Source organism: Nicotiana tomentosiformis, chromosome 6 (assembly GCF_000390325.3).
Source record: "Nicotiana tomentosiformis chromosome 6, ASM39032v3, whole genome shotgun sequence".
Classification (NCBI taxonomy): domain Eukaryota; kingdom Viridiplantae; phylum Streptophyta; class Magnoliopsida; order Solanales; family Solanaceae; genus Nicotiana; species Nicotiana tomentosiformis.
Window position 1 is genome coordinate 98,935,344 of NC_090817.1, and position 144,179 is coordinate 99,079,522.

The 144,179-nt window shown below is 37.7% G+C and overlaps 6 protein-coding genes and 1 long non-coding RNA gene across 7 annotated transcripts; 5 read left to right on the forward strand and 2 right to left on the reverse strand.

The window, feature by feature from the left end:
• The first annotated feature begins 51,885 nt into the window (after positions 1 to 51,885).
• Positions 51,886 to 55,326, forward strand: LOC104118774 (uncharacterized). Its single transcript, XM_009630129.4, has 2 exons — positions 51,886 to 54,059; positions 54,129 to 55,326. Exon 1 carries the CDS (start codon positions 52,367 to 52,369, stop codon positions 53,618 to 53,620), a length of 1,254 nt encoding a protein of 417 aa, XP_009628424.2. The 5' UTR covers positions 51,886 to 52,366; the 3' UTR covers positions 53,621 to 54,059; positions 54,129 to 55,326.
• Positions 55,327 to 57,409: 2,083 nt separating this feature from the next.
• Positions 57,410 to 58,516, forward strand: LOC104118777 (uncharacterized). Its single transcript, XM_009630132.1, has one exon. The coding sequence runs from the start codon at positions 57,410 to 57,412 to the stop codon at positions 58,514 to 58,516; it is 1,107 nt and encodes a 368-aa protein (XP_009628427.1).
• Positions 58,517 to 88,040: 29,524 nt separating this feature from the next.
• LOC104096632 (phosphoenolpyruvate carboxylase kinase 1-like) lies at positions 88,041 to 90,191 on the reverse strand. Its single transcript, XM_009603040.4, has 3 exons — positions 89,705 to 90,191; positions 89,049 to 89,487; positions 88,041 to 88,445 (listed from the first exon to the last, which is right to left on the reverse strand). The coding sequence occupies exons 1-3, from the start codon at positions 90,047 to 90,049 to the stop codon at positions 88,393 to 88,395; spliced, it is 837 nt and encodes a 278-aa protein (XP_009601335.1). The 5' UTR covers positions 90,050 to 90,191; the 3' UTR covers positions 88,041 to 88,392.
• A 3,578-nt stretch (positions 90,192 to 93,769) lies between these two features.
• LOC104096647 (serine/threonine-protein phosphatase PP1-like) lies at positions 93,770 to 99,100 on the reverse strand. Its single transcript, XM_009603052.4, has 4 exons — positions 98,651 to 99,100; positions 95,227 to 95,786; positions 94,931 to 95,149; positions 93,770 to 94,142 (listed from the first exon to the last, which is right to left on the reverse strand). The coding sequence occupies exons 1-4, from the start codon at positions 98,823 to 98,825 to the stop codon at positions 94,119 to 94,121; spliced, it is 978 nt and encodes a 325-aa protein (XP_009601347.1). The 5' UTR covers positions 98,826 to 99,100; the 3' UTR covers positions 93,770 to 94,118.
• An 8,700-nt stretch (positions 99,101 to 107,800) lies between these two features.
• LOC104096655 (uncharacterized) lies at positions 107,801 to 110,870 on the forward strand. Its single transcript, XR_686403.4, has 2 exons — positions 107,801 to 108,412; positions 110,463 to 110,870. It is a non-coding gene; the product is annotated as an uncharacterized lncRNA (long non-coding RNA).
• Positions 110,871 to 113,409: 2,539 nt separating this feature from the next.
• Positions 113,410 to 114,113, forward strand: LOC138894476 (uncharacterized). Its single transcript, XM_070179175.1, has 2 exons — positions 113,410 to 113,446; positions 113,503 to 114,113. Exons 1-2 carry the CDS (start codon positions 113,410 to 113,412, stop codon positions 114,111 to 114,113), a joined length of 648 nt encoding a protein of 215 aa, XP_070035276.1.
• Positions 114,114 to 125,786: 11,673 nt separating this feature from the next.
• On the forward strand, positions 125,787 to 131,537 carry LOC104096660 (pectin acetylesterase 8-like). Its single transcript, XM_009603069.4, has 13 exons — positions 125,787 to 125,854; positions 126,053 to 126,183; positions 126,281 to 126,363; positions 126,557 to 126,683; positions 126,961 to 127,040; positions 127,139 to 127,225; positions 127,374 to 127,498; positions 127,602 to 127,662; positions 127,977 to 128,030; positions 128,150 to 128,227; positions 130,524 to 130,626; positions 130,760 to 130,902; positions 131,303 to 131,537. Exons 1-13 carry the CDS (start codon positions 125,850 to 125,852, stop codon positions 131,402 to 131,404), a joined length of 1,179 nt encoding a protein of 392 aa, XP_009601364.1. The 5' UTR covers positions 125,787 to 125,849; the 3' UTR covers positions 131,405 to 131,537.
• Positions 131,538 to 144,179: the final 12,642 nt, after the last annotated feature.

Here is a 144,179-nt window from a genome sequence, read left to right on the forward strand (position 1 = left end):
GTATGATGTTTTAGTTGAGGATTCGGGTGGATTCTGGATGGTTAACGGATCAAATTAGAACGTGTGAGAATGGCTGAATGCATAAGTTCTGGTGTAATCGCACCTGCGCAAGATTGACCACATGTGTGATCCCGCAGAAGTGAGCAATTGGCAAATGCGGGGCTGGGGGAATTGGCCAGTGGTCGCAAATGCGACGTGAAGTCCACAGAAGCGGAGTTGCTCCTGCAGAAGAGTGATAGCAGAAGCGGACGAGTGCTTGGGAGGCGTGTCCGCAGAAATGGATGAGTATGCACAGATGCGCACCCGCAGAAGCGGTCCTGAACCGTTGAAGCGAAAATGGGCGAGGAAGCTGAGATCGCAAAAGTGGCTGGGAGCCCGTAGAAGCGGATGAGGAGACCGCATGTGCGAGGGTAACCGCAGAAGTAGATAAGTTGTCGCTTCTGCGAGGCTGCAGATGCAGCTAAGTTTTCGTAGAAGCGAAAAGCCTGCGCTGACTATATTAAATCAAGGGGTCATGATTTTTATCATTTTGGACATTTTGAGCTCGGTTCTTGGCCATTTTTAGAGCATTTTCGAGAGATTTCTTGAGGTAAGTCTCTTGTACTCATTTTTGATCAATAATCTTGTTTCCCCATTGATTTTCCCACCTAGATTGTGTGTGTTTAAGGTGGCATTTGGGAGTTTGAGGCTAGGGATTTAGAGAGTTAAATTTGGGGATCTGAGTGACAACTTGGTGTCGGATTTTGATAATTTTGGTATGGGAAAACTCGATATCGAATGGGTGTTCGTATTTTGTGACTTTTACTCGATTCCGAGACGTGGGCCTGGGTCGACTTTTGGGGCGATTTTTCAATTCCTTACTAAAGTCATAGATTTATGATTTAAATTAGTTTCTTGTAGTTGTATTCATGATATGTAATTGCTTTTGGCTAGATTTGGGACATTCGAAGTGGGAAAATCGAGGGAAAGGCATCCTTATCGATTGATTGAGCGAGATTTGAGGTAAGTGACTTGTCTAACCTTGTGTGGGGAAAATCCCATTAGGATTTGGTACTGTTGTAACAATTTGTGATATGTGAGCGTCGTGTACGCAAGGTGACGAGTGCGTACACGGGCTAATTATGGAAATTTTGATTCTTGCTGAGTTGTCTTCTTTTAAATTCCTTAACTGAGTTGCCTTAGCATATGTAGTGATCATGATTAGCCTAGTATCGCATGTCTACGTGCCTTAACTCTTACCCGAAATTTGTGCAACATGCTTAGTTGAATTACTTGCTTCCCTTGATTTGAATTAAATCTTTAACTGTAAGATTTCTTATTGTAAATTCGTTGTTCCTTTGGTTCGGTTACTTTCTGCATATTTACTTTGGGACTACGAGGCGGTACCTCAGGAGATCCCCCTGTCTTGCATATTTACTTTGGGACTACGAGGCGTTTACTCGGGAGATCCCCTTGTCTTGCATATTTATTATGGGACTACGAGGCGTTTACTCGGGAGATACCCCTGTCTTTCATAGTTACTTTGGGAATACGAGGCGGTTCCTCAGGAGATCCCCCTGTCTTGCATACTTACTTTGGGACTACGAGGCGGTACCTCGTGATATCCCCCTGTCGTGCATATTTACATTTGGGACTACAAGACGGTACCTCGGGAGCGCCCCTATTGTTTACCTCTATTTGTTGTGTTGTTATTTTCTTAAACTTCTCGTTCTTTAAATTATTAGTCATTTTAAAATATTATTATATCTTCTGCCTTGATTATCTTTTAAACCAGTAGGGCTCTGACCCGACCTTGTCACTACTCTACCGAGGTTAGACTTGGCACTTACTGGGTACCGTTGTGTTTTACTCATACTACACTTCTGTGCATTTTTGTGTGCATATCCAGGTGCTTCCTACCATACCAGATACCAGTGAGCTGGATTGTACGTGGAGACTTCAAGGTATATCTGTCACCGTCTGCAGACCTCGGAGTCCCCCTCTACCCTTTTTATGTTGTTTCCCTTATTCTCTTTAGACTTTGATGTATAGAGACACTTAGTATTTTATATTAGAAGCTTCTGACTTATTTCTACAGGGATTTGGGAGCTGTAGTTATTGATTTGCAGTTGTATATTCATTTCATGTGTTGAGAACTGGGCTTCAGTTCTATATTATGTTATTCCGCAAATTTATTAGGCTTACCTAGTCTTAGAGACTAGGTGCCATTGCGACATCCTACGGAGGGTGAATTGGGGTCGTGACACATATGACCTATGTTAATTACATCGTTGTGATTCATAGTTATATTGACCGTTTATATAATAGCCAATATATAATTTTATTCATTAATGTCATATGTATCGGCCACTTGTTATTCATAGTAGCCATATAAGTCCATTGGCTAAGGTTATAGTCATATGGCCTATGTTAATTACATCGTTGTGATTCATCATTATATTACCGTTTATATAATAGCCAATATATAATTCCATTCATAAATGTCATACGTATCGGCCACTAGTTATTCATAACAATCATATAAGTCCATTGACTAAGAGTGTAGTCATATATCATATGTTAATTACATCATTTTGATTCATAGTTATATTGACCGTTTATATAATAGACAATATATAAGTCCATTCATTAAGGTCATACGTATCGGCCACTAGTTATTCATAGCAATCATATAAGTTCATTGACTAAGGTTGTAGTCATATGGCTTATGTTAATTACATCATTGTGATTCATAGTTACATTGACCGTTTATATAATAGCCAATATATAATTCCTTTCATTAAGGTCATACGTATCGGCAACTAGTTATTCATGGCAACCATATATGTCCATTGACTAAGGTTGTAGTCATATGGTCTATGTTAATTACATCATTGTGATTCATAGTTATATTGACCATTTATATAATAGCCAATATATTAGTCCATTCATTAACGTCATACGTATCGGCTACTAGTTATTCATAGCAACCATACAAGTCCATTGACTAAGGTTGTAGTCATATGGCCTATGTTAATTACATCATTGTGATTCATAGTTATATTTACCGTTTATATAACAACCAATATATAATTTCATTCATAAGGTCATACATATCGGCCACTAGTTATTCATAGCAACCATATAAGTTCATTGACTAAGGTTAGAGTCATATGGCCTATGTTAATTACATCGTTGTGATTCATAGTTATATTGACGATTTATATAATAGCCAATATATAATTCCATTCATTAAGGTCATACGTATCGGCCACTAGTTATATTCATAACAACCATATAAGTCCATTGACTAAGTCTGTAGTCAATTGGCCTATGTTAATTACATCGTTGTGATTCATAGTTATATTGACCGTTCATATAATAGCCAATATATAAGTCCATTCATTAAGGTTATACATATCGGCCACTAGTTATTCATAGCAATCATATAAGTCCATTGAATAAGGTTGTAGTCATATGGCCTATGTTTATTACATCGTTGTGATTCATAGTTATATTGACCATTTATATAATAGCCAATATATAATTCCATTCATTAAGGTCATACGTATCGGCCACTAGCTATTCATAGCAACCATATAAGTCCATTGACTAAGGTTGTAGTCATATGGCCTATGTTAATTATATCGTTGTGATTCATAGTTATATTGACCGTTTATATAATAGCCAATATATAAGTCCATTTATTCTAGTTTTTTTTACAATAAATCTTTTGAACTAAAATGTAAAATAAAATTCTTGGCCAATATTTTGCAATATTATTGTAGAATCTCAGTTTTATTGGTTAATATTAATTATAATAAAAGGGAAACGTGATTAAATTTTAGGACTAAAATGTACTCTAGTTTCTTTTATTAAGAGGGAAAACAAGATTAAATTTTGGACTAAAATGTCAAATAAAAATTCTGGAGGGAAACAAAGGGAAAATTAAAAATACGATTAGAGGGAAATTAAAAATTTTTGACTCTTTATATATTTCCTAAACTTAAGTTAAACAACATTTCCAACACTCCATATAAAAAAGATACTCTAAACATGAATGCTAACGAATGGATTGAAGATGATTTCTATCCATGGTTTAGGATGGACGTGCCCAGATCGCACATTAAGCGTGATGATCTGGTAACTTCACATATATTTTTTCATGATATAATTTCTTACCCTATATTTACATTATATTTGTGCAGTTTTTTCCAAAGAGAATCTATGACTATCTTCCTCCTATTTTGGTTAAAACAATTCTTCTATGTAATGGGAAGGAGTTGACTGTGACTCTAACAGGTGATGTTCGGAGAAGACTCTTTAAGGGGTGGAAAAAATTTATTGTCGATAATAATCTGAAGAAAGGGAGAGTTCTTCTCTTTTAACTTGTTGTGGCTACATCAGGGGTTGTGATCTTCTTTGTTAAAGTACAAGGAACATCTAATGCTTAGCTCGTCAGATGTGCTTTTAATGACATGTAGTGACTGTGTTCTACCCTTTTCATTCAAATACATCAAAGTAGTACTGTAAGAACATGTTTCTGGATTAATATAATTTTTTATTATAATATTGTCTTTGGTTTTTTTCCTTGGATTATTATTATATTTATTTATTTTAAAAAGACTACTCGATTGAAAAAAGGCCTATTTAAACTAGAAATCATTTAGTACAAGAAACGACTAAACTAGAACTACACAATATTTTAATAGTTTTAGGCCAAGTTCCCTTCTTCTTTTCTATCCTCTTGGATAAAATACAACCCAAAACAAGACTAGAAAGCTTATCTTTAGAAAAATCCTGAAAAAATCAAAATTAATTTGCTCATAGAGAAGTGAAAAAATTAACACGAATAACCAAAAATTGTATTTACCAATACAAAATTTTGGAGACCGAATTATTAATTACAATTCAACCGCCAAAACCTAAACCTAAACCTAAACGAACCTAAACCTAAACCTAAACAAGGGTCAAATAAGTATCCTTTACATGGCCTATTCAAGTCTGATTAATGAAATCTAAGATTAAGACTATAAAATCTATGAAGGACACTGCCACTATATAGCAAAAGATAAAAAAAAATGTATCCAAAATCCGTATAGGCAGATGGATTCTCTTGATTTGTATGGCTGGATAAAAACATGATTAGATAATTAATTGTAGTCATGGAGAAGAGTAATGGTTGTATGGAGGAGTGAAAGTGGCTACTGAAAAGTGTAATGGTTGCATGGAGGAGTGAAAGTGGCTACTGGAAAGTGTAATGTCGGTATGGAGGAGTGCAAGTGGCTACTGGAAAGTGTAACTGCTGCATAGGATCTCTACAAAGAGAATTTAAGTCTTACTGGGAAGTGGAATAGCTATTATATCTCTCGCTATATATTTCTCATATGTTAACCCTACATAAAACAAACAAACTAAAACTACTGCTACATCTAAGCATAATGATGGATAGGACTCCGATCAAGAAAGTTGTTGAACTGCCACTCCATGGTTCATCCGTTAGTCATAATATTTTATACCAAGATCTTAAGCATGACTTTACTAAGCTGAAGCATGAGGTTAATGAATTGCTTGAGAGACTGGTTCGTGACTCAAGCATTGATTACCTAAAAAGTGTCATGTTGGAGGAGCATTCGCTAACTTCAATTTATACCATGCTTGATGATATGCCCACATCATCCGTCCAGAATGGAGCCAAGAGCAATTCTATTATTGTTATCATTAGTAACACTGAATCTGCCTCCAAGACCACCAAGTCTCTCTCTGTGACCCAGAATATTGAGTAGTCCATGCATTATAAAGTTTTCTCTCAAGTTGTCTTTTGCTTATGGTGATGTTTTTCTAATAGTGTATAAAGTTGTCTAACCCTTATGGTGATATTTTTATTGATCTTATTATGTTTTAGTGATGTTATGAAATCTCATATTAATGAAACTATATTATTATGTCTTTGAATATATATATATTTACCTTAAAGGATCGTTTGATGCATGTTAACAAAATAGTCCATTTGTCTTCAAAAGTGCAACTGTTCGTTTACTGCCTAATGCAATAAAAGAACTACGAATAGCATTTGTACAGATTAATTAAGTCCGCTAAAGGTGGTCAATATTTTGTCAAATTAAGAAAGCACATTGAATTTTTGACACCAACCTTGGATAATAGGAAAATGTATTGTCTTTCTGAGAAATATATAAAAAATTGAAGATAGTTGAGAAGAGAAGTACATATGAAGCAAACTTTCAAGTTCTTGTCAAAAGAATAAATTTTTGAGTGATGAATCAAACTTGTGGAAATGGAAGTTTGGTATAAGTACAAATGTGGAAAGTTCATCTAACATTCTAGACAATATTCAAAATCTGATGAATATCAGGTATCATTGTAGTAAAGTTTAAAACAGGTACAAAATGAATCTAACGTTTATAATTACTTAACTTCTAGTCAGTAGATGATAAAACTTTAACACTTAGAACTAAACTTTTTAATTAATATCCAACAATATAGACAAAACATTCAGTTCATAAGGGGATAAATAGTTTTATTAATAATCAAACTGAACAATTTTCTGATATCTTCATCCCTACAAGCATTCCAGCTAATAACACAGATGAAATAACACTTGCTCCATTGTCACCTTCAACCCTTACATCACTTTCATCTACAAATAAACTTGAAGATGGTTCTTCACTGTCAACATTTTCTTCTTGGAATTCATTGAATGTCGCTATGTCTTCATCATAAGATTTGAAAGCCTGAAAGATGCTTCCTTTGAAACCTATAACCATAGGAGCACACTCACACCAAGAGTTGTATAATCTGAACCTTAATAAGTAGTGATTTTTACTACTTATTAGCGGCTTTTAACTTTTATTTTAGTCTAAAAGCATTGAATTATGTTCCCGAAATTAATAAAATTGTGCAAAATTATAGGAATGTTGAAAATTGGGCTCCCGAGATGAAATCCGACTCAAAGAGGAGAAGTTCAATCACAAGGCAATAAAGGGCACAGAAGCACATAATGTGCGGTCCGCAGAAAAAATTGCGGACCACAGAATTCCATCTGCAACCGCAAACAAAGAAGAAAAAATTAGCAGACATTTGTGCAAATTGCGGACCGCACGTGAATTGTGTGACCGCAAAGCTGGGCTAAGAGTCGAAGATCAGAGAGTATACAAAAAGACCAAGTCTAGAGCCTCAGTGAATTGCAGACCGCACAAGATTTGTGCGGCCGTGATCCTAATATTGTGGACTGTAGAAGAGCTGCCTTGCGGCTGCAGTCCAAAAATATGCGGACGCAGTGCAGAAATGTGAGGCCGCAGAACTCCAGTTCATGCCATATGAAGAAATCTGCGGACCGCACATGGAATTGTGCGGCCGCAGAACCTCCCGAGGGGTATTTTTGTCCGAGATTTTCATCTTTGTATAAATAGATGAGTTTCATAAAATTAGGTCAAGTTTGAACCTCTAAAGTTGCTCTAGCCATTTTCTTTGCTATTTTAGGAAGTTTTACTTTGGTTTGGTGTATTTACAATAGATTTAATCATTTTTAGCTTCCATTATGAGTTTAATTATATGTTCTTCTCTATTTTCTTCAAACCCAATTATGAGTAGCTAGATTTTTACTAGGGTTGTGACCCAACCCTAGTGTGTAAACCTTATGGGTATCTAATTTAGTTTGTTTATGATTGAATATTTATTATTTAGCTTAGTTCATGCTTTAATTGTAGAATTAATGATTGTAAATATTAGTTCATGCCTATTTGACTTAGTCTCTACTTGAGAAAGAGAGACTTAGTCTAGGATAACTTAGCTAACAAGGAATTGGGTCAATTGAGAGATTGATTAGCCCAATTAAAGGGTTCAACCTAGAGATAGTAATAACCCGACTTGAGCTCTTATCAACTATTTTGGGTGATACCCATTTGGTCTTGAGAAAGCCAAATTGGGCAAAACCACTCTTTGACCGAAAGGTACTGAGTGGGTAAATTAGGGTTGATAGCTATAATACACCCCAATCAATGAAACAAGCATTAAAGTCTTTATCTCGTTAGGCAAACACCTAGGTAATGGTCACAGCCCATGGATTTTTATCCATTTGGAAAAACAAACCTTAAAAATAATTTTCTCTAGTCTTCTTCCTTTATTTTGCAATCAATAGAGTAAAATTAGAAATAGAAAATAATTCTTTGAGTGGAAGTGAAATCTAGATAATTCAATCACTCACAGTGAAATATATACCCCTAACTCCCATCTTAGCTCTACGTGGATTCGACCCCGACTCTTAGTAGGATTTTTATTATTGCAAACGACCGTTTCAATTTTCTTTTGAGGTGTGTTTTGGACGTGATCAATTTTTAGCGTCATTGCCGGGGAGTTAAAAACAGTGTTAGCTATATATTTGGGTGTGTTTTTGGAGTATCTTCTTTTCCTTCCGTGTTACTAACTTGTTTGAGAAATCGTAGGTACAACCATGGCAAACAATGAGCTCAGAAATATTGCTTTGGGGGATGTGGACGTCGAGGATGAGCAAGTTGATGAGGTTCCTCTTGAACCTCAAGCCAATAGAAGAGGCCGAGTGCGTCATGAAAACCACCCCCACCTCCACCATGAGCGGCTCCACACCGGGTGTTACCGAATGAAGGATATGCAAGTGCAATAGTCCCTCCCCGTATTAGGGCGGGCAACTTTCAAATCACCAATGTGATGCTCACTTTGCTAGAGCAACGAGGTTTCATCACCGATGCTCCAAGTCAAAATGCATACAAATATTTGAAGGGGTTTGTGGACACTTGTTGGGGGAACAAACAAACAAATATCTCCGAAGATGCATTGAGGCTAAGGAGTTTTCCCTTCTCTCTATGGAGGAAAGCTTTAGATTGGCTGGAACGTTTGTCGAACCATTCCATTCACACTTGGGATGAGTTGGCGGAAAAGTTTATTTCTAAGTTCTTCTCTCCGGGGCACATGGCTAGACTTCGGGATGAGATTTTGGAATTCAAGCAAAAGACAAATGAACCACTACACGAGATATGGGAACGCTATAGAACAATGGTTAAGGAATGTCCCAACAACGATATGACGAAGAATATTATTCAACAAACTTTCTATAGTGGGATCAACACAACCAACCAATATGTAGTGACTCAACTTGCCGGTGGAAACTTCATGACTACGCCTTATGCGGAGGCGTGTGAGATTTTAGATGAAATGGCGTAAACATCATTGGCATGGCAATCCCGGGTTATAGTTCCACAAGGTGATTCCAACGTGATCTACCTTCACAAAGAGTTGCATGACCATGGGCAAGCCATTTCCGAATTGACTACCACCATGAATCAATTAGCAAAGGCTCAACTTCAACAAGTGCAAAATCCTAAGAAAGTCAATTCCATGGAGGGGGTGAACATGATGGTGAACAAAAGGAGAACCGAGGGTCCACAAGTGCAACATCAAGTGGACAATTTTGTGCAAGAGGATAGTGGTTTTGATCAAGATGATTCTTACAATGACCAAGAAGAGGAGGTTCAATATGTGAACAACTTTCAAGGGCCACGAAATAACTTCCAAGGCCCAAACCAACAACAATGGAGACCTCAAAACAATCATGGAATTCTAACAACTAAGGAAATTGGGGTGGCGGAAATAATAAAGGGAATTGGAACGGCAATAATCAAGGAAATTGGGGGTTAACAATCAAGGTGGATGGAACCATAATCAAGGCAATTGGGGGTCAGGTTTTCAAAGGCTCCCAATGTATCAACAACCGAACAGCCCGCTTCCTTGTCCTTCCCATGGTCCTAATTCTTCAACCAATGAGATGGGGCTTATTGAGAACATGTTCAAGCAAATTATGGAAAAGAATGCCGATTCGGATGCCCAACTTTCCTCACACAACACATCGATTCGCAACTTAGAAGTTCAAATGGGGCAAATCTCTCAAGCTCTAAATTCTCATCCTAAGGGGGCACTACCAAGTGACACGGTGGTAAAACCAAAGGGTGGAAACAATACGGGGCATGCCATGGTCGTTACTCTAAGAAGTGGAAGAGGTGGGAATGCATCCACCTCAAGTCAAAAGCAACTTGTGGATGATGAGCAAGTGGAACAAGAAAAAGAGATCCCGAACAATATGGTGCAAGCAAATGATGAAGTTCGAATTGATATTGATGACAGTGTGGAAGAGACTAAAGAGGAGGTGAACCTGTCTAGGGATCACATTATTGACATACCGGAGCTGGTAGTGCAAAAGGCTAAGGCACCATTGCCTAAGCCTCCACCTCCCTACCCTAAAAGACTTGCCAAAAAAAATGGCGAGAATCAATGTGCCATTAGTTTAAGCTTTGGAATAAATGCCCGGTTATGCAAAGTTTATGAAGGATCTTGTGATAAAGAAGCGGTCAATGAATTTTGAAACTATCAAAGTCACTCATCAAGTGAGTTCAATTGTGCATTCAATGGCTCCTAAGTTGGAAGATCCTGGTGCTTTCATGATTCCTTGTACAATTGGAAGTGTCGAGTTTGCTAAAGATCTTTATGATCTTAGGGCAAGTATCAATTTGATGTCCTATTTGGTTTTCAATACCTTGGGAATTGGGAAACCAAGACCCACCTATATGAGATTGCAAATGGCCGATTGTACCATGAAGAGACCTTTGGGAGTGATTGAAGATGTCTTGGTTCGTGTTGATAAATTCATTCTTCCGGTGGATTTTGTCATTCTAGATTGTGAAGTTGATTATGAGGTGTCGATTATTCTTGGAAGACATTTCCTTGCTACGGGGAAGGCTCTTTGTGATGTTAAAGCCGGAGAATTCACTTTCCGGGTGGGTGATGAAAAAGTGTTATTCCATGTGTGTAAATCCATGCGGCAACCAAATAGCAACGAAGTGTGCTCTTTTGTGGACTTGGTGACCGATGTTATTGTTGATAATACAAGTGCCACAATCAATGTTAGTGATATGTTCGAGGCCGTCTTGCTCAACTTTGATGATGACGATATTGATGGCTTCATGGAATGTGTGAATTCTTTGCAAGGAATGGGGTCGTACAATTATGCACCCCGGAAAATATCTTTGGATCTTGAAAATAGGACAACTCCTCCTACAAATCCTTCCATTGAAGAGCCTCCTACCTTGGAGTTGAAGTCATTGCCTCCACATCTTCAATATAAATTTCTTGGCCCTTGTTCTACTTTACTGGTTATTCTTTTCTCTTGTTTGACTAACATGTAGGTAGATTCTACATTGGCGGTGCTACAAAAGAGAAAGAAGGCTATTGGGTGGACATTGGCGGATATTTGGGGGATAAGCCCCATATTTTGCATGCATAATATCAACTTGAAGGAAGGCGCTAAACCATCTATTGAACATTAAAGAAGACTCAATGAGGCTATGAAAGAAGTTTTCAAAAAGAAGATTATCAAGTGGTTGGATACCGGGGTTGTCTACCCCATTTCCGATAGTTCGTGGACTTCTCCGGTTCAATGTGTCCTGAAGAAGGGGCATGATGGTGGTCACAAGGAAGGATCATTTCCCACTTCCTTTCTTAGATAAAATTCTTGATAGATTGGCCGGTCGTGCTTTCTATTTCTTTCTTGATAGGTATTCGGGCTACAACCAAATCCTTATTGCTCCGGAGGACCAAGAGAAAACAACATTTACATGTCCCTATGGTACTTTCGCCTTCAAGCGGATTCCATTTGGTTTGTGCAATGTACCGGCGACATTTCAAAGGTGTATGATGGCTATATTCACGGACATGGTAGAGGACTACCTTGAAGTTTTCATGGATGACTTCTTGGTGGTTGGGGATTCTTTTGATGATTGTCTTGCAAATTTAGATAAAGTGTTGGCAAGATGTGAAGAAACGAATTTGGTGCTCAATTGGGAGAAGTGTCATTTTATGGTCGAGGAAGGCATTGTCCTTGGCCACAAAATCTCAAAGAATGGAATTGAAGTTGACAAGTCAAAGATTGAGATGATTTCTAAACTTCCACCTCCAACTTCGGTGAAGGGTGTGCGGAGTTTCTTAGGGCACGCGGGGTTTAACCGGTGTTTCATCAAAGATTTCTCTAAGGTAGTGAACCCGTTGTGCAAGCTCCTTGAGAAAGACATTAAGTTTAACTTCAATGATGACTGCATGAGATCTTTTGAATTGTTAAAGTTCAAGTTGACAACTAATCCCATCATCACTGCTCTAAATTGGAGTGTCCCTTTTGAACTTATGTGTGATGCAAGTGACGTAGCGGTTGGGGCTATTTTGGGGCAACGCATCAACAAATTTTTTCATCCGGTCTACTATGATAGTAAGACCATAAATGGTGCCTATGTCAATTATACCGTTACGGAGAAAGAGCTCCTTGCCATTGTGTTTACAATTGAGAAGTTTCGCCCGTACTTGATGGGTGCAAAATTTATTGTCCACACGGATCATGCGGTACTTCGTTATCTTATGAGCAAGAAAGATTCCAAAGCTCGGTTGATAAGATGGGTGCTTTTGTTGCAAGAGTTTGATATTGACATGCAAGATAGAAAAGGGAGTGAAAATCAAGTGGCAGACCACTTGTCTCATTTGGAGGAGGAGGGGAGGCCGATGGCTTTGAAATCAATGACTCCTTCCATGTTGAGAAACTCTTGGAAATTTCAATGAAGGAGGTGCCATGGTTCGTAGATCTAGCAAATTTCCTTGTGTGTGGTATCATCCCGGATGAGTTCTCTTCAAACCAAAGGAAGAAGCTCAAATGGTATTATCAAGATTATTATTGGGATGAACCATACCTTTTCTGGATTTGTACGAATGGGGTGATTAGAAGATGTGTACCGGAGGAAGAGCAATGTGAAATTCTTGGGTCTTGTCATTCTTCGCCATATGGTGGTCATCATGGTGGAGAAAGAACGATGGCAAAAGTGCTAAGTTGTTGTTTCTATTGGCCCACTCTTTGTAAGGATGCTAGTGAGCTAGTGAAAAGATGTGATGAATGTCAACGGGCAGGTGGAATCTCGAAGAAAAATAAAATGCCTCTCACTACCATTTTGGAGATTGATATTTTTGATGTGTGGAGTATTAACTTCATGGGTCCTTTTGTGAATTCTTGTGGAAATACCTACATCTTGGTTACGGTGGATTATGTGTCCAAATGGGTGGAGGTCGTTGCTTTACCCAACAATGAAGCGAGAAGTGTGGTGGCATTCTTGAAGAAGAATATTTTCACAAGGTTTGGTACTCCGCGGGCTATTATAAGCGATGGGGGGTCACATTTTTGCAGCAAGGCTTTCGACACTTTACTTAGCAAGTATGGTGTTACTCATAAAGTCACGACTCCCTATCATTCACAAGCTAGCAGTCAAGTGGAAGTCTCCAACCGGGAGATAAAGAGTATTTTGTCTAAAACAGTGAATGCTAACCGGACAGATTGGTCCAAGAAGCTTGATGATGCATTATGGGCTTATCGGATGGCTTACAAAACACCTATCGAAATCTTTCCATGCTGGTTGATGTTCAGTAAAACTTGTCATCTTTCGGTGGAACTAGAGCACAAGGCCATGTGAGCTCTAAAGAAGTTGAATCTTGATTGGGATGTAGCCGCAAACTTGAGGGTTGCACATTTGAATGAATTGGATGAGTTCCGGTACTATGCTTATGCAACTTCGTACTTGTACAAAGAAAAGATGAAATATCTTCATGACAAATATATTTGGAACAAAGAGTTCAAGGTGGGCGATCTTGTGTTGTTGTTTAACTCAATGTTGACAATGTTTCCCGGGAAGTTAAAGTCTAAATGGAGTGGTCCTTTTAAAATTGTGGGTGTGACGCCTTTTGGTGCATTGGACTTGAAGAAAAAAAAACAATGATGTATTCCGAGTCAATGGTCATCAGGTGAAGCACTATTTGGGAAAAGTTGGAGATGGACATGTCATGGCGGTCATTTCAATTGATGGTATTCTGCGTCGTGCCACGACGTTAAATCAGGCGCTTCTTGGAAGGTAACCCATGTTTCTTTTTATTTTGTTTTCTTCTTTTGAAGTTAGGTGTTATTTTTGTGCTAACTTGATTTGAAGTGTGCTACAGGGATGAGTGTGCCTTACATGAATGATGGACAGAAATCTGGCTAAGTGTTGCAAGATTTGCGGACCACAGTTGAATTTTGTGGACCGCACATTTACAGTTGCTGCATCAAAAGTGCTATGCGGCCGCACAATTATCTTGCGGACCGCACAAGTGGAAGGTGGCATATACCAACTCTCTGAAGTTGGTCTGTCAGAAAAAGGGTCAATATGCGGCTGCACCAGAAAATCTACGGCCGCAATAAGGAATCTGCGGTCGCACACACAATTCTGCGGACCACTAACAAAAATTTGACTTAGGCTACATTGATAATGGTTCGATCTAGAGGCATAAGTGATACTTCCAAAAGGGAGGGGTGAACCTTCTCAGGGACGAGGCAAGATAACCCTACCTAGTGCTCAACAACATGAAATAAGAAAAAAGAGAACAACCGGGAAAGGGATAGGTGCAGATCTCTCTGAGACGAGTTCATACGCCTTGTCTAGGGACGTATCAAAGGGCAACTTAGCCTATGATCAGGAACAACCAGCAGTACTGTCCAAGGTGCCATAGGGAGTTTTCTTCACTCTTTTCCATCTTTTACTCTTATTTTGTTAAGCTTTGGGGACAATGTTTATTTTTATTTGGAGGGTGGAGTTTATTGGATCTTATTTGGTACATTCTGAGACAATTAGCGTGTAATAACTTGATAGTATTTTCTTTCTCTTTCGTATTCTGTATATATTCTCTATTTTTCTCTCATTATATATATTCAATAGTTTTTGTTTGTTAGCTTCTTTATTTTTATTTCTTTATGAGTTCATAGTTTGAGTTAGTAACTTCTTTGTTTGATTTAGTAGCCTCTTTATATGTTCTAGTAGATAATAAGCCTTTGATTTTCTTAATACTACGGTTTTTTCCAAAGGTAGTTGTTGTGTGAACCGGGTGACTCGTCCCAACGATGGATGGTGTGAAAACCTTCTTAAATGAATGAGTCTGTTTTTGGTGTTTAGGTAATAATAGTAGTAGTAGTAGTAGTAGTAGTAGTAGTAGTAGTAGTAGTAGTAGTAGTAGTAGTAGTAGTAGTAGTAGTAGTAGTAGTAGTCGTAGTAGTAGAAATGAATAAAAAGACCTAATTAAGTTATGCTCGAAGAGTCAAACATGCTTCAATTGGTACCAACACACTTAACTACGTGTTTATAGTTAGAAATAAGGTTTTTGAAAGAAATAGCTCTAGTTAGTGACTTTGTGACTCTTGTGTTGACTTTGGCAACCATCGAGTGGTTTAATTTAACCATAGTGATTTTCAATCTTGAAAGTGGTCGTTGTGGGCCCTCGACTCTATCCCCTTTAACAATCTAGTTGCGTGAGGGGTGAGATGCTTTGTTGCTAGTCCAAGTACCCGTGCGAAAGGTCTAAAACGTGCCCCGAATGTATTTCAAGATGAAATCCTAAGTTTTGCTTGGCTTAAGAAGTGATTGTAGGCTTTCCTTGGCCTGTTTGAGTTTTCTATTACCTACCAATATTGTGATCTCTAGTCAACCCCTTTGAGCCTCGAGCCTTTCTCATTTGATAACCATGTTACAAGCCTTTACCCGTTTGGTCGTGACCCTCTCTTGGCACCCGAGCTTTTCTTAACACTCTTGTGAAACAATTGGCAAAAAGTGTAAGTTTGGGGGAGAGACGAGGAACTTGAAAAAGTTATCAACGCACAAAAAGAGAAAAGAAATGATGAGAAATAAAGGCAAAGAAAAGAAAAAAACAAAAAACAAAAAAAAAACAAGTTGAAGGGATTCAAAGAGAGTTAATGATCCCAAATATGGAGAAATCAAAGAGGGAGAAAATGAATGTAATGATCAAGAAAGAGTGATTTTAAGTCTCTCTAATCCCCCAATGAAAAGAAAGTGCCTCAAAGAATTGGCAAAGTGTGAGCCGAGAAATGAAAAATGGAATGCTTAATGAAAGGTGTAACCACTCACCTATCATGTATCCAACCCTAATCCAAAAGCATTCATTATATCTCGAAAGAAGCCCTACTTGATTTCAAGCCAAGTGGGCTTACATTAGGGGTGATCTACATGAGGGACAAGCCTATGGTACTTGAAGCCGTACTTGCAACATTATCTTGAGAGAGATGAGTGAACCTTTCATAAATCTTTGGATTAAGTGCTAAATTCCTTAAGTTAGCTAAGCAAATAGAAAGTAGAGGAGGAAGAGTTTGGAGTCCACCATGATTTACATGATAGAGCAAGAGTCCTTGATGAGTGAAGTCAATTCTTGAAGCACAAATATCGCATTAGAACTATATGTGCATAAATGTTTAATAACTTGTCGCCTTGTTGATAATACATGAGTAGTGTGGGTAATTGTTGGTCCCAACTGATGTGTGGATGGCTCACCTTCGACTCGCGGAAATGACCCTTAACTTTTGGAGGTAGGAACTAATTTATTTGCTTGAGGACAAGCAAAGGCTTAAGTTTGGGGGAGTTGATAAGTGGGGATTTTGACTACTTATTAGCGCCTTTTAACTTTTATTTTAGTCTAAAAGCATTGAATTGTGCTCCCAAAACTAATAAAATTGTGCAAAATAGCAGGAATTCTGGAAATTGGGCTCCCGAGATGAAATCCGACTCAAAAAGGAGCAGTCCAAGAACAAGGCAATAAAGGGCACAGAAGCACACAATGTGCGGTCCGTAGAAGGAATTATGCAGCCACAAAAGAAATTACGGACGGAAATATTTCCATCTGCGGCCGCAAACAAAGAAGGAAAAATTAGCAGATATTTGTGCAAATTGCAGACCACACATGAATTGTGCGGCCGCGAAGATGGGCTAAGAGTCAAAGATTAGAGAGTATGCAAAAAGTCTAAGTCCAGAGCCTCAGTGAATTGCAGACCGCACAAGATTTGTGCAGTCGCAGAAGATTGCCTTGCGGCCGCAATCCTAATATGTATCGCATAAGAGCTGCCTTGCGGCCGCAGTCCATAAATGTGCCTTCGTAGAAGAATTCCTTGCGGTCGCAGTGCAGAAATATGCGGCCGCAGAACTCCGGTTCATACCAGATGAAGAAATCTGTGGACCGCATATGGAATTGTGCGGCCGCAGAACCTCCCGAGGGGTATTTTTGTCCGAGATTTTCAGCCTTGTATAAATAGACGAGTTTCACAAAATTAGGTCAAGTTTGAAGCTCTGAAGTTATTGTAGCCATTTTTCTTTGCAATTTTAGGAAGTTTTACTTTACTATGGTATATTTATAATAGATTTAATCATTTTTAGATTCAATTATGAGGTTAATTAGCTATTCTTCTCTATTTTATTCAAACCCAATTATGCGTAGCTATATTTATACTAGGGTTGTGACCCAACCCTAGTGTGTAAACCTTATGGGTATTGTAACGACCCGACCGGTTGTTTTACTTTCTAGAACCCCGTTCCCCTAAAAAAGACTTTCCGTACATGCTTTTACATGCTTTTACTATTTTATGACTTGCAGGAATGGTTAGTTCAGGATTTGGAAGGGTTCGGGTTGAAATCGGAACACTTTGTTCCTTAAGGTTGGCTTAAAAGGTCAAGTTTGACTTCGGTCAACATTTTGAGTAAACGACCTCATAAACGGGATTTGACGGTTCCAATAGGTTCGTTTGATGATTTTGGACTTGGGCGTATGTTCGGATCAGGTTCTGGATGACCCGAGAGCGTTCTGGCGCCTAATAGTGAAAGTTGGTTCTTTGAATGATTTATAAGTTCTTTAAATTTGATTTGGAGTGGGTTTTGGTGTTATCAAGGTCTTAACGGAATTCTGAGATCGGGAATAGTTCCATAATGTCATTTAAGACTTGCACGTAAAATTTGGTGTCATTCCGAATAGTTTAAGTTTCCGGTGCATTGGAAGTAAATTGAAGAACTTGAAATTCTTAAGTTTGATTCAATTGGTTTTGGGGTGCGATTCTTAGTTTAAATGTTGTTTCGGGCATTCCGAGAGTTCGAGGGAGTCCGTTTTATGATTCCAAACTTGTTGGTATGTTCGGATGGGGTTCCGGGGGTCTCGAGTGTCAATCGGATGAGGCTCGGACCAAGATGAGAATTAGGAGCATCAGCTGATGCACCAGATCTGTCAAAACCACACCTGTGCTTGGTCAGCCGCAGGTGCGAGCTCGCAGGTGCGGGCCAAGCCTCGTAGAAGCGGCCGAAGGAGGACATCCCAGGTTCCGCAGATGCGGCCCATCCTTGGCAAAAGCGAGACCACAGAAGCGGCTACCCGTCCTCAGAAGCGATCCCAGCCGGCCCATTGAATTCCGCAGAAGCGGACCCTTGTCCACAGAAGCGAGGGCGCAGGTGTGGCCCTACGACTGTAGGTGCGGAAACCGCTGGAGGTAGTGAGCCTCATTTATTACGGTTTAGGACCATTTTTATCACATTTTCTTCCACTCTTGGGCGATTTGAGAGCTTCTAAGGAGGAGATTTCGACCTAGCTTTGTGAGGTGAGTAATTGCTTTTAAATATGAGTTTAGTACATATATTATGGGTAGATTTTCACATGAAAATTGGTAGAAATCATGGGTTGAGATGAAAAACCTAAGATTTAATAAAAATGAGATTTTTTCACGAAAATGATTATGAAACTTAATGAAAATCATATATTATGTTCCTAAGGTTATGGGTAACAACTTTCTTCAAATATTTTCGGAATCCGGGCGTGTGGGCTCGGGTGTGAATTTTAGGAATCTTGCAATTTTGGTGGGGTAATCACTTTAATAGTGGAGATATGAACTTTTGAGCAATACATTGATCGATTTATATAATGTTTGGCTAGTTCCGGGTCGTTTGGCATTAAAATTTGGATGTTTGAGCGCATTCTTGAATTGAGAAGTAAGCTTTGAGACGAGGTAAGTCTCTTTTCTAACCTTGTAAGGGAAATTTACCCCATAGGTGAGCTTAATTAATATGTGTTGTTATTTGTGGGGGCTACGTACGCACGAAGTGACGAGAGTCCGTACGTAGCTACTATTCATGTTTATGTCCGGGTAGTTTTAGGTTTACACCATGCTTGTGGACACCGTTATTTGATTATATTTGTTAACTGTATCAAATGGAACTGAGTTGAGATTTTTAAGGATTTAAAAGCTTCAAATCGAATTGTCTTTATTTTGAAAAGAATCAAGAAAGGGTTATGATTTATTGATAAATTTATATTTGACCGCGTCGCATGTATGATTCATGAGCGAGGTAATAGATGCATCTATCGTTCGCGCCGTTCGACCCTCGGCAATGCACAATTTACATTTGTGTTGGATCGGGCAGAACGTCCTCGGTGGTATTCATGTGTGATAATAGAACCGGAAGTTCCTTTCATAATCGGTAAAAAAATTCATTATTTGTGTGATCATATATTTTAAAGGAAAGAAGTGATTCAAGCTCTTAAATATTTCTGAAGACTTGTTCAGTTATTTCTTGTTCTGAGTCTTATTGTTGTATATCATGCTTAATTAAAATTTCATATTATCATGTTATTGGCCCTAGTAAGTGTCGGAGTTGACCCCTCGTCACTACTTCTTCGGGTTTTCAGGAGGGCATGGGTCGTATGCTGTAGTTCATGGACACTATGACTCAGGCTGGTTTATTTCCAGCAGACCCAGCCACATCTCAGGCAAGAAGGGGAGTATAGACCCCTACTGCCGAGGCTCCGGGGCATGCAGCTGCAGTATATCAGACTCCGGGTACACTGCTCGTGGGCAAAGCCCAACCAGTTACAGCGGTTGCACCTGAGCCTAGATTAGCTGTGGATGGCGATCCACAGAAGCTATTGGACAGGTGGACTAGGCTACACCCTCCTATCTTCGGGAGTGAGCGTCATGAAGATCCCCAGGACTTCATTGAACGGTGTAGGGACAAACTGCACAATATGAGGATATTGGTATCCCATGGGGTGGATATTGGTGTGAACCGGGTGACTCGTCCCAACGATGGATGGTGTGAAAACCTTCTTAAATGAATGAGTCTGTTTTTGGTGTTTAGGTAGTAGTAGTAGTAGTAGTAGTAGTAGTAGTAGTAGTAGTAGTAGTAGTAGTAGTAGTAGTAGTAGTAGTAGTAGTAGTAGTAGTAGTAGTAGTAGTAGTAGTAGTAGTAGTAGTAGTAGTAGTAGTAGTAGTAGTAGTAGTAGTAGTAGTAGTAGTAGTAGTAGTAGTAGTAGTAGTAGTAGTAGTAGTAGTAGTAGTAGTAGTAGTAGTAGTAGTAGTAGTAGTAGTAGTAGTAGTAGTAGTAGTAGTAGTAGTAGTAGTAGTAGTAGTAGTAGTAGTAGTAGTAGTAGTAGTAGTAGTAGTAGTAGTAGTAGTAGTAGTAGTAGTAGTAGTAGTAGTAGTAGTAGTAGTAGTAGTAGTAGTAGTAGTAGTAGTAGTAGTAGTAGTAGTAGTAGTAGTAGTAGTAGTAGTAGTAGTAGTAGTAGTAGTAGTAGTAGTAGTAGTAGTAGTAGTAGTAGTAGTAGTAGTAGTAGTAGTAGTAGTAGTAGTAGTAGTAGTAGTAGTAGTAGTAGTAGTAGTAGTAGTAGTAGTAGTAGTAGTAGTAGTAGTAGTAGTAGTAGTAGTAGTAGTAGTAGTAGTAGTAGTAGTAGTAGTAGTAGTAGTAGTAGTAGTAGTAGTAGTAGTAGTAGTAGTAGTAGTAGTAGTAGTAGTAGTAGTAGTAGTAGTAGTAGTAGTAGTAGTAGTAGTAGTAGTAGTAGTAGTAGTAGTAGTAGTAGTAGTAGTAGTAGTAGTAGTAGTAGTAGTAGTAGTAGTAGTAGTAGTAGTAGTAGTAGTAGTAGTAGTAGTAGTAGTAGTAGTAGTAGTAGTAGTAGTAGTAGTAGTAGTAGTAGTAGTAGTAGTAGTAGTAGTAGTAGTAGTAGAAAAAGACCTAATTAAGTCATGCTCAAAGAGCATGCTTCAATTGGTACCAACACACTTAACTACGTGTTTATAGTTAGAAATAAGGTTTTTGAAAGAAATAGCTCTACTGCCGAGGCTCCGGGGCATGCAGCTGCAGTATATCAGACTCCGGGTACACTGCTCGTGGGCGAAGCCCAACCAGTTATAGCGGATGCACCTGAGCCTAGATTAGCTGTGGATGGCGATCCATAGAAGCTATTGGACAGGTGGACTAGGCTACACCCTCCTATCTTCGGGAGTGAGCATCATGAAGATCCCCAGGACTTCATTGAACGGTGTAGGGACAAACTGCACAATATGAGGATATTGGTGTCCCATGGGTTGGATTTTACTACTTTATAGCTGGAGGGCGGGGCCCGTACATGGTGACAGTTTTATCTACTTAGCAGACCAGCGGGTTCTCCTCCTGGGACCAGTTTACACAGCTTTTCTTGGACAGGTATATTCTACCCTTTCAGAGGGAAGAGTTGCAAGGTCAGTTCGAGCAGCTCGAGCAGGGTCAGATGTCAGTGACTGATTATGAGGCGAGATTCTCTGAATTGTCTCGCCACGCACTTATGATACTTCCTACCGATGCAGAGAGAGTGCATAGATTTGTTGTGAGGTTGCACCCCGGTATTCGGGCTAGTATGGCCTGGGAGGTTGAGATGGGTACTGATTATCAGTTAGTAGTAGAGATTGCTCGGAGGATTGAGGGATACCACCAGAGGGGTAGAGGTTAGATGCAGCAGGACAAGAGGACCAGTTTCTCGGGAGAGTTTAGAGGTGCCCCGGCTAGGGGTAGAGGTCAGTTTGGGAGGGGTTAGCCTAGCAAGCCCACATATCCAACACCACTACCTCCTCGAGGTGCTCCAGCGCGACCTTATTTTAGTGTTATGCTAGAGAGTTCTTATCGCCCACCAGCTCATCAGGGTTCTTCCAGTGCCTATTTTAGTGCAATGCCGGAGAGTTCATACAGCCCACCAGCCATCCAGGGTCCTTCTAGTGGGTATTCAGGCCATCAGGGTCAGACTTTGGGGCAGCAATCTATGGAACCGAGAGGTTGTTACGAGTGTGGAGATACGGGTCACATAAAGAGAACCTGTCCCAGACTTCGGGGCAAGGCAGTACAGCAGGGTCATCATCCCATGATTGCAACACCAGACGTCCGACTGCCCAGAGCTGGGGGAGGTTAGCCAGTTATTGTTCTGCCAGGTGGAGGCCAGCCAGCCGGTGCTCCAGTGAAATAAGGAGAAAGGTGCACTGTTTTGAAAAGCTAAGAGCCACTTGAATTGAAAGAGAAAGAAAAAAATAATTGTATTGTTGTGAAAAATATTCATTGATAAGTGGTGACTCTTGCTGTAATTATGCTTAAAGAAGTGGGAGTTAATGTAATGATGTTAAGGTGGAGTATGGTTTGACATAAGTGTGTGGTTTTGAATATTAAATTGTATGTATTAAAGTGCTTAGGGAGGTGTAGTCACTCTTATATCTAAATGTATCCTACTCGTCCCGCAACCTACATTACAAGCAATTAAAGTCCTATTTGATCCTTGACTGAATGAGCTCGATAGTTGAGTAGTACACTACAGGCAAGCCTATGGCTCATTTTTTGTGGCATATGAATGTTATTTCTGAGAGTCCCACTTTGGAGTTAAGGCCATTGCCTCCGTATCTCAGGTATGAATTCCTTGTCCCTTCTTCTACTTTACCGGTTATCCTTTATGCCTGTTTGACTAACACGTAGGTAGAGTCCACATTGGAGGTGCGACAAATGAGGAAAAGAGCAATCAGATGGACCTTGGCAGATATCCGGGGCATAAGCCCCACCTTTTTCATGCACAAGATTATATCGGAGGAGTGTGCCAAACCCTGCATTGAACATCAAAGGAGGCTAAATAAAGCAATACAAGAGGTGGTCAAGAAGGAGATCATAAAGTGGTTGGATACTGGGGTTGTTTACCCCATTTACGATAGCTCATGGACTTCTCCGGTGCAATGTGTCCCAAAGAAAGGGGGCATGACTGTGATAACAAATGACAAGAATGAATTGATCCCCACAAAAGCTGTCACCGGGTGGAGAGTGTGCATAGGCTATAGTAAGCTCAACAAAGTCACTCGGAAAGATCATTTTTCGCTTCCATTTCTTGATCAAATGTTGGATAGGTTGGCCGCACACGTGCTTTTTATTGCTTCCTGGATGTATACTCCGGCTACAATCAAATTCTTATTACTCCAAAGGACCAAGAGAAGATAACTTTCACTTGTCCATATGGTACCTTTACATTCTCGATGATGCCAGTTGGGTTATTTAATGCACCAACGACTTTTCAACAGTGTATGATGGCTATTTTCACCGATATGGTGGAAGATATTCTTGAGGTCTTCATGGACGATTTTTCCATTGTTAGGAATTCTTTTGATGATTGCTTGAACAACTTGGACAAGGTATTGGTAAGATGTGAGGAAACTAACTTGGTTTTGAATTGGGAGAAATGTCACTTCATGGTCGAGGAAGGCATTGTCCTCGGCCATAAGATTTCAAAGTATGGTATTGAGGTTGATAAAGCCAAAATTGGAGTGAGGAGCTTCTTGGGTCATGCGGAGTTCTATCGTCGATTCATCAAAGATTTTTCCAAAGTGGTGAACCCTTTGTGTAAACTTTTGGAGAAGGATGCCAAGTTCCATTTCAATGAATATTGCATGAAGGCATTCGAGTTGATTAAGTTCAAGTTGACTACTACTCCTATTATTACCGCACCAGATTGGAGCTTGACTTTTGAGCTAATGTGTGACGCAAGTGATGTGGCGGTTGGAGCGGTGTTGGGGAAATGTATCAACAAAAAATTCCATCCGGTCTATTATGCAAACAAGAACATGAATGATGCCCAAGTCAACTACACAACGACTGAAAAAGAGCTCCTTGCTATTGTATTTTCTATGGAGAAGTTTTCCCCGTACTTGATGGGTACAAAGGTGATTGTTTACACTGACCACACGACGCTTCGGTATTTGATGAGCAAGAAAGATTCTAAGGCAAGGTTGATGCGGTGGGTGCTTCTATTTCAAGAGTTTGATCTAGAGATTCAAGACCGAAGGGTAGCGAGAATCATGTGGCGGACCACTTGTCCCAATTGAAGGGGGAGTGGAGGCCACATGATGGCCTTGAGATAAATGATTCATTTGCCGACGAGCAACTCCTAGACATTTCTATGACCGGGATGCCATGGTTCGCCGACTTTGCCAATTATATTGTGAGTGGCATTGTACCGAATGAGTTCTCTTCAAACCAAAGGAAGAAGCTCAAACGGGATTTCCTTGACTATTATTGGGATGAGCCTTATCTCTTCCGGATTTGTATTGATAGTGTGATTCGACGATGTGTACCGGAGAAGGAACAAATGGAAATTCTTGAGGCTTGCCACTCTTCACCATATGGTGGTCCCCATGGTGGAGTAAGAACGGCGGCAAAAGTTTTGATTTGTGGATTCTATTGGCCTCTTCTCTACAAGGATGCTAGTGAGCCAGTCAAGTGGTGCGATGAATGCCAAAGGGCCGGTGGGATCTCAAAGAAGAATGAAATGCCTCTCACCACCATTTTGGAGATAGATATTTTTGATGTGTGGGGTATTGATTTTATGGGTCCGTTTGTTAGCTCTTGTGGGAACACCTACATTCTAGTTATGGTGGATTATGTATATAAATGGGTTGTGGCCATTGTTTTGCCCAACAATGAAGCAAGGAGTGTGGTGGCATTCTTGAAAAAGAACATCTTCATGAGGTTTGGTACCCCAAGAACCATTATTAGTGATGGGGGTTTGCTTTTTTTGCATAAAGGCTTTTGATACCTTACTTACAAAGTATGGTATCACTCACAAAATATCAACCCCCTACCATCCTCAAGCAAGCGGATAAGTTGAAGTCTCCAACTAGGAGATAAAGAGTATTTTGTCAAAGACAGTCAATGCCAAACAGACGGATTGGTCAAGAAAACTTGATGATGCTCTTTGGGCTTATAGAACGGCCTACAAAACACCGATCGGGATGTCTTCATACCAGTTAGTGTTCGGGAAGGCATGCCATCTTCTGGTAGAACTTGAGCATAAGGCCATGTGGGCTTTGAAGAAGTTGAACCTTGAATGGGATGTCGCGGCAAATCTAAGGATGTCACAATTGAATGAGCTTGATGAATTCCGGTATCATGCCTACACAAGCTCATCTCTTTACAAGGAGAAGATGAAGTACCTCCATGACAAGTATATTCACAACAAGGAATTTAAAGAGGGTGATCTTGTGCTATTGTTCAATTCCCAGTTACGGATGTTTCCGGGCAAGTTGAAGTCAAAGTGGAGTGGCTCCTTTGAAGTGGTGAATGTAACCCCCTTTGGTGCTCTAGATTTGAAAATTAAGAATGATGAATTGTTTAGAGTCAATGGGCACCGGGTTAAACATTATCTTGTCAAGGTTGATGATGGCCACATTGTGGCGGTTCTTCATTTCAAATGATTTGTAATCTGCATCGTGCCGCGACATTAAATCAGGTGCTTCTTGGGAGGCAACACATGTATCTTTCTCTTTTTCTTGTTTTTCTTCTTTGTTAGATAGCTTTGTTTTGTGCTAACTAGTTTTGAAGTGTATACAGGAATAGGTGTGCATTGCAGGGACTGTGCAAGAAAAATTGGCTAAGTGTCATAAAAGTGCTGACCGCATCAAAACTATGCGGATCACACAATCACTCTGCGGCCGCACAATTCTGTGTGCGATCGCACAACTGGAAGATCAAAAATGTATGGTCTCTGAAGTTTGGCCTGTAAAATTTCCTTAACAATTTGCAGCCGTACACAAAATTGTGTGGTCCGCACAAATTTTGCGGTCGCACCCACTTTTGTGCGGATCGCAGAAATTCTTCCAAGATACAGGTAAAGAGTGTGGACCGCACTCAAAATTGTGCGGCCGCACTCGGGTAAGTTTTGGGCCCGACCGGTCAACCTATAAATAGGGCTTTTCATAATTTTTAGCACTTTACACTCTCTGAAATCTCAAGCCCTAAGCAAGCATAGTGCATACCCCATTAGCTCTAAATCTTCTCTCATTTCATCAAGTTAGATTCTCACCTGCATTATTCACTACTGGTATGTTCAATCCATGTTAGATTTTTGTTCTTTCTTATTTATTTGTGTTCTTGTTTTCTTTGATTAGTTTAGTTGTTTTTAGGCCTATAAATGTCAAATGTGCTTAATATGTGCTTCAAAATCATGTGGGTAGCTTTGTATGTGTTAATTATGGACTGGGTAGACCACTAAGCTTGTCAACTTGTGCAAACCATGTGTAAATTTTGTAAAATTGCATGAACCCTAATTTACTGCCCATGAAATTCAAATTATGCGGCCGCACACATTTTTGTGCGGATGCAGCCCTTTAACTTAGGGCTTCTGTGTGCTTGAATTGTGCTAACCACACTCAAAAATATGCAGTCCGTAGTGAAATTGTGAGGTCCATAGCAAAATTGTGCGGTTCGCACTGATGAATGATCAGAGAACCCAGTATTCTGAACCTGGGTCTGTGCAGCCGTAGTCAAAATTGTGCGGTCCACACTTTTGGTTGTACGGCCGCACTCACTTTTGTGCGGTTCGAACTTGGCAGTCTACGGCCGCACTCATTTTTGTGCGGTCGGCACTGCCTCTTCTATTTTTCCACAACTGGCCTGCAACTATCATGCATATATCTGTGTCCTATGAACCTGAACTCTAACTGATTCTTATTCTTATGAATTGCAGACAATGGTTAGATCACGTGGTAGAGGAGATACATCAAAACGGAGGGCAGAACCCTCCCGAGGCCGAGGCAGAGGCCAAGGTAAGAGTAACCTACCACTTGCCATTCAGAGGACCATATGCAAGAAACTAACCGCCAACAGAGTTCCTGAACCCTCCGAGACAAGTGAGTATCTCCCATCTGAGGAAGCTTCTGAGGGTAACTCCGTGCAAGCATAGCTAGAAGCCCAATTACAACAAGTCCCGGGTGTATTCCACTTGGTAGATGAGTCATCTTCCGCTGCTAATTCTTCTGAAGGTTCGAAAGAGGGTAGCCCAGATTCTGAGCCCTCTTCCTCACATGCCCCGACTGCACTAATCAATGTTGATGATGATGATGATGTCCCGGATGATGGTAGATGGGGTGATGCTACAGTGGGGGGTTTAGAGAGGTCGAGGGAAGGGAGATGTGAGAAGATAGATTTGTCAGCTTGACTGCCTTTAACAGGTTTAGAGACTGGTGGCCCCAGAGATCGCTCACTCTTGAGCGACAATGCTTGATGAAGGATTTGGACAAGTATAACCCAAATGTCCTCAGACAGTTCCAGGAGAGAAAAGGATGGAAATGGTTCATCCAAAGAATCCTCGATGCAAATGAGAACTTGGTTAAAACATTTTATGCCAATGTGGCTCACATTAAGAAGGGTACCAAGGTGACAAAAGTGCGAAATCTGAAAATCTGATTCGACTCCTGTGCCTTGAACTCTTATGTGGGATTTGAAGAAGTGGAGGCAGTCCAATACTTGGAAAAGCTGGCTATGGGTGATGCAGCTCGCCCGTGGCTAGCTGAGATTTTGGCTATTCGAGAATCAGCACATCCGTGGCTTACTAGTTCAGGGCACCCTAAAATTTGAAGCAAAAGGGTGGCAAACATTTGTGTGCTGCCACATTTATCCGTGCCTAAATGAGAACAACCTCCCACTTCCCCGTGCAGTCCTGGTGGCTTCGATTATGGCTGGGTATCTGATTAATGTTGGTGCCATCATGTCCACCAACATCACATTAGCTTTCCAGAAAGATAAGAGATCATACCCGTACCCAAACTTCCTCACAGAATACTTCAAAGATCAAAAAGTGGAGCCGAGGCAATATGATACAGAAGTAAAGGCCAAGAAACCTTTCTCATTGTACCACCTGTACCACGATTCTACCCATACCAATTTTACCAAAATCCGACCTCAACTCGACCCTCAAATCTACAAATCTAATTTCCAAATTTCTAAGTTACAATCTCTGATTTACGCCTCAAAATCATGTAATCTAGTCGGATTACTCGATGATAATTTAACATTATGGAGTAGAAATGATCACAAGGGACTTACCTCAAGTTTTCCTTGAAAATAAAGCAAAAATCTCCTCGATTCTGCCTCGATCTTGGCCCTCTATCTTGGCCTTCGATCGAGGTCCTCGATCCTGGTCCTCGGTCTTGCCTCTCGATCCTGGTTCTTGACCCTGAGCTCGATCATGCCTTTGATCGTGGCCCTCGACTCTGTGCTCGATCTGGGCTTTGATCTTGGCCCTCGACCCTGAGCTCGATCGTGCCTTCGATCGTGGCCGTCAACTCTGTGCTCGATCATGGCTTCGATCGTGGCCCTCGACCTTGAGCTCGATCTGGGCTTCGATCGTGGCCCTCGACCCTAAGCTCAATCGTGCCTTCGATTGTGGCCCTTGAACCTGAGGTCGATCTGGGCTCAATTTCTTGGCAGAAGCAATTTTCCAACAGAAGGAAATTGCAGCAGCTGTTCTAGTTCAATTTTTGATCCGTTAACCATTCGAAACTCACCCGAGGACCCTCGGGACCTCAACCAAATATACCAACAAGTCCTAAAACATCATACGAACTTAGTCGAATCCTCAAATCACCTCAAACAACGCTAAAACCATGAATTACACCCCAATTCAAGCCTAATGAACTTTGAAATTTCTAATTTCTACAAACAACTCCGGAACCTATCAAATCACGTTCGATTGACCTCAAATTTTGCACACAAGTCCTAAATGACATAACAGAGGTATTCCAATTTTTAGAATTAGATTCTGACCCTGATATAAAAAAGTCAACCCCCGGTCAAACTTCTCAAAAAATAAAACTTTCGACATTTCAAGCCTAATTCCTCTACGGACTTCCAAATAATATTCCGGACATGCTCCTAAGCCCAAAATCACCATACGGAGCTATTGGAATCATCAAAATTCAAATCCGAGGTCGTTTACATATAGGTCCATATCCGGTCCACTTTTCTAACTTAAAATTTTCAATTATGAGACTAAGTGTCTCATTTCACCCCGAGTTCCTTTCGGACTCGAACCAACTAACCCGATATAACATAATATAGCTAAATAACACAAAAAGAAGTAGGAATGGGGGGGAAAACAAGGTTATAACTCTCGAAACGACCGACCGGGTCGTTACATCCTCCCCCTCTTAAATATTATTTCGTCCTCGAACGGGTCTAGAAACATACCTGGAGTCTCGAATAGGCGTGGATATCTGCTCTGCATCTCCCGCTCGGTCTCCCAAGTGGCCTCCTCCACAGGCTGACCTCTCCATTGCACCTTCACTGAAGTTATATCCTTTGACCTCAACCTTCGAACCTGTCGATCCAAAATAGCCACCGGCTCCACATCATAAGTCATATCACCCTCTAACTGAACCGTGCTGAAATCCAAAACATGGGACGGATCTCCAATATATTTCTGGAGCATGGAAACATGAAACACTGGATGCACACTCGACAAGCTGGGTGGCAAGGCAACTTATAACCCACCTCTCCTATCCTCTGAAGCACCTCAAAAGGCCCAATGAACCGGGGGCTCAATTTTCCCCTCTTCCCAAACCTCATAACACCCTTCATGGGTGATACCTTCAGCAAAACCTTCTCCCCGACCATAAAAGACACATCACAGAACTTCCTGTCCGTGTAGCTCTTCTGCCTAGACTACGCCATGTGAAGCCGCTCCTGAATCAATTTCACCTTATCTAATGCATCCTGAACCAAGTCTGTACCTAAGAGCCTAGCCTCACCCGGCTCAAACCATCCAACCGGAGATCTACACCTCCTCCCATACAAAGCCTCGTACGGAGCCATCTGAATACTCGACTGATAACTGTTGTTATATGCAAACTCCGCGAGTGGCAGAAACTGGTCCCATGAACCCCCAAAATCAATGACACAAGCACGCAACATGTCCTCCAATATCTGAATAGTGCGCTCGGACTGCCCGTCCGTCTGAGGGTGAAAAGCTGTGCTTAACTCAACCTGAGTACCCAACTCTCACTGCACGGCCCTCCAAAACCGCGATGTGAACTGAGTACCCCTATCTGAAATGATGGAAACTGGGACACCATGCAGGCGAACGATTTCTTGGATGTAAATTTCAGCCAACCACTCTAAAAAGTAAGTAGTACTAATTGGAATGAAGTGTGCGGACATGGTCAGCCGATCCACAATAACCCAAATAGCGTCGAACTTCCTCGAAGTCCGGGTAGCCCAACTACAAAGTCCATAGTGATCCGCTCCCACTTCCACTCTGGGATCTCTAATCACTGAAGCAAGCCACCTGGTCTCTGATGCTCATACTTAACCTGCTGACAGTTTAGACACCGAGCCACAAACCCAACTATATCCTTCTTTATCCGCCTCCACCAATAGTGCTGCCTCAAATCCTGATACATCTTCGCGGCACCCGGATGGATGGAATACTGCGAGCTGTGGGCCTCTTCAAGAATCACCTCTCGAAGCCCATCTACATTAGGCACATATATCCGGACCTGCATTCTCAGCACCCCGTCATCACCAATAGTCACATCCCTAGCATAACCTCTCCGAACCCTGTCCTGAAGAACGAGCAAGTAAGGGTCATCATACTGACGCTCCCGGATACGGTCATAAAAGAGAAGACCTGGAGACCACACAAGCCAATACCCGACTAGGCTCCGAAATATCCAATCTGACAAGCTGGCCTGCCAAGGTCTGGACATCTAATGCCAAAGGTCTCTCTACTGCTGGAAGATAGGCTAAACTCCCTAAACTCCCTGCTCGGTGACTCAAAGCATCGGCCACCACATTGGCCTTTCCCGGATGGTACAAGATAGTGATATCATAGTCCTTAAGGAGCTCCAACCATCTCCGCTGACGCAAATTAAGATCCTTTTGCTTTAACAGATATTGCAGACTCCGGTGATCAGTATAGATCTCACAATAAACCCCATACAAATAATGACGCCAAATCTTCAAGGCGTGAACAATGGCTGATAACTCAAGATCATGGATAGGATAGTTCTTCTCATAGATCTTCAACTGGCGTGAGGCATAGGCAATCACCCTACCCTCCTGCATCCAAACACAACCAATGCCTATCCTCGAGGCATCACAATACACGGTGTAAGAACCTGAAGCTGATGGCAAAACTAACACTGGAGCTGTGGTCAAAGCAGTCTTGAGCTTCTAAAAGCTCTCCTCACATTTATCCGACCACCTGAATGGAGCACCCTTTTGGGTCAATTTGGTCAAGGGCGATGCAATAGATGAAAATTCCTCCACAAAGCAACGGTTGTAACCCGCCAAACCAAGAAAGCTCCTAATCTCTGTGGCTGAAGACGGTCTGGGCCAACTCTGCACCGCCTCTATCTTCTTCGGATCCACCTGAATACCCTCACTGGACACCACGTGCCCCAAGAATGCTACCGAACAGAGCCAAAACTCATATTTAGAGAACTTTGCATAAAGCTTCTCCTCCTTCAATCTCTGCAATACAGCCTTCAAATGCTAAGAGTTCTCTTCCTGGCTACGAGAGTACACCAGGATGTCGTCAATGAATACAACGATGAATGAGTCCAAATAGGGCTGGAGTACACTGTTCATCAGATGCATGAACGCTGCTGGGGCATTGGTCAGCCCAAAAGACATCACCATAAACTCATAATGGCCATATCGGGTTCTGAAAGCTGTCTTGAGAATATCTGAATCCCGAATCTTCAGCTGGTGATAACCGGACCTCAAATCAATCTTGGAGAACACCCTCGCTCCCTGAAGCTGGTCGAATAAATCATCAATACGAGGCAAAGGATACTTGTTCTTGACTGTGACCTTGTTCAACTGCCTGTAATCAATACATATTCTCATGGAACCATCCTTCTTTTTCACAAATAGAACCGGTGCACCCCAAGGTGACACACTAGGCCGAATAAACCCCTTATCAAGGAGTTCCTAAAGATGTTCTTTCAATTCCTTCAACTCCGCCGGTGCCATACTATACAGTGGAATAGAAATGGGCCGAGTGTCCGGGACCAAATCAATACCAAAGTCAATATCCCTGTCAGGCGGCATGCCCGGTAGGTCTACAGGAAACACATACGGAAAATCACGTACCACCAGAACAGAATAAATGCCAGGAGTCTCTGCACTAACATCCCTCACAAAAGCCAAATAAGATAGGCAACCCTTCTCAACCATGCGCTGAGCCTTCAAATATGAAATCACCCTACTTGGTACATAATCTATAGAACTGCTCCACTCAACCCTCGGAATTTCCGGCATAGCCAACGTCACCGTCTTAGCGTGACAATCTTGAACATCATGACATGGAGATAACTAATCCATGCCCAATATCACATCAAAGTCAACCATACTGAGCAACAATAGATTTACTCGGGTCTCCAAACCCCCAATAATCACCATACATGACCGATATACGCGGTCCACAATAATAGTATCGCCCACAGGAGTAGATACATGTACAGATGAAACTAAGGACTCACGGGGCATATCCAGAAAATGGGCAAAATACGAGGAAACATATGAATACGTGGAACCAGGGTCAAATAAAACTGAGGTATCTCTATGGCATACTGAGACAATACCTGTAGTCACAGCATCTGAAGCAATAGCATCTGGTCTGGCAGGGAGTCGGCTAGCACGTTGGATAGTGTAGGTAAATTAATTAACTACAATTTGATTACATACATGATACACTAACATACAAACTGTTCTTCTAAGTGTTAATTATATATGTACTGAACTTTTATAGTTGTATACAACTGTATGTGCATACCACTAGCATATGGCGTAGTTGATTTGGAGAATGATGCTTCTTGGTTCTGGTTCTTTGAGCAGTTCAAGAAAGCTAATGCAGAACGGAAAAATATGTGCGTTGTTTCTAATAGGAATGAGAGCATCATCAAAGCTGTATCTAGAGTGTATCTTACCGTACCATATTTTTCTTGCATATGGCATCTCTGGAACAACGTATACAAGAAATTCAAAAAGAGTCATGAGAGGTTAAGTGAGGTATACTTTTCAATGGCAAAAGTATACACCCAGGATGAATTTGATATGCTAATGGAAAAGGTGGAGAAGGTCGATATTCGGGTGAAAGAATACTTGAAGTTAGCTGGATAAGAAAAGTGGGCTAGGCTGTATACACCTGTTAACCGAGGATGGACTATGACATCAAATATTGGTGAGTCAATCAATTCGGCACTTGTATCAGCAAGAAAGTTTCCAATCTATGATTTGCTAGAAGAAGTTAGGAAGATGTTTGGACGTTAGAATTGCAGCAATTGAAAAAATGCTACATACACATTCATAACGCTTAGGAAAAATATCAATAGATGCTAACATTTAATGAGGCACAATGTACACGTATGAATGTAAGTTTTCATTAGTTTACATTTAATAAGGCATATTAATGAGGCACATTGTACAAATTGTATATATGTGTGTAAACATATGAATACAACCTGTATTATTGTCTATCTATGTTGTATATGAACGTTTAATAAGGTTATATATCAAATGAATAATTGCACACAGTAAATGAATATATAATGTATGATGTGATAAAAAAATGTATAATGTATGTATTTATATTGAGTACATATAGTAAATGAATACATATAATCTAAGTTGATAGATGAATACATAACTGAATACAAGGTATCTCTGATACATGCATACATACTGTAAGAATTCATAGTGCCTGTAAATGTATATTGATACAATACATACTGCCCGTATTCATGCATATATATATATATATATATATATATATATATATATATATATATATATATATATATATATATATATATATATATATATATAGGTAATACCATCGACTGAACACTTGCACCTGGTTCATGACGTTGCATTCATGGTTGGGGAGCGGGTCTTGCTCCGAGTTTTGCCCATGAAGGGTGTTATAAGGTTCAGGAGGAAGTTGAGCCCTAGGTATATCAGGCCTTTTGAGATTCTTAAGAGGGTTGGAGAGGTGGCCTACAGACTTGCACTGCCACCTGGTCTCTCTACAGCTCATCCAGTATTCCATATTTTCATGCTCCGGAAGTATCACAGTGATCCGTCTCATGTGTTAGACTTCAGCTTAGTACAGTTGGACAAGGATCTATCTTATGTTGAGGATCCGGTGGCCATTTTGGATAGGCAAGTTCGAAAGTTGAGGTCAAAGAACATCTCTTCAGTAAAGGTTCAGTGGAGGGTTCATCCGGTCGAGGAGGCGACTTGGGAGACCGAACATGTTATGCATAGCCGTTATCCTCATCTTTTCACCACTTCAGGTATGTCTCTATACTAGTTCAAGTACGAATGTTTGTTTTAAGAGGGGGAGGATATAACGACCCGTCTGGTCATTTTGAGAGTATTAGCCCCGAACCCCTATTTATTGCTCTCTCTATTTCATTTTGTAGTTACGTAACTTGCCGGAAGGTTTGGTTTTTGGTTTTGGAGTGAAATGTGGCACCTAGTCCCTAAATTGGGAGTTTAAGTTCTAGGAATTGACCGTAGTTGGAATTGTGTGAAGGCGTCTCCGGAATGGAGTTTCGGCCTGGGACGCGTTGGGCAGTGGTCGCAGGTATGAGGTCATTCCCGCACATGCGTGGTCACAGATGCAGTTAGCTGACTGCAGAAGCGGAATTGAGCAGGGGGCTGGGTTCCGCAGAAGTGGCTTAAAGGATCGCAGAAGCGAGTCCACATAAGCGGATGAAGATACTGCAGTTGTGAGGGAAGCCGCAAAAGTAGGTATGTTGTCGCTTCTGCTACGCCGCAGATGCGACTAAGTTTCCACATAAGCGGAAGTGCTGGACATAACACGTAAATACAAAGGTTCGCGACTATGCTTCATTTTAAACATTTTGAACTCGGGTTTTGGTGATTCTTGAAAGGAATTTTGAGGGGTTTCTTGAGGTAAGTCTCTTGTGCCCATACTTGATCAATAACCTTGTTTCCTCATTGGTTTTCCCACCTACTTTGTGTTTATTTAAGGTGGAATTTGGGAGTTTGACGCTAGGGATTTGGAGAGTTTAATTTGCGGATATGAGTGGCAATTTGGTGTTGAATTTTGGTAAATTTTGTATGGTTGGACTCAATATCGAATGGGTGTTCGTATTTTGTGACTTTTACCCGATTTCGAGACATGGGCCCGGGTCGACTTTTTGGGGCAATTTTTCAATTCTTTGCTAAAGTCATAGATTTATTATTTAAATTAGTTTCTTGTAGTTGTATTTATAGTATGTAATTACTTTTGGCTAGATTTGGGCTGTTCGGAGTCAGAAAGTCTAGGGAAAGGCGTTCATATCGATTGATTGAGCGAGATTTGAGATAATTGACTTGTCTAACATCGTGTGGGGGAACTCCCCTTAGGTTTTGGTACTGTTATCATAATTGCAATACGTAAAGGCCGTGTACGTGAGATGACGAGTGCGTACTCGGGTTAAATGTTGAAAAATCTGGTTCTTGCTGAGTAGTTTTCTTTTAAATTCCTTAATTGAGTTTTTCTAGCCTGTGCAGTTATCATGTTTAGCCTAATGTTGCATGTCTACGTGTCTTAACTCTTACTTGCAATGGGTGAAACATGCTTAGTTGAATTACTTTCTTCCTTGATTCTTGTATTCAGTCTTTAACTGTAGGATTCCTTACTGTAAATTTGGTGTTCCATAGGTTATGAGTTGCGTATTTACTTTTGGGACTATGAGGCGATACATTGGCAGCTCCCCCTGTTGTGTATTTACTTTTGGGACGACTAGGTTGTACCTCGGGAGCTCCCCCTTTTGTGTATTTACTTTTGGTACTACGAGGTGGTACCTCGGGAGCTCCCCCTGTTGTGTATTTACTTTTGGGAATATAAGGCGGTGCCTCGGGAGTGCCCCTGTTGCATATTTACTTTTAGGACTACGGGGCGGTATGTAACGAACCATCTGGTCGTTTTGAGTATTACAGCCATGTTCCCCTATTTACTGCTCAATTTGTTCTTTACAATTGTTATATGACTTGCCGGGGTAATTGGTTTGGGTCCGGTGAGGTCTTGGAATGAATTGGAACACTTAGTTCCAAAGTTTAAAACTTAAGTTGAAAAGGTTGACCGGATATCGACCTATATGTAAACGACCCCGAAATAAAGTTTTGATGATTCCAATAGCTCTGTATGGTGAATTGGGACTTAGGAGCGTGTCTGAAAAATTATTTGGAAGCCCGTAGCAAAATTAGGCTTGAAATGGAAAAATTAGAAATTTAAGTTTGGAAGTTTGACCGAGGAGTTGACTTTTTGATATCGAGGTCGGAATCCGATTATGGAAATTTAAATAGGTCAGTTGTGTCATTTATGTCTTGTATGCAAAATATGAGGTCAATCGAACTTGATTTGATAGGTTTCGGCATCGAATGTTGAAGTTTAAAGTTCTTAGTTTAATTAAGCTTGAATTGGGGTATGATTCATGATTTAACCATTGTTTGATGTGATTTGAGGCCTTGGCTAAGTTCGTATGATGTTTTAGAACTTGTTGGTATATTTGGTTGAGGTCCCGGTGGCCTCGGGTGAGTTTCGGATGGTTAACAGATCAAATTTGAACTTAGAACTATTGAAACTTGCTGCTACCTACTGATGCAATCGCACCTCCGGAAATTGGCTCGCAAGTGCGAACTCACATAAGCATATGGTTCATCGCAGAAGTGACCAGGCATGGGTTGCGGCAGAGGCGAGCAGATGGTCCGCAGAAGCGGCGTCGCATCTGCGACTGTGCGACCACAGAAGCGCAAAGGCCGAAGAAGCGGCTTGCTTCTCGCAGAAGAGAGCCCGCATAAGCAGAATGGTGACCGCAGAAGCGAAGGGAGGCCAGCCTTGGCAAACCACAGAAGCGGTTGGTTTCTCGCACCTGCGAGACCGCAGAAGCGGCTAAGTGAGTCGCAGGTGCGGAACCCCTGGACTGTATACATTTCAAAGGGGTTTCGAGTTTTGCCATTTTTGGACATTTCCAACACGGTTTTGTGGTGATGTTCAGAGGTAATGCAAGGGAAAACTTGAGATTAGTCACTTATGATCATTGTTAGTCAATAATATTGGATTATCATTGAGTATTTCGACTAGATTACATGTTTTTGAGGTAAAATTAGAGGATTTGGGCCTAGGGATTTCAAAATAAGAATTTAAGATTTGGAGGTCGAGTTGATGTCAGAATTTGGTAAATTTGTTAAGGTTGGACTCGTGGTTGAATGGGCGTTCATATTTTGTAACTTTTATCGGGTTTCGAGATGTGGGCCCTACTGACGATTTTTGAGTTAAATTTCAAATTTTATTTTAAAATTAGTATTTTCATATGAAATTAATTCCAATAATTTGTATTGACTGAATCGAATTAATTGTGACTAGGTACGAGGCTTTCGGTGGCCAATTCGCGAGTCAAAGGCATAGCGGAATAAAGAATTACACGATTTTGAGGTAAGTAAATTTTTTAAACTTTGTTCTGAGGGTATGAATCCCTGAATTGTGTGTTATATCAATTATTGGAGGTAACACACATGCTAGGTGACGAGCGTGTGGGCGTGTACTATAGAAATTTTGACTTAAATAAATTATGTGGAGTTGTAAAAATTAAAAATCATGTTATTATCTGAATATTCTCCACGTGTTAGAGAAATTGAGCTGAGACTCGTATTAAAGATCACGTTTAGGCTACGTGTTTATATTTTGGGACCCATAGGTTTGTGTTGCTTTTGAATTTAATTATTTTAAAATGTATATTTCATATTCAGTCATGTTCATAAATTGTGAGGATATTTATGGGATCGGGGCTGCCCGCCTGCAGCAGGCCATATCAGTTTTATATATATTATTATTATATGGATCGGGGTTGTCCGCCTGCAGCAGGCCATATCGGCTTTATATATATTATTATTATATGGATCGGGGCTGCCCGCTTGCAGCAGGCCATATCGGCTTTATCATTATATGAATCGGGGTTGCCCGCCTGCAACAGGCAATATCGGCTTTATATCACGCTTGGGCTGAAGGAGCCCCTCCGGAGTCTGCACCCCCCACAGTGAGCGTAAATGATTTATATTCGGGGTGGACTTCCTAGGGCATGGACTTGCCTTACTTATTTATATTTGTGATGGATTTCCCTGGACATGGATTTTTGTCCAAATCATTATAATTTGGGGATAAATTTACCCCTGGGCTGGATTTGGCCTTATACGGTACTGAGTATCTGACTGTCCGTTGATGTGTATATATACGGGATGGAATTTTCCTAGACTGGATTGGCCATATATAGTACTGAGTGACCGAGTAATTTGTGATCGTGAGTACACGAGGTTTTCCCATTTAGATGTCATATTCCTCATATCATTCAGTATTGATCTATTTTACTTGTACTGAGTTTAACTGTTGAACTTGAAAGCATGCCTACATTTCTGTACTGTTATTTCTATACTGGTTTGTACCTGTTGAACTCGTCACTACTTTTAACCCAAAGGTTAGTCTTGTTACTTATTGAGTTGATTGTACTCATACTACACTCTGCACCCCGTGTGCAGATATAGGTGCTTCCGGACACGGCGATTATTAGATCTCAGAGTATTATCAGTTGGAGACTATCAAGATAACTGCCTGGCGTCCGCTGACCTTGACTTTCTTCCTTTCAGTTATTGTACTATTTTATATTTTCAGACAGTGTTTTTATTAGTCAGACTTTGTTATCGTTTAAATGCTCATGTATTAAGTGACACCAGGTTTTTGGAGTCTTTTATATCCGTATTTGTGAGGTTTTCTATTGCATTCAAACATTATGTTTTCAAACTTAATATATATTGTGTTTTATTGAGGTTGTCTGCTTGCCTAGTATTGAGATAGGCGCCATCACGACATGCGGATTTTGGGTCATGACACGGTACCTCGGGAGCTCCCCCTATTGCGTATTTACATTTGGGATATATGAGGTTGTACCTCGAGAGTGCCTCTACTGTTCACCTCTATTTGTTGTGTTTCTACCTTTCTGAAATTTCTCATTGTTAAATTTTTAGTCATTTCATTATAATATTATATCTTCTACGTTGTTTCCTTTTATTTCAGTAGGGCCCTGACCTAACCTCGTCACTACTCTACCAAGGTTAGGCTTGGCACTTACTGAGTACCGTTGTGGTGTACTCATACTACACTTCTGCACCTTTTTTTGTGCAGATCCAGATTCTTCCTACCAGGCCAGATACCAGTGAGGTGGACCGTACGTGAAGACTTCAAGGTATATCTGCTAGCGTCCGCAGACCTCGGTGTCCCCCTCTATCCTTAATATGTTGCTTCAAGGACATATTGGAGGATATGCTTCGTGCGTGTGTGATAGATTTTGGGGGTGCTTGGGATCAGTTCTTTCCACTTGAGGAGTTTGCCTACAACAGCAGTTATCAGTCGAGCATTCAGATGGCACCGTATGAGGCTTTGTAAGGTAGACGGTGCCGGTCTCCAGTGGGTTGGTTTGAACCGGGCGAGGCTAGGCTATTGCGTACAAACTTGGTTCAGGATGCTTTGGAAAAGATTAAATTGATTCAGGATCGACTTCGTACAGCCCAGTCCAGGCTGAAGAGTTATGCGGATCAGAAGGTTCGCGATGTTGCATTCATGGTTAGGGAGCGGGTCTTGTTCCGTGTTTCGCCCAAGATGGGTGTTATGAGGTTCGGGAGGAAGGGCAAGTTGAGCCCTAGGTATATCGGGCCTTTTGAGATTCTTGAGAGGGTTGGATAGGTGTCTTACAGACTTGCACTACCACCTAGTCTCTCTGCGGTTCATCTAGTATTCCATGTTTCCATGCTCCGGAAGTATCACGACGATCCGTCTCATGTGCTAAACTTCAGCTTAGTCCAGTTGGACAAGGATCTATCTTATGTTGAGGAGCCGGTGGACATTTTGGATAGGTAGGTTCAAAAGTTGAGGTCAAAGAACATCGCTTCAGTTAAGGTTCAGTGGAGGGGTCATCTGGTCGAGGAGGCGACTTGGGAGACCGAGCATGATATGCATAGCCGTTATCCTCATATTTTCACCACTTCAGGCATGTATCTATACTCGTTCGAGGACGAACGTTTGTTTTAAGAGGGGGAGCATGTAACGACCTGGACAGTTGTTTTAATAATATTATCCTCGAACCCCTATTTATTGCTCCCTTTATTTCATTTTGTGGTTATGTAACTTGCCGGGAGATTTGGTATTTGTTTTCGGAGTGAAATGGGACACATAGTCCCTAAATTTGGAGTTTAAGTTCTAGGAATTGACCGTAGTTGGAATTGTGTGAAGGCGACTCCGGAATGGAGTTTTGACAGTTTCAATAGCTCTGTAGGGTGATTTTAGTCTTAGAAGCGTGTTCGCATATTGAATTGGAGGTCCGTATGTCATTCTAGCGTCAATTGGCGAAAGTTGGAAAATTGGATGATCTTTTGAAAAGTTTGACTGGGAGTGAACTTTTTCATATCGGGGTCGGATTCTGATTCTGGAAGTTGGAGTAGGTCTGAAATGTCAATTATGACATGTGTGCAAAATTTGAGGTCAATCGGACTTGATTCGATAGGTTTCGGCGTCAACTTGCCTCATATGTACCTCATGTGCCTTCAATCTAGCCTGTTCATGTTTATGTGTCTTGTCTAAAATGTTGTTAGCTATAGTTTTAAGCTTTAAATGTTTAAGCTGTCTAGTTAAATTTTGTAAGTAGTTTGTGACCTATATGGCTGAACTTAGTATCCATTTGGGGTAAGTAAGTCATTCGTTTGGGCCTGGTGTGTTGAACCTGCTGCGGTACCAGAAATCTGGAAGGCACTGTTCGCATTTGGAGTTTGGGCCTGCAATCCATATGAAGTTCTAAACCTGTTTGAAGGCCCATGTGTATTACTGGATTATTCTGTATTTGTATTTGGGCTTGTAATAATTCAATATAGTATGTAATAATTTATAATAACAAACGATGGTGGAATTAGTACAAAGGGGTTGTGGTCTCCTAATTCTCGCATAAACGGGTACAGAGCATGCCTATAGGACCTGCTTGCTTTGTTTGCTATTTTGTTCGACATGCTTTATTTCTGTACACACATAGAAACCATGCCTATAGGAAATCAAACAATTCACTTAACTTGCCTAATACCTGTACATTATTCAAAATCATGATTGTTTGACTAAATATTTCACCTGCTCTCGTGTCTACTTCTATTTGATTATTAGATAGAATGCCTATAGGGTTGTAATAATACACACTTTTGTTAATGTTCATCTAAATACCATGATTATAGGGTCTTAAGTAATTAATTAATCATTTGCTTCTGTTGTTTTATTATACTGCCACCTAGATAGCATGCCTATAGGATAAGTATGACTAAATCAAGTTCAAATACCAACCATTAGAAATCTTGCATATAGGATATTGTCATTCGCCTAGAAAGGATGTCTATAGAATCAAACACTGGTAATTCCAAATTGTCTAATAGCTTTCACTGCCCGTTGCGCAAACAACTTAGAAATCATGCCTATAGGTATTATAACACATGTAATCTGCAAATTAGTTAATTTGGAATAGCAACATTGCTTGTACGAGATTTGAAATCAGAATTGTATAGAAATCATGCCTATAGGACAACATCACTCGCTTAAGACGCATATCTATAAAATCAGTGTTAATAATCCTGAGTCTGCAAATAGTTTACTGCCTCCTCGCCTAAGCCATTTAGAACAATAACATTGCATATACGATGCCTCCTCACCAAGAAATCATGCCTATAGAACTCTAAATCTTAATTCTAAAATTATCTATCGCCTATTCTGCCCGCATGTATTTGTTGTTTATGTGTGGAGGCTAACTTGGGCCCTTAATTGTCTTTACGTGAAGTCCTATCTGTTTTGAATATCGCCTAGCTTTCTCATTTTGAGCAACCTATGTTGAGTCTAGAACCACCTCATAGTAGGTCCAAAGCCTCCTAGACCATAAGCAGGGGATAGGTAGTGCACGCACAAGGATACGGTTTAGAATTGAATTAGAGCGCCTTTAAGTAACTACTTCAACATAGTAATTGGGTAGCAGGAGATGATAGTCTATGCCCGCTGAATAATATGAGCAACCCCTACCTTAAGGGAGTTACGAAGTATTATTTATGTTGCACGGGGTGATCCTTTAGGCTAAAAAACTTAAGACCCCCCTTTTCTTTATATACTTACTATTTACACTTAGTCATTTAACATAGACCAGTGCAGTTGTACCCTTGTAATCTTTAAGATTTGTACCAATAATTTATTATTATGTGCTATACCTTTCTTTACTTATCACTTAGCTTTAGTGTAAAATTCGACTGGGACCCATAGTTGTGGACCTCGAAGAGTGCCTATCACATTATCTTTGAGGTAACTTGAGCCCTTACCCGATCTTTGGTGACACGGACTAGTTAAAACAGAGTTACTCGTCAATAGGTGCCCTAACGCACCTTAAAATCATTAGGCGGCGACCCTTCTCTTCTAATACCTCCTTTAAAAGAGTCGTCACACGTCGAAGCCCGCTTTCGCGAGAAAACGGGGTGCGACAGGTTTCTTGAGGTAAGTCTCTTATGCTCATTCTTGATCAATAACCTTGTTTCCCCTTTGAGTAAGTCTCTTATGCTCATTCTTGATCAATAACCTTGTTTCCCCTTTGATTTTTCCACCTAGTTTGTGTGTATTTAAGGTGGAATTTGGGAGTTTGAGGCTAGGAATTTGGAGAGTTTAATTTGGGGATTTGATGGCGATTTGGTGTCAGATTTTGGTAAATTTGGTATGGTTGGACTCAGTATCGAATATGTGTCATATATTGTGAATTTTACTCGATTCCGAGACGTGGGCCCGAGTCGACCTTTTGGGGAAATTTTTTGGTTCTTTGCTAAAGTCGTAGATTTATTATTTAAATTAGTTTCTTGTAGTTGTATTTATAGTATATAATTTTTTTGGCTAGATTTAGGCCGTTTCGAGTCGGAAAGTCGAGGGAAAGGCGTTCTTATCGATTGATTGAGAGAGATTTGAGGTAAGTGACTTGTCTAAACTTGTGGGGGGGAAACTCCCCTTAGGTTTTGGTACTGTTATGATAATTCCAATATGTGAAGGCCGTGTACGCGAGGTGACAAGCGCGTACTCGGGTTAAATATTGAAAAATTTAGTTCTTGCTGAGTAGTTTTCTTTTAAATTCCTTAACTGAGTTGCTCTAGCATGTGTAGTCATCATGTTTAGCCTAATGTTGCATGTTTACGTGTCTTAACTTCTACTTGCAATGGGTGCATCATGCTTAGTATAATTACTTGCTTTCTTGATTCGTGTATTCAGTCTTTAACTGTAGGATTCTTTGCTGTAAATTTGTTGTTCCATAAGTTTTGAGTTGCGTATTTACTTTTGGGACTATGAGGAGGTACCTCGGGAGCTCCTCCTGTTGTGTATTTACTTTTGGGACTACGAGGCGGTACCTCGAGAGCTCCCCCTGTTGTGTATTTACTTTTGGGACTATAAGGCGGTACCGCGGGAGCACCCTTGTTGCATATTAACTTTTGGGGCTACGAGGTGGTATCTCGGGAGCTCCCCCTGTTGTGTATTTACATTTGGGACTGCGAGGTGGTACCTCGGGAGTGACCCTGCTGTTCACCTCTATTTGCTGTGTTGCTACCTTTATGAAATTTCTCAATGTTAAATTCTCAGTCATTTCATTATATTATTATATCTTCTACCTTGTTTCCTTTTATTCAAGTAGGTCCCTGACCTGACCTCATCACTACTCTACCGAGGTTAGGCTTGGTACTTACTGGATACCGTTATAGTGTACTCACTCTACACTTCTGCATATAATTTTTGTGCAGATTCAGGTTCTTCCTACCATGCCAGATACCAGTGAGCTAGACCGTACGTGAAGACTTCAAGGTATATCTGCCAGCGTCCGCAGACCTTGGAGTCCCCTTATATCCTTAATATATTGCTTTCTTTATTTTACTAGACTCTGATGCATAGAGACACTTAACATTTTCTCCTTAGAGCTTGTGACTTATTTTTACCGGGTTTTGGGAGTTGTAATTATTTGAATCGCAGTTCTTATTTATATTTCATGTGTTGAGGTTTGAGTTTAGTTTATATTCAGTTATTCCGCAAATTGTTAGGCTTACCTAGTGTTGGAGACTAGGTGCCATCACGATATCCTACAGAGAGAAATTTGGATCGTGACAAAAGACTGTTTCTGGAACCACTCCATATATGTTGAAATACTCAGCATATGCTGCCTTATACAAGCCACAATCCCTGCAAATAATAGATTGATACTTGTAAATAATATAAATGATAGTATTATACAAAGTAAAAAAGTAAAAAAAGAAGTGAATATATGCATGCTCCCAGATCGTTGTTGTGGCACATTTGGAACAAATACTACATCAAAAGTATCAGTTTGTGCCTTGTCATTGTATGCTGCTTCCCGGGACCAATCTATGTCTTTCTTGTCTCTATAAAAACCACTTATGGGTAGGTTCAGAGGTATAAGCTTAGCCAACTTTTCTATCTCAGATCTGAAATATGCATCATGACCTGCTACTCGGTACGAGTCATGTGTATTGATACATCTGTCCTTAAATGATACAACTGCCAAGATCTAATGAAGTTTGTCCTTCGGGTTGACTGGTATTAGAACATTGTCGACTGTATGCCACGATACATTAGCTATCAACCTATAGCCCCTTATGTATTTGCATACAACATCTTCATCCTTGGCTACACTTGCATCATTACATGTATCAGCATACTTGCCAAAAATTTCAGTAACTTGCCTCCTTGTTGTACTCTACTTGATATCTATGAAATTAACACTAGGCACAATGCCTAGTGGATTACTTAAAAAAAATACGGTCGACAGTGGTGTATTTGTATGTGGTACATTGGTCATACTTGCCTTTCTTCCGCAAGTAGTAAAATATGACATCAATATGCCGAAGAAGAGTAAATACAAATAGTTTAGCATAAAACAAAATATGGGCATGCAGTTAAATACAACTTACTAAATGTAAATATATAAGGGACATATCTTACTGTCACGACCCAGAATCCCATCCTCGGGACCGTGATGACGCCTAATATTTTCACTTGCTAGGCAAGCCGACATTAGCTAAATTACTTAACCAGTTTTAACAATTCAAATTAAAACATTAATAAAATAAATTGAATTAATCTGAAATGGAATAATAAAATACCAAATGATGAAATCTAAACATATCCCAGAATCCAGAGTCATGAATACATGAGCAGCTAGAATACTACATATGTTGTCTAAAATAAGGTACTAATGTTTGAGACTAGATAAACAGTAAAATGGATAAAGAAGGGGACTCCAGGGCTGCGGACGCCGTGAAGCTATACATCAAGTCTCCAATACAGCTAAATTCTAGGAGAATACCACTAGACGACGTTGGGATCAATACCAGTGTATGCACAAGAAGTGCAGAATTGTAGCATGAGTACAACCGACCCAATATACTCTGTAAGTATCGAGCCTAACCTACGAGGTAGTGACGAGGCTATGACAAGACACCTACTTACAACTTATATGGATATATATACATAGAGCAATAAAATAACAGGTAGAGAAATTAAAACATTAACTGGGAGGGGACATGCGAAAGGGTGAATATCATAAGAATGGCAAGTATAAAATCATTAAATAACATCTTTCCGAAATACACAATAATATAACCAAGTAAATCACCAATCCGGGAACTAAATAAGGCAATGAAATATAAATGGCACGACATCTCCCTTTGTGCTTTTACTCTCGTCATCACCATGTAATATCATAAATAAAATAGCACGACATCACCCTTCGTACTGTTACTCTCTTCCTCACATGTGTGATAAATGATAATAATCAGTTAATGACACGACATCACCCATTGTGCTTTAATCCTCTCAATCTCTCGTATAAATGATTCTGCATGCAAATAAGGCACGACAACACCCTTTGTACTTTTCTCTCTTCCTCACCAAGAAACAACATTAATCCAAGATAGCAAAACCAAGGTGGCATGCAATTTTACTTCAATCATAGTGTAGAGATAATTCAACTCAACATCCAAAATCTCAACAACTTCAAAATAAATAATAGATATGAAGGCGAAAAATTAAATAAGTAATAACCTATCTACGACATGGAAAGCATAGTCAATGAATCAACAAAATACAATAAAATAATTTCCACCCGCATGCTTTAACCCAACAACAATGCATATATATACTTGTCACCTTACATATATGTTGTCCCCACACATAATTAATGTAGCAAATAGACCAACTGATCCTAATTCCCTTAAGTCAAGGTTAATCATGATACTTACCTCACCCGCAACCAAATCAATGCTCAACCGCGACTTTTCCTTTAGAATTAGCCTCCAAACCAATTAAATCTAGCCAAATATAGTTCAAATAATCCAAAATAGGCTTTAGAAACTACCCACGAGTGAAAAGGATTCAATCTCTAATGATTTTGGAAAAAGTCAACAAAAGTCAACCCCGGGCTCGCTTGGTCAATCCGAGATTCGGATAAAAACTCAATTATCCATTTACCCCCAAACCTGGTTATTTGATTTGTTTCGAAATTTGACCTCATTTTGAGATCTAAATCTCAATTTTACAAAATCCCCAATTTCTACCCAAATCCCTAATTTCCACCATGAAAAATCCTAGATTAAAGGTTAAAATCAATGGGTGTTTATGGAAATGTAATAAAACAAGTTAAAATTTACTAACCAATGAAGTTAAGATGAAAAATCTCTTCCAAATCGCGCTTAGGCCGAGCTCAAACTTGAAAATGGTGAAAATCCCGACATTTGGATGTTTTAATACTATGGCATCGGCTGCTCTTTGCGTTTGTGAACCTGACGCGTTCATGAAGAACACTGGCCAAATGGCCATCGCGTTCGCGAAGGCTTAGCTCCCGTGTTGCCTTCGCGTTAGTGAGCCACAACCCGCGTTCGCGTAGAGTAACAACCCAACCTCCCCCAGGTCCCCACAAAGCTTCACGTTCGCGGAAAGCCTGTCGCGTTCACGAAGGGTAAGCTCCCCTCCACTTTGCATTTACGACCAGTTCCTCGCGTTCACGAAGAATAAATCTGCCCCTGTCCTAATTTCCCCTTTGCGATCATGATAGTAGCTTCGCGATCGCGAAACACAAAGCACCAGACATCAGTAACAGCTGAAAACTAGCAATTCCTAAGTCCTAAATGGTTAGTAACCTATCCGAAACTCACCCGAGCCCCTCGGGCTCCAAACCAAACACGCACATAAGTGTAATAACATCACACAAATCGTTTGCTCAATCAATACACCATAATAACATCTAAAACTATGAATCGGACATAAAAATGCATGAAATTTCAAAGAAAACTCAAGAAACTCTAAAATCACAATCAAGCGTGTGAATCCTATCAAACCAAATCCGATTTGCATCAAATTTTATAGACAAGTTTCAAATAGAAAACCGGGCCTATACCAAATTAAGGAATCAAAATCTGAACCCGGTAGTCATAAAATCAATCTACGGTCAAACCTAGGAAGTTTCCAAACGTTCAAATTACTAGCTTTCGGTAAAATAAGTCAAATCAACCTAGAGACTTCCAAATTCAATTCTCGGCATACGCCAAGTCCAGAATTTCGATACATGCACATTGGGATGATCAAAATACCGATTCAGGGTCATTTACACAAAATATTGATCATAGTCTGATGAGCGCAAAACCGGTGTATAAAACTTATACTTGCTAGTCAAAGATAGTATAGTATTAAATCGTATCCACATGGATTGGTTTAAATAATGTTCTAATAAATCTTCAGCTTAACACTATTTAGTAAAATAAACCTTTGATTTAAGTTATTACCGACTAATAATAAAAACTAAGATTATTGATTATGAGAAAATAATGGAAATTTAGTGACTAAGTAGCAACGATTGAATATCAAAGTGAGAAGTAAGGGTTGTGATAAGATATGTAATCAACTATTATTCTAGGTAACTTTGTGCTAATTTCACTCTTAACTTCTATTGACTCTTTCGATTTCAACAAATGATTAGTCTATCTTAAGGATTCAAATTCTTCTTCCGAATGAATGAGAGATCCGTTAACCAACCTAATGACAGGTTCTATGAACATATGCAAAAATACATTGAATAAATGATCTTACGAAGAACGTCTCTCGACTATTCTTCCAAATCGGGTCAATTGATAACTCTCCAAGCTCTTTCGATTACCTATGAGAGGCGTAAAATCAACCCAAATAAGATAACAAAATGTGAATTGCAGCAACGCTTATCTTTCGATTAAAGTATAACCACAATTGGCATTCCCAATCAATTAATAACTCATTCACCGAATTCAGGCAACGAACAGAAAGCCCCAACAATAGTCTAATCACAATATCTGTCAATAACCCTAAGAAAGATTACTCCATAGTGGAGAAGTTGTTTATCACAAGAGTATTAGAAGAACAAGAAGACATTACAATTTGCAAAATCAAACAAACTTCTGTATTGAATGAATTGGATGAAGTATTTCGAGTCTCCGTTGTTTTCTTGCCTTCTTATCTCCAAAGGTTGCTCCCAAAATCCCTAGATACTTGTTTTGAGACGACCTAGACTTCATTTAGGTCAACAAGGGCCGCCTCCAAATTTACAAAAATAGGTCTGGGTAAAATTCCCGAAGGTAGACGTGCGCGGCCGCACACCTTGAGGTGTGACCGCGCTCATTGTCGCACACCTCTGGCAGAATACTATGTCACTTGCGTGCTCCAGTGCACGCTGGGGGTCGCTCGTGCGCGGTTGCACACCTAGGTTTTCCTCCTGCTCGACTCTTTTTCCTCCCACTAAGTGCACTATTCGTCCATTGATCCCCTCCGCATCATCTGCACTGAAAGACAACATATTAGACCCAAATCCGACCAAATCTCTATCGAATCAGCCAAAATAAAGACGCAAAGTAGGCATAAATAATAAGTAACTTTAAGCTCATCAAACACCCCCACACTTAGCTTTTGCTAGTCCCGAGCAAATCTAAAATGAAAATTCTCCTAATATTGCAACCATCTCAGACAAGTGGCCAGCTAAATTAACTAGATACCATCTTGGGGTCATATTCAACCTCAACCCTGGTCATAACACTCCACTAGTGTTGTGGTCAAATAGACACCAAATCCTCGATACACCTCATAAAAAAGAGATAATAGCCATTCACACAACAATTGCAATTAACGGCCTCGGGCAGTACACAACAATCGCTCACCCTCACAAAGAAGTGACTCATTCTTTCCAAAGTACCATAAGCTTGGCTATCGTGTAACTCTCCACTACTGTAGGAACAACCTCATCTAAATCATGTGGGACTTTGTATTTGGTTGTAACGTAGGCTATGGGACGTGTTGGATATAATCTGTATAAGAGTAGTTACACCTCCCTAAGCACTTTAATACCAACAACTTCATACTTGTCCTACTCGTTTTTCATTGACAATTGTCCACGAACTCCCAATCAAAAACACACCCCAGTTCTCAATTCTTTAAGCGCAACATACAAGTATTTTACGTCAACAGGGGAATATTCACTTTCTTTCCTTACTCATCATGAGCAAAATTTTCTCTTCTTCTATTTTCGATTCTTTTCATTTTTTTTTCAGAACCCCCTGCTCTCGTGCCTCACATTCATTCATGATGTTGCATTTTTTTTTTCTACTTAACCTTGGTTCCACTCAAAACCAGCCCCCCAACCCCACACTTATGTCTTTTCATCATTTAGCATTACACACAAGGCACTCAAGTGCTTGGGGATGGCTACAAGCTCAAATCGTATTGTGGTTGCCAAAGAAAGAGGGAATTAGACTCAACTGGGTTGAATAGGGATAAATTATCAGTTCTTAGGAGGGTTCAAAGCAGTCGAAGAAACAAGAAGCTATCAAAGAAAGCCTACGGTCATCTCCAAACTCGACTATTACCTAAGATTTGGCCTTGAGTTACAACCAAGCCAAGTTTTAGATCTTGTCAGGTATGATCACTAAGAAAACATTTGCCTTACCCCACATAGTGTCTCGGATTGGCACACAATTCAGATCGTAGTCACCAATGGTCTCTCTAACTTATAAAGGCAGGATCATGCATCCCATCAGTCAGGAACAGTCAACTTTGCCAACCACAAGCAACCTTTCAAAAATCTAAAGCAAAGAAGTAACAAAAATCTACTCTAAAAGGTGTGTGGTTCAAAATATTATGACCATGGTAAAGAACCAAACAAGAAACCCATGGAAGTACAAGTGAAGAAGTTATCCTAAAAAAATATAAGAAAATATTTTTTTTTGTTTTTCAAATAAGAAAGAAAAGTAAACAATGCTATTTACACTACCCCCACCCCCACACTAGACTAGTGGCATGTCTCCATGTCACCAAATTTAAATGCAAGGGTGAATAAAACTCCCCTGATCGGGTCACTCCGTGTCGGAAACGGTGTCGGGGTCCAGATGACAAGCCCGGCCAAGTGCACGCAGCCATGCCATGATCTTCTTCTTAGACTTGGCATTCTGTGTAGCAAGGGAGTCCACCTGAGCTCCCAAATCAGTGACTGAAGTACGCATCCCCTCCATCTCTTGTTCTAATGCGACCATTCTCGTTTCCCATCCGCCGCATAAAGGTTCTCCAACACCCTGCTCATGCGGGGGAGAAGCAACAACATCCTCACCGTGCTCCTCCCTCACCCCGTTGTTTGCATCGGACTTCTCACTATCCACCTCAACAGCCCCAGCAGGTTCCTTCCCAATTACAACTTTATCAGCCTGAAATTTCTGTTCGTGCTTTACTTTCCCATCCGTAGCCTTGTTTTCTGGTACCCGTGCCTCTCAGCATAACCGAGTGACTAGTGACAGGAAAAAGAACCCATACCTCTGTACCGGACAATGAATTATCATCTCATGTTGAATGACCTTAGCCATATCAAAGTCGTGGCCAGTGACAAAGCACCAAGTCAGAGCAGTCCGGGAACCATTCACCTCAATAGTGTTGCCTGAAGGCATTAGGCGGTTATTAATTATGTAAAGCCAGCACTTTCCCTCAAAAGTGAGTGAATCAGAGTGAAATTTGTTGCCGTGGATCAACCACACCACCTCCTTCCCGAGCATACAAATGGTCGCAAAGAACGTGAGCCATGGATATGGTTCCCTGTTGTACGCCAAGTATTAGTTGTCTGCATCAAGGTCTTCCACGTACTCCGGCAAGTGATAGATCCTTTGGATGACCTCTTTGGAGAAGTCCACTTTTTTCTTCCGGACTGTACAGTCATGATCTTCATGTTCCGGGTAGTTCGCGTAGAACTCCCGAACAACCATTAAATTTTCCTCGTTAGGTTCTTCGAAGAACACCCTCATTCCTCGCCTGACCAATTCCTCATACACTCTGGGACAATCATTTTGGAGAGACCCAATATCGATTCCCCTTTCCGGTATGGGCTTTTTGCCTATTTTTCTATTAAATCGTTGTTGGGCTTCCCATGAGATAAACTTATTCTGATCATATGGACGAGCGAATGCAGAAGCTCGCGACCTAGATCTGCCCGCTTGACCACCGGTGGAGACACTTGCAGTTTTTTGTTTCTTGGAGGGAGCCTTTGCACCTGAAACAACCCGCCAAATATAAGCAAATAAATCACTCGGCGGACCAAGAAAAGCTACTCAGACTTCACCCTCACACTTGATCACAAAATTATACTCTCAACCTCATTGTGGCATTTACCCAAACACTTAACATGCACAATTGTTCCTAACCCCCCACAAATCAAATTTGAGCCCTAGGTAAACTACATACAAACCAATTTCATTGCTTAACAACTATATTTTCAGTCTCCATGGTGAAACTCAATCCTCACCCCACAAGAAAAAGAAAAAGAGCGAGAAAGAAAAAGAAAAAGGAAGAACTACAAAAGAAAGAAGAAGAAGAAAAACATGGACAAAATAAAGTTAAATACCTGAAGGAGAAAGTGGAAGAAGCAGAAATGAGACACGGATGAACAGTGTCACAGCAGCGCCGAAATGGCCCCACAATCACCGTCCGGCCATGAAAAACCACCGGACCAGGGCCAAAAGGAGCGTCTACTAAAGGTGCACACAACCATCCAAACATCGTCCCAAAACAAACCCGGAATTGCTACAAATCTGCAACACAATAATGCAAGCATTGTAGTAGTTCATCGCCTAAGCGCTTCAACAATTTCACAGGCCGTTTCTGGGACGAATTATAAAATTCCACGTCATGGAGAATTTCCCCGTCATCAGGCGCACATCATAACAAAATTTCAGACATTTCCACCATGGGAAACGCCTCCTCTGCTCTGAAAATTGACGGGGAATCAGAACTGGTTGGGAATGGAGTTTCAGGCGTAAAATTGCATCAAACTCACTGCAAATCGCTTCCTACTGAAGTGGAGAACACAACCAAGGCGTCATTTGGCCATGGGTATCATCAATTCTCCTGTAAGATCACAAATCTAACTGAGACACAAGGTACTCGACAAAATGACAAAGTCATGGCTAACCAAAATCCAGAAATTCCAATGGAGTTGGGAGACATAAAAGCAAACACTAATCCATCCACAACATACGCTACAAGATTGCTCGCGCATCAAACAACTCAAAATCCATCAAAAACAACGCTTAAACCTATTGAGCTAATACATGGTGAGCCTACTGTCATATTTACTACGGAAGAACTTAGGCAGTTTACTGTCGAAGAAGGTTTACACCAGGCCCTAGTATTAAAATTCTCCTTTGAACGACTGGACATGCAAGAACTTCGAAAGCTTCTACCGAAACTTTTTGTAACTAAAGGACGCAGCTTGATCGGATGGTTGGCAAGACGACACATACTTATCAGATTTGATTTGTATGAAGATTATGTGGTAGCAGCTTCTAAAGTTGTTAATTATATGCTCGTTAATGGTGAGAACCATCAGTTTAGAGTTTTCCCTTGGACTCTTGGTTTTATTCCTAAGGAAGAAACATCTAGGGCCTTTGTTTGGATATCGCTGCCTAGTCTACCTCCGATGTTATTTGCCAAGAAATCTCTACTGTCAATTGCTTTAGCTGTTGGTAAACCAATAGCTATTAATAAAGCCACACAAGAAACATTGAGGCTTAGCACAGCAAGAATTAAAGTTGAGCTGGATCTACTGGACAAGAAACCAAATAGAGTAAGGATTCATTGTGTCTATGAAATAACTGGGCAGATTATTGAACAATATCAGGAAGTTGTGTATGATAGTTTGCCGCAATTTTGTTCGTATTGTAAACATCAAGGGCACGAAGAAAATAGCTGTCATTTGCTTCAACAAAAGCATGCTTTTACTGAAAGAGAAAATCCTTTGTATGAAGGCAAAATTGTTGAGAAGTATCAAGGAGATCTAAGGAATATGTTGGATGAAAAGAAGAAGGCTGTTGATGTGTTGTCTACTTCTAATGGTGGTGCTCCTATGACTGAGAAGAGGAGTGCAGATGGCATGACTATGTTATCACTGGCAGAAGTTGTTTCTCAGGAATTGAAGTATCTCCAAAGATCCTATGGGTGATCGACTTGCAGCTGGAGGTTCTAAGTGTTCAGTTAATGAACCTGGAATTCTTCAGCATAGGGTGATCGACAGTACAGAAGTTGGGAATGCACGAGCAACTAATGATAAGAAGTATACAGCAGTTGCAGTGTTTGAAAACCCGGAATTGAACCAGCAGAGGTAGGTTCAAACCTGGAAGCAAATGTTATAGTGAAATCACCTTATGGGAAAAATCTTTCTTCTGATTCAATTGTTCCAGTTGCTGAAGCCCTTGCTCGAGTTGCTCAAGACTTGAAGGCTGCAAACAATACAGTGGTCGATCGAGGTTTAGCTGGAACTTCTAACAGTTCAGCAATTGAACCTGCGCATCTTCAACAGATAATGGATGATAGTGCATTAGCTGCAGCTATTCGAGCAATCTTTGCTAAGAATAACGCAACAGTACCAGTGGCAGGACAAGGTAAAAAACCTGAAAAACTATAACTTCCTGAAGGCTCACATTTGGAGACTAATGTTGCAGTGAATGCAGATGGTACTCGACCTAGTGCTGGGAATTTCAAAACTACCGCTGCACATGCTGATCTACCTGACAAACCAGCATATTTATCAGCCCATTTTTCTGCTAATGTACACCACGCAGCCTCATCTACTGCTGGGGTTACTAAGGCTACTGATACAGCTAAAACAACAGTGGACTTAATACCTACTGGTGTGCAAGATGAGGGGAAAGAACTGGAAGGTGTAGCTGCTTTGGTTAGTGCAGCTGGTACGAAGGTTAAGGCAGTGTTTGAACAAGCTAAGCAGCATAAAAAACCAGCAGCTGATCAGGCAAAAGATAGGGCTTGGACAGTTGTAGATCGATCACCTAGCAAAAAAACTCTCCAGTTGTTAAAAATCAGATTATAGCACCAACGCAGACTGATGTTTCTAATTCTTTTGATGCATTAATCAATGAGCATGTACATGTCATGAAGGAGGCTGGAAAATTTTTGCAACAGGTGGATCATAATACAATGTCAAAATCTGGACAAATCAGTGTTTCAGGCAGTGGGAAACAACAGGAAACCTCAAAGAACTTGGGGGCTCGAGAGACTGTCTCACAGGAAATTGACACTGCCAAAGATCGCAATGCACCAGCAATTAAAACATCTACTGCAGCTGCTCCAACTTTACACATATCCAGTCCTGCTTTGGATGATTTTGGGAAGGGAGAGCAGCAGGTTGATCGTGATTCAACCTCAAAAAATAGGCAACCAAAGTCTCCAGGCAGTAGCAAACAACAACAATTTTCCAATAACACAGGTGGTCGAATAATTAGTTCGAAGGACATTGTTCCTGTTGGTGCGCCAAAGGCTAGGGTAGTCCAATTGTTTACTGCAACCACAATGTCCAGCACACCAAAGCTACATATTTCTAGTCCAGAAGTTGTAAAAATCATTAAAGACACTCAGATGTCTATGATGATGAGTTCAAATCCTATGATCAAGCAACCATTGGTCACTTTGCACACTTCGATTCATGATGTCCCTTCTCAATCGCTAGAATCATTTGGTGAGCATGGTGATGAATCCGGGCAGCTTCTACTGACCACTGGGAACGATTATGATGTGGTAAACAGAGGCGGATTTACGTGGAGGGGGTGGGGTACATGCACCCATGCTCTCCTCCCTAGGCTATGTATAAACAGTACAATTTTACAATTATCTATATAAATATGTTTGTGACCACCCATGCTCAATTGACTACCTTGGTGCATTGGTAAGTTGGTGCCCCTGTCTACCCCGAGGTTAAGGGCTCGATCCTCTATCCCTTCACCTTTTCTATATTAAGTTTTTTTTAAAGTTTCTGTTGGCTAAAAACATGGCCCACGTTTTTAGGAGGAATTTGAGTATATACTAATATATCAAGTCCAATACGGCTCACGTTTTAGGAGGAATTTGGCTATATACTAATATATTAAGTCCTTAATTCCTAAAAGCAACCTACACCACCTTCTGTCTCCCTCTCCTTTTCTATATATTTTCTTTTTTTAAGTTTCTTTTGACTAAAAACATGGCCCACGTTTTTAGGAGGAATTTGGGTATATAGTAATATATCAAATCCCTAATTCCTAAAAGTAAACTTCACAGTCTCTCTTCCTCTCAACTCTCTCTCTCTCTCGGCCCTAGCCTCTGTGAATGGATTCTTCAAGAAAGCAACATTTCTTCTCCATGACCACGTTCCTTTAAAATTCTCAGCCTCAGGTATCTAATTACTCTCTCCTTGCTCTGTATTTTAATTCTCTTGCTGCAGCTTTATTGAAGAACTTGCTCAAATCCAAATACAATTAAAGTGCCAAACATATATGCACAGAACTATAAATGCCTAATTTTTGTGCTATCACTTCTTTATATGTTGACTGACATGCTTTAATATGATTGATTTGAATTTAACAATTTATTTGAATTAAGATAGATTAAATAGAAGTGTAAATATTTAATTTTGTAGGAACGATCCATAAGATTGGATAGATTTCTCACGAAGCCGAAAAATGGTGAACCAAGTTCTAGTGCTAGTTGGTCATCCATGAGTTCACAAATCGCTCCGGAAGTTCAAAGAGAGACAAATCCTTCTCTGCTTTCAAATGTGGATAAAGTGCTTGATTTGAAATCTTTTGAACCGGATCCCAAAGAAAGAATGCCAATTTCGGATTACGGTCCTAATATTCGAGACGAAGTAAGGAGATATTATATAAACAAAGGGCCTTGTCAACCGATTGGTCATGCCTTTCCTAAAACTAAGATTGGGAGTAAAATGCGTCAATTTAGTCCCACTTGGTTTAAGGGACCATATTCTCAATGGTTGGAGTATAGCATAAAAGCAGATGCGGTATTTTGTTTGTGTTGTTATTTATTCAAGAATGAACTTGAAAGTCGTGGAAATGCAGGGGATGCATTTACAAAAGATGGTTTTAGGGGTTGGAACAAGGGTGTGGAAAGATTCAAAGCACATGTTGGTGAAGTAAATAGTATCCATCACAAATGCTTCAATAGGATGCTAGATTTGAAAAATCAACCGTCAGTCGATTCAATCTTCTTTTGATAAGCAAAGTGAAAAAGTAAAAGGTGATTACCGAATGCGCTTAAATGTCTCAATTGATGTGACGAGGTTTCTTTTAATTTCGGGATTTTCATTTCGTGGAAACGATGAAAGTGAAGAATCTGAATATAAAGGTGGCTTTCTTGAACTTTTGAAATGGCACGGGAATCGGCATCCGGATGTGGGAAGAGTAATATTACGCCATGCACCACAAAATGATATGATGATTTGTCCAACAATTCAAAAGGAGATTGTGGAGGCTTGTGCTAAAGAAACAACTAAAGCTATCATTGAATATTTGGATGGTGATTATTTTGCAATATTGGTTGATGAATCAAAGGATGTCTCACATAAGGAGCAAATGGCCTTAATTTTGCGATATGTCAACAAAAATGGAATGGTGATAGAGCGATTCTTGGGTATTAGTCCACGTGGATGATACTTCTTCCTCATCATTACAAAAAGCAATTTATTCTTTGCTTTTGGATTATTCATTAAGTAGATACAAGATACATGGACAAGGCTATGATAGAGCTAGTAATATGTAAGGAAAAATAAGTGGTCTCAAGTCTTTAATTTTGCAAGATACTCCCTCTGCATATTGTAATCATTGTTTTGTTCTTCAATTGCAACTAGCACTTGTAGCTCTTTCTAAAAAAGCATTCGGATGTGGATAATTTCTTTTATGTTGTTACTAATGTTTTGAATACTATTGGATCTTCATTTAAGCGCATGGAGTCACTTCGACAACATCAAGCAGATAAGTTGGAAGATTTTCTTAAATTTGGAGAAGCATATACGGGGCAAGGTTTGAATCAAGAACGTGGCTTCCAACGACCGGGTGATACTCGTTGGGAGTCTTATTTTAAAACTTTGGACAATTTGATGGTTTTATTTCCTTCAATTGTTAATGTGCTTAAAGATATGAAGCGTGACTGTCCATATCATCTTGATAGATTTGCAGCGGGAAATCTTTTAAGCCAGATTCAAGAATTTGGATTTATTTTTATGTTGCACTTGATGTTTAAGGTGTTATTATTTACATATGAATTGAACAAAGCTTTACAAAAGAAAGATCAAGATATTGTTAATGTTATGAGAATGCTTGACCTTGCAAAGAAACGATTGCAAATGATGAGAGAAACTGAATGGAACTCCTTGTTGGATGAGGTGTGCTCATTTTGTAGTAAATATGATATTCTAATTCCCAAAATGGATGAAGACTATACTCTAGGAAAGTCGAAGCGTAAGAGGTCCGAAGTTACATATTTACATCACTTTCGTGTGGAAGTGTTTTATACGGTTATTGATTTGGAATTTCAAGAGTTTAATGATCGTTTTGATGTTGTGACTACTGACTTACTACTTGGTATGGCCAGTTTGAATTCGGTTGATTCATTTGCTAATTTTGATAAGGACAGGATAATGAAGTTGGCAGATTATTATCCAAGTGAATTTGGTGACAACAAACTTCGAGAACTCGGTTTCCAACTTAATAGTTTCATCATCTATGCTCAAAAGTGTGATAGTAGATTTCTTAACCTGAAGGGGATTAAGGATTTTGCTAGAGTGATGATAGTGACAAAATTGGATCTTACTTGGCTACTTATTTATTTGCTTGTGAAGTTGACTTTGCTTATACCTGTTGCTACCGCAAGAGTGGAAAAAGCATTCTCATCAATAAAGTACATCAAAAATGATCTACGTAATAGGATGGATGATGATTTTCTCAATGATTGTTTAGTTTGCTATATAGAGCGTAAGATATTTAAAACTATAAGTAATGATGCTATTATTGACCGTTTTCAAAGTATGAAAACTCGTCGAGGACAATTGTAAAGTTAATGATGTTTCTTGTGAATATAATATTAATATAGTTTGCTCGTGAACTTGTTATCATCATAAATTTTATATAATCGAACCAAACATTTATCTTAAAAATAATGGCGCACCCATATTCTTAAAATCCTGGATACGCCTCTGGTGGTAAAAGAGGATATGATGGAGGAGAACAATGTGCAAATTGGCCAACATGACAATGCACAAGATCAAAGAGAGCTCATACATAGAGTGATGTTCCAAAGAAATTTGTGGGCTAATCAAGTTGAGGATGAAGAGGTTGATGATGAAGTTCTTTTTAAAGATAGTGATGTCAAGGTAAGTAAAGGCGGCGGCCCGCTTCCAGTGGATTGACCAGCAGGACAAGGTAAGAAAGATACTCAAACTTCTGCTACCAAACAATTTGGCAACCAAGAGAGTGTTTTTAAGCATTCAAGTAAGGCTAGGATTAGAGCAAATGATAGGGAAATCTTAGATACAATAGACAGTCTAACACCATACAAATTAGCATACCCAATAGATGCACAAGTGCATCAATCTTCAGGTACGAACATCAACAAAAATATTCAATATCAAGCCTCCACTATCAACACTAATATGAATGAAGGAGTTGTCATTAGGAAACTCCCAATGCGAGTTGCAAAGCAAAATGCAGCAGCCACAACCAGATCCACGACGTCCGACCGTTCCAGAAAGAAATGATGTATGTTGAACACATGTTGAAGAGGATTGATGAAGAAATGAGGAATTTTGAAGATTTATTGAAGATAGCTGAAGAGGATTCTAAGGAGTTACAATTTGAAGAACTCACAACTATCATAAATGAGGGGCAAGAATCCAATTTCTACTTTGTTTTATTTTATCATTTTCTAAGAATTATCATATGTAATATCATCATAGAGTGTGCTATAAACTCTATGATGATCATAGAGTACTTACTTCTTTCGAGTTCTTATTTTTTACATGCTTGCTAAAAGATGAGGTTGTTCATGCCTCAATAGGAATTGTAAAGTAAGGTCTAGCTCAGTATATGTTTGCTATTTGTCTTATGCCTTAGGGAAATATCCTAACGGCTATGAGATCATTCGCTCTCGTGATACTTTGCTGGCAGCCACATTCTCAGCATGAGGCTGCCATCATAAGGCGACGGAGGCGCAGAGGGATGATTATATAGCCTAGGCATAGAGGCAACACTACTGTAGCTTTTGCTCCCCTTACTTATACTATTCCTTTGTGGTTTTTATTTTATTATTAATAAAATAGCTACTGGTAAGACCGCCTAGTAGTATAATTTGCTAAAATAATGTGGAAGAAGCACACTTGAGGGAGGGGTGGTATGTGATTGGTTGCAAAGAGATATGGGGAAAGATTGGGGTGTATTAGGGGTTGTGTTAGGGAAAGATGAGAGAAAGGGGGAGAGATTAGAAGGGGGGTTGAGGGTTAAGCCAAAAATTAAAAGGGGAGAGCACTTACCTGTGTGCAGTCGAGTGCGCGGTCGTGCACGTATGGTAGTACACTAGTGCACATGCACGGTCATGTGCGTGGTCTACCCTTCAAGTACGCGGCCGCGTATGCCCTAGCGTTGCTGACGTCTTCATGTGCGCGACCAAATGTGTGAGGTACCCTTCCAGGTACGTGGTTGCATATATGTACACTCATAAGGAGCCTTTTAACAACCTCAATTCTGAACTTCCGCAATATATACCTTCCTGCACCCACCAAGTCATAATATACACTAACTTCTACCTACTCTACGCTACAAAAAAGAAACAAAAAGGAAAAGTTAAACTAGTAGAAGAGTTAGAGGTAGTTCTGAGTTATAGTCGTCAGCTTGACTCAACCGGGCATCCTCAACTGATTATGATGCTCGAGGATTGTTGAGCAAATCCTCCAGCAAGATATGGTTTTAGCCGGTACCCATTCACTTTGAAACTCTCTGTTTCGTCCATGTTGTGGATCTCAATCGCCCCGTATGGTGATACATGTCTCACCACATACAGTCACGTCCATCCAGACTTAAATTTTCCGGGGAATAATCTGAGTCTACTATTGTACAGTAATACATTTTTTCCTTCATGAAATTCATTCGGTTTAATCAGACGGTCATGCCATTTCTTCATTTTTTCCTTGAAAATTCGCGCATTCTCATATGCGTCCTATCTGAATTCCTCCAGCTCATTCACCTGTGATCTTCTGTGTTCACCTACAATATTAAGATCAAGATTAAGCAATTTAATTGCCCAATAAGCCTTATGCACTATCTCTACAGGTGTGTGACATGACTTTTCATACACCAACTTGAAGGGTGAAGTCCCTATGGTTGTTTTGAATGCTGTTTTATACGCCCATAGAGCTTCATCCAACTTTACTGACCAATCCTTTCTGGAATCACTAACCGTTTTTTCTAGAATTCTTTTGAGTTTACGGTTAGTTACTTCTACCTGCCCACTAGTTTGAGCATGATATAGGGTTCTTGTTTTATGAGTTACCCCGTATTTAGACAATATAGTGGCAAATTGTTTATTTATAAAATGTGACCCATTGTCACTGATGATGACTCGGGGGGTTCCAAAGCGGGTGAAAATATTCTTTCGAATAAATTCACATACTACCCGAGCATCTTTGGTCCTAGTGGGGATTGCCTCGACCCACTTAGAGACGTAGTCAACGGCCAATAGGATGTACTCATAGGAATACGATGGGAAGGGGCCCGTGAAGTCGATGCCCCAGACATAGAAGATTTCGCACACCAAAATGGAATTCAGAGGAATCTCGTCCTTTTTACTAATGTTACCTGTTTGTTGGCACTTGTCACATGAAACCACGTAAGATCTTGCATCCTTGTACAGAGATGGCCAGTAAAAGTCGGCCTCCATGACATTCGCTGCTATCCTATTTCATCCATAATGTCCTCCAGCTGCTCCATCATGACAATGGGACAAAATACATCCCATTTCCCCTTCTGGTATGCATATCCGAATTACACCATCTGCACATAATTTAAACAAAAAGGGGTCATTCCAGAAATAACTTTTTTACCTCGCTTTCTAGCTTCCTTTTTTGGTCAGAGGTCAAGTCGTGTGGTAGCCACCCACTAGCCAAAAAGTTAGCTATGTCGGGGAACCATGGCGATCTATCGGAGACCGCTCCAATAGAAAAAATCTGCTCATCTGGGAACTCTTCCTGAATGTCCACCGCTTCAACAGGTGGTTTCTCCAATCGCGACAGATGGTCAGCTACTTGATTTTTTGTGCCCTTCCTGTGTTTGATTTCTTGCAGCAACAATACCCACCGACTCAGATGCGGTTTGGATTCTTTCTTACTCGGAAAATACTTCAGTGCTGAGTGATCAGTATGAACTATTACCTTGCTTCCCACTAAATAGGTTCTGAACTTATCAAAAGCGAAGACCACTGCAAAGAACTCATTCTCCGTGGTAGCATAGTTTACCTGAGTATCATTCAAGGTCTGGCTTGCATAACATATGGGTCTAAATAGTTTATCTCTCCTTTCTTAGCACTGCTCCCACTTCCACATCACTGGCATCGCATATGATCTCAAACGGTTCGCTCCAATCATGATTCACTATTATGGGAGCACTCACTACCTTTTTCTTGATCAGTTTGAATGCTCTGAGGCACTCTACATCGAATACAAATTTCACATCTTTGGCAAGTAATGTTGTTAAGGCCTTGGTAATACTGGAGAAATTCTTGATGAACCTTCTATAAAACCATGCATGCCCCAAAACAACTTCTGATGCTCTTCACTAAAGTCGGTGATGGGAGCTTAGTTATCACATCTACTTTAGCTCTATCGACCTCAATACCTTCAGTTGTGACTTTATGGCCCACGACTATCCCCTCATTAACCATGAAGTGACATTTTTCCCAGTTGAGTACTAGGTGAGTGTCCTCACATCATTTCAGAACAAGTGCTAGATTCCTCAAGCAATCTCTGAAGTCATCTCCAAATAGAGTAAAGTCATCCATGAACACCTCGAGACACTTCCCATTCAAATCTGAAAAGATTTACATCATGCATCTATGAAATGTAGTTGGTGCGTTTCATAGTTCGAAAGGCATTCTCCGGTATGCAAAGATTCCGGAAGGGCAGGTAAAGGTGGTTTTCTCAACATCTTCGGGAGAAATGGGTATTTGTTTGTACCATGAATATCCATATAAGAAGCAGTAACATCCATGCCCTGCCACCTTCTCCAACATCTAATCAATGAAAGTAAGAGGGAAGTGATCCTTCCTTGTTGCATCATTTAGCCTTCGGTAGTCTATGCACATCTTCCAACCAGTAACTGTTCTGGTAGGAATCAGCTCGTTGTCCTCATTTTTCACCACCGTCATGCCCCCTTTTTTGGCACAACCTATACGGGGCGATCCATTGGCTGTCAGAGATGGAAAATATTATACATATGTCCAACAATTTGAGTATCTTTTTCCGCACCACCTTCTCAAGGTTTTTATTCAATTTACGATGGGACTGCACTACCGGTTTGCTCCCCTCTTCCAACAGGATCTTGTGCATACATATTGCAGGGTTGATTCCCAGAATGTCAACTATGTTCCAACCGATTGCATTTTTATGATTCCGCAGTAACTCCACGAGCATGTGTTCCTGTTCACCTGTCAAATCAGCAACAACAATCACAGGAAAATTGTTAGTCTCCAAAAAAACATATTTCAAATGTGTCGGGAGTACTTTCAATTCCAGCTTAAGCTTGGTCTTTTCTTTCTCGAATTCTTATTCGTCTACAACCTGGTTCTCATCTTCCAGTGCCTTAAATTCCTTCTTGATTTTAGGATCTTCATCCTCTGCTGTACTTGATTGACTATTGCATCTCTCTAATAAATCTGCCACCAGCTTGTGTTGTTTAGCTAACTCTCCCACTACATCAATTTTGAAACAAGCAAAGGCAGATGCCTCATCACACGAGTATTTCATTATTCTCTTCATTTGAAATATCATTTTTTTTAATTTCCCACTCGTAGCATGAGTTGACCCTCATATATATCAAGAATAGACTGTCCAGTGCAAAGGAATGGTCTCCCTAGGATTAGAGGTACCTCCTTATTCACTTTCATGTCTACTACAATGAAGTCTAATGGGAAGACAAATTTGTCCACCCTCACTAGAATGTCCTCAATTATGCCCTCTGGTATGATTATGGTCTGATCAGCCAGTTGCAAAGATACCGGCATATATTTGATCACTCCTAGTTCTTCTTCCAATTTCTTGAACACCGATAATGGAATCAAGTTAATGGATGCACCTGAGTCACATAAGGCATTGTCAAACTTTTCGCTCCCCAATGAGCAGGGTATAGTGAAACTGCCAGGATCCCCAAACTTTTGAAGAATTGTTTTTCGTAGAATGGCACTGTAGTGGGAATTGAGTTTGACCACTTTAGTTTCCTCGAGCTTCCTTTTACTTGAAAGGATTTCCTTCAAAAAATTTGCATAGGCTGGCACTTGGGTGAGCACCTCGGTGAACGGGATGTTCACATACAGTTGTTTCAGCATCTCCATGAATTTCCCAAAGCATTTATCTAGTTTCTCCCGCTTCATCTTTTGAGGAAAGGGTAACATTGGCATGTTCTTGCTTTCTTCAACTGCGCTGCTTAATTTCTGCCTAGCAACCTCCTTGCTGCTAATATCCTCCTTTGGTAGAGATTCACCAATTTTCTGTTCTTCTGCTATCTTGGTTGGTTTAATCCCTTTCTTAGCCCTTGGTTTTGCAATGGGCTTTGCTAATGTTTTCCCACTCCTGAGAGATATGACCTTGATCGTCTCTTTTGGATTCTTTTCAGTGTCTGTCGTTAACGTCCTTGAAGCTCTTTTTGATAACAATGATGCGAGATGCCCTATTTATCTTTCTAGATTCCGGATGGTTGTTCCTTGCTCCCGGATAGCGGTTCCTTGAGTCTCAAGTTTTTCATCTGATTTACTTATGAATTCCTTCATTAGATCTTCTAAACTTGAGTTATTGGGCTGTGGAGGCCGGTATGGTTGCCTCTGTTGGTTCTAGAAGCCAGGAGGTCCTTGCACTGATGCTCTCGGATTTTGCTGTTGCCATGATTTAAGATACCATTTGAAGAACTCCATGAGAGCCCTGGATGTCTCTGTCCCATATGAATTAAAATTACCACCTCCTTGGTAGTTTCCTCTGTTGAAATTCCCCAATGCCTTAACTTCTTCTTCTGCGGTGAAGGTTTGGCACTCATGAGTTGGATGTCCCAATCCACATATGTCACATCCCACCTGTGGTTGATTTTGCACCTGAGCTATCGTCAGTTGCTTGATGTCTTTAGCCATAGCTGTAATTTGGGGCTGCATTGCTATAGACGATTCTACTTGGTGCACCCCTGCTGATCTTCTTCGATCCCCTTGGTCAGTGGACCATTGTTTTGCGTCTTCATATAGTTCATTCAGAAGTGTGACAATCTCTTCTGGAGTTTTCTTTATCAGAGGACCTACAACCGCACTATTCAGCAATCTCCTTGATGGCGGGTTTAACCCGTCCTACAAATCTTAGAGTTGCATCCATTGCTCTATTCCATTATGAGGGAACCTCCGCAATAGCTCCTTAAATCTTTCCCATGCCTCGAACACTGTCTCCCCTTCACCTTGGCTAAAATTGTGAATCTCCTTCCTTATCCGTCTTAGCAGCACAGAAATATTTTTCTAAGAACTTGGTAGTCATCTCCTCCATGTACGGATTGACCCTGTGGGTAGACTTCTCAACCACTGTTTTGCATCATCCATAAGTGAGAAAGAAAATTCTCTGAGGTAGATGGAATCATGTGATGCTCCATTGTAGCAGAATGTGTTCATAATTTAGTCGAAGTCCATCAGATGGTTGTTGGGATCTTTATTGGGTTTACCTCTAAATATGCAGTTGTTCTGAATCGTCTGGATGACTCTCTGCTTGAGTTCAAAATTGTTGGCATCAATGGGTGGGGGCCTCACACTAGATTGTTGTTGGTAGTACACCGGTCTGGCATAATCTCCTAGAGACCTCCGAGGCCTGGGAGCTGCATTTTCAAATTCATCTTCGACCATGGTTCGGTTGAGATTGAACCTTCGATCCTCATCGACTGTTTCATCAGCAACTCTAAGAGCTGCTTCAACTGCTAACTGTGCATCCTGTTATTGAGTTGCCTCTCTCGCAGCTAGGTTCACGTCCTTATTGTTGTTTACCTTTGTATTTTGAGTCGAAGTCTGACCCAACAATGATCCGCTCGATTCTCTCTCCCTTCTCAACTACCGCATGTGCTTGTCTAATTCTGGATTGTATGGCACCAATTCCTTGGAAGAGGATCGAGTCATACACCATTGAACTTAACCTATTGTCTGCAAAAAGATAAGAAGAGTGTAAAAAGGCAAATAAAATAAAATTGTTCCTGAATTAGCACCGAAAATTATTTCAAACAATATTAATCGCCAATCCCCGGCAATGGCGCCAAAATTTGACGAGCGCAAAATTGGTGTATAAAATTTAGGCTCGCTACTCAAAGATAGTATAGTATTAAATCATCTCCATAGGGATTGGTTTAAATAATATTTTAATAAATCTTCAGCTTAAGACTATCTAGGAAAATAAACCTTTGATTTAAGTTATTACCGACTAATAATAAAAACTAAGATTATCGCTTGTGAGAAAATAATAGACATTTAGTGACTAAGTAGCAACGATTGAATATCAAGGTGAGAACTAAGGTTTGTGACAAGATATGTAATCAACTATTATTCTGGGTAACTCCATGCTAAGTTCACTCTTAACTTCTATTGACTCTTTCGATTTCAACAGATGATTATGCTATATTAAGGATTCAAATTTGTCTTCCGAATAAATGAGAGTTCCGTTAACCAACCTAATGACAGGTTCTATGAACATATGAAAAAATACATTGAATGAATGATCTTACGAAGAACATCTCTCGACTATTCTTCCAAATTGGGTCAATTAATAACTCTCCATGCTCTTTCGATTACCTATGAGAGGCGTAAAATCAACCCAAATAAGATAACACAATGTGAATTGCAGCAACACTTGTCTTTTGATTAAAGTAAACCACAATTGGCCTTGCCAGTCAATTAATAACTCATTCAACGAATTCAGGCAACTAACAGAAAGTAAACCCCAACAATAGTCAAATCACAATATCTGTCAATAGCCCTAAGAAAGATTACTCCATAGTAGAGAAGTTATTTATGACAAGAGTACTAGAAGAACAAGAAGATATTACAATTTCCAAAATCAAACAAACTTCGGTATTGAATGAATTGGATGAAGTATTTCGAATCTCCGTTGTTTCCTTGCCTTCTTCTCTCAAAAAGTTGCTCCCAAAATCCCCGGATACTTGTTTTGAGACAAGCTAGGCTTCATATAGGTCAACAAGGGCTGCCTCCAAATTTACAAAATAGGCTTGGGTAAAATTCCCGAAGATAGACGTGCGTAGACGCGCACTTGGAGGTGTGACCGCGCTCATGGCCGTGCACCTTTGGCAGAACACTGTGTCACTTGCGCGCTCCAGTGCGTGCTGGGGGTCACTCGTGCGCGGTCGCGCACCTGGGTTTTCCTCCTGCTCAACTCGTTTTCCTCCCACTAATTGCACTATTTGTCCATTGATCCCCTCTGTATCACCTACACTGAAAGACAACATATTAGACCCAAATCTGACCAAATCTCTATCGAATCAGCCAAAACAAAGACACAAAGTGGGCATAAATAATGTAACGACCCGGCCGGTTGTTTCGAGAGTTATAGCCCCGTTTTCTCCATTTCTACTTCTTTTTATGCTATTCAGCTATATTATGTTATATCGGGTTAGTTGATTCAGGTCCGGAAGGAACTCGGAGTGAAATGAGATACTTAGTCTCATAATTAAAAAATTAAGTTAGAAAAGTGGATCGGATATGGACCTATATGTAAACGATCTCGAATTCAAATTTTGATAATTCCAATAGCTCTGTATGGTGATTTTGGGCTTAGGAGCATGTCCGGAATATTATTTGGAGGTCCGTTAGAGGAATTAGGCTTGAAATGCCGAAAGTTTAATTTTTGAGAAGTTTGACCGGGGGGTTTTCTGATATCGGGGTCAAAATCCGATTATGAAAATCGGAATACCTCTGTTATGTCATTTATGACTTGTGTGCAAAATTTGAGGTCAATCGGACGTGATTTGATAGGTTCCGGAGTCGTTTGTAGAAATTAGAAATTTCAAAGTTCATTAGGCTTGAATTGGGGTGTAATTCATAGTTTTAGCATTGTTTGAGGTGATTTGAGGGTTCGACTAAGTCCGTATAATATTTTAGGACTTGTTGGTATGTTTGGTTGAGGTCCCGAGAGGTTCGGGTGAGTTTCAGATGGTTAACGGATTGGATTATAGACTTGGAACTCTGCTGGAATTTTTCTGATGCACCATCTAGTTTCCTTCATCGCGTTCGCGAGTGGAGCCTCGCATTCGCAAAGAGGAACTGAGAGGCTAGCAATATTTGCTCTTTGCATTCACGAAGAGAAGAACGCGTTCGCCAAAGGGTAGACTGGGTGTGAATCGCGAACGCGAGAGGTGTTACGCATTCGCGAAGAAGAGAGGAAGCAGCCGAGGACCCCAGGCAATTGGTCTACGCGTTCGCGTAGGGGGTGTCGCGTTCGCGTAGTGAGGGAGAAACGAAGCATCGTGTTCGCGATGGGTTGGACGTGTTCACGTAAAAGGCATTGAGGCAGAGGCATTTTGTGGTTCGCGAACGTGAGGGTGATATCGCGTTCGCGAAGGAGGAATTTGGACGGGAGTTATTTTGTGCTTCGCGAACGCGAGGCACTAACCGCGTTCGCGAAGAAGAAAAGTCTGGCCAGTGAGTTTTAAGTTCTCCCATTTTTAGTTTTTTGACGATTTGGAACTCGGATTTGAGGCGATTTTGTGTGATTTTCAGAGAAAACAACGGGGTAAGTATTCTTAACTCAATATTGGTTAAATTACCCGAATCCATGGTTGTTTTTATCATTTAATTGGTGAATTGAGTTGGAAAAATTTGAAAACCCTCTTGGTTTAAATTAAAGATTTGAGGGTCGAGTTGGGGTCGGATTTTGGTAAAATTGATATGGTTAGACTCGTGGTTGAATGTGCTTCCGGATTTTGTAATTTTTGTCTAGTTCCGAGGCGTGGGCCTCACGTGCGATTTTTGAGCTAATTTTTGAATTTTTATGGAAAATCATTATTTTCTTATGGGATTAATTTCAATGAATTTTATTAACTGAAACGAATTATTTATGACCAGATTCGAGGCGTTTGGAGACCAATTCACGAGGAAAGGACATTGCAGAATAAGAATTTCACGGCTTGAGGTAAGTAACGATTGTAAATCTAGTCCTGAGGGTACGAAACCCCAGATTTTTGTATCATTCTACTATTTTTAGTGACGCACATGCTAGGTGACGGGCGTGTAGGTGTGCACTGTTGGGGATTGTGACTTAGTCCGTCCCATAGCAACTGTAAAGTTGCATACTTTGTTGAAACTATATGATACTTATATGTTTTAGAAAGAGTTTCTGTAAATTGAGCTGAATGCCATGTTTGGGGCTTGCGCCAGTGCTATTTGGACCCTTAGGGGCTGTTTCTTACTATACTCTCATTGTTTTCGATTGAAAATCTATACTCAGTCATGTTTATACTTGTTTACCTCATAACTCAGTTTTATGACTCTATTTTGATGCATATAAATATTTTGGGCCGAATGTCCTGTTTTACTGAAATGCCCGAGTGGCTTGAGAGGTTTATGACTGAGTGAGGCCGAGGGCCTGATTTGTGAGGATGAGTGTGGATCGGGGCTTCCCGCCTACAGCATACTTTATTATTATAGCACGTGAGTTGTCCGTGCAGATTATAGCGCTTGGGCTAAAGGAGCCCCTCCGGAGTCTGTACACACCCCCAGTGAGTGCAGGTACCTACTGAGTGCGAGTGCCGAGTGTAGAGTGACTGGGAGGTATGAGTGATTATGAGGTATGCCCGAGTGACAAGAGTAATTGTGAGTATGCCCGAGTGGCACGAGTGACTGTGAGGTTTGCCCGAGGGGCTGTATATGAGTGATGTTTTGCCCGAGGGGCAATTTATGATTTCATTATTTTTGCTCACCTTTGCATTTTTCCTCTGTCTGAAAACTGTTAAAAAATATCTTTAAATGATTTTTACTGGAACTGGGTTAAACGAGATGTTTTGATTCAAATCCTGATTTTTAAAGGCATGTGGTATTTTACTGAGATTTCCCGATATGAATGTTATATGCTTTATTGCTCGTCACTACTGCTCAGTATTTATTTATTGTTGTTACTTACTGAGTTGGCGTACTCACGTTACTCCCTGCACCTTGTGTGCAGATTCAGGTGTAGCTAGACACGGTAGCGGTTATTGAGTGTTCTGGTTGCAGATTTTCTTGGAGATAGCAAGGTAGCTGTTTGGCGATCGCAGCCCCTGCTCTTCTCCCTCTTATCTTCCTCTAGTTGTATTTAGTTATTTTTCAGGCTGAGTTAGCCTTGATATTGTTAGACATTTTGTAGTAGATGCTCATGACTAGTGATACCCCGATATCGGGCTTTTTATTCCGCACTTTTATTTTGATTGGAACTCCTTTACGAAGGTTTTTATGTTAAATAACATTGAAATTATATTTGAAATGAAAATATCGGTTTGTTTTGGAAATGAGTCGGCTTGCCTAGTTTCAGGATAGGCGCCATCACGACAGGGGTTAGTTTGGGTCGTGATGGGTCTGAAATGAGTCGGCTTGCCTAGTTCCACGATAAGTAACCTTAAGCTCATTATAGTCATCTCAAGTTATTTTAAATCTAAAAATTATATTTTCTTTAAATATTTACGTAAAAACTTTCCGGAAAAAGATTCGGACTGCACATGCAAATCAAGAAATATCAAATGGAGCTAATAAAGATCTCAAAATATGAAAATAAAGGCTAGTACTCAAAATGATCTATCGAGTCATCACACTTACATCGCCATTCCATAGTTGTACATCAAACGATAGAAGGTAAAACTAATTTTTGTCAATGACTTTATGAACTCCAAAATCCAAAAGGATAGGCAGTGTGGACTTATTTTTCTTGTAATGGTCATCCTTATCCATTCTAAAATAAATTACAATAAAAATAGCATTAGTCATCACGTTATAATAAAGTTAAAGCATGCAGTATAAAATGCAAAAAAACCTACCTTACATCATGTTTAGCAGGAAGACCATCACAAAACTAATTTAAAAATTCATAGAAGAGTGAAGTATCATGTGGCCCCATGATAAAATCAGCTTCAAAAGTATATCTCTTATCAAAAATGGAAGTCAACTTCACTAAACTAGTTGCAGGTCATCAAAATAAAATATAAAGTAACGGCCTTACAGTGATATAAATACAGTTTAATAGGATAACAGAAAAATCACAATAGGTTTTTATACAAATCTACACACCAGCTGAGCCAAAGTTTGTCTCGTATGGGAAGCAATTCCATCGACCAGGACGCCGATTCCTGTGCAAAGGTAACAGTGTTGCATGATCAACTATAGCTGTTGGATGTATCACAATTTTTATTTCAGAAATTTGACTTAGAAGGTGCTCGTTGGACTCAAATTAAGATACATGTATTTCTCTAATTTTTTGTTCGGCATGAGGAAGAACATTACATTATATTCCATAAGGATCATTAGATAAACCCTCGGCTGTTTTGAGTGGTATCACACTTGGTACCTCTGTATCCATTTGTATTCCACAAGGATCATCAGATCTCAAATATGATTCCATGATAGGTATCTCACCAGGAAAATGTACTCCAATATCTTAACACAAAAAATAATATGAATACATAAATATTACTTATATACAACAATAAAAATAATAAATTGTAATTTTATCACAAATCATATATCTCAAAATTTGTAGGTCCTTCATTTCTAAAATCACCCCTTCCAGAATCTCCTCTGTAGAGGCCTTTAAGGTGTCTCCACTAAAATTACAATAGGGAACTCCAGCATCTGGCACGTTGGCAGACAACTTATTTGCAACACCTTTGCGATAAACAATAATGGAATACTTTAATACGTTATCTATCTGAATACAATATATGCAGCAATAATGAATACAGTGCATGTAGTTATACAATACGATGTTGAAATAAGTACATACAGCAGGACATGGTGAGGAAAAGTACATATATCAGAATTTTAGGAATATATAATATACAACATTTACTATATAAATACAGTAAATACAACATGAGATGATGAATGCACTACATACAGCAGGACATGCTGAGGACTTTACTATATATCAGGATATTGTGAATACAGTACATACAATATTTACTTTTTCAATATAGTACATACAACAGAAGTTGATGAATACAGTACATACAACAGGACACTATGAGTATAGGAAATACATCGGGACATTATGAATACAACTGATACAATATTTACTTTTTCAATACAGAACATACAACAGCATGATTAACAGAGTTTATTACTTTACATATATGAATACAGATTAAAATGATATAACCTCTGAAAACTCCCCAACAACTGTATTAGGTTGTATTTGAATGCCTGAATGGTCACGCATGTTATCCTAGGGTGACCTTTGAATACAACCATCATGTATCCGAGCAGGAGCTTCACTATCAAAACCCTACAAGTAAATACAATAGACGAAAATCATATAATGTATGTATTTGTATTTTAATACTATTGAGGTATATATATATGTGCTTTTATATACCTTTTCTGAATTTTGATTGGCAAAACTTTTTGAAATTATCATTGATCAATATTCATAGATCCATTAACTTGCCCTCGGTCTAATATTTAAATCATCCATTACAAACTGGTTAGCATATAGAATATCAGCTACTTTTTGAAAGAAATATGTAATAATTGGTTAACATAAATACGTAATAACAATACTTACAAATTTCTTGAATGAGTTTAGATCTTCCCTCAAGAAAGATAAATCATTAAATTTGGTAGAGTGGTATCTTTTTGTTCTACCTGTTATTTTGCCTTTGGCAAAACTGGCTTTTTAGTAGGTAAAACAGTTTCCTTATTTCCAGTCTTAGCAGGAGGAGGATTCTTGGCATGAGGATTTGCAAGAACAAGTGGTATTGGACTCTTTGAAGGTAAATGATCAATGAGCCGTTGTTTGTATTTTTTATGAGATAGTGATGTTGATGGAAAAATGCTTTGTTGATGTTTCTTATTCGCCTGAAGAGGGGGTGTAGAACTAAAGCCATCAGAATTATCTTCATTGTGGTCTGTATGAAGAGAAGTTTGTTCTATAACAGGGTAATCCGGAGGCACTTGAATAATTGCAAGCTCCCTAGCGGTCGGATGTATGTTGATGTATTTCAACTGAAAATAGGATGATATACAATATCAAGTTGTATGGAAAATATACAGTAATCATGTATGTATGAGTCAACATGTAAAGCTCTATGTATGTGTATATTGAAACTGTATAATGTATGTTGATATATTTATATATATGTGTAGTCATGTATATCACTGTGTAATGTATTCAACAATATGCATATTGATATATATCAATGTATTTACATAAAGAAATATATATTGTATGTAATATCAGTCAGGTCAATAAAAATAAATTACCGGGTTTTCCTCATCATTAAACACGCCATTTATCAAATATGACAAAAAGTGGTTGGTTGTCAGTAGACTTCCAATTAAGTATTCTGAGAATTTGATTATCAACTCGTAGTGCAATCTTGGGGTCGACTTTTGAAAATCACTCGTAGAACCATATTTGCATAGCAAGAGGCATATCAGCAATCCTATGATACTTCTTCTGAGAATCCATCTTCTGACTAACAGATCTAACAAAGGCAGTGATGCTTTCTTACTCCATGGGTAATCACAATATCTCCCACTCTCGACCAAGTCAAAATACTTTCTTGAAATAGATGTGCAATTCTTCTCACCGGAGAATATGTATGTATGAAATATAACAATGCTATTTTCACATTTTTAGCTACCCGAAAATATGTCTCCACAAGCCTGTTAGGCTTCTTTGTATCAAAAGTAAAATCTGCTTCATCACCAACACAATTTAATCCAGTAACTACAAATCCCTAAGTGAAAAGCATAATATTGTATCATTTACATGTATGAGAAATACGTCAAGAGAACTTTCTTCCAACTCTCGCACCATGAAGCACCTGAAAAATTGTGCTTGAACGTCACAATGTTTCATACGAAGGAATACACCAAAACAGGTTTGACCAAAGAGTTTGTATTGTTGAGTACTATATTTTTCTCTGAGGTTAGAGATTATGTCAGTTTTAGTGTAGCTACATATGTTCGGCGATGTTGTAGGAGGGTGTTTAACAAAGAATTATAAATCTTGCATACAAACACAACAAAAGTAAATACAGGCTTGAATCATGAGATATTAGTTATAGTACTTTTAGTGTATATTCGACATAGGTAGTTTCTGACTTCAAATACAGATAAATACAACTATATTTAGATATAATATTTTTAGAGTATTCAAAATTCAGTACAGACAAAATACAGGCTTGAATCATGAGAATTTTGATACAATATTTTCAGTGTATTCAAAATAGGTGGTTTCAAAATTCAAATACAAATAAATACAATTATATACACAATAAAAAAACCTATACGAAATAAATTCAATGTATGAAGAAAAAAACAAAAATCTTCAAATGTATAATGTATAAAAAAAAATCAAAAAATGGAGACTCTGTATATGTAAAACTGACAGATTATGAAATACATAAAATACATGTATGCAATAATTAAAAAACATATACATCTCCTTCTCCTTCTGTGTTTTCGAGTTATCTAGCGATGTATTTTCCCTTGTTCCCGGAAGCAACATCGCTAATTTTTTTTTCTCATTTCCACATTTATGTTGTGCAACAAAACTTTAGAAACATCAACAATTGTCGCTCTTTTGGTAGATTTCGCACCTTCAACTTGTTTCATGGGGTCATTGCGTAGTTTGGTTCGCCTCTTGGCTTCCATGGCAGATACAAAGCCTGCAAATACAGCTTTCTCTAGAGTGATGCGCAAATCAAAAAATGACCCATCAAAATTGAGGGCGGTAGTGGGTATACCTCGTGTAACCCTCTTCGGAGTGCTTAAGTCAGCCATTAAAGTCGAAAATTAATCTTTCTTTTGAAAACTCTAATAATGACTGAAATTGAATAGATAGTAATTAGAAAAAGAAAAATGACAGAGAAATAAAAAAAACTACCCAAAAGTTTTACCTATTTGTGAGAAACCACGATTTTTAGGAGCAAAAATAAATCACGCCTTAACGGTAGAATACATAATAAATATGTATGTTGCTATAAAATATAAGAGGTGGCTATAAATAATAATATTTTTAAAGTGTTTTGATTTATAATAAATATGGTGTAATATTTAGCTATAGTATGTAAAATTTCCTAACATATACCCAGAAGCCAGAAGAGAACAAGTCTGAAATTGTTTCGTGAGAAGTTTACAAATAGCCATTTTTAACAGTACTATTTAAAAATAAGTCACACTTTTAAAGTTAATTGAATTTTAGCCATTTTTCAGGTGTAAATAATATATAAATAAAATATCCGTAACGTTAAAAAGCGAAAGCATCAGAGATCCGCTTTTGCATCTCTTCTATTTTTTTCGAACTCCAGGTTAGTATACTGAACTTCAATTAATATCTCTTTAAATTCCAGGATTATGTACTGAAATTCGAAGTTGAAGAACAAATTATGGAAGCAACTGAACGATGACTCACTTTCCGACTAACTCTTTATTGAACCCGATTCTATCTTATAAAGTAAGCACTGGCTCTTTTTTTAACTAATCTGAAACTGGCCAGCCCCCGTAAGTTTTACAAGAAGAATTGTTTATGTACAGTAGGCCCAATGAATTTTACTTGACACAATTAACACACTTTAGCATAATTCCCACTCACTTTGACTTAAAAATATGTTCATTTCTGACAAACGAACTGAAGCCACATCCATACAGTCAAACAACACTTGAATTTTGTATAGAAAAATTCATATTTGAAAGCTTCCATCCATAACTAGAGATCTTTGGTTCCAATTCTGGATAGGTTTTCAGCAAATCTATGTATAAATAAACATATAAAGGAATGTCACAGCAAATTATATCTCCTAGTTGCTATAGTCGAAATAATTGCATAAAGTGTGCCCAGATAAGAAATCAAAGTATACTTGCCTTTGTTTGGTTTCCATTTTTAATTATTTTCCTCAAGTAATTTCTTTTATTCATATAGCTCCTTTTACTTCTGTTGGTATGTAACCTTTCATCTAACTTGTAGGACATTAATAGAAGACTATTTTTTCACAACAAGAACTTTCTCTAATCACTTTTTATGCTGGCTGCTATACTCATTAAAGTTGACAATAATTGATTCTTCTCTTTTCCATCTTTTTTTGTTTCTTTTGGAGGGGAAAAAAGCAAGCAGGTAAACTTAAAATGGTACCGAGTTTCTATCCTTTAGAATCAAATACAATCTTTATATTTTGAAGTATTGAAGGCAGTTTTTAAGCTTGTTTTAATCTAGAGGATTAATGATTGATTGTTATCCACGGCCTATGTAGTATCTACTGCAACCGAGTCACTGACATATACTTTCTTTAGTAAGAAAGTTTTGTTTTTGAAAAGATTTACCAAAGGACCAAGCTTCACATATATGGTATTGTCTAGGACCCTGGGGATAAAAGTGTAATACAAATATTCGAAGAAGACAATAGGAGAGTCCTTGAAAAGAAAGGTGTAACAAGTGATTAAGATGTTCAGCCGGAAAATCTTAATAGCTTAGTTGGTTAATTATCCAAACTTTCATTTTATTGGTTGAGCCCGATTCTTTCTCCTATTTCCTCCTACACACTTTATAATATTTAAATAATAAATAATTAAAAAAATCTGTTCAACGCAACTTTGCTTAACCTAAATGGTTTTAAGCCAAAAAAAAGTACTTCATCATGATGTTTACTTAGTACCCAACAAGTTTGGATAAGATCGCATAAATGAAATGATAGTTTGATAAGAAATAGATTTAATCGATAAAAATATCTGTTCTTTTTATAAATATTAGTTTAAGTATACACGTGTTGCATTGTTTATCAAGTAGAAATGTATACATTAACGTTAAAATAAAATATAATTTATTTAAATAATAAAAATAATTTTCTCAAACCAACATAATAATTGTATTCAAAATCTTCTAAATATGTATAAATGATGAATTTAGTTAAATTAGTTGTACATTATTTTGTAATTATACATATCTTATAATATGATATATAAATATGCTAAATTGTATCCTACCTGATATCTATTTATGGATACATTTTTTATTCTGTTATTTCATCCTTATTTCTTAAAGTTTGTATTTAAAACAATTTAATTCTGATTTTTTTTAATTCAAATACTTAATTATTTTTTTAATCACTAAAGAAATAATTTATTTTTTTAGGATTCAAATTATGAATATTAGTTCCTGCTATATGTTAAATATTTAATTATAACTATATCTTTATCCACAAAAACTCTTGTCAAACGATGAAAAATCGAACTTTTGCATTTTATGTTTGTCGTAGTGTTAGTAAATGACTTTTGTCAATCACTTTTCTTTCTTTCTTTATCTTGCTATTATTAAATATTTTTCTAATTATATTTTAAAATATATATTAGTATTTATATCTAAGCAAATTATTGATCGAAAAATAAAATTAATAGTGAGTGGACCAATCTCACGTAGACTACTAATAGTATTTATAGGCTAATTACTAATTTGGGATAAAGAAAAAGGAAAAATACTTCCTATTTCTTTAATATTTTCTTTATTTTATTTTGTTTGCATCATAATTGTTCACCTAAAATTTAGCACAATTGTACAATCTTTTTTGCACTAAAAAATGTTCAATTATAGAAATTCATACGCATAAAAATTTGATGCTATTTAATCATACTTTAATTATAAAATTTATATAAGGTAAACTTTTAATAATTTTAGCATCCTAATTATAAGGACTTCTTAGTTAATAAGAAAGATTTAAGTAATAAATCTGATTTAATTTAAAACTTTTAAATATTAGTTAGGAGAATAATCAAATGACTATTTTGTCTAATGTGAAAGATATTTTAAAAGGCAAAAAATAGCGAACGACATTTCTCTAAGAACCTTCGTACTTTTAATATAGTACTAGTTTTTATGTACGTGCGTTGCACGTGTAACTCGCGTCTTGTTAGTATCAATATTATATACAGCGAGAATAAACTAAGTATAATAGCAATTAACATCCAAATAGATTCAACATGCAGTTGAAATAAAAAAGTGAGTGTAATTACTTAGATGTAATAAGTGAATTTAAATATGTTGGACATCTTACCTAATATCTGTTTATAGACAGTGTTCTTGGTGTATGTCCTTTTCCATCTTGTTTTGTCATGACCAAACCTCTTATTTTTGACATCAATACACCTCTTGAAAGTACAACTTATAGTTACCCATGTGAAAAAATATATTACAGCAACTACATGCTTATGATGAGGATTGTTTGACCATGTGCTTTATTCATTGTCATGAAAAAATATAAACGTATTGATAATTATTTTTTGATGAATTTAAAAGAGCATCTTTTATTTTCTAGAGGCGAAAATTGAATTCTTGGGATAAATAAATGCTTGGAGGTATTTTGGCCTATCATTATATCATTCTTGTACCATTGCAAAAGCCATTTGAAGGATCCAAATTCTTTAGTAACATGATCGATCCATTTTTCTTTAATGCCAACCTGTTGTCACGACCTAAATTCCCTCTGTAAGAGGTCGTGATGACACCTAGTCTCTAAGATTATGTAAGCCTATCAATGCGGAATAATAATAAATATCTAAAATAAATAAACTGCAATTCAAATAATTACAACTCCCAAAACTCGGTAGAAATAAGTCACAAGCTTCTAAGAATTTATTCTCTATGTCTCTATACATCAGAATCTAAAACAAATAAAGAAGACAACATGGTAAGATAGAAGGGGACTCTGGAGTCTGTGGACGCTGGCAGATATACCTCAAAGTCTCCTCGTACAACTAGTTTACTGATGCCTGGTCTGATAAGACATACCTGGATCTGCTCAAAAAGATGTGCAGAAGCGTAGTATGAGTACACCACAGCGGTACCCAGTAAGTGCCAAGCCTAACCTCGGTAGAGTAGTGACGAGGTCAGGTCAGGCCCTACTAAAAAATAAATAATGGCATGGTAAGATGTTTAACAATATAATAAGATAAAATAACAATTAAAATGAATCAAGTAGTATGTCACCATTTAATTACACCAAATAATGGCAATTAATACCTCGTGGAAACAAAACAGAATTCTTTTCAACTTTAAGAAAATCACAACAATAATCAAAGGCAATTGCGGCCATAAATCAATATCAATAAGGGCACTCCCGAGGTACCACCTCGTAGTCCCAAATCATAAATAAGTTCACAATATCTCATTTCCTTATAATACCCGGGAGCCTTCACAATTTATTTTAAAGAAAATATTTTTTTCGAAATAGCATCCCGCATTTTAGCCATCCTCATCACACCGCATGACTTCTAGTAGTTTCCCCTACTAGTCACGCGTATTAAGTCACCCTTATCTCACCGCATGCGTTTAACACCCAAACCTTATACCATCGCATGCGTATCAATATCACAATTTGCATCTCAAGTGCTCAAATACTTCGATTTGCCAAAATAAATCAACAACAATATTTTTCCACAATAAAGAGCTCACGGCTCCATCACAATGGGTATGAAAATATCACCAAAAATATTCGGTAATAAATAACTCAACTAAATAATATTTTAAAATTTTAATACGTTGCTTCAATACCAAATTTAAAATTTCAAATAATTCATATTAATAATATTTAATTTAAGAAAATCAACCTTCAAATAATGCACAGAATAAAAGAAACCAAGTTTCAAATAAACAGGTAAAACAATTAGCAGGAAAAAATCAAGCAAATTTAAAGTATAAATATTTAAATCAATGATGAAAAATATAACAAGGTAAAATTATTTAATTGATATGCAACAACGATCTACACAATTTAAAGACATAATCTTTCACATTTAGCCGTGTACACACTCGTCACCTCGTGTACACGGCTTTTAACACACTTCAATTTATCACTTCAATACCAATCCTAGGAAAAAAATTTCTCACACAAGGTTAGACAAGTCACTTACCTCGACTTGCTCCAATTTAATCACGTATTATGCCTTTTCCTCGATTTTTCGACTCTGATCGACTCGTATCTAGTCATAATTAATTCAATACAGATAACAAAAATTATAAAATCAATTCCATAAGAAAATACTATATTTTTCAATAAAATCCAAAATTAACTCAAAAATTGCCCGTGGGGCTCACGTCTCGGATTCCGAAAATTTTTGAAAATAATCATTACCCATAACCTTATGAACTCAAATATATGACTTATGTCCAATCCCATGCTCAAATTCGTGGTAAAAATCCAAAAATACCAAATTCTAGATTTTCTACCAAAATCTCACAATTTCTACTAATTTTCATGTCTAAATCTATATATAAACCATGTATTTAACTTACAATAGGTGGGAATTAACTTACCTCCAAGTTGCTAGGTGAATGCTCCTCTCAAGAAGCTCCAAAGATCGTCCAAGAATGAAGAAATGAGTAAAAATGCTCAAATCCCTGCTTTAAACACTCACTGCCCAACGATTATCGCGCCCGCGGCAAATTCCTTTGCGCCCGCGGCTTCGCACCCATGGCAAAATCCTTCGCGCCTGCGATGTCTGCACCTGCGATGGATTTTTCGCACCCGCGGCCCTTTTTCCGTATGTGCGATCACACCAGATATCAGCTGCCTCAACTCTTCTTCAAATTTCAAATTCGATCTGTTAACCACCCGGGGCCCTCGAGACCACAACCAATTATACCAACACGTCCCAAAACACATTACGAACTTAGTCGAGCCTTCAAATCATATCAAACAATACTAAAAATACGAATCACACATAGATTCAAGCCTAATGAACTTTAAAATTTTCCATTTCTACAAACGACGCCGGAACCTATCAAATCAAGTCCGATTGATCTCAAATTTTGCACGCAAGTCATAAATGACATAACGGAGTAAGGCTGGCAAGTGGACCAGTCTAGGCCCGGGACCGGCCCGGGACCGCGGGCCAAACGGGCCAGGACTGTTTGGTCCGATTTTAGCGGGCCTGGTCCGGTCTCGTGGGCCGGTCCTATGATTTGGACCCGTCAGGCCCGAGAACGTTTGGCCCGCCAGGGACCGGACCGGGACCGGCCCGGTCCCTTAGTGGGCCTAGCGGGCCCAACGACTATAATATTTTTTAAAAAAAAGTTGGGCTGTCAAAAATAGTCGTTGGCTATTTATGAAATAGCCATTTAACCCCTCAACTTTGTTTTAATCCCAAACTTTTTATAATTACACTTTTTTCCTATTTTTAACTATTAATACCCCATTATTTTTTCTTACAAAATCATCAATCTATCACAATCTCTCTCTAATTTACTTCTATAATTGCTACTATTGCTTACTTTATTGTTACAATTTGTGAAACAATTGTGAAGTTGGTGAATTGAAGTCTTCAACGATAATTAATTTCCAACAAGTTGTTCGTCAATTCGGTAAACTCGTTCCAACTCTTAAGTTTTAATATTATAATTTTATTTGTTTTATTTACTTTGCTTGATTAATTAAGATGGCTTATTCCTTAAAAAAATATGTTTAGTAAAAATAAGAGAATATCGAAGAGTGGTGAATCTAGTGGCCAATATGTTCCTCCTCCACTTCCCCCGGCTCCCCGACCCAAACATGTTACCCGTCCTACACATCCTATTCTTGATAGCGATAATAGTTTATTACAATTTACCGAGAGTCAATTTTTCCATAATATTGCACCCGGTGAATAATTAAACCATGAATATATGAATGCTCTTTATGGTAATCCAACTATTGATGAAAATGATGATGAAGAAATAGATTTTGATGAAACGCAACCGGATGATGATACACTCACTAGTCCTGCTCCTTAAGTTAACCCAACTAATAATAATTTAGATGATCCCCCGTCTGACCCTCCTATTAGTGCCCCTACTTTTTCTAGACAACCTCCTAAACGGGCAGAAACATCTCTTGTTTGGTAATTTTTTTACTCAACTAAGAGAAAAAAATAGGGCTAAGTGTAAAACTTGTGGCAAAGAGTTAGTTTTTCAATATGTTGGAAGTCGGGGGGGGGGACGGAAAGTTTGACTAGACACATATTGCTACACCCTCAAGATAAAGCTAGATATTTTTGTATGAAAGCTTTGGCTGAGGGGAGGGGGGACGGGAAGTTTGACTAGACACATATTGCTACACCCTCAAGATAAAGCTAGATGTTTTCGTATGAAAGCTTTGGCTGAGGGGACAAGTGCACCTAGTCAGGCTGACCTTAGTACCGGGTCAAATCAATTTCAACCGGGAATTAACACTGTTACCGGTGGTATTTTATATTATGATCCAAAAAAAGATCGGGAAGAATTGGTAAAAATGGTCACTGTTATGTGCTTACCCTATAGTTTTCCCTCTAACCCCCACTTTGTGCATTATATTAAAAAAATTTATAATCCTACTTATAAAGGTTTTTCTCGCACAACCGTAAAGAGTGATATTTATAAATATAAACATGAATATGAACAATATTTGCGCTATTTATTTACTCATATAAATTGTCGTCTTGCTATTACAACTGATATTGGTAGAAGTGGTAATGACTGTGATTACCTTACTGTTACCAGTCATTGGATTGATGAGCATTGGTTAATGCAAAAGCGCATTATTGCTTATAGAATAATTAATTCACGTCACACAGGGCAGTTTATTTCTAGCACGATTGCAGATATTTGTAGATATTTTTGCATTAGTGATAAAATAATGTCAGTTTCAATGGATAATACTACTAGTAACACAAATGTTGTAGCCTTGCTTGCCACTATACTAAGTTCTGTATTTAGTAACATTTTTCATGTTAGATGTATTTGTCATATTTACCATTTAATTGTGGGTGATGGTATGCGAATTTTAAATGTTGAAATTGAAAAAGTTAAAATGGCTCTTAATTGGCTTTTTTATTCAAACCGTAGAAGTAGACTTAGAGAATATTTTAAAAGATGTGATGAATTTGGCCTAAGAGAAAGAAAGGTTCCTAAACCTTGTCCAACTAGATGGAATTACATGTATGAAAGTTTAGTTATTGCATATGAATATAGAAACCCGATAAACTCAACGTTTAATGCTCATGTAAGTGATGATGATGAGCACCTTACAAATGCGGATTGGGCTAATGTTAAAATGCTTGTAGATTTTTTAGAAAAATTTCATATTGCTACAAATGAATTTTCTAGGCAACATTATCCTACTATTTCTAACTGTTTAGTTTATATTGCAGAACTTGCAAATTTGTTTGATCATTTTTTAGAGGGTGGGGAAATTTATCAACTTGCTATTGATTCCATGAGAAAAAAGTTTAAAAAATATTTTTTTCCTATTTCCCCTATTTATGGTATTGTTGCATTGTTAAATCCTACTATGAAATTAGGAGGTCCTCAATTTTGGTATGAAACTGTTTATAATGGTTTAGCACTTGAAGATGAGGAGTTGTCTAAACTTCCGAACGCAATTGCCTCAATTAAAATAAATGTTCAAACTATTTATAATGCTTATCAAGTTGCATTAGATCATGCTAGACCAAATGTTCCAACTCCTTCTTCTAGTTCTCAATCATCTAAAAGAACTGCGGGAGTAAGAGCACTTAGTGCTTGGGCAGGGTTCAGGGGTTCTCAAGGTTCTAGTACTAGTGATTTTTCACAACTAAATGAGCTTGAAGTTTATTTATCACAGGGAATTGAGGAAGTGAATCCCGACGGCTTTTTTAATATTTTGGAATGGTGGAAGGACAAAGAAAAACACTTTCCGATTCTTTCAAGGATGGCCCGAGATATTTTAACTATTCAAGCTTCAACAGTGGCATCAGAGAGCGCTTTCAGTCAAGCAAGACTTCAACTCGGTGATTATAGAGCGTCTATGAGGGAGAGCTTGGAAAAATCAGTACTTTTCAGAGATTGGAGAAATTTTGGACTTGCTGAATCACAACCAGAGGTAGACGAAACTTACGAAGAAATACTAGCTGAACTTGCGGAGGATGATGCTTCGCCTGGAAGCGGTGATGAGCAAGCTTCATTTCCGCCACCACCAACGAAAATTCCTCCGGACCTTGAAGGATTTATGAAATTTATAAGAGATACCATGTAAATTAATATGTAACTTGTATTTTGGCACATCTTGATTAGTTTCTTTTTCTTCTCAATGGTGGTATTAGCACCTTGTTGTGCTCATTCCATAGGGAGGAGGAAGACAAAGAAAGATATTGTCATGATTTTTAATGCTATAATAAAAATATAACGCATTGATTTGAATATCTCTTTACAATATTTTTGTTAGAGATGTATAAGCTATATTCGATATACATATATATATAAGCCTATATATATACCATCGAATACGGCTTATATACTATAGTATAGTATAGTATAATATATATATATATATACTATATATACAACTTAAGATATATAAACTATATTCTATATACTATATATACATCTTAAGATATACTATATATACTATACTATATATACATCTTAAGATATATATATATATATATATATATATATATTTATATATCTTAAGATGTATATATATATATACTATAATATACTATATATATATACTATAATATATATACATAGTTTATAAGTCATATTCGATAGTATACATCTTAAGATATACTATATATACATCTTACTATATATATATATATATATATATAGCTTATATATCTTAAGATGTATATACTATACTATATATATATATATATATATATATATATATATATATATATATATATATATATATATATATATATATATATATATATATAGTATATCTTAAGATGTATATATAGTATATTTTAAGATGTATACTATGTATATATAATATAGTATATATAAATTTTAAGATGTATATATAGTATATAAATCGAATATAGCTTATATATCTTTATTACTATTTTTTTTCTCTAACTTCTATAAAAAAAAATATTAAAAATATAAAGTTTCTGTTGGGCCCGTTTAGGCCCGGGACCGGCCCACTTAACCCGGGACCGTTAGTTCGTGATCCCGGTCTCGAGCCGGTTCCAGCAATAAGCCCGCGAAACCCGGGACTGTTTAGGACCGAATCGCATAGGACCGGCTCACTTAGGACCGGGCCCGCGAAGCCCACTTTGGACCGGGCCCGGCCCACTTGCCACCCCTATAACGGAGCTATGAAAATTTTCGGAACTGGATTCTGACTCCGGTATCAAAAAGTCAACTCTCTGGTCAAACTTCCAAACTTAAATTCCTATTTTAGCCATTTCAAGCCTAATTTAACTATGGACTTCCAAATAAAATTCCGAACACGCTCCTAAGTCCAAAATCACCATACGGAGCTGTTGGAATCATTAAAATTCTATTCCGGGGTCGTTTTCTCAAAATGTTGACCGAAGTCAAACTTAGCATTTTAATGCCAGCTTAAGGAACCACGTGTTCCGATTTCCAACCGAACACTTCCAAAACCCAAACCAACCATTCCCGCAAGTCAGAAATTTATAAAAGCACATACGGGGAGTTTTATTTAGGGGAACAGGGTTCTAAAAGTCAAAATAACCGGTTGGGTCATTACACCTGTATTCCAAAAAAATATTTGTAGGTAATCACGCATGTGTAAAAAAGAAATATAGTTATAGAAAATAGACGAAGGTTCATTCTATTTGTAATTAATATTCAGAAGTCCATGTTTTTGGTTTATTATTTTTTTCATCGTTTCATAATATATTATATTATATCATATTGTATTGTATTTATGAATACAACATTTGAATTAATTGTATTATTTGTTGAGATTTATAATATATTTAAGTTTAATTTGACTTTGATATACCGGCAAGTTTGATAAAATACCCTTAATTACTATAATTATTGATTTTAATAATAATTACTAATAAAATAATTTAAGACAAATTATTTGTCCTTATTGATCACCAGCTATGCTTGTACATGTATTAAGTTAATAAATTCATGCAATTCTTAATGAAATTAAACAAGAATAAGATAATAACAAAAATAACTTATTTTTCTTGTTGAGTATTTCATGGCACCACTTTTCTTGAATGAAAATTTCCGCCCTGATGTTTTATCAGTTTTTAGTATTTTAAAATTTAATTACAGAATCGGCTGCTAATAAATACGGTCATGTATTGTCTTAGAAATGTGCTTTTGAAATAATATGTGAAGTTTCATTTTCTTCTATCTTTTCCTGGCATTTGTCTTTCATTTATTTAAATTGTTATTATTGAATTCTTTATCTTCATCATATTACAGGCTTGTTCTTATTTTTATTGGGTTGTTTTACTGCTAATAATATAATTGTATTTTAATAAAATAAGTGAATTTAGTAGTACTCAAGCCGAACTTGAAATAAGTTGTTTTACGTTATTTTATTTATTACCATGTAGTACTTTCTATTTTTTACTTTAGTCTTTATAGTGTAGTTTCATTTATGGAGCCTTCCCTAAGCGTCCAGCTTCTGCTATCCATACTTTTACCAAACCTTGCATCAGATAACTTTAAGGAGGAGCTCGTTAATCAATCTTTTAAGCTATTCTAGGCGATTATATTATTGGTATCTAAGTAGTATCTTATTTGGTATTTGTATTTTCAATTAATGGCTATAAATTTGGAGACATAACTTTAATTGTGCCTATTCCATGTGTGTGCTACATTTTGAACGTTTCTACTCTTATAAAAAAGACTTGAAATAATTAATAGCGCAAGTTCTAACGGAATACCAATAATTAGTGTACTATTGGAGCAAACAAAATTTGCAAAATGTTATAACATGTGCCACGAGAATCATGTTCACCGTATATTTTTAGATATGCTCAAAAGATAGTGAACCACAAACTTACCTATACAAAGAATTTCTAAAGTATTATGTTTGGACGCTCAAAGCAAGAAATGGACAAAAAGAAAAAGCAACGAAGAAAAATCCCCAAGAATTCTAAAACTAAAGGAAACAAAAACCAAAAAGGGAAAAAAAACCTTGTAAGGCAAGAATCTCAAATAGTGTAAATTCTAAACCTAAAAGAAAACGCATGGCAGTTTAAAACTGTCAAGTAGATTAATAAAATATTCTAGTGATATGAGTTAGAGTGCCTAACCAATTTTATGTGACGAATGCAACGATTCAAAATAACCTATACACCATTCGTATATGAGTCAATATTAAACCAATGAACATATATGAGATATTGTAAACAAAAATCATAATTGATAAATATTCAATAATAAAGCACGAACGACCATTATTAAGAATACAGTATATGATAGAAAATTTACCTTAAATCACAAATAAATTTATTTATGCAGACATCAATACTATGAACAGTTTATGATAAAGAATGTAGGATAGTGACTTCTTTTATAGAAGTGTTTAATTCCTCCTTATTCTAATCTGTTTTGGTTCTAAACTTTTTTAACATAAACAAAGTAAAGACACAACGTTACCATAAACTGCGGTATACATTGAATCCTAAACCTACACAAAAGAGACAATAGAAATTGCATCCTAAACAAACACAAAAAGGAAAATGAAAAAAAGACTTACCGTAATTATAAAGTAAGAATCTAAGGAATCCTAAAACAAAATAAACAAATATCACGAAAAACAAATCCAAGAATCCTAAAATTAAAGTAAACAAAAACCAACAAAAAAAAAATCCAAGAACCGTAAAACTATAGGAAACAAAAACAAAAGAGAAAAAAACTGCAAGAATGTCAAACAATGTAAATTCTAAAGAATTCTAAACCTAAAAGAAAGCACATGTTAGTTTTAATTTTGCTAAAAAATAATAATTAATAATTACAATTACAAGTATATCCAACATATAATGCACTTATGAAGGATAAAAAAAGCGAATAATATTTCGATAAGGCCTACGCATTTTAATATAGTATAGATATAAATATAGATAGGATACATTTACAGTATAAGAATATTTATAAATTAAGTCATTTATAAAAGTAACTATAAATAAATTTTAATTAATAAACTTGTAAAAATGATAGCTAACTGATTATTATAGGTTAAAACTACATCAATAGTGTAAAAAATCTCTACACTGGTAATGCATATAATTTAAAACTTATATGCATCATGGCCAAAAAATATGATCTCTTAAACAACCTTTTGGCAACTGAATATACGTCAGGGGCAATATCTTCTTTCTAAATTAGACAAAAAGGAATATAAAAATGATGATAATTTAGCAAAATATCCCCAAAAAAAGAAGGTAATACATGTCATCTCCTTTCCCATTCGCAAACAGAAAAATACAGTGCAGGAAGGGAATATAATGGAAATTGCATTCAAACCTCGCAAATATCAACTGTTAATTTCACGCAGATGGAAGCCCACAAAGATAACTAGGTAAGAAGGTAGGTAGTTACTAGTTACTAGGCTGGTGGCTATACAGTAAATGGAGCAATACTAGTATTTACTAGGAGTAACTAATTCTATCTAGACGAACAGATTGCTCTCATTGCGGACCGAAAATTCCGATCGGTATGATCTTTTATCGGCAGACGCAAATCTCCTCAAGCTAAAATAGCGCAACTGTTCTAGTTTCTCCATTGCTAGTCACCCATGTGTGCCCTGTTTATCACCGCCACATTAACACAATTTAGTACCAGTAACTACAATAACAATAAATGGATATCAAAAACCAAGAACAATGATAAATATACAAATGACTGCTAAAAAGATCTACCTAAAATTATTTTAAAGGATAAAGTTAAATACATTGAGTGGAAAGATTTTTCTTTGACACTATCATTGAACTTTATCACAAGTTGGTTAATATTTTTACCAGATTACTAACTAAAATTATGTAACAAATTTATCTATGGTTGTCTATCTGTGTATAAGATTAAACTCTATTAAAAACAATATGAGTCTAAGGTTATTCTGAGAGTTGGTCAAAGTCAAACTGATAGTCAATCCATAAGTGAGGAAGTGGATAAGAGATCTCAAAATTCAAAGAAAGCAAAAGAACAACTAACAGGGGAGTGAAATAGACGACGTTACTAAATCTTCCGGTTAATTAGGATATACGGAAAGATTGAAGTGCTAAGTAAAATCAAATTTACTAATCGACGTAATCAAATTTGAGATAACAAAAGTTTGATCATAGTAAAAGGTAGTAGTAGAGTCAATACAAGCTTATAAAAAATGATATGGTAGGAGAAGTACACTTACTAAGGACTTGTTCAGCAGAGAATCTTCTAGAAACGTCTTTAGAGAGCATTCTCCGAAGCAAATCCTTCGCAGCCGGCGACACCGACTGAAAGATCCTAGTCGGAAATCTAAGGTTCGCTCTGAGAACAGCCTCGAAGATCTCCGTAGCCGATTCCCCATAAAAAGGCGGGATTCCGGCAAGCATTATATACATAATAACACCAGCACTCCAAATATCAACCTTCTCACTGTAGTTCCTACCAGCTAAAACCTCCGGCGCCACGTAATACGGCGTTCCAACCACGCCGCTCATCAGCTGCCCCTCACGGAACCACTCAGCCGAGCCAAAATCAGCCAATTTCAGCTCGTTTGAGTTGTTGTACAAAATGTTATCCGGTTTGATGTCCCTGTGAGCAATGCCGAGCCGGTGACAGTGCGCTATTGCCTTCATCAGTGGTACCTATACATACATTATGCAGAAAATTTATCAGTAATTACGAAAAACTAAAATAAAAAAGCCGATTATGAATTCTATTTACTTTCTCCTCCAATTTTCGAAAATTCAACAAGGTGCTGCTTCGTAGATCGTTCCTGATTCAAGCCATTATACGAAGCAAAAGTAAAATTTCCCCTTTTTGATCAGCAACGAGTGAGATTGTGGTGATCTGGAAGAGTACCATAACATCAACGGCTTCAGACTCGGAGAAAACCGGTTGGCTACTGAGGCGTCGGAACAAATCGCCAGAGTTGCAGAGCTCTAAAACCATATCGAGGTGAGTATCTTCCTCGTAGACATCGAAGAGACGAACAATGTAAGGATTCGGCGAAAGCAAGTGCATGATTTTAGCTTCGTTGTAAAGGCATTGCCGGTCGATGGAGTCATCGGCGATGAGGCGCTTGTCGATGGACTTGACGGCGAATAGATCGCCGGTCGCCGCCGAGTAACACTTGTAAACGGCGCCGAATCGTCCCCTTCCTAACTCCTCGCTCACACGATAATTTCGCTTTAGTGACTCGCTCATTCCGTTTATTTTGTTTTTTACTTATTTTTGGACTAGTATTTTTTCGTTCATAGGGGTTGGTTTTATAGAAGAGAGGGTGTAGGAATTTTATGGAAGAATATTCGGTGGCGGGGTTTGGCCAATGAGATGCAGCCATTTGGAGATTTTTAACGGATTTGGAAGACGGCGTTAACTCTCAAGGAAGATTATAATCTTAACGGAAGATTAATAGTATCATTGATTTCCTATCTTTTAGGCACACAATTCGTTCTAACAACTTACTTATCTTCCTTATAACCAATTTATACTTACTCTAAACAGTTACTTAGCTTTAGATAACTAGTAGCTGAAAAATCGTTGCACTAAAATTATACTCACGACGGTATACATAATATGTTAATGATACTCTAGTTATCTTCATAGAAAAATAAAGGTGTTTAACTTAAGCAGTCAAAGAAATTCACAAATTTTTTTTTTGAAAAGGCGGAGAAGATAATTTGAAAGGATGTAAGAGGAAAGGAATATAAATCATTTTCAAAATTATTGTGAAAGATTACACTGAATTAATTAACACGAACTGATTATTCATAAATCATAATACGACCTCAAGTTTTATTCTTATTCTTATTATTTTAACTATTTCAACATAGTATTTATAACAATTTTTGTGATTTCGAAAATATTTCTTGAAAAGATTCTGCTAATCACAAAAGGCAATTTAAAGTAAATAGCAATTAAGGATATGAAAATTTTTCTATTAACTCGCTGTCTGTGCTAGTAAATATTTAAATCTGTCCTTTTACGAGAAGAGAATTTATTGTTACCCTTAATTAGCCAAAGAAAAGGTAAAGATAATAGGTGAACGGTCGTTAGCTGAAAGCAAAAAATTACTATAGTACTATAGGGTATAGGGAAAAGTAGGAAAAGCCCTAAGAGTTGGCGATAATCACGGAACTACGAAATTTGAAATTCCGTACAGATCGGGTATGACTTTGATTACGTCCCGTCGTAAGGATTAAGGTATATCCAGAAGACTGTTGGGGTCCAACTTCCTTGTGGTCTGTGGACTTGAGGTTTACTTGTTTGTTTTGTTCTATATTTTTGGTGATAATATTACTGTTGACAACATAAAATAAAATTCTTTTATCGTAATTTTTTGAAATTATTTTAAATATGTGAAAGTATTAACTATTGTAACCTTTTATATTATTTCGAAATATGTAAATCTTATTTTAAGAAAAACTGAAATTTATAACTGGATTCACATTGTGGCATTTCTTCTAAGTAAGTACTGAATTTAATTTGCTGCAAAACTTATCCAAAATTTTGAAATTTTTAACCAAATACAATTAGAGAAAAGCTTTTAAATTTTGGAAAAAACTGAAAAGACCACTAGAGTAGTTTTTTCGCAAAAACTAAAAAAGTTTCCGGGCTAAGCAAAGGGCAGAGTTTTAAGTCAGACTGTCAAACCATAAAATAAAAAGTTACTCGAAACTCCTCTGGCGCATCTTCTCGCCTGCACAAGCAAGCAAATTAGCTCTCTCATTCTCTTATTATGTTGGTAGGTCGTTTGAAAAAAATAAAATTAATTTTTTTCATCACATATATTTGAAGCAAACGTCTTTGATCCTCGTACTTCAAACCTCAAGTAAAATAGAACGAAAGAGTAGTATTTAAGTTCGTCAAATGTGAGACTATTGCACTTTTTGTCATTTGCCAGTGCAAATACTTGAAGTGGGCTTGTTGGCCTGTATGTGGTCCACATGAGTTTTATGTGGCGCATTGATTTGAACCCTTTCAGAAGTTATAAAGCCAAAACCAGAGTCTCGTTAGCCTTTGATTACTCTCAACGGTTAGCAAAAGGAGGAGTTTGAATGCTATTGGGGCACAAAAGTTACTTTGGTAGTAAAATGTGATTTGGTTTCCCACAACTGTTAGTTCATTGAATGTATCTTAATCTTAAACCACCAATTATTATAATGCTAATAACCCCATAAATTGCTTTATTTAATAATATTAAAACGTTCAGTCTCAAAGAAATATATAAGAAAATATTGCAAACATTGGGTGGAGTAAGTTTTCTAGCATATATGGATAGGACACCAAAGCAAATTCCGAGAATAAAATAATATTCATGAATTTTTTGTGTCTTATACGATAAGAGGAAAAAAATTCAAAAGAAGCAACATTGAAAGTGAAAGTTCCTCTCCCCCCCCCCCCCCCCCCACAACCCCACAAAATTCTTTTTGTCTTTGTGAGTATAGTGGAAAGATCACTTATCATTTTGGGGTCGTCTGAATGGATGTATTAAGTAAAATAATATATGCATTACTTTTTGTATTATTAATTCCTGGTAGTATTTTTTAACATATGAATAATGTTATACACTCTATTTAGTACTATTTATATACATAACAAACAATAGCATTACCAATACCAGAATTTTATAAAGACAGAATGCCCTTTCAAAACCTTTTCTAAATCCTTTCCTACGTTTTTGGAGGGTTTTGTAAACAAATGATTTTTAAACAAAAAATTATACAATGCATGCTTATTTTAATACATCAAACCAAACAATCGAAAACTAAACAATCGACGAGAAATAATCTCAGTATAATTAATTCAGGTTTAACTAATTCCAGCATAACTAATCTCAACATTACTACTACTATACCATATTCAGTACTATTCTTATATATCCCATACCAAACGACCCTTGTGTATATGGACAACTGCATATGGAATATGTCTCACTCACAAAACTCTGAGATTCCAATATGAACTTTGTTTTCTGAGAATATGAAAATACTTCTACTATTAGTCCATCATTTAGCAATGAAAGGTTAAACTATAAGTCAGAATAAGTTCCTTACTGTCGGTAGTTCCTATTTGCAAGATAAAAGGATAATATATCTAGGCTCTAAATGATCAGAACACTATTAAAACGTAAAGAAAATATGGCATAACAAAATATAAATTACTTTAATGTATAAGTTTTCGACTTTTCTATCCCTATGTGATATGCAGCCAATATATCTCACAGCAAAAGCAATTGATAAGTCATTCTACTAATATTTGAATGGTCCGAAGACCCTATAGAGCATTCAATCTCTTCAAAATCAAAATTGGACCATTTAAACAAACTGTAATAGGTGCCATCAACCACAAATTTTGTGTTCATTGGATATTAACAATTGGAGAAAGTTCTTTTGAGTGCCTTTTGGGAGAAGCAAAGGGTTTAAACGTTTAGCTTATTTTCGTATTAAGAAAAGGATTTAGGTTGAAGTACAACGTGAGGTACAAAAGCAAGGACAATGACACGGAAAAAGCAGATTTCGACAACTTTGGCTTAGCAAAGACAACAGTCACATGTGCAACAAGATCAATTGTTGGACCAGTACTAGATTGTATACTCCAGTTTAAAATTAAAAGTTATTCAAAAATTTTTAAAGATAAGAATGATGTCATTCTTTTGGTCAAAAAGAATGTCATACAAAAAGGTGAAAGCACCGTTAGAAAATTTGCCCCTTCCATTATTTTTTAACTTGGTTTTGTTAGCGAGACTAAAGGTGCTCCACTTTAGCAAAGTCAAGGAATTAAAAATGCTCTCGGTTATATTTGAAAGACAAAAATGAACCTACTACCATAGATAAGGGACAATTTGAGTCAAAAACCCTACTTTAGGGTTCAATTGATAGTTTAATAATTCATCAGTTTAAAAAGTAATTGAAGACAAACAGCTAACTCAACAGAAGGTTGAACCACTAGAAGAGAAACATAAGAATCAAAGAGAACAGAGATTCAAGACATTTAACACAAAGGGTAACCTTTTTTCCCTGTATCAGACTGCAGCAGGAAAGATCCCTGAATAGACTAAAAGGGTTAGAAAATCTTTTGTTGGTGAACCATAGAGCTCGCCTCACTGGATTGGTTTATATTATACATGACAAATCAAAATTATTACAGATTTCCCGATTCGAATCTTAGGAATGCATATTCTTCTCTACTGCAATGCTTCCAAACCCGAGCCTCCATCTACATGTGATGGAGCTAAGAGAGGTAGTTGACGTTGATACTGGATTTGTTCATCTCATCCAATTTTCCCAAGAAATGACTGCAACGAAGTTTAGATAATCATTGTTAAAGTGGCTTTATGAGGCACAATCACATCAGTGTCATCGAGTGACCGTCAACTGTGTTAAATACCTTAATTTTACAAGCAACTACACAATAAAACAGATGCAACATCTATATAATCGCCTTGACTGAATTGCACATCTGAGATCATGAGACGGCTTGATATAGTAATTATATTCCCCAAGTAGCCTACACAATGATCTTTTGATGCCTAGAGACATTGACCAAATGCGGCAAAAATACAATTCTCTTACCCATCCAATAAGGAAACAGGGAAAGAACAAAGATCCAGGAGTGACGTTCTTGCATTATGACTTCAAGGGACACATTATTCTCTTGAATACTGATCAAAATTTGATGGTGGTGAAAAATAATAAAACACCTTTTACTTTATTGATGATTCGTGTATGGGAGTCAAAACAACAAAAGCAGGCTATAAGTTCACATTTGAAATTTCTCCTGTTAAAGAATAATTGAAATTAGTCCGAATGGATTTCAGATAGTTTGTCTATTGAAATTCTAACCCCTATTTTTATTTCTTCCTAAAGAGAGACTACAGAAGGAACTGAGAAAAATGGGTTCTACAAACTTTATCTAGCGCTTGAAAATAGAGGACCGAAATTTCCTGGGCACTTTTACTAAAAATGCTAACCCTTTGACTTATGCACTTGCAATAGATGGTGGGTTGTCTAATATCTGTTAAATAAATCATGCATACCAATAGGATCGACAAGTAAAAGTTGCCTCTTGCAGATATAGGTTTACCTTTGATTTTGCAGGAGTTGCATTTTTAGCAGTAGTAGTGCTCCCAAATCCAAACTTTGGCTTCTTCTCTGCGGGCTTTAATATCTGAAAAGAACACATCAGGGTCTCATCCACACTCATCATAGCACCAGCATTGTCAAACTCTCCACAATAATTAGGGGCTGAGAAAATCGTCACAAGTTGTCTATCAGCAAAAAATTCATATCCATCTTCCACAACCTGCAGTTACGCACATAGCCAGTAAGATTAAAGAAACAAAATTCCAGAAAACTTTATAAGTAATATCTAGTTCAAACCTGGTGGGCACGACAAACAAGATCAAGATCTAGCTTCTGAAGAAACTCTGTGACCTTATCAGGGCCAAAGGTGTAAGAAACTCCCCGGTCATTCATTCCCCACCCTTTAACTTCTTTACTAGGATCTGACCAGAGAAGATCACAGAGCAACCCAGTTTCAGGAACATCAGTTGGTCGTTGAAGGTTCCTTATCTGATCCAAATGGTTAAGATCAGGAGAGAGTCCACCATGCATGCACAATATCTTTTCATCAATCAGAGCTGCCACAGGGAGACAGTTAAAACAATCTGTGAATACTTTCCATAGACGAACATTGAACCTTCGTTTGCACTCATCATAGAATCCATATATACGATTCACGGAAGCACATTCATGGTTTCCCCTCAAAAGAAAAAAGTTCTCAGGGTACTTTATTTTATATGCAAGAAGAAGGCATATCGTTTCCAGACTTTGCTTCCCCCTATCAACATAATCACCCAAGAACAGGTAATTGGATTTTGGAGGTAATCCACCATATTCAAACAGCCTCAGTAGATCTGAATATTGACCATGGATATCCCCTGACCACATAATGCAAAGGAAAAATTAGCTAAAGCAAGTGTTTACCAAAAACATACTTCTTTTTTTTTTTCTTTTGTGGGGCCGGGCGGGGGGGGGGGGGGGTGTTTAGGGGATTGAGAGACAAAAATCTTGGTCAATATGAAATAACAGATGAGATGCAACAGAAGTAAAGCAAGATAGAAATCTATGAAACAACAGAATTCAGCAAATGAAATGCATGGGGATTTGGGGGGGGATGTCACAGTGAGCAGGATGCATGTACAACTTGAAGCACAGGATACAACAGCTCTTTCAGCAAAGTTCTTTCAGTCAGAGGAAATAACGATGACCTCACCGATTGGTCTAACTAGATGGCGTCATTGCCGATATCTTGGTGATATTAGAAATTGATTGACAATATTTGCTAAATTATTCCCAGCAGGACCAATTATCCAAAGAACATTAAAGCTAGAACTCTTCAGTTGAATCACACAGATCTAAATGCAATTAAAACAGAAGTCGTCAACTGTGAACTTTAACCACAACAGAAGGTATTAACTTACTTTGTGGGTACTACTAACACAATAAAATACAAGAGCATACATCATTACCCAACCAAACCAGCTTAGAGTCAATGAGTTCACCTAAATAACTGAAAGTGTAAATAGATGATGCATTTCTAACTATCACCAACCACCATTTTTCCAAACCCAAACTCCCAAAGATACCATTTGCTTGTTGTACAACTCTTCTTAAAATATCATCACGTGAACGCTGCAGAAAGACTACACTTCAGTAGATTTCTCCAAGAGCGTATGCTTATGCTCATTGTTCCAATCCCTCCCGACAAGAGATGCCTTTGAAAACACGCAGCACTGTGATTGGAGTACTTTTGTGGTTTAAACATACAGGAAGGTAACCAAATGGACACAACCACTGACCTATAGACCGGGCACGGTACTTGCTTAATTGATCAAGGTAGGTGCATCCAATCTCAGGAAAGGGTCAAAACAAAACACTGAGTGGATAAATCAAACTGAATAAGAAATTCAAGGAAAGGAAATTACCTAAAATACTATGTTGCTATTTCTAATTAAGATTTAGTTCATTTCTCGACATTGTTACTTGCACTTTTAACAGGACGACAAAGCTAAAAGTTTTTAGTGTAGGTACATCTCCCAACCATTGAAGAGAAAAGAGAATAAGCAAACCTAGAGATACTGCTAGCTCATGCCTTAATTGGATAATGTAAACATGCAAGTTTAGTTGGAAACAAAAGATATGATAAGGGTCATAGATATATCATGTCACGTGGTTTATTAGACAACACAATCACCCACGATAGTGACTCCATGGTAACTGTACTCTGGCAACTATGGCAATTTAAAAAGGCAATTTGATTAGCTTAGGAACTCATAATTGGCAAATGGATAAATATCAAATGGGTAAAAAAGAAAGAAACACTCGACATGTTCACTAGTCAAAGGAGTTAAATCACATAATGGAGGACAGAACATGATAACAGCACTTAATCTTGCAATTGATGAATAAACTCCCTCCCTCCCCTCCCTCCCTCCCTCCCTCCCTCTTGGTTGGGATGGGTTCGTGGGGTAGAAGAAGGAACTAAAAATGTGCACTTGGAGGCAGCTAATGCAAATTCAACCATAGCTAACCTAACTTTAATTACTGTAAATCTGCTTAACATTAAATATAACAAATTTAAATATCAATTAGATGCCCTTCAGGAGAGCAACTCATGCCCGACTCCACAGCGTTCAGTTTGACCAGATAAGAGAAAAAAATAAAGGACTGCTAAAAGATGTCATCCACTCTGGATAATAAATTTGAGGAGAGAAATTAGGTGTGCACGAGGAGAGGCAGAAAAAGATGAGCCGTAGGGGTATTTTCCTAGTTCCATTAAGAAGTAAAAAGGAAATAGAAAGCAGAGGGGACACATTTTTCACATAAGGCAAGTAATCCAAACATTTACCTTTCTAGGCACATCTTGTCCCGTGGACCAGAGTCCAGACATAGTGTTGATGAGAAGCCCTTTACTCTGGCTTAGGCAGATTAAGAGGAGCAAGGACTACTCAAGATACTCTCAGAGGAATGATCAATAATAAAGTGGGAAGAGCACCATGAATGAGATTATCAGCCGAAGGCCAATTTCAATATTTGATATGCCAGGTGTAGACAACTAGAGAGAAACTGTCCAATTATATAAAATATAAGTAATAAGAACAAAACCACTTAGCAGTAAGAGGTATTATTCACAGATAAGGGTTTAATCCTCGTGCTATCACCCTACGCACTAGAATTGAGCTCATCTATCAAGTACTAGCAGGGCGTCCGGAATACAAATTATCTCTAAAGCAAGCCGATTCCTTCCTACCCATACTCTTCTTGCTAACTAAAAACTATTGGCCTCATAGATTAAGTTGAATACAACAACTCTAATCCATACTAGGCAGTAATAATAACCTTCAAACTAATTATGAACATCACTATATTGATGCAATTTGGGTGCATTTGACATGGAGGGGAAATGGACTTCGTAGAAAATGTTTTACCTTGAAATTTATCTTGTGGACCATTTTCCCGTGCTTAGTTGCATATAAAGTAAGTGACGCATGAGAAAATCATACACCTTAGCATTGATTATAGTAACAGAACGTAACCCTAACGAAGACCAAAGCAAGACTTATCCCCTTTAAACCGCTCAAAGCCATTTCCAGTCAACAACCAAATATTAAATTTTAAGAAGTTGCAGAATCAACTAAAACTCAATACAAGGAACTCCAATTCCACTCAAATAAAAATAGTAACAATCAAATTGAAAGTAACAAAAAAAATCCCACAAAAATCTAAAGCTAAGGAATAGTACCGCAGATCTTGATGGGTGCGTCGAGCTCAAGAAGATTGGGCTGCTGCAACAAAATTTCTTTGGACTTGAGACAAAGGTGTCTGATTTCTGCCTCAGAAAGTTGGACTTGTTTACCAGGCCTACCCCGAACTTCAAGCAACCGATTGATTATATCATCAAGTGCTAAAGAATCCATATTTCTTGCTTTCCTTCTAAACTTCGCATATAACAGAAAGGAATAAACTTCACATATATGTCAAGATTGATAAACAAGAATAACAAGTAGAATAAAGTGTAGTGGACAAGTAGATTAGCAGAGAGAGAGAGAGAGCTTTTTGAACTTTTAGCTGTTTTTGAGAGAGATTTTGAAAATGGCTTTTATTGAGTGGGAAACATTCGTGTCTATCTGTGAAGGCGAGAAAAGAGAGAAGAAGAAGAGTTGATGCCTAAAGTAAAGAGAGCGACCCACGTATGTCATTAGGGTAGGGCAACGTCTCTTCATTAATAATTTTGCTCCCACGCGCTCAATCAATTAATGTACTATAATTTCAAACAATTAATTAAAACTATAATAAATTAATACTGCTTGTGTTATAAAATAAAGATTATAAAAGAAATAAACTGAAGACAGGTATAGATGGAGATTGATATTTTATTCAACTTTCAAAGTTAGTTCATAATGAACTGAAAACTACTCTATTTATAGAAGAAAGGAAGCAGCTACGAGGCTTTTCAGGAAGTAGCTGCAAGGCTTTTCTTTAGCTGCTTGTAAGTTGTCTGCATGAGCTGCTTGCAACCTGCATGTTTAATAAGAATCTGGTGCAAATCATTTCATTGAGTTGCTTGCAACCTGCCTGCATCAGTTGCTTGCAACCTGCTTGCATCAGTTGCTTGTAAGTTGTCTGCATGAGCTGCTTGCAACCTACCTGCTTAATAAGAAGTTGTTGCAAATCATTTCATTGAGTTGCTTGCAACCTGCCTGCATCAACTGTTTGTAGATAAATTTCAACAGAGTTACTAAATGGATAATCTTCTTCAGGAAGATTATCTATAGCGGAGTAATGAATGGACATCCACAATATAATATTTTCATAACAGTCCCCCTTACATGTTCATTAAAAAGATAAAGTGACTCGTTAAAACCTTACTAGGAAAAACCCAGTGGAAAAAAACCTAGTGAAGGAAAAATAGTACACATATTTAGTAATACGCATTTCTAACTGCCTCATTAAAAACTTTACAAGAAAAAACCCATGGAAAAAAATCTTAGTAAGGAAAAAAGAGTACAATGTGTATTTCACTCCCCCTGATGAAAATCTTGTTTCAAATATTTGAGTCTCCGCATCTTGTATACGATCTTCTCAAAAATTAAAGTTGGCAAAGACTTAGTGAACAAATCTGTCGGATTGTCACTTGAACGGATTTGTTGCACATCAATGTCACCATTTTTCTGAAGATTATGTGTGGAATAATTTTGGTGAAATGTATTTCGTTCTATCTCCTTTTATAAATCCTCCCTTTTATTGGGCTATGCATGCAACATTATTTTCGTATAAAATTGTGGATCTTTTATCACATTCCAAACCATATTTTTCTCGAATGAAATGAGTCACTGATCCCAACCATACGCATTCCCTACTTGCTTCGTGAATAGCTATTATCTCAGCATGATTTGAAGAAGTAGCAACAATAGATTGCTTTGTGGAGCGCCATGATATGATAGTACCTCCACATGTAAACACGTACCCGGTTTGAGATCGAGTTTTATGAGGATCAGATAAATAACCTGCATCTGCATAACCAACAAGATCTGCACTACCTTTGTTAGCATAAAATAAACCCATATAAAGAGTTCCCTTTAAATATCTCAATATATGCTTAATCCCATTCCAATATCTCCGTGTAGGAGAAGAGCTATATCTTGCCAGTACATTAACAGAAAATGCTATGTCAAACCTTGTAGCATTAGCAAGATACATAAGTGCACCAATTGCACTGAGATAGGGTATTTCAGGACCAGGGAGTTCCTCATCCTCTTCTGGAGGTCGGAACGGGTCCTTATTCACTTCAAGTGATTGAACAATCATTGGTGTACTCAATGGGTGCGCTTTGTCCATGTAAAAGTGTTTTAAGACCCTTTGTGTATAGGTAGATTGATGGATAAAGATCTCGTCTGCTAAATATTGAATTTGCAAACCAAGATAAAGTTTTATATTTCCAATATCTTTCATCTCAAATTCTTTCTTAAGATATTCAATTGCCTTTTGGAGCTCTTCTGGAGTTCCAACAAGATTTATGTCATCAACATAAACAACAAGTATAACAAATTCTGATGCCATTTTCTATATAAAAATACATGTACAAATAACACAATTTATGTAACCTTCTTTCAACAAATATTCACTAAAGCGATTATACCACATGCGCCCAGATTGCTTTAAACCGTACAAAGATCTTTGTAATCTGATTGAATACATTTTCCGAGATTTTGAATTTGCTTCAGGCATTTTAAATCCTTCAAGGATCTTCATATAGAATTAATCAAATGAGTCATATAAGTTATGACTTACATTTAAATGGCATGACATCTTCAGGTGTCTGGACTACATGTCCGATCCTCACAATCTTTTACAATATTGTGCACTATATTGTATCAAATATATCGTCGGCGATCATTTCGTATCAGTTCACAAGCGACATAACTTGTTGAGATCTTATCACTTTCTTTATTTTCACGTACCTGAACTTCTTCTGGAGTTTCATGTAATGTTATGTCGTGGGCTCTTCCAGAGCTTATTTCCTCATTATTATGATCATTTTGATCATTTGCTCCTATTCTTTTCAAGGATTGTTACCTTTGGAACCGATTGGTCTACCACGCTTCATGCGTACAATAAACTCTATCCTTCAGGGACTTTAATTTTAATAGGAGCATTTGCAGCTGAAATATGGTATTTAATTTTAGATCAGCAAATGCTTCTGGCATTTGAATTGAATTATCTTCTAAGCGAGGATCATATTAATGATAATTCGATTCATATAGCATATTTTTCAGTTGTTTTATTCCATCATCCAAATGTTAGAAAAACTAACTCATATCCCCAATCCTCTTTGGGAAACATATCTTTGTGCATTGTGGCAGAGAAATTAATCATATACCACACATCAAAAGTTATTAGATAGTAAAAATATTTGATTTTTGATCCTAAACCAATTGTGAGGAGAGGACTTATCATATTTTGTTGGTCTGATGCATACAAATGTTGTTGTATGCAATTTAGAAAATCTTAGACCAACACATGAGGCTTTGTTCTCATAAGCAATAGTTTAGCTATTAATATGATGTATTCAATGCTAAACTAGCTTGGATATAATCCAGCATCATCAAGATGAACTATCTTGATTTCATAATCTGAAAATTATGCTCTTAATTGAGAAAGACAATTGCAAATGCCAAACTGCAGGTTGATAATAAACATACATGTAACCATCTTATATATGCGTCTATAAGTGGTTCACATGATAAGTGAATGAGCCTATATTCACCTTTTATATATTTCAGAATTGGGAGATTTTAGTCCCAACTTTAGCTGGTATAATCAAGTTATTATGAGAACAAGCAAAACAAGAGAATTCTTGAAGAATATTCTAGTTCTTCAGTATATGCTTATCTGAATTCTCAAATAGCTCATTTAAAAATGGCAAATGAAAACTTCAAGTTTATCATGGCATGTGCTATCTCTAAGTAAACTTCTGGTTTACTATGGCATAAACTTTTGCATCAGTAAACTTTTGATTTACTGTGGCTACTTTTGTATCAGTAAATTTCTGATTTACTGTGACTGCTTTTGCATTAGTAAACTTCTGGTATATTATGATATATGATGTAGTACACATTTGAAGAATAAGGCAGGTATCTTCTCACATACATATTTACCCCATATGATTGTGAAAACATGAAGATTTTCAATCTTTCAATTATTTGTAGTCTAAGTATGATAGTCATGTGTATTAGTAAATTTCGATTTATCATAACATATGCTTTGACCACAATAATGACAAATAAGCTCTTCGGGCGCCTTCCATTTATTGTCCACAATCAAATATTATTCAGACACTACTTGTGTCATGTGTCTTCTAGACAAACAATTAGCTCTTCAGGAGTTTTTGTTATACTACCAAATATTACTCAGACACTTTTGGTGTCATGAGAGAAAATCATAATCAAATGAACAATATAAAGCTAATTCTAAATTTATAAATGACAAAAATTAATAATTTTAATATTTTTACCACTAACTTTGTGACAAATATCTCCTTCAAGGAGAAATATCATTAACATCTGAATATTTTGTATCAATACAGCAACCACATAGTCATTGCATCTTTTAAGGAAAGATACACGAGTTGTTACTTCCTTCGGGGAACTCAATAACTAACCATAATATATTAATGTGGTTGTAGTAGAAAGCATTATACAAGAATGCTTTTGCCTTAGAATGATACTTAATAAAATTATCCAAGATATTTTACGTACAACAAGCACGTGTGGCAATGATCTTTATGCTATAAAAATAATATTTATATCCTCTATTATTCTACCTCTTCAGGAGGTGAGTTGTGGTTTTTCTTCATTCACTCCAGGGAATGAAAATGTACTTCAAAAATAACTTTGAATAGCTCATTATTTTGTTTAAACACATAAAGATATTGCTTCAAAAATATTTTCCTACTTTAGGAGGAAATCTCAATTGTGTTACTTCTTCAGGACCAAATTTAAAATACGAAATATTGAGTATATATTCTCTCAATCATATTAACTCTTCTGGAGGTGAATTGTAATATATTTACAATAAGAGCACGTTCATATTTACGACTTTATTAATATTATCACATTCACTTCAGGGAATAGATTAATATTTATCAAAAATTTCCATCCTTCAAGAAATCGAATATTTCCTTTAATTGTGATGCTTCAACCTCTTTTAAAATATTTACTACTTCAGGAGCAAATCGAGGCGTGCATATAATATATAGAATATTTCTCTAGCTTATCTTTAATTATAACCATAGAAAGCCTAAATTATCACTTCTGGTGGTTATAGGCATATATCACTTCTGGTGGTTAATAAAATTTAGTTATAATGAGATACACGAAACATAACCACTTCTGGTGGTTGTATATTTCTTGCAAACTCTGCTGGAGTTTAAGTGGATCTAACAATGTTATCCACTTTGTAATCCTTTATTAAGATAATTAGGATGAAAACAAATACCAAAATAGGTACTATATACGTAACATATAACCAAGCAAGCGATGATAATGATATTAAAATATAAGCAAAAGATTCAAATTAAATTACGCAAATTTGGCCACATCATATGTAAGTGATATCTACATCACTACTGCCAAGAAGAAAAACTCACCACCTCAAGGATATAATATGCCTTATGATACTCGGAATGAACAAGATCTAACCACAAACATAAGAGTGTCGCCTTACATCGGAGATGAATACTGAAATAGAAATTAAATTCGAAGTAAGTGCTCAAAATGGCAGAATCTCGTGCTGATAACGTGTTATAAAATAAAGACTATAAAAGAAATAAACTGAAGACAAGTATAGAGGGAGATTGATATTTTATTCAACTTTCAAAGTTAGTTCATAATGAACTGAAAACTCATCTATTTATAGAACATCTGCAAGGCTTTTCAGGAAGGAGCTGCAATGCTTATCTTTAGCTACTTGTAAGCTGTCTGCATGAGCTGCTTGCAACCTGCATGTTTAATAAGAAGCTGCTGCAAATCATTTCATTGAGTTGCTTGCAACCTGCCTGCATCAGTTGCTTATAAGCTGTCTGCATGAGCTGCTTGCAACCTGCATGCTTAATAAGAAGTTGTTGCAAATCATTTCATAAAGTTGCTTGCAACCTGTCTGCATCAGCTGCTTGTAGATAAATTTCAACAGAGTACTAAATGGATAATCTTCTTCAGGAAGATTATCTATAGCAGAGTAATGAATGGACATTCACAATATAATATTTTCATAATAGTTTGGTGAATGTGTTGAAGTTGAATACTATCCCTTTTCAAATTGGACGAGGTATCCAAAATAAATGTCGCATTTTTAAATTTTAAAATAATTTAATTTTAAATCTTTTATTTTACTTATTTTATTTTTAATGAGAAACCTTTATAACCATACAAATATTATGACACCACAAAGTTTTTACCCTTCAACTTTTAAGATCGTCAAACTCCGTTACCTTATCTAAGTTGAAACTAAAATGTAATTTTTTTTTTGTTATGATGGTATTGGTATGTACGTGTATGTCAGTTTATGGATAAGACTCCCCCTTATAGTCAACGACCCCATTTGGATTTGGGATGAGGAGATGGATTTCATTTTGGTTTATTTTGTAAAGAAATTAGTTTAAGAACAAAAGTTTTCTGTTTAGATTGAGATTTTTTTTCCCAAGAACATCTTCTCCTTTTCATGAGATTTTTTTTCCCAAGAACATCTTCTCCTTTTCATTTTTCCTTCTTCTCTTTTGCTTTTTGAGAATATCCTTTGCTTCCTCCATTCGGATGAGGGGAGCGGTGTTTGGTGCAATTTTAGTTTAGTTTGTGGAAAAGTTAGTTCTTTAAAAACTTTTTTTGAAAAAATAATTTTTTAAAAATTGTGTGCTTATGTTATAGTTTTTAAGAAAATATTTCTGGAGAACATTTGTCAAGTCTTTTGAGCATTTTTTTTTTTAAATACATTTTGGTTTGATATATTTTCACTAAATGCTTTGTCTTATTAAAGTCCAACCAAAATAGCTAAGCATCCAAAAAGAATCAATACGTAGCTTTAATTACAAATTTAACGCTAAACGATCTCCGAAAAGATGTCACTAAGCAAAGCGTAATTCCTTCAAACTCAAATAATCATAATTGTCCTATACGGAATTGGACAAATGCTCCCTCTCTTTTTTGTTTTCCACTTGATTTACAGTATTCCTGCTGGGGTGTACATGGACCGGATTGATTTGGTTTTTATCACAACTAAATCAAACTAACTATATCGGTTTAGATTGGTTCGGGGTTTGCCGGGTTTTTCAGATTTTTTTGTTGCATAAATATTATTTCAATCTTACTTTGTTAAATTTTTTATAAGTAAATATATATTTAGTAAAAATTAAAAAAGATTGACAAACGTATGATCTATTAACATATTCTTATGAGAGAATTTTCTTAGTAATATATGATAGTTATATTTTTAGTCGTATGACAATATATAATTTTTCGCTGATGTAAACTTTCAAGGTTAACTGAATTTAATAATTAAACATAAAGTCAATATGATACCTATGTAATAATATGTTCTATTTAATTTTAAATTATCAAAATACTACTTCAAATTCAAAAAAGATATAAGAATGTAATAGATCTTGACATATGAATATGAAAAAAATAAAGAGATTGACACATTTCACTAACACTTGATAAGAAAGTAACCATACAACCCATTATTGAAAGCTAATAAAGATAGAGCACTTCATATTTTACTAAATATTACATCACATAAGAGAATCTTAAATATTTCTAGACATTTTTTTAAAAAAATTCTACGAAATTTTTTAAAAATATATATAAAAATTATATATTTATATGTCGGTTTGATTCGGATTTTTTTACTCAATACCAAACGAAATCAAACCAAACCTAGTCGGGTTTTTTAATCGGTTTGATTTGACTTTTCGGTTTGGTGCGATTTTCTGGTTCGGTTTGTACACCCCTAATTCATGTCGTTCAATCTGAATTTGCGTCGAAAATTCTCACTTTTAAGGATAAGATATTTTTTACCAAAGACGATTCTATTTCAAAACTCGAACTCAAACTTTTTTAATTAAGAATGAAAAGATACTTATTATCCTATCATAACTTTTGATGGTGGCCAATGCTCTCTCATTTCCTTGTGTTGTGATCGGTAATAACCTCTCATAACCTATTGAACCACTTAAGAGCCCGTTTGGCCAAGCTGCCAAAAGATGCTTATTTTGAAAAGTATTTTTTTCTAAAAGTACTTTTGAAAAATAATAATTTGTGTTTGGCCAATTCATTTAAGAAGTATTTTTTTTTACAACATTTGATAAATAAATTATGTTTGATCAATCTTTTTAAAAAGGGCTTTTGAGTGTCAAATTACCAAAAAGGATAGTACCAAGGTCCTATAATTATTTGAGATTTATATTCATATAAACTATTTGAAACTTTATTACCCCCTTACTCAAGTTTCAATTTAATTACATCATATATACAAATTTACCAATTATATACACTTTAGGAATTAAACGAGTATTCCTTTATATTATGAATCAATTATTTTTCATCCTTATTCTCTCTCCTTCATGCTCTCTCTCTCTCTCTCTCTCTCTCTCTCTCTCTCTCTCTCTCTCTCTCTCTCCGTCTCTCTCTCTCTCTCTCTCCCCTGCGCTCTCTCTTTTTCTCTACGTCTCTCTCTATCTCTCAATCCCTAATTTCAGTAATGTAGAGCAAAGGAAAAGAGAGCAACAATTCCACCATTGACAGCCATTAAAAAGTTTTGAAACTTTGAATTCAAATTTGGGTTCTCAAAAACCATTATTTGTTTGGATTGCTGTAAGCACGTAATTTTTGACCTGTCGGAGCATTTAAGAGTAGTATTTTAAAATATTTACTTATTTTCATTTTAATAGGATTTTAGTCAACTTTTAGTTTTAATTTTAAAACATAAGCCTAAAGACACAAAAATAGTTTTGTAATGTTTCTTTTCTTATATATATTAGCTTATTAGTACTTTATAATATTTATAACACTTTAAAAAAATACCAAAAATATTTTTATTTTAATATATAGTTAACTTTAATAGTTTATTCTTATTAACTAAGATTAATTAGTATATTTTGGTTTTATTTTTATTTTTATTTTTATTTTTGTTCAATGAGAAAGAATTGAATTTGGGCCAATTGAGAGCTCGTTTTCGGATTTTAGTGGCCCAACAAATCAAATGCTCATTCTTCCAACCCATTAGCCCACTCTCTACTTAAATACAAAATTTAATCTTAGCCATCGATTCCCCTCTAATCTAATGACTCATGTCAATTCTTACATCCATATTTAAACCCAATTATAACCGAAGCCTAGCCGACGTTCTAATATCCTAAATTCCTCCAACTCTAACGAGAACGGAGAGCACCCCCAAACAGAGAACGGATCCCCCTTTTCACAAAAAGCCCTAGCCGCCCATCTTCTCTCTCTCTGAACCGGACAGGACCCCCTCCCCCCTTTCTAAAACTTAGCTGCCGCCGAGAATAGAGACGGACTTCCCACTCCCTCCCTCACATAACTGAGCCGTTTCTTCTCTTTTTTGCCGTGGCCTCTAATTGTTGATTCTCTCGCAATTCTCCGCATAATTTCTCGTATATTTCATGAAATTTAAAGAATCTCTCATGTCCTTTTATCTGAATCTCACGACGAAGAATCTCTCAAATTAGAGCTTTAATGAACGCAATGAGTGCTGTGAACATCACGAATGTCGTCGTGTTAGACAATCCGACGTCGTTTCTTGCGCCTTCCCAGTTTGAAATCTCTTACGATCTTTGAGCAGCTTGCTCGATTTCTGTCTTCCTGAGGTTTTTGAAAGTCGTTTTGAGCTGTGGAATCGTTGTGCTGTCGTTGGTTTGCTGCGGTTTCTTTTGCTAGATTTTCCCCTATATTTCATACCTCTTTCGGTCAAATTTGTTTGTTCCTGCTATTAGGTATGTAGCTATGACTTTGTATGTTTCTGTTAAGATATTAATTTGAAGATCGGAATTACATGTTGTTTCCATGTTTAGTGTCATGTATCCATGTTGGTTGATGTTGAGGTTTATCCATACTGATTGTTTTAGCTATGATATGTTTGTATCTGCACTATGAAGCTGGCAATTCTGAGTTTGAGTTTGCTCATCACAGGCCGCTACCTCTTGCAATAGATCTGAATTTTCAGTTATGTTTCATGAGAATTAGATTAACTCCGTATAATTGTTGATTTAATCCGGACTTTATGAAGTGTGAGTTAATTTTATTTGGCTAATTGGATGTTTTCTGGTGTTGAGAAGAATCCTCAATAATTGAGTCAGTACCACTGAGAATCAAAAGAAATAGGATAGAAGAACATAAGCTTGGATTTGGCTATTAGTGTAAAGTGGCTATATTATGACAATTAGCTTGTAGCCATGGGGAGGATTGGATCTGTAGTTTTAGTTTCCAGTTTGATGTTTGCATGGTAAGCTTGTGAAGAGTATTGACTCAAATGTGTAGTGTTGGTATTAGACTATCATGCAATCAGCAACCTAAACAATTTCACTGAATGTGGCCTTTTTGTGAAACATTTGCTTGGTTTTTCTAAAGTATGGTTTGTCAGAATATCATGACTGTTCTAAGTTGTTTTAGTATAAATTTCATTGCGCCTTGGTAAGCAACGGACCAGGGAGAACAACTTTAAAGAATCAAATTAATTTAGACATCGTAGATTGCTTTAGGCACGATTAATAATAAATCATCGTGAATATGGGTACGATTCCCGTGGCATGATCACGATACGTAAACCCCAAGTTCGAGTGCACGTAAACGTGACTCGACCTTACAACTTCAAACAATAATAAAAATTAACATGTTGTAAATCACGAGTGCGTTTCACATGGCGCGATTCGCAACGTGTACAAAAACAAACGAGTGCGCAGCATCGCGACTTGTTCAAATAAATTTCATAAATGCTAAAAGCGATTTAAAAGTAAAGAATGCACTATAGGTTTCAAATATGTATTAAATCAGATAATTATGCCAATTATTAATAGTTGAGCGACCGTGCTAAAACCACGGAACTCGTGAGTACCTCACACCTTCTCCTGGGTTAACATAATTTCTTACCCGGTCTTCTGTGTTCGCGGACCATAAATAAGAGTCAAATTTCTCCGATTTGGGATTTAAAATAAATCGGTGACTTGGGACACTATAAATTATTCCAAGTGGCGGCTCTGAAATTAAATAAATAATCCCATTTCGATTAATGTCACTTTAATTGGAAAAACTCCCCTACCCCTGTCCCTCGGGAAAAAGGAGGTGTGACAATTGAGTGTTGTTGCAAACAATTGAGAATATTGTTTGGAGTTTATATCTCAATTTTTAGAGTATTTTGGTGAAGATTAGACATGATTTTGGTTGAATTTCAGATTGAATTTCAGACATGACATACATTATACTTTCGAAATTGTAGTAAAATTGTATTTTGTTGTTTATATATATATTTTTTATTTAAATATTGTATGAAAGTTGAACAATATTTGTATAAAAATTGTATTTAAGTTGTATGATATTGTAGTTGTATATAATTGGGTAGAAATAATGTATGAAAGTTGTAGATAAGTTGTATAATATATAATTAGTTGTATTCCCATTTTTTTTTTACTATGTATAAATCAGATACAAAATATACAAAAGACATATTGTATAAAATTTATATAAAAATTGTATTTAAGTGGTATGATATTGTAGTTGTATATAACTGGGTAGAAATAATGTATGAAAGTTGTAGATAAATTATATAATATATAATTATTATGTATATATATATTATACTTTTATTTTTTCCATTAACTTCGACCAAATATTGTCCAAATGCCTAGTAATGTGAATGATGAAAAGCAAAATGTTATCTTTTTGATCAGTGGAAAGCACACCATTTTTCATGCTTTGATAGCTGCTTGGGGAGAAGGAGAGCCTTTTTTATGTTTTATCTGAGATGCTCAATTTTTGTCTTCCTCGTAGATCACTGAGTGGCGAGGACAACTGCTGATGAAGCATTGCAGCTTGATGTCTAAAGATTAAATGATAGAATTGGTGGTGCATTTTCGTTGAACAGATTTGAAGATATCCTCTTCTTGTTCTGCCATTGCCGAATGTATACCAGTTTAGGAATTTTAAAATATGGAATTGGGCCAATCTTGTATTATAAGAAAGAGAGAAGAGGGGGGAGGAGAGAAAAAAAGGAAATTGAAAGTATAAATAATGGATTGAGAGTCTTTTAATGTGAATTGTATATATTTTGTAATTAAAATATGTTTAGGTTGGGTAAATACCAAAACATGAACATTTTTCGTAATAAGGTTTCAAATAGTGTACAAGAATGAAAAAATCCCTAATTATTTTATAGAGAAAAATGAACTTAAATATTTATCGTGGGAGACTTTTATTATTATTTTTTATTTAATTAAAATATAAAATATAAAGTAAACATATATATGAAAGATTTAATCAATATAAGATATATAGTTATACCAAAGCATATAATATTATCTAGTATAATTACTTATTGTCATCATTCGGTATGAATTAGAAGTCTATTCCACTAATTATTATATATTGATAATCCACTATGATATAATAAGCAAAGTCACTCACACATGATAATATTTCTCAATAATTTCATCTCTAATTCTATCACACAACGACTCCATATTAGTAGAAAACTTGCATTTCTAAAGGAATACGAGAAGGCTCATCTCCTTCCTCAATCTCTGAAGTAATGTCTCCATTAGTATAATAGTTGAATTCTTTATCGGTAGAAGAATATCGTCGGAGGAAATTATGTATAGCAATAGTAGTTGTAACAAGATGATTCTAAGTGTCAAACTTGAAAAATGGCATTGAGCGTAAAATATAAATAATTTTAAATGTATAAAAAAACATTATTTTCGTAAAAAAAATAGTTAAGCATGTTTAAATTCAAATTCAAAAAGAGTAACTAATTATTAATAACACATAATGGATAGTTTATTTATTTTTAAATTTAAATTTAAAAATAAACTAATTATTACCTAACCTAACTAATTTTCACCTAAATTGCCAAGTAACATATTGTGAGTGTGTCACTTGGCTTAATGTGGAGGACTTTTCTTCTTTTTCTAGTAATATATAGATTATGCGATGCAATTGTAAATTTATTACCTATTTATAGGTAATTTTCACAAATTAGATTTGATAACTTTTTTAAAGATTCGGGAATTAATAGCTTATAATAGAAGAAATTATAAATGATTATTTGTAGGAACAGAAATAATCCAAAGAAGGGTGTAGATAATTTGCTTTAGTATAGAAAAAGAAGAAGATAATTTAGAAAGTTACAAGACATTACACAAAGAAAAAAAAATCAAAAACAAGAAAAGTCAAAAAGAATTTGGAAAATTACAATATATTCATATATATGATATCTCTAATTTTAAAAGAATGGTAGAAACTAGAAACAAAAAAGAAAAGAAAAACCTTAAATTAGTAAGGGATAATTGAAAAATTTAAATTTATGGTGATGATAGTTTTGTCTTGAATAAATTAATTTTCTGCTTCTGCTTTTTGGAAGAAGCTATAATTTTCTGCTTCTTCCCAAAAGCAGAAAAACTGCTTCTGCTGCTGGCCAAAAGTACTTCTCCGTCTTGGCCAAACAACTTAATTTGGCATCTGAGGCCTGTCAGAGTTATAATTTTTCATCTTCCATAATTTTAATCTAGTCAATTAGATTGTTTTCAAGTTAATTATTAGTTGCTCCTACTTTGTTTTATAAGCCACTTCACCTATATTTCACCATTCATTATTTTGCTTCTCTGAGCGAACTATGCTGTTGAGTATTGAAGTTTTGATGATTAACAAAGTATGACTAAATGTTCATAGAACCAGGTCCTCAACGCAGTTGTTTAATTATTCTAAAGAACCAGCTCTTCAGGAGAAAGGATCAACTCCTCATGTTGATACTTATACGTCTGTACAAGACAGTAACTTTATCTCAAAGTTACCCAGGCCCAAGTTTGGTGGAAGAAGGCTGCTATAAGTGATAAGAGTCGTTGCTCAAGAAAATACGGATAATTCAGTTAGAAACAAAAGTCCCAAAGCTTGTGGAATCTTTAGAGCAGTAGGAGTCCTATCAAAGAGAAAGCTGACTATGAATAGGACTCCTAGAATATCTCAAGTTGAAGCGTTTTAAATATGATCGACTTTGGACATCTTAACTATCCTTTCACACATCAACTAAAGAGTCATAAGTCGTTTACTCGAGTCGAGTACTTGCATTGTATTCTTCCTGAATCAGTCTAGTGAATGTGTTTTAGAAAATTGAGTTGTAATCAAGTGTCACAAATAATTAGTGAGTTGGAGTGAGTATTTTGCTTTACAAGTTAGAGTAACTTGTGAATCACATAGGAGTAGTAGGAGTATCGGAGAGTATTTAATTACAGTCTTGTAATTGATACATTTTAGCTCATTGTTCTAGTATAGTTGGAATTAAAAATCCTACGTGGTAGGTCGTGATTTTCGCACCTTTTGAGCTGGGTGATTTTCTACGTAGAAATTACTGTGTTCATTTTATTGCTCGTTTAAGGACACGATAAATAACCAAGTTCATTAGTAATCCATACGGGCACTCAAATTAATAATTGGTATCGGAGCATGTTCTCTCATTTACACGGCTAATACCTAGAGAGATCTTGGAAGCAAGATGAGTGCTCCATCTGGAATTAATGAAGGACAATTAACTACCATGCCACCCATATTCAATGGAAAATATTATAATTAATGAAAAGTAAGAATGGAAGACTTCCTGACAGCTGAATACTATGAACTATAGACAATAGTGAACTAAGGTCCTTTGATTCCTACTAAATAAAATGCACAAAATGAAACAGTTCCTAAGGACCCATCCGAATTTGTGGCAGCATATTTCAGAATGATGGAGAAGAATGCAAAGGCTAAGAAAATTCTTATCTGTAGACTTGATCCTGATGAGTACAATAGAATTTCTGTGTACCCTAATGTGAAGCAGATATATGGGATGCACACCAAAATGCTTATGAAGGAACAAACCAAATAAAGAGATCAAGGATTGAGCTACTCATGAGAAACTATGAGATTTTCTCCATGAAAGAGTCTGAGCCCATCCAGGATATGATGACTAGGTTCACTATAATAATTAATAAACTGAAATCACTTGGAAATGTATTTACCTCAGAAGAATTGGTTAGCAAAGTTCTAAGAATCCTTCCAGCTTCATGGGAATCAAAAGTCAGTGCAATCCAGGAAGCCAAGGAATTGGACAAAATCTCACTTGATGAGTTAGTTGAAAACTTAAAAACTAATGAAATGAGAAAGATAGAACTACGCAAGGAAGAACCAAAGAAGGATAAGGCCTTGGTTCTTATAGCGTTTGAGGATGATGAATATGACTATGATGATCCTGATCTAGCAATGTTTGCCAAGTTCAAGAGGTTCATGAAGAACTCCAAAAGCGCATCCAAGAGAGAGACCGGTAGAAAGTCTAAGAAGATCGACAAAGCTAACTATGACGGGTGCTACAAGTATGGCAAGCTAGATCACATGGTCAAAGACTGCCCAATGTGGGAAATTGAGTGGAGGAAAGAACGAGCTGAAAAATAGAAACGGGAGAAGATGAGAAGAAAAGGGTTCCAACAAAGGAAAAATCCTAGGCAAAGGATTTACTGAAGCAATGAAGCAGGCATTCTTGGCAGCATATGAGGACAGTGAAAGTGATGAAGAGGAAGAAAAGGAGGATGAGGCTATAAGTCTCTATGCTGTGATTGATGAACACCAAGCTGTGAAGACAGAACCCCCAGTACAGCTTGGAATGCACATTGGAAGACCTCATTTGTTTGATGAACACCACTATGATGAATGGAAGATGCGTATGGAAACATTTCTTTATACTACTGACTTTGACCTATGGCTAATTGTTCTCCCAACCAAAATGGATAGTGAAGGTAACAAGTGCAACAAAAGAGAAGAGGAATATGACGAGGAAGATCATCAGCTAGTTCAGAAAAATGCTAAAGCAAAGGACCTGCTCTATAGAAGCTTGTCTAGAAACACTAATTTTATGTATTGTAATTGATTTCTCTAGCATTGGTTGTTGATATTAAGTCAATTTTGGTTAGATTCGGAGGCAAATTTTAGAGAAAAGACCCCGGTTGAGCTTTGATTTACTTGCGGAGCGAGGTAAGTATTGGGTCTAACCTTGATTTGAGGGAACTAGAAACCCTTGAGCTATGTGTTATGTGAATTACATGTGTAACGGCATATATGCGAGATGACAAGTGTATATACGCCGTCAAAATAGTTGTCTTCATGCTTTCCCGCATTTCATTAATTGTTTTATTCCATGTTTTACTATTGCATGCTTTAAATTGCTCTCTATGCCTTAACTTGCTACTTGTCACTTATTATTCTCGTATTGAAATGTTTGTTTCTTCCATGCTTCCGTGATTAATTGCTTCTTGCCTTAACTGTCTTACTTGTAGACTTTAACTGTCATATATTTGGCTTGTCTTGTTACTTTGTATTAGGTGTAGCATTTCTTATTTTGGTACGAGGTTCCTTTATGGATTTGATTTCATGATTCTTTAATCGGGAATCGAGTTGTTGAATTGATTACATTTATTGATTTTGGTTATGGATCGAGTTGCACACCGCAATGGGTGGAATAATGGAGGATTTATATCGATATAGTAGGATCGGATTGCACGCCGCAACGGATTTATATGTTATTTCGATATGGTAAAATAAGGGAGGATTATGATATTAATTCTGATTATATGGTGGGATAGGGTTGCGCGCCGCAACAGATTTTATATGTTATTCTTGATAATTGATATGGTGAAATAAGGAAGGATTGTATTTGTACGGTGAGATCGGGTTGCGCGCCGCAACAGATTGTGTATTTTATATTCATTGTTGCATTGTGTTAGCTTTCAGTGTTTCCATACGAGGTTCTGAGGAACGATGTATTTGGTTTTACTGATTTCGAGGATTAAGTTTATTTTCATCAGTTAACTGCCTTATCTTTTATACGTTTCCTTTCTTGTTATTATTATTATTATACTGCATACAAGTTATTGTATGTGACCCGCCTTAGCCTCATCACTATTTCGTCGAGATTAGGCCCTGCACTTACAGAGTACATGGGGTCGGTTGTACTCAGACTACACTCTACACTTCTTGTACACATTTTAGAGTTGGTCCTAGCAGCGGTCAATAGATTACTCGGATTGATTTCCCGACGGAGACTTGAGGTACAACTGCTCGGCGTTCGTAGCCCTGAAGTCCCCTTCTACCTTATTCTAGTTGTTTATTTTATTTCAGACAATTTTACTTTCATTCAGACCATTATTTGTATTATTCTAGTCGCTCGTGCACTTGTGACACCAGTTCTGGGATTGTATCTAGATATCGCAATTGTTGTGATTTTCTCACTCTATTTCAGTTATTTCAGTTCTTGGTTATTATTTAAATTGAATTGTTGAAAATGGCTAAAAAAACTATTCTACCGTTGGCTATCCTAGCAAGTGAAATGTTAGGTGCCATCACAGTCTCGAGGGTGGGAATTTCTGTTCGTGACATTTAAGAACCAGGTTCTTGAGCTTATTTCTAAGAATGAGAAGTCTCCTGATATACATGGCAAAGTAAAAATGAGTGATATGCATGATAAACTTGAAAAGGAATTAAAAATTGCTAATAATATTCTTTGTGATGCTGAATGTAGAAATAAAGTCCTGCATTAAAACTTAGAAAAAGGTTAATTATGAACTCTATAGACTAAGAAAATGGCATAGATCTTGTGATGCCTTGAATTGGTTGAATGAAAACTGTAGCTCTAACAAATCTGGAATTGGCTACAAAAAACTTGTCCCTAAATTTGACCCAAAGTATGTAGGAATTTCTGATTATAACATGTGCATTCATTGTGGGAGAGTAGGACACTTTAGAGACAATTGTCCTACCTTAATTCATGCTCAGTTTAGAAGCACCTTTGGTATTGCTAAAAATGTGAAGAAGGAAAATGAGCTAAAGGTTAATCCTCATGTCCATACTAAGTGGATTAAGGTTAATAAGAAAATAGCTTCTAATCTTCTCCCCTTCTGGGCAAGAAGGGGTTTGATTCATCCTTTTTTCCAACAAAAAGGGACCCATGCTTGTATGGGTTCCCAAAACTAACTTGTGAATTTTAGTGCAGGCTAAGGTGAGAGGAAACAATCAGGACTGGTATCTAGACAGTGGATGCTCAAGACATATGACTGGAGAAAAGAAAATCTTCCTCTCACTAACAACCTTCCAAGGAGGGAGTGTGTCATTTGGAAATGGCAAAAAGGGCCAAATAGCAGGTATTTGCAAGGTTGGCAAGTCACTCTCTCATGCTATAAAAGATGTGTATTATGTGGTTCTTCAACACAATCTTCTTAGCATCTCTCAAATGTGCGACAAAATAAATGAGGTAAAATTTAATTCCAAAATTTGCACTGTCACTAAGCTTGATACTAATGAAATTGTGTTAAAGGGTAAGAGACATAACAATGTCTACAAGATATCGATTATGTCACTTCCCTAGAGTGAGCACACATGCTTGAGTGTAGTGGAAGATGATCCATTGCTGTGCCATAGAAGACTTAGACATGCCCGTCTCTCTCAACTCAACAAGTTGGCAGCAAAGGACTTGGTCCTTGGGCTATCTAAAGTTGAGTTCACCTCTGACAAAGTAAGTGGTACATGTGTTAGAGGAAAACATGTAAGGTCATCCTTTAAATCTTAAAAGTTTGTAAGTACTTCTAAACCTCTGGAACTCCTTCACATGAACCTATGGACCAATGAGAATATGGAGCAGAGGAGGTAAGAGGTATGTGTTTGTGATTGTTGAGGACTTCTCCAGGTATAGCTGTACTTTATTTTTGGGATCCAAAGATGAAACCTTTAATGTTTTATGTGTATTTTTCAGAATGATTAAACAAAACCTAGGGTGCAATGTATTAAGTATAAGAACTGATCATGGAACTGAATTTGAAAATTCAAAATTCCTTGAGTTCTGTGGCTCAAATGGTATTGACCATAATTTCTCTGCACCTAGAACTCCACAACAAAATAGGGTTGTAGAAAGAAAGAATAGATCCTTAGAAGACATGGGGAGGACCATGTTGATTGCTAGTGGACTGCCTAAGTGCTTTTGGGCTGAGGCAATCAATACTGCTTGCTACCTGCTAAATAGATGCATGGTCAGACCCATTCTTGAGAAAACTTCTTATGAGTTACTTCGAGAAAGAAAACCCAACATCACTCACCTGAGAGCATTTGGGTGCAAATATTTTATGTATAATAATGGGAAAGAAGCTCTAGGTAAGTTTGATGATAGAAGTGATGAGGGAATTTTCTTGGGTTACTCTCCACATAGTAAGGCCTATAAGGTTTTTAATAAAAGAACTATGTGTGTGAAAGAAAATATTCATGTTATTTTTGATGAATCTAACAATTGGCTGAGAAATGTCTGTAGGATGAAGATTATGACATAAGATTCATTGGTGATGGAAATACAAAGGAATCTGAACCTCAGTATGAAGATGGATCTGAAAACTACAAGGAAATTGACAGTGATCATGAGGAACAAGAAGAAGAAAGAACTACTCTAACAACTGGCAAGACTAATGAAGCCACACCTACTGAACCTACTCATTTGGGTCACTCCTCGGGTGAATCTTCTCTAGGTATATAGATCAGACCATGGAAGCATCAAAGCTCACACCCTCTTGATAATATCATCTCTGATCCAAATGCAGGGGGTGCAAACCAGGACTTCTCTAAGAAATCTATGTGCACTCACAACATTCCTCTCACAGGTTGAACCTAAGACCATTAAAGAAGCTCTAAAGTATCTAGACTGGATCATAGCCATGCAAGATGAGCTAAATCAGTTTGAGAGAAGCAAGGTCTGACACATGGTACAGAAACCCAAGAACAGAATTATCATAGGTACTAGATGGGTGTTCAAAAACAAGTTGGATGAATAAGGAAATATCACAAGGAACAAGGCCAGACTGGTGGTTCAGGGATACAATCAAGAGGAGGACATTGACTATGATGAGACATTTGCACCTGTAGCTAGAATGAAAGCTATAAGAATCCTGATAGCCTTTGCTGCCCACATGGAGTTCACTTTATACCAGATGGATGTAAATAGTGCCTTTTTGAATGGTTACCTGAAAGAGGAAGTGTTTGTGAAGAGCGCAAAACACAGACTTAAATATGCTCGCTAGTCGAATATAGTATAGAAAAATATCGTATCCACATAGATTGGATTTGAATAGTGTTTTCGTAGCTTCTAGTTTTATTGCTATCCAAGATGATCGACAATTTAGATTTGTGTGATTAAAACTAAAATTAACTAAAAGTCTAAACTATTGGCTAATGACAATCGCAACAAGAGTAAGCAAAGAAAATATCAATGGGAGAAAATAGGGGTTGATTGGATAGGTGCAAGATACTTGTCTGGGGTTTAAATCTAGTCGATTCACTTATAAGGTTAAAGTGAGTCTCTCGAATTCACTCAATTATTAGTTCAAACGTTCAGTGGAAACTCCTCTCTCGATTAAGTCTCAACCTCACAAGATGAACTAAGTTAAGATCTGTGAAGATATGCAGGAATTCGTTGTGGATTGGTCTTTAGGAGAACCTCTTCTGATTATCCTCCTAACTAGGTCTAAACAATAATTCAACTAGCCGCTTTCGATTACTATGAAGAATCAATGAATTCAACCAACAATATAATACAAAAACATCACAAGTTATGCCTATTTCGATTACATGAATATGTGAAAATAGATGCAATAATTAAAACAACCAAAACGATCCAATACATAAAAACTAGAGTTAATATCCACAAACAATTCTCAATACACCAAATCCATCAATCCCTAAAGAGAACTACTCCATAGATATGGAGTAGTTCATCATAAATAAGTTTAAGTTAAAGAAAAACATACAACGATCCAAACTCTTGTCTTGAGTGAGGATTGAATGATGAAATCCTTTGTGCTCTTCTTCTACAACTTCTCCTTACATCTTAGATGTGTCAAAAGTCCCAAAATACTGTTTTCTATGTATATATACCAAGTAGGGTCGGGCCCAAACAAACACACCTTCTCCTACGCGAGATAGGACTCTTTTCGGAATAGGACGTGCGCGGACGCGCACATGGGAGTGTGCTCGCGTATATGGCCACGCACTTTGGAAGGTATTCTTCCTCACTTGCGCGCCCAGTGCACACTCGCGCACCTGGGTAGCGTCCTTCTCGATTCTCCGTTTCTTTCGTTAAGTGCATGATTGTCCGTTGATCCCCGAACACGATCCCAACTTAATCCTTGAGATTTTACTCAGACTTCAAAGTTCCAGAATAGCTTGAATTCATGCCATAACATCTACATAGCTCAGGATCACTCCTACAAGGCATAAAAATACAATTAGTATAAAATACTAGCGATTAACGCTCAAACTCAATTAAAGTGCAGTAAATTAGAGTGCGATAAGCAACTAAAACACGCAATTATAGCCTACCATCAGTTTTTCAAATAACCTCCTAGATTTGAAAGTGAAGATTTCCTGACTATGTGTTCAAACTGGATAAAGCTCTTTATGGACTGAAACAGGCTCCAAGATCTTGATATGAAAGGCTCTTAAAATTCCTCTTAGCCAACAACTCTGTAAGAGGAAAGGTGGACAACACTCTATTTCTAAGGAGCAGAGGGAAGAATATTTTGATTATGCAAGTGTATGTGGATGACATTATCTTTGGGGCTACCAATGAAGCAATGTGCAAGGAATTTGCTGAGATGATGGGAAATGAATTTGAAGTGAGCATGATAGGTGAATTGAACTTTTTTCTGGGGCTGCAAATCAAGCAAACACCTACTGGAACCATGATATATCAATAGAAATATATCAAAAAATTACTGAAGAAGTTCAACATGGATTCCTCTAAGTCCATTGACACACCATTGCAACTGCAACAAAGCTGGACATTGATAAAGAAGGGAAAAGTACAGAACATAAACTATATAGATGAATGATTGGGTCATTGTTGTACCTCACAACAAGCAGGCCTGATATAGTGTTCAGTGTGGGATTATGTGCAAGATTTCAGGCAAATCCTAAGGAATCTCACCTGAAGGTTGTCAAAAGGATACTAAGACATCTCAAGGCTATCTATGGTATCCCAGAGGGTATATCTTTGATCTAGTTGGTTATGTTGATGCTGACTATGCATGTTTTCATGTTGATAGGAAAAGCAATTCAGGAACAACTCATTTTCTAGGTTCTTGTCTGGTGTCTTGGGGAACCAAGAAGCAAAACTCAGTGGCCTTATCTACAACTGAGGCTGAATATGTGGCAGCAACATCCTGCTTTGCTCAGTTTCTATGGATAAGACAACAACTAAGGGACTATGGTATATTTGTTAATTGTGTTCCCATATTCTATGATAACACCAGTGCCATAAACATTGCTCAAAATCCATGCCAGCACAAGAGAACCAAGTACATTGACATTAGACATCACTTTCTCAGAGACAATATTGAAAATGGGAATATCTCAATTAACTTTTGTAAAACTGAAGATCAAATTGCTGATATTTTTACTAAAGCTCTCAGTAGGGATCACTTTGAAAGGAATAGACTAGAACTAGGTCTAATCAACTCTTCCCACTAAGTTGAATCCCAGCGATGGCTAGAAAAGGCATAATTAAATGTAGATTATTGAGTACCATGTGTTTGATTTAGTTTTGTTCTTGTATTAAGCTCACTTACTTGCTTGGAAAATCTAGCTGATAACTGTATTGCATGATACTAATATGAAGTGCTGAAGCTTTATTGCAGAAACAAATAAGGAGTTGCTTAGGAGTTGGTTCTTTGACTCAGGTATGTGCCATACTGTCTTAAGTCACTAGGACTTTATATCCTTAAATTATTGCTATACTCAGACTTCTAATCCCGTTGGCATCACTTCCAATCGTCTTCTAGTCAAAGAGTAAGGCGGAATCCTAGTGCAATTAGAATTCAATTACTTCTGAAATCCTAACAGTCAAAGTAACCGTTATAAGAGTCCCGTTAGAACTCAAATTCGGTCACCTTCTCTCTTCTAGTCAAATCAGGAGTAATGTCTTTAAAATGCTCTTATGAACAACTTCTCAGATCTCATTGTTTCTCTCAAACCCTAAGCAAGAAAAAAAGCAGTTATCAAGAACTAATTCTCTCTTTCTCTTCTTCGAGTCTCTCATCTGATCACCATGCCTAAAGCTAGTCAAAAACCCTCTAAATCCAAATCATCAATCAAGGCTGAAGCAAAACCCAAAATCATGAAACCCAAATTAAAAGAAAAATTCCAAGCCATCAAGGAAACCCACACCTACACCCACACCCGTTCCTTCTCCTTCGATATCCTCCACTATACCTACATCATCATCCCATGTTCCTATTGTTCATGTTGTTCCTATCATTCCCACATGCACAGTATCCCTTCCTCCAAAATCAACCACCCATGCACCTGAGCTTACTGCTAAAAATACCCCTAAGTCAACAAAGGTCAAGGCCACTCCAAGAAAATCTGTCAAGAAAGTGCCTGATGCAGCTACGCAAGGTGACACTGTAGCCAAGGAATTTGTGGTTCAGGGGGAATCAATGTCAGTCACTATTGATCAAGTACAACATCCTCCTTCCAAATTAGATGTTTTGGTGTCTACTATACATGTTGTACCCCTAGATACTCTCCCACCCATGAGTGAAAAGCCACCAGTGGAGAAATTCACTATAGAAAAGGGTGTAGGGGATCTGGGTAAGGAGGTAGATACTACAGCTGTGGAGCCTGTGGTTGAGGGGGAAGGAAGTAAAGAACCTGTGCAAAAGAAGGCTTCTGATGGCTTTTCTTTTAGTTGGACTGAGGATAAGGAAGATGATGAGGGTAAAAAAGAAGAAGAAGCTGTGAACAGTCATGAGGTGCATGATGCTCAAAACATAGCCAATGAAGAAGAAAAGAGTAAGAATGAGGGAGTATCTGGAGATGAGAAGGAGAGTGATACATATGATAAGACAAGTGAACAACTTAATGATTCTGCAGAAGAAGAAAATCTTAGTGAAGAAGAGGACTCTCTAAGTGAGGGTAAGGATCAAGAAAAGGTAAGTGAGAGTGAAAGAGGTGATGAAGAGAGTGAGGAAGAAGATGGGAATGTGAGTGAGGAATATGAAGGTTCCATGACAATTGGGAACACTTTCATAGCCCCTTCAGAAAAAACTGGTGAAGACAAGGGCTAAAGAACCTGGGTCTCTTTTAACTCCTTTCACTGGAGATGAAGAAGCTAGCAGTGATGAAGATGATGTGCCACTATCTGAGGTAGGGAAGAAACCCAGGAAGACCATTGGGCAAGCTACAAAGTCAGCAGTCTCAAAAAGGAAAGGGGTGGCTCCTACTGCCAGAACTCCTCTTACAAGGAGTAAAAGAAAGGTTGTTGATGCACAAATCATTAAGGAGTCTAGAAGTGCAAAGAAGCTAAAGAAGAAGGTCTCAATTGTGGAACCTGTTGTTGAGGTGGATGGAGAATATGAGTATGACTCTGCCTTGCCAACTAAGTCTTCTACACCAAAGAGAAAGGGTTCCAAAGTTACAAAATCTGTTACCCCTTCTGCAAGGGCAGTAGGGGTAAGACAAGAAAGAATGTGCCAACTGCAGTTGATCGACTCACAGAGTTCGGGAACAGAAAAGTGCTAAATGGAAAGATTCTTGGGAACATTGATGCAAATTTCAAATTGAGCTACATGGGTGGAAGCACATGTTTTTCAAAGCTTTCCCCCCAATATGTGTTCTTACTGTGGTGGAGTTCTATGCAAATTTCAAATTTGATGGGAAGGTAGTCAAGAGTAAGGTAAGGGGCTTTGAGATGGAGTTTGATGCTGATGAGCTGGGGATGCTTCTGGATATCTCTTCCTTGGGATTTGACAATTACTTGAAGGAAAAGTGGTCAGCCATAGACAATGATGTTGACACTAGCACTGTGGTCACAAGGAAGTTCTCCCAAAAGTTTGAACTAGATGCTCCCCAGAAAGTGTACAAGACTGATATGACTCCTTTCCACAAATTATTGTTTCATTTTGTCATATCCTGTATACTTCAGAGGTCTGAGAGAAGACATGAAGCTACTCTACTGGACATGGCTGTGATAGAGCTACTTGACATTGGTAGACCTATCAATCTTCCGAGCCTGATGATTCAGCACATGGCAAGACCTGCAGACACTTCCAAACCCAAGCATACTATGCCTTATGGTTATATGTTGACTGAGTTGTTTGACAAGCTCAACATTGCCTTACCTAAGCTTAAGTTTTGAAACCACAATGGCATTTTGGATGTTGTTACCCTCAAGCAGTGTGGGTATGAGGAGATCAAGGCTAGAGGACCCACAAGATCTGCTATTCTACTTGGGAGCAGTAGGGCTGCAGAGCTCAGTAAGAGGTTGGAGTTGGCTGTTGAAGAGAATATCAAGCTTCGTGAAGACAATAATGAGTTGAGAAAGAAAACAAAGCAACTCAGGGAAGATCTCAGAAGATATAGGGAGGCTCATGCCCAACAAATTGTCACCCTTGTGAAAGCTTTGACCCCCTCTACTTCTCACCCACGAACCTGTTCCTTCCTAGTGTCTTTAGTTCTTTTGCTATTCGAGTGATGCCTTATCTTTTTGTTCTTTTTTGTCTTAGTCTAAGTAGTTTGCAGTATGCTTTGTTTATTTTTTTCTAATGATGAAGACAAGGCCCTGAGTTTTTTTTTGGCACTACTTAATGTCTCCTTTTGCTCTGCTTTACTGCTTTGTATTATATTGGATCATCAGCATAGTCTATTTGCCTTGATATTTCTTAAGCTTGTGCAGTAGCCTATTTGGCCTTGAATCTTACATTATCTGTGCTTAATGTCTAACAATTTTTTTTTTTTTTTGTGTTTTTGATGATGCCAACATGGGGAAGATAAGGTTGGAAAGTCGTGGGTTGTGAACATACATGTCTGTCAATAGTACTTGTCACTTGTTGTGATTATCTGGTTCTTTGGTGTGATTACCTGATTCGGCTGTGTACAAAGTTTGTCATCATCAAAAAGTGAGAATTTATTGAGTATTGAAGTTTTGATAATTAACAAAGTATGACTAAATGTTCAAAGAACTAGGTCCTCAACGTAGCTGCTTAATTGTTCTGAAGAACCAGCTCCTCATGTTGATACTTATACGTCTGTACAAGTTAGTAACTTTATCTCAAAGTTACCCAGGTTCGAATTTGGTTGAAGAAGGCTGCTATAAGTGATAAAGATCGTTGCTCAAGAAGATACAGATAATTCAGCCAGAGACAAAAGTTTCAAAGCTTGTGGAATCCTTAGAGCAGTAAGAGTCCTATCAAAGTGGAAGCTGACTTTGAATAGGACTCCCAGAAGATCTCAAGTTGAAGCGTTTTAAATGATCGACTTTGTGACTTCTAAACTATCCTTTCACACATCAACTAAAGTGTCATAAGTCGTTTACTCGAGTCGAGTACTTGCATTGTATTCTTCCCGAGTCAGTCTGGTGAATGTGTTTTAGGAAATTGAGTTGTAATCAAGTGTCATAAATAATTAGTGAGTTGGAATGAGTATTTTTCTTTACAAGTTAGAGTAACTTATGAATCAAATAGGAGTAGTAGGAGTACTGGAGAGTCTTTAATTACAGTCTTGTAATTGATACATTTTGGCCTATTGTTCTAGTGGAGTTGGAGTTAAAAATCCTACATGGTAGGTCGTGGTTTTTGCACATTTTGAGCCGGGTGATTTTTCACGTAAAAATCGATGTGTTTATTTTATTGCTTGTTTAATTACTTTACGCTTAAGGAACATGGTAAAGAACCAAGTTCTTTAATAATCCATACGGGCACTCAAATTAACATATACCAACCATGGGGAGACCCCGTTTAGACTTTAGATACGAGGTGGGAAGTTGCAAATATTCTGTGAATTAGTGAAAGCGAACACAATAGATCTTGCCCAAACACCACTATTATTTAAAAAAAAGAAAAAGTAATAGCATTATGCCTACAATCTATTTGCAAAAAGATGTGTTTTTGTCCATACATATATTTAGAAAAACATGCTTGATACGAGTATGAATGATATGAGGACGAATATTATAAAGAGAGAATTACTAATAATAAACGAATGTTATACCGCATTTCTTGGTGTTGCCTCTTCTAACAACAATAAATACATTCAGGATAGGCAAAATAAGACAATATGATCATTACATTATAAACCCATTTTTGCACACAAGATCAGGTCTCTACAATGAGGTACCTCTGCCTATTATTTTCTTTTCCCCATCTAGAATGAAGTTTCTCTCCCTTTTAACACAAAGAGAACATTTATGCAAGATTTTTCCAATGAGAAATATTTAAAATCGTACATAATTTTTGATATATTGTTCTTGATCTCTAAGAGATTTTGTTGTTTGACACTTGTTTGTTCACAATTTTTTTTTCCATTGGCAGAAGGGTAGCATCAAGATGGTATCAGTGGATCATTTTCCTACTGATTTGTTCAGTAATGAAAGTAAAAGCAGAAGTTTTACCAAACAAAGTTGCTAAAACGCTTGTTCAAGATGCCTTCTCAAAAGGAGCTGGTCAAATATAATATATCCTTAACTCTTAATCTTAATTAAATCAAAGTAAACAACTTTTATAGAGTAATACTAACTTGTTTTTCCAAAACAATTACAGTTTGTTTGGACGGAAGTCCAGCAGCATACCATTATGACAAAGGGTATGGAGATGGAGTCAATAATTGGGTAGTTTGGCTTGAGGTGAGCCATATATCTCCACAGCTTTATTTTCGTGCATCTCGCATTCTCGCTAATTTGGCTTAACTGATTGAAAGTAGCTGATAAGCGCATCAAATCCTAAAAATACTTTTAAGTGTTGAAATTAAATTGATAGACAAGTAATTACATATTTGGACATAAGCGCGTACCTATTAATATCGTTCTACTGCATCAGGGAGGAGGATGGTGTAAACGTGTGGAAGATTGTGGACGCCGGTTTAACTACAGCAATGGCTTCTCTAACCATATGGACAGTAAAAGTTTCTACGGGTTGCTAAGCAACTCGAAAACGTCTAATCCAGGTATGGACATGTGAAAACTTCTTAAGTATTATCGTCAGTGTAAACATCTTTTATACGATTAGGTCACTAGTTTTTTTTTTTAAGATTACAGATCCACATTTTAAGTATAAAATTCTTGACCTAATTCTTTACACTAATGATATATATAAAAAATTCGTGAATATTCATGACCTGATAGTGTAAAAAATTCTTTACACTAACGATATATATAACTTAAACTCTAGCTAATTAATTAAATAACTATGTTGACCTATTGATTATGTGCTTTGATTTCCAGAATTTTACAATTGGCACAGAATTATGATCAGATATTGTGATGGATCTTCTTACACAGGAGACGTTGAATTAGTCGATAAAGTATGTCCTTCAGTTCGATCTCAGTAACTATGTTAATTTCTGCTATTAGTGCAAATCAAATATAGGAGGGCAATTCTATTAACATGTCAAAATTTCAGGCTACCAATCAACATTATAGAGGTGCAAGGATTTTTCAAGCGATTATGGAGGAACTACTAGCGAAAGGAATGAAGAATGCCAAAAATGTATGGTCAGTTAGTGGAATTTATCATTTTAATAAAAAAAATTACAATAAAGAAGTTCCAATGTTGTACATTGACAAATATATACGACCTAAAAATAAAGTAAATAACATGCTTCTATACATGACTGACTGTACTGTTGTGATGGCAGGCTATTCTATCGGGTTGTTCAGCTGGTGGATTGGGAACTATGTTCCATTGTGATCGTTTTCGATCTCTATTACCAAGCACAGTTAGAGTAAAATGTCTCTCAGATGGTGCCTACTTTTTGCTCGAGTAATATTCACATATATAACTCTAATTAACCCTAAAGCACTGAATCATATAATTTGTTGATAGCAACATATATATAACAATAGTCACATTTTCTTTCTTTCAGCAATGATTTCAAGAGAGCCAAGATATTGGAATCAACCTACCGTGGAGTGGTTAACTTACATGTACTCTCTCTCTCACACACACACAACACGCTAACAGAGTAATTGTTTTGCGTTATTATATGTTAACTAGTTATAATAGGTAATTTGCCTTATTTTCAGATAATTTTTAATGAAATTGTAGTAATTTACCGATATTTCATATCGTCTTACAAAACACTAAAGCTAACAAGTTTATATACTGTAATACCACGTTAGCGAATTGAAGAAGAGAATGGGGTTCTGAATACAGATTGCTGTTGTACTACATTTGATTATTTGACCATCTTTAAAACTTGTGCAAAATGCTTAAATCCACTCTTTTAATTTGGTTACAGAATTCAGCCAAAATGTTGCCTCCATCATGTACTTCAAGAATGAATCCAACATCTGTAAGCAATTTCATTTGCATGCAGTTAATTTCACTTCATATATAATGGACCTAGTTTGTTACTATATATTATGTAGTGTCATGTAAAAATTTCTCGATAAAATATATATATACTTGCAGTGTTTCTTCCCACAACATATACAACAAGATATCAAGACCCCACTTTTCATACTCAATTCTGCATATGATTCATGGCAGGTCAGTTTAATAGTACTATGTTTGGTATCACAGATATTATTTTTGCAAAATGTTTTTCCATTTTTTTTTTCTGAGTTTGGTTGCCAAAAAATATTTGTTAACAAAATTTTTTTCCATCAAAAGGAGGAACATATTGTCCCTTACTTTTGGACATATAAGTCACTTTTCGTTACAATTATCTCAACTATTAACTTCATATCACTAATCTAACAAGCTTTTAAACATTATTATCAATCTTTAACGCTCAAAGATTTTGATCAGAACACTATTTGATTTGCTAAAACTATTGTTAGGTTTAAGCTTGGTTTAGCTTAAAATAAAGAGTGAATAAGAAATGGAGAGAAAAATAAAATATTTGAATTTTCCTCTTTGACAAAGGAATATTATCCCATATTGGAGAAGGAAAAGAGTTTTGATAGGTATATATACAATTGCTCTTTCTTCTATCTCTTAAAGAGTTAAGAAGAAGGCAAGCCTCGCGCCGTCGTCGCTCGCTCGCTCAGATTCGGTCAAATGATTTGATTGATTGATTAATTTATTGGACCAAATTTATTTGTTAATATTAAGATTAACGTAATATTATTTTAATCCAAATTAGCCATTTTTGTAACGGTAAATTAATATTCCTCCGTGTTTGATTTTGCGTAAATAGCCATTTACGTAATGGCCGTTTTTACGCGAACAATCATAACAGTCATTCTGAAGAGTGCACTTCTTCGTTTAAACCCAACCTGTTGGCTAGAAATAGCAGACCATTCACTCAGATTTTTCTTACGAAATTCTGAAATCTCTTTCTTTCTTCTGCATTATTTTAACTACAAAGAAAGCAACAATAAGTATGATTTGCTACCGATCATTGTGTTCGTTGAAACACTGGGGTTTGAAGTACCGTTACACCAGTGTGTAATCCATTCTATCCAGAGAGAAAATAATCCACAACCTCGGGTACTAGGAGGGGATTAAGTTCCTTAAGAAAACACTATGAATTCAGTGGGCTCAGATTAAGAGAGTGTTTGGCTAAGCTTATAAGCTAGTCAAAGTAGCTTATAAGCACTTTTCGGCTTATTTACGCGTTTGGTAAAGTTAAAAGTGCTTATAAGCCAAGTGCTTATAAGTCAAAAATAAGCCAAAAGCCATAAGGTGGTCACCCCTAGCTTATAAATTTTTAGCTTATAAGCACTTTAAGTTTGACCAAAATTTTTACTATTTTATTCTTAAATATTCTTTTTTAAAACAAAACTCTTGCATCAATACTCACCGCCTCAAGTACTATTTCAACCTAACCCCCTCCCTCTGCCTCTTCAAGTCTGCAATGCTCATTGACTATTTAAGATAAGCAAATTCTCTATTCCTTTGCATATTTATATCTATGTGATTGTATATTAATCTTTGAACTATATATAATAAATGAGGACATGTCAAATATTTTGTTATGTTGCTTTCTAAGTGTTGTGCTGATAAAGACAGTGTTTGTTTCTCTTCAAATATTTTGTCCTATTTAGGTTTATTTTTTACTGAGAAACTTTTATCAATTTATTAATTATTATAACTTATGATTATATGCTTATCATAAAATAAATTATATTTATCATAAAATTTATCTTATCTAAGCACAGTTGTATTTAAAATAAAATGACAAATAAAATATTTTGTATTTGGATCGATTTGGAATCTAAAATTTTGAAGATATTACGCCCTTATAGGTGTAAACACTTATAAAGTTATTTAAGTCATTTTAACAGAAAAAAGCTTATCAACACTTTTTTATCAAATACTGTAGCAGCTTATTATCAATTTCAGCACTTGTATCCAAACGCATAACTGCTTATTTATTAAATCAGTTTCAGCACTTAAAAGTGCTTTTCAGCACCTAATGCTTATCAGCTATTTCAAATCAGCTAATCCAAACGGGCTCTAAATTTTGTTTCTTCTACAATATTTATGTTTTTTCATTGTTTTTCATGTCCAGAATTATTTTATAAATTCAGATTAATAAGAACTGCATCAATCATTAACAAACGTTTCTTCAAAAAGGATTTCCGCTCGCTAGCCAAACATTTGAAAAACATTATTTTTCAAGAAATATTTTGCAACTGAAAACGACTTATTTTCCCGAAAATATTTTTGAAAAAAAATATCTTCCATCATACCAAGTATATTCCATTGCTTTTCCAATTTAACAATAATCTTAGTTATTTTTATCTACTTCTGAGTTTATCAGTGTAATTTCTTCCATTATAGTTTAATATTTATTTTCAATAGATGTATCAAACTCTTGTGATATACGTATTGGCAGATAGTAGACACCGTTATACCATTCGCAGACCGACAAGACTTTGCAGAAAATTGTAAGAAAAACTTAAGTAAATGCTCCCCCGATCAGCAAAAGATGTTACAAGGTACGTACGTGCCACAATCTCTTACTTAATAATTTAATTGCTTCATGTTACAATGAAAGTAGATTACAACGATAACTAATTACTTCAAAAGGCAATATATATATTCCTTATTCTTTTGCTTTTTTTATTTCAGGTTTCGGGGCAGAATTTTTAAGTGCATTACCAAAATCATATAGCCCTTCACAGAGAGGAATGTATATCAACTCTTGCCTCATGCATTGTCAAACTGACCATGATTGGAGCTGGAATAGTAATAGTGACTTGTTGAATAATAAGGTAATCATAGTTCTCATAGTTTTTCGAATTCCGTATATTGTTAAAAACGCAAAAAGGAAAAAAAAAAGAAAAAAGAAAGGAAAGAAGGTGGGTGCAAGACAAAGTAGGATATAAAAATTGTAATTTTTTGAAACAAAAAGTAATATTTAGATTTAAGTTGAAAAATAGTATTTGAAATTTAAAATTATGTTTAGTTTTTGAAAAACTCATTTATGAATTTTTTTCAAAAACTTGTAAAATTTCATGGACAAACATATTTAAAAATAAAAAAAAAATGGAAACAAAGGAAATATTTTTTATGGACAAACGGGGACAAAGTATTTGGAAAATGTTGTCAAACTTTTATATTTTCAAACCACAAATGTGAAAGCTACATTTCCTTTTTTTTTTTTTTTTACAGACAATTGCAAAGGTATTTGGTGACTGGTTCTTTGAACGAGATCCCTCACGAGAGATGGTCAAACAACAAGATCTGCCACAAATCTGTAGTCCGCCTTCTTAACCGGCTCAAGCCCAAGTTCATTAAAGATTTCTTTAAGTCTCATTAAAATTCCAAAATTTTATTATATTATTAAATATGTAATTTTTGTATTTTCTTCATTTTATTATACATAATGTTGTTTCATTGGACATAGACCGAGTTTTTTTGCACATGACGAAATGACCATTAGAATTTTATTCTTAAATATGACATAACAATTCTATGACTAAGAGCATATCGTCAAAGATAAAATGACATTTTAAAGTTAAATAATTTTTAAATATAATAATATGTCTTTTTTTTTTAACAAACAAAAAGAAAGACTTTTATATAAACTAAAACAAATTGAGCAATTATTATTAATATATATATCTGAGTTTTAGTTGAGGTAATTCAGATATTTGAGTTAGTGTGAACTGACATATATGCCAAACGAGACAATTGGACTAGGGAAAAATTACATCTAGGCAAAGCAAAAGCTTTACAACTTACTAGAATGAATCTGCATCAGATAATGGTATATTTTCGTTCAATATTAACACGTATTATATGTCGCTTCCGACCTCCCCCCCCCCCCCCCTAAACATTTAAGCGCGTTTCTTCTGGACACTCATAAAGGTCAAATTTTTATCATTCTTGTTTAAAACGTTAAATTATTAATTTGGTGCATCCATTTTGTTTATGTAGTACTGGAATTGGATACATGCTCCATCTGCCACAGGTTTTAATATTTTATCAGTTGAAATTCATCGTTTTTTTATAAAAATAATTAATCTAAATAATTGTTCACTCAATTGTTTAAACTAAAATAGACGGCGGATGTATAATATATGCGTAATTCATATATATGATTCATAAATCATATATGATTAGTTTATAATCTACGTATATTAGCTATAAAAATTAAATAATGAATTGGTTATATGCGTAGAGATTCCTTTTTTTTTGTCCTCCCACTTCTTCATCTTCATCGATGCCATTTTTCTACTTTATAAATTTTTTATCTCGACTTTGCAAATATAAATTAGGAAAAAAATATCTGTCAAATTTTTGCACTATACGAATTAACCCTAGCCAATTTTGTTTCTTTTTGCATCTGTAGAGTACGTCACAGCTTCATATTGTAAATTTGTAATCTTCAAATTTAACACCGTTAATTATCTATATTTACACTATTTCTATAAACAAATAGCATTACATCAAGTTTTGATAATTGTTTCTTTATATATAGTCTTTAGAATTTAAAGTAGTGACATATATAATTACGCCTCAAAATGACGATAGTAATTGTTTATTGCTAAATCTACATATACCAAAGTATTTACTGGAATGGATGCACTTTTTCTTTCCGTTCATCAGTACTTTACTTTAAAGTTATTACCAACGCACAACAATTTCATTCAGAATTATATTGTCCCTTCCTTCCCGAAAATATAAGATTTGCCCAAACTTAATAACACTGAGGTTTACTCTATTATTGCCCCACATGTAGTGACTTTGATATCATATGTAGCAGCGCAAGCGCAACCGATAGTAAAATCTTCCATTTTGCATTGGTGATGGAGGCGGATCCACAACCAAAGATCGAGTTTCAATTGAATCTCTTTCGTGGAATTTGTTTGATTCCCCACTTTATAATTCCTTTTTATTTCTCCATCCTGTTCCCCTTATATAAAAGAGAATTTAATCATTTTCGTTGGAAAATATTAGAACACCAGGTAGTTCAAAAATTGATTTAGATCCCAAGCTCGAAATTTTGAATTCCCTTGAAGAAAATTTTAACTCTAAATAGCAGGTTCAGATATCTCTAATTTGAACTTCACATAATACTAGGTTCGAACGGATAATCGAATTTGATTACTGTTTACCCTCAAAATCGGATAACAATTGAATTTATAAGTGGTTTTAAGGATACGTGATTTAATTTGATAATAAACGACAAATCAGATTGCAATTGAAATAAGTAATGGAAAAGTGAATGCAAACCGCTTAAGTTAAACAGTCTTAGCCTTTGAAGGTTAGTCATCCTTGAGCAAAAATGCTTTTATTGGTAACACAACAATAAGAGAGTAATAATAACTTGAAGAGAATAGTAATATATTACTTTGGGATGCGTGTTACAATGTCCTTTATAATTAATCAGACTCTCCTTTATATAGTAGGGGAGTCCTATCTTAGATACAATTCTATAAAAGGTGAAAAATCTCCTGGTTTGCTGATTTGCCTGTTTTTTACTGACACGTGCCGAGATTCCCGCCGAAATATCCGATCGGCTACGAATATTTCGGCCTTCCGTTATTTCGGTCTTCTATTGTTTTATACCGACAATATTTCCTCGAGCTTATTCGAGGTCAGGGTCGATTCCGGGATCACGGGCTCAATGTTCCTGAGGACGGATATTCTGACTTCGTGTTCTGGTTCGATAAGATTCGAGGTCGATCTTCAACCCTTCGCGTTCTGAGCCCGATCTGTTGTGCAATAGTCGAGCCCGAGTTCGACCGTATATAGATAGTCCCCTCATTTTTTGGAGAGTAAACGACGAGAAACGATATGAGCTTCCGATATCTCCCCTTGGTACTCCGCGTCAGAAACGACAAAATGAACGAAACGTCTTGTCAGTCACATCTTCATGGCATTAAATATTTGTCAGTCGCTGGTCGGCCACTTATGGCTTTGAACCGTCATTTGAAAACTATAAATACCACCTTATTCATTCATTCAAACTTTTACATCCAAATCTTCTCTACTTCTGTTTCTTAGAAATTTCAACACTTTCTAGTATTAAATTCCCGGCTATCAAACTTGATCTTTAAACATCTTCTCTTTCCTTCATCTATCAAAGAAATGGCAAAGAATTCAAAATCCGTTCCCCAAAAGGAAACTCCCTCTACCTCGCGATGGGCTATAGAGGAAAACATATCATCTGCTGCTACTGAAGAATCGACACCGGAACCTCCCCTGAAGATGTTCGTTCCTACGGGGTGCCCAATCGGTGCTGATTTCAAGGTCGAGAAAACCTCCTCGGTACTGGGTTGGTGTGAACCGGTCTCGAGATATATATGCTCGGTCACTAATAGTTTCCTTTCTAAGGTCAAAGAGGATTGCAACTAGGTTAATAATCATGTGGTGGTCCCTACGCCCGAGGAAGCGATTACTACCCACGTGAAGGTGTTTTTAAGTGTTTACACTTATCCTTTTACGCTGGGCCCCTTGGATCCGGTCATTATTGCCTTCTATAAGAGGTACGAGGTGATCCTCGGTTAAATTCATCCTTCTTTCTGGAGGATAGTAATTCTCCTCCGCTTCTTCGTAAGCAAAATCAAAGGGTGCCCCTTCACCATCGACCATCTCATGCATTTGTATAGTCCGCAACTCTATCGAGGGGGATTAATCAAACTTGCCCGTCGGGCTAGTAAGGCCCCATTCTCGAGCATCGACGAGGATTGAGACCGAGTCTGGTTAGGCCGATTCATCCGAGTGAAGACCTTGGATTTAATCCAGACCGAGTATATGCCATTTCCTGAGAAATGGAACATGACACGTAAGTATAACCTTGCTTTCAAGATTTCGTTTATCGCTTTTCTTTTTCCTCCCTTCTAATTGATGTTTTGTGGTGGTGCAGTTGTTGCTCGTATGCCAGCTGCAGTTCCTCAACTCAAGGAGTGGGTCGAAGGCATCGTGTCCCAGAAACCATATTCTGAGCGCGCATGGCACAAACTTTGGAAGGGCCGGTGGGAGGCCCGTTCTCACGGTGAGATTTCGTTCTCGTGTGAACAACACTTAGGTTTCCTCCATGTCGCTGAGCCCTTACTCGTTTTCCTTTTCTTTGCAGGTCTTCCCAAGGATGTTGTGGTGGCGAGGATTGCCCCTCTGAGTCCCCTGCTTCGAGACAGGGTGAGGAAAAGAAGAGAAAAAGGGCTCCGAGTTCTCCGAATTCGGAGAAGAAAAAACCAAAAAGAAGGCTGGTGTACAAATCCAAGGAAAGCACCAACGCCCGGGAGATCCCATCGGACTCACTCAGTCGACTGAGGGACGAGTCCGAAGAAGAAGAAGAAGCTTCCGAACTGGTGGCCCGCGTGCAAAGCGATACCAAACTGCCTCAAACCAGGGTGGCTGGTGAAGAGGCAGTGGCCGAGGCCTCCGAACCAGAGACGGGCGAGGCCGTTTTTCCCCAAGCTGGGGAGGTCGACAAAGAGACCACGGCCGGTGCTTCTCGGGCAGAGGATAACATCCTGAAGGATGCGCTTGGAGTGATAGACCTCTCCGAGTCGCCCTCATTTACCGACTCCATGATCAACGAGGCCCAGATGCTGAAAGGACGCCTAAACGAGGGGCCCCAAGGGGTGGAAGACTCTTTTAACAACTTCTTTGATGGCTTAGATTCTACCGCCTCAGAGGACGTCACCGGGTTGGGTGAATTACCGGTACCAAAGAAGAGACCGTCTTCGGGAGCCAACATGCCTTCTTCAAGTCCAAAATTAGTAAGCCGGTTCCCAGCTCCAAGCGTAGATCCTAATCGGAAGCGGTCAATTATTATGTCTATTCCAGAGGATGCCCGGGTTCTCTCTGCCCCCATGGGGGTTGCCAGCTATCTTCTGTGCCTGGTGACCGAAGGGGATCAAGCCAAGATGGACGGGGTGGAAGCGCCCTGCCTGTTCAATGAAGCAAACCAAGCGTTGAATCGGGTAACTTTGAATGCCTCTTGTCGACCTTTATTATGTACTTTAAATTAAGTTGCAAACAATCGTAACTCTTTTCTTTGTGCTTGCAGGCCTCAGTGCTTCATCATGAGACTTTTCTCCAATATCGAGAAGAGTTAAACTAACATGAGGCCGAGACTCGAGGGTTCACTAAGAAGAGGGATGCTTACAAACTTCTCAGTGAGAAACTCCGGGATGAGCTAGAGGCGGTCCGGAAGGAACATGCCGACCTAGTCGAGCAGGTAAGAAGAGTATTTGAAGTTGGTGATGATGAGTCAAATACAGTGGCTAACGGTCCGAACCCGCAGGATCAAAAGAAACTTGATCAGATCGAGCAGCTCCAGGTGGAGGTAGATGTAGTGAAGGCCGAGGTCGAAGAATGGAAAAGAAACATGGACCGCTTGGCCTCGGAAAAGGAGGCTACCCGGGCACAATTGACTTCGGTTGAGGTTCAGCTTCGGACTACAAAGGAAAAGGCTTTGGTGCGGCCAAAAAGGTTGAGGGGATCCAGTCTTAGCTGATTTCGGCTGTGTCCGATCAAGAAAATCTGGCCAAAGAGTTTGAGGCGGCCAAGTCAGAGGTCGTCGTAGTCAAAGCTGAAGTTGATGAAAGGGTCGCCCAGTACAAGGCCGATGTCAAGGCAGCTCGAGTCCTTGTAAAACATATGGTTGATCATATGAAGTGGCAATACTGAAGAGAGGCCCTCGAGGAGATTCACGCTCGGGGTTTCGATCTATCGGCTAAGATCAATGATGCCAAGGTGCTCGAAGCCATGACTAGGAAGCTGGCCTATCCCAAGGAGGAAGATTCCGAGGAGTCTGAAGATTCGGGTGAGTCCGAGGGTGGCAGAGACCCTGAAGGTGATGATGCGGTCCCTGACGAAGACTAGGCCACTTAGGATTTTTTTTGATGTTTTTGTCTTCTGTTTTTGTTGAGGCCGTTCGGCCTTTGTAAAAATTTGTATCGGGGCTATTTGTCCCATAAAAAGAATTTTTGATATGTATATATAAGGATTTTTCCCATTCACAGCTTTTGAATTTTCCTTTTGCTTTTTTTTTTTGTGTTCGCAAAGATCGAAATGCCTTATCATGAAATAGTTAGGTTATGTTCGAAGGTTCGAACAAACCTTGCCTTTAACATTATTTAGTTTTAAGGCATCGTGGGGATTCGGTACTACCAAAAACTTTTTCCCAAGGTAGTTTAGATTATAGTTTACCGAGGGTAGCCTTTAGAACCGGTTATGGAATTATTTGAAGGCCTCATTTTTGTTGCGGGTCTCGGACATCTCCGAGCCGCGTTAATATGGCCATAGCCTTTTTCATTCGGGGTGTCGCCTAGTAGGCTTGCTTTACCGAGTTATCTGGTCTTACCTAAGATAACATTTCCCGAGTGGGGGTGGCCATGGCCTTTGAAATTCGGGCATTGGCTAACAGGTCTTATGCCCCCGGGGTCTGATAGCTCGGACCATCCGAGTTTGTTTTCGGACGGAAGTCCCCCAGTGAGAGTGATTGTTCGAACTCGGATTAAGGTGGCCCTTGGGTTCGATACCTTTAGGGGATCGTATGTAGGAAATTCTTTGAGAAATACAAGAAATTCTTTAAAGGACAAGATGTTTGTGCTCAAGGAAGAGACCTCTTTTCATTCTTGTGCATAATAGTTATACATGTATACATGCTTGGTGCCAGGGTTCGAGTAGTCTATGTGGGCATAGTTCATTTGACTATTTGGCCCTTACAATAAAACCTATCGATTGAGTCTCTTTCCATGCTAAAGTTGATATCCGAGGATAATGCTCCTCAGTGTTCAGGACTGATCGAGGAGAGGCCTCGAATACTGTTGTGATCATCGTCACCGGTTCATGGCCGGCCTTCAATTCTAAGTTAGCACGATTTACTTGTTGCCTCATTAAAACCTTGACGGAAAACCCATTTGGGACAAAACTGGTTCAAGGGAAAAGGAGTGCAACGTGTGCTTTCTGACCTAAAATCTAGTATCGTCCCTTGTTGGTTACCTGAAAGTGTTAGCTTAAAATGTGAATAAAATAAAGAACGGGGCCGTACCTTAGCAGTAATATCGCTTCAAGTGAGTTATATTCCAGTTGTTTGGCAGTTTCTCGCCGTTTATTGTTCCGAGTTTGTAGGATCCCTTTCCGGTGATCTCGATAATTTGGTATGGTCCTTTACAGTTCGGCCCCAATTTCCCTTCGTTCGGGTTTCGGGTGCTCAGTGTGACCTTCCTTAGTACCAAGTCCCCGGTATTAAAGTGTCGAAGGTTGGCCCTTCAATTGTAATACCTTTTGATCCGTTGTTTTTGGGCGTCCAACCGGACAAGGACGGCTTCGCGCCTTTCATCTAATAGCTCCAGTCTCGTACTCATGACCTCGTTGTTTTATTCCTTTGTCGCATATCGAAATCTGATACTTGGTTCTCCGACATTGATTAGTATTAGTGCTTAGGCGCCATAAACCAAAGAAATTAGGGTGGCCCCGGTACTGGACTTCGAGGTTGTACAGTATGCCCATAGGACTTCAGGTAGTATTTTCTTCCATTTTTCTTTGGTGTCGGTTAACCTCTTTTTAAGGTTTTGGAGTATGGTTTTGTTGGTAGATTCAGCTTGTCCATTCCTACTAGGGTGATAGGGTATTGATATGATCCTTTTGATCTTGTGGTCTTCAAGGAATTTGGTTACTTTGTTGCCGATGAATTATTTCCCATTATCGCATACAATCTCGGCCGGCATTCCGAATCGGCATATGATGTGATCCCAAAAGAAAGCGATGACCTCCTTCTCCCTGACCTTATCGTACGCCTGGGCTTCCACCTATTTAGAAAAATAGTCAGTTATAAACAATATAAACTGAGCCTTACCGGGTGCCCATGGAAGGTGGCTGACGATGTCCATTCCCCACTTCATGAACGGCCATGGTGATAAAACCGAATGCACCGGGTTGATGAATCATTAGAGCGTGTCTTTGGCATCCATCACATTTTCGAACGAACTCCTTTGCGTTTTTTTTCATGTCGATCCAGTAATAACCGACTCTGATTATTTTTTGAACCAGCGATTCGGCGCCCGAATGATTCCCACAAGTACCTTCGTGGATTTCCCTCAAAACGTACTCGGTATCCCCTGGCCCTAGACATATTGCGAGTGGGACATCAAATTCTCTTCTAAACAGGGTTCCGTCTTCGGACAGGCTAAACCGGGCTGCCTTAGTACGCAAGGCCCTCGATTTTTTTCGATCCGAGGGCAGTTTTCTGGCACTAAAATATTCTACATACTTATTCATCCAGTCCCAAGTTAGGCTCGTTGAGTTGATATCGACATGGATTTTCTCTACCACCGATCTCATAAGCTATACGACTGTCCTCGAATTGAACTCGTTATCTTCGACCGATGACCCTAAGTTAGCGAGGGCATCGGCCTTACTGTTTTGATCCCGAGGTACGTGTTGTAAAGTCCATTCTTTAAACTAATGTAATGTTACTTGCAACTTGTCTAAGTATCTTTGCATTCATTCTTCTCTGACCTCGAATGCTCCATTAACTTGGTTTACCACAAGGAGGGAATCACACTTGGCTTTGATTACTTCTGCCCCCAAGCTTTTGGCTAGTTCAAGGCTTGCAATCATGGCCTCATATTCGACCTCGTTTTTAGTCAATTTCACAGTCTTAATAGATTGTATAATTATATTGCCTGTTGGCGGCTTCAATATGATGCTAAGTCCGGACCCTTTCACATTTGAGGCACCATCCGTAAAGAGGGTCCAGTTTCCCAAGGAAGTCCCTGAGTTGATTAATAACTCTCTTTCAACCTCGGGTATTAAAGCCGACGTAAAGTCGGCCACGAAGTCTACCAAGATTTGAGACTTAATGGCGGTTCGGGGTCGGTATTCAATATCGTACCCGCTTATTTCCACAGCCTATTTGGCTAACCCGCTCGAGAGCTCAGGTTTATGCATAGCATTCCTCAACGGGTAAGTAGTTACGATGCATATGGGTTGACACTGGAAGTATGGTTTTAGCTTACTAGAGGCGCTTAGCAACGCGAGCGCCAGTTTTTCTAGGTGAGGGTACCTAGTTTCGGCCTCACGTAGGGTCCTGCTAACATAGTAAATTGGAAATTACGTACCTTGCTCTTCCAGGACTAGGACTCCACTTACCGCTATCTCCGAAACCGCTAAGTACAAGTACAGTTGTTTGTTTGCCTTCGGTGTGTGAAGCAGCGACGGGCTCGATAATTACCATTTGAGTTCCTCTAAAGCTCTTTGGCATTCCGGGGTCCATGAGAAGTTATTCTTCTTCTTCAATAGTGCAAAAAATTGGTGGCTCTTATCGTATGACCTCGAAATAAATTGCCACAGGGCAGCTATACACTCGGTTAACCTTTGTACGACTTTCACGTCATCCACAATCGTGATATCTTTGGTGGCTTTAATTTTGTCGGGGTTGATCTCGATTCCTCGGTTGGATACCATGAACCCAAGGAATTTACCTGATCCAACTCCAAATGCGCATTCTCTAGGTTCAGCTTCATATTGTATTTCTTCATTATGCTGAAGGTTTCCTGCAAATATTTTAAATGGTCCTTTGCTCACAGGGACTTGACCAATATGTCGTCAATGTAAACTTCAATCAATTTTCCTATTTGTTCCTCGAACATCCTATTTACTAGGTGTTAGTAAGTGGCACCGACGTTCTTTAAACCTAATGGCATCACGTTGCAGTAGTATGTGCCGTATTTTGTGATGAAGGAGGTTTTCTCCTGATCACCCAGGTCCATACGTATTTGGTTGTACCTGGAGTAGGCATCGAGAAAACTGAGGAACTCGTGGTCGGCCGTGGCATCGATCATTCGATCTATGTTGGGCAAAGGAAAAGAATCATTAGGGCATGCTTTATTTAAATCCTTATAGTCTACACACATTCTTAATTTGTTCCCTTTCTTAGGGACTACTACCATATTTGCTAACCAATTGGGGTATTTAACCGCCCGAAATGACCCTATTCTAAAGAGTTTAGATACCTCATCCTTGATGAAGGTATGTTTGACCTCGGACTGGGGTCTCCTCTTTTGTTTTACCGGATAAAACTTCGGGTCCAGGCTCAGCTTGTGAGTGGTTACCTCCGGTGGGATCCCTGTCATATCAAGGTGGGACCAAGCGAAATAATCTTCGTTAGTTATAAGAAATTGAATGAGTCTTTTCCTGAGCTCGGAGCTTAACCCCGTGCCCAGGTATACCTTTCGATCGGGCAAGGGTTCTCTCAATATGACTTGTTCCAATTTCTCGACCATCGATTTAGTGGCATCAGAATCATCGGGGACTATAAAAGATCTGGGGACCCCGTAATCATCATCTTCACTTTCCCTTTGTCCGTCCGAATCTGTCGAGGATGGTATCAGTGATTGCTATTTGGCCCCGTTTTTACCATCTGGTTCGGATCCTTCGATATTGTAGAGGCTGGTATCATCTCCTTGACCGCGAACATTTCTTTGGCAGCCGATTATTCGCCGTAAACTATTTTGACTCCGCTAGGTGTTGGGAATTTCAGTGCCTGGTGCAGTGCCGTGGGCACCACCCTCATGTTGTGGATCTATGGCCTCCCGAATAGAGCGTTGTACCTCATGTCTCCTTCGATCATGTAAAGATTTGTTTCCTGGATGGTCCCGACGGTGTTTACTAGTAACATTATCTCGTCCTTAGTGGTTTCACATGCCATGTTGAATCCATTTAGAACCCGGACTGCAGGTATGATTTGGTCTTCGATCGAATGATGTTGGCCGAGCTACCTGGATCAATTAACACAAGTTTAACTCGAATTTTATTTACAAGTACAGATATTACCAGCGCATCATTGTGGGGATGTACAATCCCTTCCGCATCTTCGTCTTTGAAAGATAAAGTTCCTTCCGGTATGTAGTCTCGTGTTCGTTTCTCCCTAGTGATGAACACTTTGGTGCGCTTCAACATCAGCCCCTGTGGGATATCATCCCCACCGATGATCATGTTAATAACGTGATGAGGCTCTTCGTGTTCTATCTGCTTGTTAGAATCCCTGTTCCTGAAATGATTTTTGGCTCGGTCGCTCAAGAATTCTCGGAGATGCCCATTATTAAATAGTCGGGCCACTTCCTCTCTTAGTGTCCGTGAGTGCCATGGTATTTGAACATCTGGTTAGGATCCCTTTGGGTTGAATCGGATTGTATAGGTCGAGGCCATTTGGTATCTTTGATGCGCCCGATAGCTGATACAATGGCGATAACATCAACATTAAAGTTGTATTATGATAGCCTCAGTGCTTCTTTAGGTCCGATGGACTTCTCAAAGCTGTTTTTAGTTATGAGTCTCCGGTTGTTCTGACCTCGATCATTTCTCCTTTCGTTTCTCATTGAGTTCTGCCCGGACCTGCTGCTTCTTCGATCTCCATTATATGGCTGATACCGATCTCTGTTTGGTCACGGTTCACAATCGATGTCTCTCTTGATTCTGTCGAGGGTCCTAACAGGATAAACAGACCCCGAAGGGGCTCCGAGTTGATCATATTCAACTCTAATTTTTGATTGATACTGGTTATGCACGTCGGCCCAAGTAATGACCGGGTATTCTATCAGGTTCTGCTTCAGCTGCTGTGAAGCCACCGAGCTTCGAACATTGAGTCCCTGAGTGAAAGCTTGAACAACCCAATCATCAGCGACCGGTGGTAGATCCAATTGTTCTATTTGAAAACGGGACACAAACTCTCTGAGCATCTCGTTATCCTTCTATTTTACTTTAAAAAAGGTCTGATTTCCTGGTCTCGACCTTGATGGCACCAGCGTGTGCTTTCACGAAAGAATCTGCAAGCATAGCAATTGAGTCAATAGAATTAAGAGGTAAGTTGTGATACCATATCATAGCTCCCTTTGACAGGGTCTCCCAAAATATTTTCAGCAGAACAAACTCAATCCCATCGTCCTCCAAGTCGTTCCCTTTGATGGCACATGTATACGAGCTTACATGCTCGTTTGGGTTGGTCGTTCCATTATACTTAGGTATTTAGGGCATACAAAATTTCTCGGCTTTGGAGCCGTGCTCGGAGGGAAAGATTTTTGCACGAACTTCCTGGAATCCAGGCCTTTCAATATTGGAGGTGCTCCTGGAATTTGGTCTATCCTGGAATTGTAGGTTTCCACCTTTTTGTCATTAGCTTTGATTTTCTTCTCCCCTGATTCTATCTGTTTTGTCAGCTCCTCGAGCATTTTTATGATCTCGGGGTTAGCCTCCTTCATGTTCATTTGACCTTTCTATGACTGGTTCATCCCTACGGGTGACTTCCCAGGAGGATCGGGCTCAACCCTGCTCGGTGTACGACTTTGGTTCTGCAACTGAGCTATCACTGCCTGTTGAGCCTGCAGTATTTTGAAAATCACCCGTAAATTGATCCCGTACCCTTTAATGTTTTGTGTGTTTTAAGTTGCCGATCGGGCTCCACCACGGACGCTATTTTCGGGGTCGGTAGGCAAGTTTGCGTTGCTAGCTACATGTGAATTAGCATCAATCGGATCTACGATCGAAATTCCAACGGGATCAGCAGGCGGTACCTCGTTATCGGGTGCTATATTGTTATTTTTACCTTGGTGACCGGACTCGTTGTCAACCTGTAGGGGCGCTGATTGAGAGTTTGACATTTTGTGTTTTAGCCTGGAATGAAAGATACTTCAAATAGCAAGTGTAAAGTAGTGTGTGTTATGGAAATTTGTACCAAACAACCACTATTATCCTTAGCGCCACGGTAGGCGCCAAACTGTTTACCCTCAAAATTGGATAACAATTAAATTTATAAATGGTTTTAAGGATACGTGATTTAATTTGATACTAAACGACAAATCAGATTGCAATTGAAATAGGTAATGGAAAAGTGAATGCAAACCGCTTAAGTTGAACAGTCTTAGTCTTTGAAGGTTAGCCACCCTCGAGCAAAAATACTTTTATTGGTAACAAAACAACAAGAGAGTAATAAGAACTTGAAGAGAATAGTAATATATTGCTTTGGGATGAGTGTTACAATGTCCTTTATAAGTAATCAGACTCTCCTTTATATAGTAGGGGAGTCCTA

Excerpts from the sequence above, each read along its gene's own strand:
- LOC104118774 (XM_009630129.4), top strand. The coding sequence starts at position 52,367 with ATGGGAAACGCCTCCTCTGCTCTGAAAATTGACGGGGAATCAGAACTG.
- LOC104118777 (XM_009630132.1), top strand. The coding sequence starts at position 57,410 with ATGGAGTCACTTCGACAACATCAAGCAGATAAGTTGGAAGATTTTCTT.
- LOC104096632 (XM_009603040.4), bottom strand. The coding sequence starts at position 90,049 with ATGAGCGAGTCACTAAAGCGAAATTATCGTGTGAGCGAGGAGTTAGGA. Across the intron at positions 89,488-89,704 it reads CTGAAGCCGTTGATGTTATG|GTACCACTGATGAAGGCAAT; the intron begins GTACTCTTCCAG and ends ATGTATGTATAG. Across the intron at positions 88,446-89,048 it reads CTCTGCTGAACAAGTCCTTA|GGCACACATGGGTGACTAGC; the intron begins GTAAGTGTACTT and ends GGTGATAAACAG.
- LOC104096647 (XM_009603052.4), bottom strand. The coding sequence starts at position 98,825 with ATGGATTCTTTAGCACTTGATGATATAATCAATCGGTTGCTTGAAGTT. Across the intron at positions 95,150-95,226 it reads TTGTTTGTCGTGCCCACCAG|GTTGTGGAAGATGGATATGA; the intron begins GTTTGAACTAGA and ends GCGTAACTGCAG. Across the intron at positions 94,143-94,930 it reads CAACTCCTGCAAAATCAAAG|TCATTTCTTGGGAAAATTGG; the intron begins GTAAACCTATAT and ends ACTTCGTTGCAG.
- LOC138894476 (XM_070179175.1), top strand. The coding sequence starts at position 113,410 with ATGGAGAAGAATGCAAAGGCTAAGAAAATTCTTATCT. Across the intron at positions 113,447-113,502 it reads GGCTAAGAAAATTCTTATCT|ATATATGGGATGCACACCAA; the intron begins GTAGACTTGATC and ends AATGTGAAGCAG.
- LOC104096660 (XM_009603069.4), top strand. Across the intron at positions 130,627-130,759 it reads TCAGCAAAAGATGTTACAAG|GTTTCGGGGCAGAATTTTTA; the intron begins GTACGTACGTGC and ends TTTTTATTTCAG. Across the intron at positions 130,903-131,302 it reads GTGACTTGTTGAATAATAAG|ACAATTGCAAAGGTATTTGG; the intron begins GTAATCATAGTT and ends TTTTTTTTACAG.